We start from the raw sequence: 143602 nt of genomic DNA on the forward strand, positions 1-143602 counted from the left end.
CTTTGTCATATGGCAAGCTTTTTCTCCCCCACTCTCCTAGACAGACTGAGATCCCCTTCTCTCTGACTCTCACAATCCTGTGTCTGGTGGTCTGAGATGCTCAAGACCTACTTTCTTCCAATGGCTGCTGCAGAGGTCCTTCCCTTCCTGACATGTGGAGCCCCTTTTCCTCTGGGTGGGGACAGGCAGCCGAGGCTCGCTCCGGAGAAGGGGAATTTCCACCTGGCAGACACACCCCCAGCTTCAGAGGCTGGGGTTGTAGAAGTCCAGGGTAGGGAGAAAGTTCCAGGCAGGTTATGTGGTGCCAGAAACTCACTAAGGGCTCTTTGATAACACGCAGATTCCCCCGACCCCCAGGGCACACCAGAGAGCGGAAAGTCATGCATGGAGATATGGCCAGTGGCCAGGCTGGCTCAAGAGGGAGTTGGAGGCTGGTCCTCAGACCAGGATGGGAGGTCCCAGAAGCTCCCAGCGTCCGTAAAGTCAGGCTGAGGCCTTTGGACTTTATTCTCTATGGAATATGGAACCATGGTTTCACACATTTTTGAAACTAAAAAAATTCATACTGTACACTGACTCATTGTAAAATCACTTCACTTTACTCCCAGGGGCCTGGCGTGTACCCTGACAACTCTATTAGGCTTGGAGAAAGGTATGGGGAGGGATATCAGACATAGCTCAGCAAGGCTGACCTTCCCAAAAATGCAACAGAATAGCTAGATTTTGCCCCTGGGAGAGACCCAATCTTTTCTTCTAAAGAGAAAATGGAGTCCCAATAACTTCAATAACTTGTTCCAAGTCACACAGAAACCTCAGAAGAGACAGGACTGGAATGAAGCCTTCTGACCCCTTTCCCAGAGGCTGTTTCACACAGCGGTGAGAAAACAGATTTGTGGACACCTAATTTGCTGTGTGGCCTTGGACATATCGATTTCACTTCTCAGAGCCTATCTGCTCATCTCCTATAAGAGGGAATTGAGCTTTTACTTGTCCCTTCTAATTATAATGCTATGTTTTATTTTAACAATATAATAAATAAAAGTTACCTGTCTTTAGCATTCTAGAGTTTCATGATTATGAACATTCTAACAGTCTAACATTCTAAAGTTCTGCCCAGACATCCATTCATCCATCCTTCCATCCACCCATCCATGTATCCATCTGCCTATTTATCCACCTATCTACCCAGCATCCATTCTTCTATACATTCTTCCACTCATTCATCCTGCCACTCACCCATCCACATACCATCCACATATCCATCCATGAATCCACATCTTCATCCCTGCATCCACATATACCTACATGCAGCATTCACATACACATACATGCATCCATCCACATGTTCATCTGTGAATCCACATATCCATCCATGCATCCATATATCCATCCATCCATGAAACCACATATCCATCTATGCATCCCTATATCCATCCATCCATCCATCCATCCATCCATCCATCCATCCATCCACATATCCATCCAGATATCCACCCATGTACCCATCTATCCATCCATACATCCAAATATTCATCCATGCATCCATATATTCATCCATGAATCCATATATCCATGAATCCACATATACATACATGCATCCACATACACATCCATGCATCCACATAGCCATCCATGCATCCATGTATACATCTACCCATCCACATCCACTCAAGCATCCATTTGTTCAACTAATATTTATCAGGTTTTCATTATATTCCAGGGCCTGAGGATAGTCCGGTGAACATGAAAGACACAACTGCTACCCTTTCAGGGCTTGCAGTTAGAAGGGGCACAATATCAATCAAATAATTCCACAAATAAATATATAATAACAAACTAAAGTTCCACCCAGACATCATCCATCCATCCATCCATCCTTCCGTCCACCCATCCATGTATCTGTCCGTCTATGTATCCACCTACCTAACCAGCATAGGAGAAGCCTCAGTTTTAGAAGTGCTATTCTGGAGTTTGACCCTATCTCCAGTTTATAGTGGGGGTTGGGGGTTAGGTATCAGGGTGGGCTTCCCTAAGGAAGAGTACCTGGAGCTAAGACGTGACAGATGAGAAGGCATTTGACAACGAGAGGGAGATTGAGGAGGCAGGTGAGTCCACGGGCTGTGCTTTAGGTAGCTCCACTGCAGCGTGATTGATTCTAACGTCTGTGATTTGTGGTTTAACTGAGCTTATCACAGCAGTGGCCTCAGCTGCCTCACCCTAGAGACAGCCGTCAAGCATGGGCTTTCCGTTCTTCCTTCCTGGTTTTCCAGCCCCACCAGATCTGCCGAGGCCGAGGGCAGCCTCTGCCTGGCACTCACCTCTGCCAGTCCTGCATGCGGGCCTGCAGCTGCACCATACAGCAGGGAACCTGATACCAATGCATCCTGAGGACCTTCAGAGCCTGGTACTTGTGCCGGACCCTGGCAGCGTCCCTTGCTGGGGGTGGCACAGCCACTAGGAGCTCTTGGCTCCTCCTTCCATGGGGCCTGGTTTATGACACTAAGGAGAACTTTGCCCAGCTCGGGGCCTCCCAAGTTCCTCTGGGGCCAACCCTGGCAGAGCCTTCAAGAGCTCCCCAGACGGGTTCCTGGGCCAGGCTCACCTGTCAGCCCTTCCTCCAAGGAAGAAGCTGCAGGATGCCAAGAGCTCAAATGGCTTCTTTAGCCAAAAGCCTCCCTCTGATCAGGCTGTCACCTTGCTGGTCCCAGGGCTCAATGGGTATGTTTTGGCTTCCATACCTTGGCTCAAACAGTGCCACTTTCCAGGCTGTCCCCCTCTTTCCTCCCATCCTTTTCAAGGTCTGCTGAAACCCCACCTCCTTGTCAAAGCCTTTATCCATTGGGTGCCCCAGTCGCTTCCTCATTCAAGGCAGGTCAGCCTGCTGGGAGAGCTGAGGTTTTAGAGAAAACAGACCTAGGTTTGAATCTTGACGACTGTGAGCCTTGGTTTCCTTGTCTGTAGAATGGGGGAAAGATGATAATGATAGTATCTACTTGTTGGGTTATCAGGAAGGCTAAATAAGAGAATGTATATAAAGGGTCTGGTGCACACAAGCACCCAGCACATGGAAGATACAACTCACTTCAGGGCCATTCTGAATTCCCTTAGGATTCCACGTCTGAGCCATGTATTTGGAGTGCAGCACATGCCACCTTAGACCGTTAGTGCTCCCAGTGGCCTGTGCTGTTTCCCCAAATAAAAGCCCTGGACTGGGCACAGGGAGCCTCAACTATGAAGCCTGGCTCTATGCTCCCTCCTTGTGTGACCTGAGCAAGTCCCCTCCTTCTAGGCCTCACATGATGGGATGAGCTCTCAGTTTCCCAAAAGATGAGAACCTGGGCTACCCACCCCACCACAGCCCCAGTGGTGACCACAGTGCCAGGCACACAGTAGGTAGGTCCTCAAGTGGCTTGAGAGAGCAGAGGAGGAGAGAGCAGGGAGAGGCAGACAGGGAAAAAGAGGGAAAGAAAAAGGATTCAAGGAGAGGGGCAAGGGGCTGCGTCCATCCAGTTCAGAAGCGCAGATCTGGGGAAAACTCTGCATCTATACAAGCCAAGAAGGTGGTTTACAGCCTGTGTTTATTATACTTACTGTGTCTCCAGCTGCCTGAATCTGGACAAGCCAGGTCTGTTCTACTGTGTACCAAGGGCTGGGTGAGGTGTTGGGGGTTCATGTGGTGAACACTCGGCTACTGCAGCCCGGGCAGGAAGGCAGCGTGCAGGGAGTTGGGGGCCCAGGTTGTGTCCGAGTGGGGGGAGGGCAGTGTGTGCTGAGGGTGGGGCTCCGCTGCTCAGCATCTCTGTGAGCTTAGACAAGTGACTTTCCCTCATGCTTACAATGAAGCTAACGAAAGGAGGCTTGCGCGGTGCCCGGGAAGGGCCTGGCACGCAGTAAACGCTTATTAAAGCGTTTGCATTTAACACCTTAGTGAAAGTGTCATTAAGATTATTATTACATTATTATTATTGTGTGTCTGAATGTGATCTGCATGTGTGAAGCAATGAAGGTGCAGTCTTTAGTTAGAGAGAGAGAGAGAGAGAGAGAGAGAGAGAGTGTGTGTGTGTAGGGTAAAGAATGCTGCTGGTAGTAGATGACTTTATGTGCAAAGTTAAATGAACGTCTGCATGCGAATGTCAAGAAAGCTGTTAGTTCCATGCAGTTGGGATTCTCGGGTTCCAGGAAGCCTTGAGAGGTCACCCCCAAGTCCATTCTACTCCTCCAGCCTTCTCTGAGCAGCCACAGCTCATGCCGCTTTGTCACACATCCCTGCCCTCAAAGAGAAGCAGCCAAGTCTTCTTTAGCTGCTCACTGCAGGGCTGAGCTGCTCTTACCCTGATCAGGGTTTCCAGTCTGTTGGTAGGAAGCTGGGCTGTCACTGCACAGTCCCCTGCCTGGAGCAGTGCCCGTGACATGAACATCCTGCCCTTGTGCCTCTCACAGTCCCCACGTGAGTCGCAGAAGTCCCTGCAGTAGGCATATTGTAGAGGACCTGCTGTCATTCACAGACTGTATAAACTGAAGGAGGCTGTGGTACTCCTCCCACCCCCATCACTCCCAATGGGTAAAGTGTGGACCAGACAGGACCCAGCCAAGGTCCTCTCTGTTCCATTCCAGGACTTCCCCACCATCAGATGCCCTCTAGAGAGAGATCAATGGGGCGAGATATTTCTGGGCTACCAGGCCAACCTTGTCTGGCCAGAGTGCCACCCCAGCTACAGGTGAACGTGAAGGGCCTTGCAGTACCACTAACCACCTTCCAAGGTGGGGTAGGGGCATGGTGGACATCGTGGGCAACTCTGAGGGAAGGACATAAGCAGAGGGAAGAAGGAGGGCTGGCGCGTGCGAGTTCAGTTGGTTCATAGGTTTACCCTTAGAGCAGTTTTATTTCTTGCCATTTCTCCCAAGGAAATAACTCACATGTGTACGAAGGTGCAGGTACCAAGAGATTCAATGCTGCATTGTCCATTCAAGGGAAAATTTGAAAATCCCCTGAAAGCTCGACAACATCGGGCAGCTGTATGATGGAACGATCCTAAAAAGGCTGAAGTGGATCTGCATTTCCTAGCGTGGCCAGGTGTGCACCACTGGTGTTGAGCAAAAGAACGTGACAAAGCTAGATGGGTATGAGAAGCTCACTTTCCTGAAGAGTAAACATACATAAGTACTACATAGACCCAGGATAGAAATAATAGGAGAAATGACACCAACATATTGGCAGTTAGTCATTTTACATGGTAACTTTGGGGTGATATTTAGTTCTCTTTTTTTGTTATATTGTCTTCTAGTTATTATGTTTTTAATAATAAAATCATTGGCTGTGTGCAGGGTTCATGCCTATAATCCCAGCACTTTGGGAGGTTGAGGTGGGAGCATTTCTTGAGGCCAGGAGTTTGAAACCCTGTCTCTTAAAAAATAAATGACGAAAGGAGGCTTACACAATGCCTGGGAAGGGCCTGGCATGTAGTAATAATACTAATAAAATAAAATAAAATAAATAATAAAATAATAACAATGATAATAAAACCACTGAAAGGGCTAGAGATGGTGGCCTGCAGCTCTCTGCTATAATCGCTGTACTTGAGAAGAGCTCATGAGGAAATGTGCCTTGGGTTCATCTTAGCACCTGCTGGAGGGCTTTTCTCTGAGAAGTCCAGAATCTGCTTTCAGACCCTCTCCCCAAACCACTCACCCAGGGGCCTCAACCTGGATTTTCCTCCTCTGTGGATGGTTCAGGTGCCAGTCACACCTCTCTCTGTGCCTCTGGCCAGGGTAACACAAGAACCTTGGGCAGGTGGGACATTTTCCTTTTTGGAGCCGAAGCCCTTTCCTGGGCAGCTGTGTGTCTCTCCCAGCAGGACAGGGTGGGTGAGAACCCCACCCCCAATCCTGAACAGAGCCAAAGTCCAGGAGACACAGTCATCAGCCAAAGGTCAGCAGTACAGCCAACGCCACCTGGGTCCAGCTGCTGAGGAGGAGGTAGAGAGGTTCGCCGTCTGGGCAGCTGCCCTCTGGCCCGCTGCCGGCCTCCCCTGCCCCCACCCCAGCTCCCCAAAGGCCAGGAACATCTGGCTGCTGGCCTAGCTCCAGGAAGGGTGAGCGAAGGGGCCTCTTTCCACCAGGCCCGCCGCTGCCGCGGTGCAAGGCACATCAATCAAGACCGCAGAGCTGGCTGGTGCTGGGAGAGGAGCCGGCTCCTTCCCCACCCCCTCCCCAGACATTCCTGCGTAATGGAATCTCCTTTCCTGTTCATTTATTACCAACCCGCAGAACCCTGCCAAGCCCCGTCTGCACACTCAATCCCCACTGACCCTGCTTGTTCCTGGCGAAAGGGGTTCCTTGGGGGACCTGGAAGGAGTGACCCTAACGGCCACTAGCAGATTCCCACAATACTCCTCTGCCTTCGTGCACTTGCCCAAGGGGTCTGCTCTGCTAAGCACTCACATAGGAGATCTCAAGTGTCTATGCCTGTGATATGAGCACTCTTATCCTCATGTTAACAGATGAGAAAACTTCAGCTCAGAAATGTTAAGTCACTTGCTCAGAGTCACACAGCAAGGCAATGGCAGAATCTGCCAGATTCCCAAGCCCAAGCTCTTTCTTTTCTTCTGTTGAAAAGACTATTCTTTCCCCCACTGAATGGTCTTTTTTCGAACCCTTGTCAGTTGACCATAGATGTATGGATTTATTTCTAGACTCTAGGCTTGATAAATACATATCCTTGTGCCATACTGTCTTGATTACTATCGCTCTGCAGTTGCTTTAAAATCTCAATGTGTGAGTCCTCCTGCTGTATTCTTTTTCAGTATTGTTTTGGCTATTCTGGATCCCTTGAAATTCCGTATGAATTTTAGAAATAGAATGTCAATTTATATAATTTATATCAGCTAGGATTTTGATAAGGGTTGTGTTGAATCTGTAGATCAGTTTTGGGAGTACTGCCATCTTAACAATGTTAATTGAGTCATCTAGTCCAGGAATATATAGTGGTTTCCATTTGTTTAAATCTTTACTTTCTTTCAACAGTTTTGTAGTTTTCAGAGTATAAAATTTGCATTTATTTTGTTAAGTTTATTTATATGTATTTTATTCTTTTTGATGATACTGTGAGTGGAATTGTTAATTTAATTTCTGGATTGTTCGTTGTGAATGTGTAGAAATACAATTGATGTTTGTATATCAATCGTATATCCTGCAACCTTGCTGAACTAATTTATGAGTTCTAATAGTTTTTTAGAGAATTTCTTAGGATTTTCTATGTGCAAGATCATATCATCTGTGACTAGAGATAGCTTTGCTGCTTCCTTTCTTTTTTTCTTTTACTTTTACTTATTTATATTTTTATAGAGACAGGGTCTTGCTCTGTCACCCAGGCTGGAGTGCAGTGGTGTGATCACAGCTCACCACAGCCTTGAACTCCTGGGTTTACACAATCCTCCAGCCTCAGCCTTCTGAGTAGCTGGGATGACAGGTACATACCACCACACCCGGCCAATTTTTTTTATTTTGTTGAAGTGAGGTCTTGCTTTGTTGCCCAGGCTGGTCTCAAACTCCAGGCCTAAAGCAATCTTCTCACCTTGGTGGCCTCCCAAAGCACTGGGATTATAGGCACGAGCCACCATGTCCAGCCTATGTCTTCCTTTCCAATCTGGATGACTTTTTATTTTCCTTGCCTAATTACCTTGACTAGAACACCCAGAACATGTGGAGTAGAAGAAGCAGGCCTCCTCATCTTAGCCCCTTTCTTCTCTATGTCCCTTCCTTTCTTACAGTTCCTTTTCGTCTCCTTCCACCCAATGTGGAGTGGGAATGGTGTTAGCAGAGAAGAGAGTCTATACAAGGGAAGTGGCGAGAATAAAATAAGAAAGAAAAAAACAATTTATCAGACACCTACAAGTCTCAAGACTGTATCAGGATCCCCACTGCATAATTGAGAAAACAGAGGCCCAGATAAAAAGATGTGACAATTAACATTTATTGGACACCTACTCCACGCCAAGTATGCAAAATACAAAGATGAATCAGAAACTCAAGGTCAAAAGCTGGAATTTAAACTGGGATGAAAGTAGACCCACACTACCATCTTGGAAAGGAGGGAAGCATAAAAGAAACCTGTCACTATTGCTCCTAAACCTCTTTAGAAGTGGCGGCTCCGGAGAGCAGACCAACAATGGGCAGCTCCTTCCCGCAGACAGGTCATCCTGACAAGTGTCCAGTCTCAGCAGAGAGAAGACCCGCAGTGGGTAACTCCTTCCCGCAGACAGGTCATCCTGACAAGTGTCCATCTCGCAGTGGAGAGGAGACCTGCAGCTGGTAGTCCAGACTGTGTGGTCTGGCTGGGTCTGGGTTTCTGTGGGCTTAGAAGGGAGAAAGTGCTGCTGATTTGTCCGTGGGCAGCCATAGGTGGCCTGGAAAAAAGCACCATAAGCTATTCTGGGCTGGGCTGTGGACTTCACCCAGAACAGGCAGCCCAGCACCCAGGCTTCAGGCCATCCCTGGCTTGAAGGTGGGGTTTCACCAGGGACCTGCCCCTTTCTGCCCAGGGACCTGTCTGCCTCTGCCATCAACATGCTGTCCATGGTGTCCAGGCTGTTCATGGCAAGGAGTGCCGGCAGGCCAGCGCCGAGCTGCCCTCAGTCGTCTCGGGCCTTCCTCCCGTGCTTGTTGGTGCCCAAAGTCCAGAGGAGGTCAAGGCGTTGGAGGTGCCGGTGTCAGTGCTACCTCGAGTGCGTGCACACCTGGCTGGATTGTGACCAGCACCTGGGCTCAGCCACAACTTTGCTCCAAAATTGGAGCAGTGCCAGGAGCAAGGAGAGGCCAGGGAGCAGGAGCAGGTACATCGGAGCCTGTCAGGGGAGGGGGACTTCCCAGGCCCCTGAGCGCACAGCGATGCCCTGGTCCAGAGCCGCGCCTGTGCCTGGGAGCATGGGGCTCCCACCCTGCCGACTTGGTAGGGGGCGGGGCTCCCGCCTGTTCTTGGCCCCCTCTGGCTCTGCAGAACGCACAGCCCTGGCGGTGGCTCCCCCATTGCAGCTGATGTCCCTGCAGCGGCTGCTCCTGACGGGCTGCCGGCACCATCAGTAGCCACCTTGGTGCTCTATTGTGAGGATTAGATGACTGGTTAATAGATGAAGCTTGTGGCAAAGGGCCTGGCATGCAACGGAGCTATGCGAGTAGGTCCCTTTTCTACATGCTTGGCACCCTGAGAAGCCAGCCTTGTTGTGCTATGGAGTGTAGGTGGGGCCGTGAGGCTATCTGTGCTGGGGACTTCGGACGGGACTTATCCTTGCTGCCTAGAGCCCTTTGGAGTCATGCAAGAAACTGCTGTGACTTCTGTTCCGCTTATAAAATGGGACTCCTTGGCACTTGCAGACCTACTGCTGGGGACTTCCCAGAAAAGGCGATAATTGCGATTGTTATTCTTATCACAGCTCACTATGTGTGTCAGTCAGGGTTCAGCCAGGGAAACACAACTAGTAAGAGATGTATAGTAAGATATTTATTGCAAAGACTTGGCTTACATGATTGTAGGGCTGGCTAGGTGAGTCTGAAATGCGTAAGTGTGACGGTGAATTTTATGTGTCAACTTGACTAGGCCATGTGGTCCCCAGAAATTTGGTCAAACATTATTCTGGGTTTTCCTATGAGGATGTTTCTGGGTGAGATTGACATGGGAATCACTAAAGGCAGATGGCCCTTGCTAATGTGGGTGGGCCTCATCCTGTCAGTTGAAGAGAACAAAAAGGCTGACCTTCCCTCCCGTAAGAGAGAATTATTTTTGCCTACTGGCCTTGGAACTGAGACATTAGCTTTTTCTACCTTTGGATTTGAACTGAAATAGCTCTCTTGCCTCTCAGGCCTTCAGACTCAGACAAGAATTACATCCTCAGCTCTCCTGGGGTTCTAGCTTGCCAACTGCTGTTCTTGGGACGGGTCAGCCTCCATAATCTGGGGAGCCAATTCCTTATAACAAATCTATCTATGTAAATACATGTGTGCACACACACAGGTATACACACACATGTATACACATACATGTGCACATGCATACACGCATGCATGCACACACATGCACATATGTACATGCACAAGCATGCACACACAAATGCAATGCACATATGCACACACCCACAAACCCACATGCACGCACCAACACACATGCACATGCACACACGTGTGCACACACACACGTGCACACATGCGCACACACACACACATGCATTCACCCTCTGTTGGTTCTGTTTCTCAGGAGAACCCTGACGAACACAGCAGGGCAGGTTGTCCAGAAGGGCAGGCTGGAACCCTCAGGCACAGCAGGCACTGAAGCTGGTGTCCACAACTTTTCTTCAGGGGAACTTCAGCTCTGCTTTTAAGACCTCAAACCACTCAAATCAGGTTCATCCAGATCATCTCAGATAGTCTCCCTTACTTAAGTCAACTGATTATGGACTTTAATCACATCTCTGAGATAGCTTCACAGAACACCTAGATCAGTGTCCGACTGAGTATCTGGTGACCATAGCCTGGCCACTGATGACCACAACACCTGTCAAGTGTGATGGCGAGCACATGACTGCATAGCAGCTGATTTGTCTCCCCAAAAATCCCATGAGGAAGATGTTTTTAGAAGAACATGTCTTGCTCAAGGTGACACAGCTGGCCAGGGGGAGCGCTGGGGTTAGAAGCCAGGTTGTCTTCCGAGCACAGCCTGAGCCACTCTGAGGCTCTGAACCCCTAACCCACCTCCCCAGCCCTCATAGAGGCCCCTGTGGTGGGACTCTTTTCTCTGCTTCTGGAGGACACAGAGGCTCTGAGAGGGCAGGTGGCTGCCCCAGTCACAAGGCTGGGAGGTGGAGGCTGTTCCACTTCAGCTCTAGGCCCCTCCTCACAACAGCCGCCTGCTCGCTCTCTTCCCTAAGCAGTCCACCCCAAAGGACAATGCTGAGTTTCTGCCCAGGAGCTCTCTGTGTGATACAGGCACTCCTCCCTCCAGGCCTTAGCATCGCCCCGTGTAAAGAGGGACATGGCCCTTCCAGGTTTGAGGTCAGGGGCCCTGGCCTTGGAGCACAGGGTAGAATCTCAGGACCCCTGGCTCCAGGGAGCTCCTATTTTGGGACTAGCCCCACCCTTGGGAGAAGGGGTTGAGGGTATCTCATGGGGGCTACTCAGTTAGGACCAAATGCCCTCAGATGGCCTCCCTCCCAGAGGGAGGGTCAGTTAGCGGGGGTGAGCAGGGGAGAGCAGGGGAGAGCCAGGGGAGAGCAGGGGTGAGCAGGGGTGAGCAGGGGAGAGCCAGGGGAGCGCAGGGGTGAGCAGGGGTGAGCAGGGGAGAGCCAGGGAGAGCAGGGGAGAGCCAGGGAGAGCAGGGGAGAGCCAGGGAGAGCATTGCCCAGTAGAACATATATTCCTGGGGAAAACAGGGTGCCTCCTGAGAGGCCTCCAAAAGGTCCCAACACAGCCAAGCCTGTGGTCAGTCCCGGCCATGGCCCAGCCCACCTGCCCGCCCTTTCCTGTGACAGCCTCGGTGCCCGGGGAGGTGGCCCCTGAACAATGCCTCACTCTGTTCTTGGCCTGGGCAGGGGCAGCTAATTCAGCCACACCTCACACGGGGCTGCAGATCCCACACTCCCCTGCTCTCCCCTGCTCTCCCTGGCTCTCCCCTGCTCACCCCTGCTCTCCCCTGCTCACCCCTGATCACCTCTCCTATCCCCTGTTCACCCCCTCTAACTGGCCTCAGGAAACCCAGACACTCCACACTTAGCACCCTCCCAGCTCCCTGACAAGCCACAACTCAGAGGTCAGGAGTGACAGCCAAATGACTTAGGGGCCCTGGGCTGGGGGTTGGGGATGGCACACCCTCAAGGCCAGCCATCAGCAAAAAGCCTACCCAGCCAATGTAGCCTCACCTTTGCTCAATCGCATTGACCAGGCCTCCATCATCATTCGGTGAATGAGGAGAGGGGTTCGGAGAGGCTGGGCAGCTTGCCTCTGGTCACACAGCCCAGGAGCAGCAGAAGTGGAACTCAAACCCAGGTCTTGTGCCTCCAGAGTCCATGGTCTTAACCACTGCACAAAACTGCCTTTAGGAAACCCCGAAGCGATCATGAGTCCAAGGACTCAGAGGCACCCTGCATGGATTTCAGCACATATGCATGGTTGCACACACGCACACGCACACACACACGCACACACGCGCACACACATGCACGTACGCGCACACACACGCACACACATACACACGCCTTCCTAGGTAACCAAGCCCCATAGACAGGGCCTGCCCTTCCCAGGCAGCCTTGAAAAGGGCCTTTCAAGGGTCTGAGACATTCCAAGCCCGGTTCCCACCTTCACCTGGAGGGGGCCTCTCTGCCTCCCACATCCCCAGACTGGGCCTAGGAGTCAGAATCACAGCTCAGAGTCCCCTTGGTGTGTGTACATGGCTTGGGGAGGTCAGTCCCGCCCCAGAGCACCCCCAGCCTGCCAGGCCTCTGGGTCAGCCAGACCCCTCCCCCAACCTTCTCAAGGCCCACAAGCCCCGGGCCAGGCCTGGCTTCCGGAGCTGCCGCCACCTTGGCTGGCCACACCACACATGGTTTTAATCAGCAGCCTGCCTGGATGAATGGTGCCTTGTGAGAGCGCCGCAGGGCTCACCTCCACAGCAGGGCCAGGACGGGCCAGATGGGGCAGCCTCAAGGAGGGAGGAGTATGAGGGGACCCCATGTGGGGGTCAGGCTGGGGGTGAGGGGGACAGGGAGGACAGCCCAGCACAGCAGTCATGAGCCAGGGTCTGTGGCCAGATAGAGAGCGGGGGTCCTGGCTCTGCCACCCCACAGTCTGCGTCCAGGTAACTCACGGAACCTCTCTAAGCCTGGGCCCCACCCTGTGTATAAACGGAGTCCCTTACAGGGGTGCTGTAAAGATTTCATTTGAGGGTGCTTGGTGCATAGTGTGGGCCTGACATATAGTATGCACTTTGTACCTAGAGGCCAACCCAGGGCCAGGGGCAGGGGACTCACACTTTGATTTAATGGAAGAGTGGAGAGGACTCACCTTGGAGCAAGGTGGCTGACCTCCAAAGAAGCTAGGGGTGGCATCTACGGTTGACTCTGGTTTCCTCAGTTCCGGGATCTCGGCCTCCACTGCTCCCTCCACCTTTCAATGGGCCTCACAAAAGGCTCTAACTGGCCTCAGGAAACCCAGACACTCCACACTTAGCACCCTCCCAGCTCCCTGACAAGCCACAACTCAGAGGTCAGGAGTGACAGCCAAATGACTTAGGGGCCCTGGGCTGGGGGTTGGGGATGGCAGCGGGGCAGACCTCAGCTCCTCGAAGGGCCCACCTCGCCTCCCTCCATGGCAGGCAAAGCTTCAGACAGTACTGATTAATGTTTATTGAGCACTTCCTAGGTGCTGCACCTGGGCATTTCATGCATAAGCTCATCTAATCCTCCTCTTGTGATTGTTTTCATTTATGTATAACAAAACTATGACTCAGAAAGCGTAGGCAACCAGGCCACGACCACACAGCCAGGGAGAGGCAGAGCTGGGATATGACGCTGCAGAGCCCTGTTCCTGTTCTTGCCTCAACTCCACCCACCCTGTGTCCTGTCAAGGGAGCAGCATTTCCCACAGGGGTGGCCTGCACTGGGCAGCCTGTCTAGGGGAGCGGAGAGTGCCTTCTCCTTGGGCCTCCCGTGGACGAAGCGTCTCCCTCACTGGCAACCCTACTCAGCCTCCCTTCCCTCCCACAGAGCCTCCGAAGGCCCCATTCCCAGTGCGCAGGACCCGTGTCCTCCTCCCTGCCTCTCTCCCAGCACCCACCCAGCCTGGCTCCTGGGTGTCTGAGAAATTATGGGAGGGAGGGAGAAAACATCAAGAGAGGGCCCAAACCTTGTCACGCCTCTCCTCACTGAGCCATCATGGCAGTCCTGTCATGTGGGGTAAAGTGCAGACTCCTGTCACCCCTGCTACACCCCTGCCCCTAACCTCTATCCTGCGGACTAAGGCTTTCAGGTCCTCTGCAGCTCTAGCTCTGCCTCTCATCTCCAGGCCGTGCTCATCTTTCCCCCTGCCTGGTATCCTCTCCTTTTCCACCCTGGCTAACTTGTGGTCCAAGACTCCACCAAGCCCCACATACTAGGAAGACTGTGTGAAGCCCCTCCGTTCCCCACCCACCCGCTAGAACAGCCCCTGGAGCACTTCTGGGAGTAGAGCTCTGGGACCTCTGGGAGTTGCTCCAATTTCAGAGTCCATTTCTGCAGAGGAAGGGCTACATCCTCTTTCCTCTGTTGGAGATGGGGACATCACCTTTGCAGACTGGTTTTCTCTCGTTCCTCTTCAAATTCAATTATCTGCAGAGCCACGGGGGCTGCACTCACATGCCCACATGGGTGTCACTTGCCAAGCTAAGCTGCCAGCCTTTCAGTGGTTCTCTGAACTTAGCTGAGACCATTTCTAGAGGACTGTTTAAAGAATAAGGCATCCTGCTGTCTTCTACATAGATTAGGATGTCTCCCTCAAGCTGACGTGACCCAGCTAAGAACCGGGTGGGCACACCTTATTGGGTGCTCCCCTCACCCAGAGTCTCCCTGACCTCCCTGCCCTTTGGTATGACGCATCAGTCCTGTGGAAGTAACTAGAAACATGCTCAAGGGTTAAGCCACAAAAATGTTTTGCATAGCTTTGTTTATGACACTAAAAAAAATCTAGAATAACCCACATATTCAACAATTAAATAAAGTGTGATACATCCATAAAATGGAATTCTATAAAGAGGGTTATTTAACAACACCAAGAGGTGGTCACAATTTATCTGTAAGTGAAAAAAGCAGATTATAACATCTTACAACATCTTACGTTGGAAGAGAAAAACCTCCGGGCAGTTCAGTGAACGAAACTGAGGGGTGTAGAATGAGGGGTGCTTCAGGGTGCAGACTTGGAAGCTGGAGGCCTGGGTCCTCTGGCAGCCTCTGCCCCCTTGCAGCCAAAAGACTTTGGGCCATTCACCAAACCTAAAAAGCCAGAGGTGGCCATCTGTAGAATTGGGATAATATTGTACCTACAGACATATACTAGCCACTTAGCACACTGTGTGTGGCCAGCAACAGACATACAGACTAATGCAACGGACATAAACATCACGCACGGGCTTATTTCCATATTATGGGTGATTTTCATTTTCTTACATTTGCCTATTTGTATTTTTAAATTTTTCTGCAATGAATGTTATTACTTGTATTAACTTAAAAGTAAAAGCAAACATGACCTTACAAGGAAACAGCCCAGTGGAACTCATTCCTGTGTTAATGGCCAGCATGTTGTTAAGGACATTGCTTATTATGCTGCCCTAGTGAGATTTTCTGGGAGAAACTATGATCTGCTCTTGGAACCAGGAGGCTTCCCTGGTCACACTGGCTGCCTGTGGGCTTCAAACAGCTGTGTACCTAACCTCAATGCCCAATGTGAAAGAACCATCTAAATAAACTATGACACAGCTCTACCATGTACACCAGTGTGTCATGTACACAGGAGAATGTCTGACAGATGTCCACCAAAGAGTTAGAAGTATTACTGGGGGACAGGAAAGAGGGGGACACTTGAGCCTTAAATTTTGTGCACTTCACTAACGATTGCAATTCTTTCACAATAATCTTGTATTATAATCAAAATAGAAATAACACAATTTGATGTAGTAGAAAAATATTTAATAACACATAAAGATGTTGACAATTTATTATGATTTAAAAGTTTTGTAGGCTGGGCACGGTGGCTCACGCCTATAATCCCAGCACTTTGGGAGGCCGAGGTGGGTGCATCATTTGAGGCCAGGAGTTCAAGATCAGCCTAGTCCACATGGTGAAACTCCCCTCTTTTTCTTTTTCTTTGTGTGTGTGTGTGTTTTGAGATGGAGTCTTGCTCTGTTGCCCAGGCTGGAGTGCAGTGGCCGGATCTCAGCTCACTGCAAGCTCCGCCTCCCGGGTTTATGCCATTCTCCTGCCTCAGCCTCCCGAGTAGCTGGGATTACAGGCGCCGCCACCTCGCCCGGCTAGTTTTTTGTATTTTTTAGTAGAGACGGGTTTTCACCGTGTTAGCCAGGATGGTCTCGATCTCCTGACCTCGTGATCCGCCCGTCTCGGCCTCCCAAAGTGCTGGGATTACAGGCTTGAGCCACCGCGCCCGGCATTCTTTTTTTTTTTTTTTTTGAGATGGAGTCTCGCACTGTCGCCCAGGTTGGTGTGCAATGGCGCTATCTTGGCTCACTGCAACCTCCACCTTTCAGGTTCAAGCGATTCTCTTGCCTCAGCCTCCTGAGTAGCTGGGATTACAGGCGCCCACCACCACACCCAGCTAATTTTTTGATATTTTTAGTAGAGAAGGGGTTTCACTGTGTTGGCCAGGCTGGTCTCAAACTCCTGACCTCGTGATCTGTCTGCCTCAGCCCCCCAAAGCGCTGGGATTACAGGCATGAGCCATTGCGCCCAGCTGTGAAACCCCCTCTTTACTAAAAATACAAAAATTAGCCAGGCGGCCGGGCGCAGTGGCTCAAGCCTGTAATCCCAGCACTTTGGGAGGCCGAGACGGGCGGATCACGAGGTCAGGAGATCGAGACCATCCTGGCTAACACGGTGAAACCCCGTCTCTACTAAAAAATACAAAAAACTAGCTGGGCGAGGTGGCGGGCGCCTGTAGTCTCAGCTACTCGGGAGGCTGAGGCACGAGAATGGCGTAAACCCGGGAGGCGGAGTTTGCAGTGAGCTGAGATCCGGCCACTGCACTCCAGCCTGGGCGACAGAGCGAGACTCCGTCTCAAAAAAAAAAAAAAAATTAGCCAGGCATGGTGCCACACACCTATAGTCCCAGCTACGTGGGAGGCTGAGGCATGAGAATCTAATCACTTGAACTCAGGAGGCAGAGGCTGCAGTGAGCCAAGATCGCAACGCTGCGCTCCAGCCTGGGTGACAGAGCAAGACTCTGTCTCAAAAAATAAGAATAAAAATAAAGGGGGTTTGTAAAATACAGTGTATGCATATTACCCTTTCTGCAAAAACAACTTTATATATCAGACAGAATGGAAACGTCCTAAAACATGAACCGTGGTTACCAGGTTGGTGGGATACAGGCATTTAAATTTTCTTCTTATGTGTCTGTATGTTCTAAAGTTTCCACAATGGAGATTTATAACTCTTAAAAATGCATTTTCTTAAAAGGAAAGATTTGGCCCCAGCTCTCCCCTGCCCTGAGTGCCTAAGTCAGGGCAGACTCGTTCTTTGCCTTCTCGCCTCCTCGCTCCTCACCTGGGCGTGTCTGTTTCCCACCCGCTTTCATATGGGCCACCTTGCTGTTCTTCCTGTGTCCTTGTAAAGGGACTGAAATCCTTGTTAGAACCAGGCAAGGCAGAAGCCAGGACACAGGCCCAGCCCACCACTCCCCATCCAGTGGTCCCCCAGTCACCCGCTGCCGCCTCCTGGGGCATTGTTCTCATTAGTGGGGATGCAAAGCAGGCCCAAAGGCGGAACTATAAACACCAGAGGCAAAGACCCATAAACAGCTGGGTAACCAACTCCAGCTGTGCAGATGGGCCCTGAACACACTGGGGGGCAGACGGGGGCTGGGCTGGCCACTGAGGAATTGCCCTTTGCCTGTCCTCCTTAGGCCACGAGCTGCCAGGATCCGGGTGGGCACCACTAGTTAGAGAACTGGAGGATGGAGGGTCTGCACAAGCCTAAGTGAGATTACATGCAAGTGAGCAGAGGTCTGGGGGCCAAGGATTCTCAGGCACCTGAGCCCCATTACCTATGCACCTGGGCCTCGATTTACCTATCTGAAAATGGGGAAGAAAGAAGCAACGGACTAGATGGGCTTTCTCAGCTCTACTACATCATGACCCATCCATAAATCAATGCACTAGGCCTAAATGCCTGTAATGTATCTGTCTGTAATGTAATAAAAATATATCCTATGCGAGAACATAAACAAATGTTGTAACTAAATTATCTGTACTATAACCCCATACATATTATATGTTTTATATCAGCCTCTTTAATGTTATGTTTCTAAGTGTTTAATGACCATCTCTGGATATCTGTGATCAGAGAGTATATGGAGGCAAGTCAGGAAGACCTCCTGGGAGAAGGGAGACTTAAAGCCTATGAATTCAACAGGCAAGAGGAATGAGCCTCCAGAAAGGTTATAATGGAGGAGAAGGGAGGGATTTGAGTGTGAGGGGATTTATAGGGCTGTTGAGGGTCATCCAGGGAAGGGATCCATGTCCATCTTCCACCCTAGAAACAAACCTTCTGGCACGGGAGAGGGCAGGGAGAAAGCACACTGGACTGAAGTGACTTAAGATTTGCCAGCCCCAGAAGCTCCCAAACCTGGTTACATAACAGGACTACTGGGGAACTTGGTAAACCACAGACTCTTGGGCCCTTCCCGGGGCTCCTGAATCAGAATCTAGGACAGTAGTGTCTGAATATTTGAATTTTTATTAATTCCCTGGTGAATTCTGAGGCTAGAAGTCTGTTACAGGTGGGTGTTTGGGAACCTCTGGCCCAGAGTTCTCAGTGTTTGTGGATTGGATGTAGGGCAGGAGGCTCACCCATGATTTTCACATCCTGTCCTGTGTCTGATCAACCAACACAGGGTACAGTCATTGCCAGGCAGCTGGTGCCACCCTATGCTTGGGGCCTGATGGGACTGGAGACCCCTGAGAAGCTCATCACCTAGTGAGGGGTCCAGACCCCCATATCAGCCATCTGAGCTCAGTGCTGGATGTTGGAATCTTCTCAGGTGGCACAGCCCAAAGGGTGGATGCTGGAGGAGCCCAGAGGAGCAAAAGCAAACCCCTGAAAGCAGGACTAGGAAGGGGACCACAGAAGGCTTTCTAGAGAAGATGCCCTGAATGACGGAGAGGATTTGGGTGATAGAACAGGAAAGGAACAAACAGGTTAGGTGGAGGGGATGATGGAATCAAAAGCGAGAAGTGCAGACGCAGTAGAGGTAAAAAACATGTGGGGACCATTTTATGGTCATATGGTTTGTCAGGGGCTCTCTCTGTTGGGCACTGTGAAAAGGCAATGTGTTGAACGGCCTGGGCCAGGGGACCAGAGAGCACATCTCCCATGTCATAGGCAGCTGGCCCAAGGTCCCAAAGAAAAAGCCCAAGCCTGGGACTCCCCCACGTACCTGGGGGAGACTCTTCCCCTCCACCAGGCCCAGCCATGTGACTTTCCCGGTTCCCCCATCTGGGATCACATGAGGCAGGTATGGGCAGGGGAGAGTGGCAAGTTCCAACTCTGACCCCAAGATCAGAATCTCCTTTTCCAGAGGGGCCTCTGAGGCCAAGTCAACTCTGATCAAGGTCACATCTCCCCAAGCCAACTCAGTCCCAGTTGCCATTTCTACCCATACCCCTTCTTCACACTCTAAACATTTTCTATGTGATTATAAAAATAGTGAGTCGCCTGGGCATGGTGGCTCACATCTGTAATCCCACACTTTGGGAGGCTGAGGTGGGTGGATCACCTGAGGTCAGGAGTTCCAGACCAGCCTGGTCAACATGGCAAAACTCCACCTCTACAAAAAATACAAAATTAGCCAGGCGTGGTGTCACACGCCTGTAGTCCCAGCTATTCGGAGAGGCTGAGGCAGGAGAATCGCTTAAACCTGGGATGTGGAGGTTGCAGTCAGCTGAGATCATGCCACTGCACTCCAGCCTGGGAGACAGAGTGAGACTCCATCTCAAAAACAAACAAAAAACAACAACAACAAAAACAGTAGAGTCAAACTGGAGACAAAAAAATGCAAAACACAAAACCTCACTGAAAACAATTAAGGACAATATAAATAAATGGAAAAAACATCCCGTGTTCACAGAGTGGAAGATTTTATATTGTTAAGATCATAATACTCCTCAAATTGATCAACAGATTTAACTCATCCCTATCAAAATCCCAGGTACATTTTTTGCAGAAATTGACAAGTCGATACAAAAATTCACATAGAAATGCAAAGAACTCAAAACAGCCAAAAATCATCTTGAAAAGGAAGAACAAATCTAGAAGACTCATATGTCTTGATTTCAATAATTACTACAAAGTTACAGTAATCAAGACTGCATGAAACTTGCTTGAGGATAAACAAACAGATCAATAAAATAGAATTGAGCATATGTGTACATACTTACATTTATGGTCAACTGATTTTTGACAAGGGTGCCATAACAATTCAATGGGGGAAAGAATAGTTTTTTAAATAAATGATGCTGGGACTACCAGATATCCACACACAAAAGAATGAAGTTGGACCCCTACCTCACGCCATATACAAAATTAACTCAATATGGATCAAAGACCTAATGAACTGTCTGATTAGGGTCTAGTATCCAGAACACATAAAAAGCTCTTACAACTCAACAACAAAAAGAGAAATGACCCAATTCAAAAATGGGCAAAAGACTTGAACAAACATTTCTCCAAAGAGACATACAAATGTCCATCAAATACATAAAAAGATAATCAACATCAGGAGTCATTAGGGAAATGCAAATCATAACCACAATGTGGTAACACTTCACATCCATTAGGATGGCTATAATTTTTTTTTTAATGGAAAATAAGACCAGGCTCCTGCCTGTAATGTCAACACTTTGAGAGGTCGAGATGGGAGGATCACTCGAGCCCAGGAGTTAGAGGCTGCAGTGAGCAATGATCATACCACTGCACTCCAGCCTGGGCAAGAGAGTAAAACACTATCTCTTTAATAGTAATAATAATAATAAGGCCAGGCACGTTGGCTCACGCCTGTAATCCCAGCACTTTGGGAGGCTGAGGTGGGCAGACCTCTTGAGCCCAGGAGTTTGAGACCAGCCTGGGCAACATGGCAAAACTCTGTCTCTACAAAAAATACAAATTTTCTGGGTATGGTGGTGCACAACTGTAGTCCCAGCTACTCAGGAGGCCAAGGTAGGAGGATCCCTTCAGCCTGAGGGGAGGAGGTTGCAGTGAGCCATAATCCTGTCACTGCACTCTCGCCTGGGCAACAGAACGAGACTCTGTCTCAAAAATAAATAAAATAAAGTGGAAAAAAAAACAGGTTTTGGTGAGGATGTGGAGAAATTGGAACCCTTGTATACTGCTGGTGGAAATGCAAAATGATTCAACTGCTGTGGCAAAAAGTTTGGTGACTCCTGAAAAAGTTAAACATAGAATTACCTTATGACCCAGCATTTCCTTCCTACATCTATACCTAAAGGAATTTCAAACAGATACTTGTACATGAGTATTCACTGCAGTACTATTCACAATAGCCAAAAAGTGGAAACAACCCAATGTCCATCAACTAATGAATGGATAAACAAACATACCAATAATGGAATTGTAGTCAGTCATTAAAAATGAAGTATTAACACAAGCTACAACATAGATGAACCCTGAAAGCACACTGAGTGAAAGAAACCAGGCACAAAAGGCCACATATGGAAGGATTCCATTTATGGGAAATGTTCAGAATATGCAATTCATTGAAACAGAAAGTGGTTCAGTGTCTGCCAGGGCCTGAGAGAAGGGAAGAATGAGGAATGACCACTTACTGCTATGAGGTTTCTTCTTGAGGTGATGAAATGTTCTGGAATTAGATAGTGGTGATGGTTGCACAATTTGCTAAAAACCACTGAATTATACACTTTAAAGTATTATTTTGTGTATGTAAATTATATTTCAATTTAAGAAAACAGAGCTGCCTTGAATGCCGTATATGTATTTTTATTGTGGTGAAACACATATAACATAAAATTTGCCATTTTAACCATTTTAAAGTGCACAATTTAGTGGCATTAGTACATTCACAATGTTACACAACCATCGCTACTATCTACTGTCAACATTCTCCATCACCCAAGGAGAAACTCTGTGCTCCTTAAGCAATAACTCTCCATCCTCCCTCTCCCCTCAGCCATGGTAACCTCTAACCTACTTCTTATCTCTATGAATTTGCCTATTCTAGATATTTAGTATAAAGGAAATCAGACAATACTCGTCTTTTTGTACGTCTGGCTTATTTTATTTCACATAATGTTTTCAAGGCTAATTTATGTTGTACCATATATTAGAATTTCTTCCTCCCTTTTCTGCAGTGGAATAATATTCCACTGTATTATATACCACATTTTATTTGCTCATTCATCTATTGATGGACATCTGTATTCTTTCCAGCTTTTGGTTATTGTGAATACTGTTTAACCTTTTGATGACACACTAAACTGTTTTCCACAGTAGCTGTATCATTTCACATTCCCACCAGCAATGTATAAGGGTTCCAATTTCTCCACATCCTCATCAAAACTTATTTTCCTTTAAAAAAAAAAAAAAAATTATAGCCGGCCAGGTGTGGTGGCTCACGCCTATAATCCTAGCACTTTGGGAAGCCCAGGTGGGCAGATCACCTGAGGTCAGGGGTTCCAGACCAACCTGGCCAATATAGTGAAACCCCATCTCTACTAAAAATGCAAAAATTAGCTGGGTCTGGTGGTGGATGCCTGTAATCCCACCTGCTCAGGAGACTGAGGCAGGAGAATCGCTTGAACTCGGGAGGCGGAAGTTGCAGTGAGCTAAGATCACACCACTGCACTCTAGCCTGGGTGACAGAGCAAGACTCCATCTCAAAAAAAAAAAAAAAAAAATACAGCCATTCTAGTAGATGAGAACTGGTTTTCATTTGCATTTCAGTAATGATGAATGTTTTCAGCACCTGTTCACGAGTGTGTTGGCCAATGTATGTCTTCTTTGGAGAAACATCCATTTCAAGTCATTTTCCCATTTTTTAATTGGGTTGTTTGTCTTTTTGTTGTTGAGTGGTTCTTTATATTTTTTGGATATGAGGCCCTTATAAGACATATGATTTGCAAATATTTTCTCCTGTTATGTGGATTGTCTCTTAACTTTCTTTATAGTATTCTTTTTTCTTTCTTTCTTTTGTGAGACAGGGTCTCACTCTGTCACCCAGGCTGAAGTGCAATGATGCAATCTTGGTTCACTGCAACCTCCTCTTCCCAGGCTGAAGGGGTCATCCCACCTCAGCTTCCCCAATAGCTGGGACCACAGGCACACCACCACGCCCAGCTAATTTTTGTAGTTTTTGTAGAGATGGGGTTTCACCATGATGCCCAGGCTGGTCTTGAACTTCTGGTCTCAGGTGATACACCCACCTAGGTCTCCCAAAGTGCCAGGATTACAGGTGTGAGACACGGTGCCTGGCCTTAATGGTGTCCTTTGACACACACAAGTCTTTTAAATTTTAATGAAGACAAATTTATCTTTTTTTTCCTTGTTGCCTGTGCTTTTCGTGTCATATTTAAGAAACCATTACCAAATTCAAGGTCATAGATATTTGCACCTATGTTTCTAATAGTTCTAAGTTTAGCTCTTAAATTTACATCTTTGATCAATTTTCACTTAGTTGCGGCCTATAGTGTGTGGTAAGGGTTCCGCTTCATCCTTTCGCATGTGATATCCAGGTTGTGGAGCACTATTCTTTCTCCAGTGAAAGTTCTTAGTACCCTTGTCAAAAATCAATTGGCAATAGATGTGAGGGCTTATTTCTGGGCTCTCAATTCTACCCCAGGGTCTACATGTCTATCCTATGCCAGTAGCACACTGTTATAATTACTGTAGATTTGCAGTAAGTTTTTTTGTTTTGTTTTGTTTTTGAGACACAGTCTCATTCTGTTGCCCAGGCTGGAGTGCAGTGGCATGATCTCAGCTCACTGCAACCTCTGCCTCCCAGGTTCAAGTGATTCTCCAGCCTCAGCCTCCCGAGTAGCTGGGACTACAGGCGTGTGCCACCACGTCCAGCTGATTTTTGCATTTTTAGTAGAGACAGGATTTCACTATGTTGACCAGGCTGGTCTCAAACTCCCAATCTCAGATAATCTGCCCACCTCAGCCTCCCAAAGTGGTGGGATTACAGGTGTGAGCCACCATGCCCGGCCTGCAGTAAGTTCTGAAATCAGAAATCATGAGTCCTGCAACAGTGTCATTTTTTTTTCAAGATTGTTTTTGCTATTCTGGGTCTCTTGAAATTCCATGTGAATATCAGGAATTTTCATATTAGGAATTTTTTTTCATTTCTGGAAAAAAACCTGTTGGAATTTTGATAGGAATTGCAAAAAAAAAACTGTATATTCCTTGACAATATTGAGTCTTCTAATCAAACATGAGATGTCTTTCCATTCATTTAGATCTTTAATTTCTTCAAGCAATGTAAAGTTTTCTGTATTCAAGTCTCTCACCTCCTTGATTATTCCTATATATTTTATTTTTATTTATTATTATTATTATTTTGAGAAAGAGTTTACCTCTTTTTGCCTAGGCTGGAGTGCAGCGGATGATCTCGGCTCACCACAACCTCCACCTACAGGGTTCAAGTGATTCTCCTGCCTCAGCCTCCCAAGTAGCTGGGATTACAGGCACGTGCCACCACACCTGGCTCATTTTGTACTGTTAGTAGAGATGGGGTTTCACCGTGTTGGCCAGGCTGATCTCAAACTCCTGACCTTGGGTGATCCGCCCACCTCGGCCTCCCAAAGTTCTGGGATTACAGGTGGGAGCCACCACGCCCGGACTATATTTTATTCTTTTTGATGCTATCATAAGTAGAACTGTTTTCGTAACTTCCTTTTTGGATTGTTCATTATAGTGTATAGAAATTCAACGGATTTTGTGTATTGATTTTGTATCCTGAAATTTTACAAAATTCACTTATTAACTCTAATAGTTTGTGTATGCGTATGAATTCTTTTGGGTTTTCTAGGCATTAAGATCATGTTATCTATAAGTAGAGATAGTATTACTTCTTCCTTTCCAATCTGGATGCCTTTTGTTTTTTTCCTGCCTAATTGCTTTGGCTAGAACTTCCAGTATTGTATTGAGTAGAAGTTTCTAATCTTAACTAGAAGTTATGAAAACAGACATCCTTGTCTTGTTCCTCATCCTAGGGGAAATGCTTTCAGTTTTTCACCATTAAGAATGATGTCACTTGAGCCCAGGAGTTCTAGACCAGTCTGGGCAACACGGCGAGACCCTGTCTCTACAAAAAAAATAAAAAATTAGCCAGGCATGGCACGTGCCTGTAGTCCCAGCAATTTGGGAGGCTGAGGTGGGAGGATCGCTTGAGCCTAGGAGGTCAAGGCTGCAGTAAGCCACAATTGTGCCACTACACTCCAGCCTGGGCAACAGAACGAGACCTTGTCTCAAAAAAAAAAAATGTATGTTATCTGTGAGTTTTTCACATATGGCATTTATCATGTTGAAAGAGTTCTTTTCCAGTACTAGTTTGTTAAGCGTTTATATCATGAAAGGGTGTTGCATTTTGTCAGACACTTTTTCTGCATCAATTGAGATGATCATGTGGTTTTCTTCCCCCCTTCATTCTTATAATGTGGTATATTACTTTGATTTTCATATGTTGAACCACCCTTGCATTCCTGGAATAAAACCCACTTGATCATGGCATATAATGTTTTTGTTTGTTTTGTTTTGTTTATTGACATGGAGTCTCGCTTTATCGCTCAGGCTGGAGTGCATTGTCGCAATCTTGGCTCATGGCAACCTCCGTCTACTGGGTTCAAGAGATTCTCCTGGCTCAGCCTCCTGAGCAGCTGGGATTACAGGTGCATGCTGCCATGTCTGGCTAATTTTTGTATTTTTAGTAGAGACAGGGTTTTGCCAAGTTGACCAGGCTGGTCTTGAACTCCTGACTTCAGGTGATCCACCTGCCTCAGCCTCCCAAAGTGCTGGGATTACAAGGCGTGAGCCACTGCGCCTGGCCTGCAATTTTCTTTTCTTGTAGAGTCTTAGTTTCAGTATCAAGGTAATGCTTGGCCTCACAGAATGAGTTGGGAGATGTTCTCTCCTCTTTAGATTTTTGGTAAGAGTTTAAGAGAAGGACTGATGTTAATTCTCCTTTAAATGTTTTGTAGAATTCACTGATGATGCCATCTGGTGGTGGGCTTTTCTTTGCTGGGAGTTTTTTGATTATCGATTTAATCCCCTGACTTGTTATAGGTCTAGTCAGATTTTCTATTTCCTCTTGAGTCAGTTTTGGTAGTTTGTGTGCCTCTAGGAATTTGTCCATTGCATCTAGAGCATCTGATTTGTTAACGTGCAGCTGCTTATAGCAGTCTCTCATGTTCCTTGTTTTCCTGTGAAGTTGGTGTTGTGTGTGTGTGTTCTGAAGAGTCATTCTCAGTGCCCCAGATCACCCACCATTTCCATTTCAAGGTCCCAGGAAGAACAATCAAATGTAATGAGTTTCCACATTGAGTGAGCCGTTTGACTCCTCAGCCCAACCTCATTAGCCTCAGGACAAAGGTGGCAGTGCCACCCCCAGGCTCAGGCTCAGAAATGGGGTCTGTATATGTGTGATACCAGGAACTGGCAAAGACTTTACTGAGCACTCACTGTGTAGAAGGCTCCTGCTGAGGGCTTTCCAGACACTGTCTCTTCACTCCTCACAACATCTCTGTCACCTCAGTCCTGTAAGTATCCCCACTTCACAAAAGCAGAGACTGAGGCCCAGAGACATGAAGTACTTGACCAAGGTCACACAGCCAATACTGAGCCTGTATTTGAAACCAGATCTATCCAGCTGTGCCTATTTTGACTACTGTGCTGTGCAGCCTATTCCTTCCCAAGGGAGAACATCCCAGAATGGGGCAAAGGCCAAGGAATTCAAGCTCCAGTTTCTACCACCACTCCCTGAAAGGTGTAATAGAGCAGAGCTTCTCCAAGTACCCATGCAGAGGAGCCCTCTATCTGCTGCCATGCAGAGCAACAAATACCCTCCACCCAAGTACCCACGCAGAAGAGCCCTGTGCTGCCATGCAGAGCAGTAAATACCTTCCACCCACTGACCAGAGGCACCATGGAAAAGCACAGTGCAGAACAGCCTGAGGGTACACACCAGCAGGGCATGCATGTGCACTCAACTGTTTGTATATGTAAAACAATTTCTGGAAAGATCCACAGAAACTGCTAGTGGTGGTTTCCTCTGAAGAAGTAAGTTGGAGGACAAAGGTCAGGGAGTGGAAGGAGACTTGCTTCTCATACCATTCCCTGTTTGTACTTCTGTTTTAGATTTGTAGGTGTACATACTTTTAGGCACCTTTAACAGCTTCCCAGGACCACCCAGTCCCCAGCCCTGAAAAGGGCAGGGCCAGGCTCGGTGAATTGTCCCCACTCGGCCTCATGGTCATGGCACTTCTGTATGCCAGGACACATTCTCAGCCTCAGGCCCAGGGGGCAGGACAGTCTAGTGGACTCCAAGCTGTGGAGTCTCATGGGCCAATGACTACCAGCTCTGTGATCCTGGCAGAGTTACTTAACCTCTCTGAACTGAAATTCCTCAGATATACAATGGGAATGATAATACCTACCTCAGAGGATTGTTATGAGGATTAAAAGAGGCCAGGCAAGGTGGCTGATGCCTGTAATCCCTGCACTTTGGGAGGCTGAGGCAGGAGGATCACTTCAGGCCAGGAGTTCAAGACCAGCCTGGGCCACATGGCAAAACCCCATCTTTACAAAAAATACAAAAATTAGCCAGGCGTGGTGGTGCATGCCTGTAATACCAGCTACTCAGAAGGTGAGGTGGGAGAATGGCTTGAGCCCAGGAGCTTCGGGCTGCAGTGAGCTGAGATCACTGCATTCCAATCTGGGTGACAGAGTGAGACACTGTCTCAAAAATAAATAAAAAATTGTAAAGATAGCACTTGATAAGCAGAGGGTCTGCCTGACACAGGATAAGAAATACTTTTTATTTATATTATTTAATTTATTGATATTAATAATATTATTGCCACACCACAATTAACCACCAGCCCAGTCTTCCCAGAAGGCATTCACGCTGACTACACTGTGAGAGGCCGGGATAATAGTGCCCCCTGGTGGACACTTTTTGGACTGCATCTGATGAGTACCTATCATCTAGTACCATTAGAGAAAGAACAGGAGTCAAAACTCAGTTCCATTTCTTCCTTTTTACCCCTAAATACTAGGTTGGTGCAAAAGTAATTGTGGCAATTACTTGTAATTGCAAAAAACTAATAGCTCACATGTACTTCATTGGATACTCTTTCATAACAGTAAAATAATCAAAACCAGAAAATTGAACATCGGTTGAAGAGTATTATCTAATCCACATGGTCCATCTTGACATTCTGCTAGGTGTCCCTGTGGTATCCTTTATAGCAAATTGTTTCATGGTCCGGGACCCTCCAGGGTCACACATGGCATTTGATTACCACATCTCTTTAGTATCCTTTAATCCTGAACCATTTCTCAGCTTTCCTGTATCTTTCATCACCTTGACATTGTTGGAGTTCAGGCCAGTTATTTTGCAAAATGTCCCTCAATACAGATGTGTCTGTCTGTTCCCCTTGGCTGGATTCATGTCCCATGTTTTTGTTAGGAATCTCCCAGGTGTTGCACTGGGTCCTTCCCATTGCATCATATTGGGAGACACATGGTGTCAGTTTGTTCCAGCAATGGTGATATTAACCCTAGTTCCCCCGTCTGTCAGCTCGGGGAAGCCAAGCTCCTAGGACCAGAGAGGAGTTAAGACTGGCCTACAGTCACAGGAAGGTCAGGCTCCTCAGTTCTGGGTCTTCACGAATGCTTAGGACAAATGCAGCAAGGCAAGAAATTCATCACCGGCACCCTAGGCCTTCTCCAGACCTTAACTCCATAGGAGCTTAAGGGCTGGGTAAAGCCGTGTTGGCCTTCATCGCATGGTCGTGGAATTCTAGCTGCTTGGAGTCCCCCTTTCTGCTTTGTCCATTTCTGTTTTTCATTAAGACTTTTTCATTCCACAAATGATATGCAAATACATTATCCTTGTCTTATATATATTTCAGCCAAGGCTGAAGTCCCCCTTTGAAAGTCCCCCTTCTCAGTCTTTCCTCCCCTACTAGCAGTTTGATGTGAGATACATATATCTACAACCCCAGGAAAAACACAAACTGTAGTGTTCTCTTTCCATGATGGTCACATTGTATAGGTCTGTCATAGAAATTTCCCCGGCAGGCCTTAGAGACTGAGCTCATTACTTTCAACTGAATCATCGTTACAGTGAATGGATACAACGGAGGTTACCTAGCTGATTCCCTGTGGATGGACATCTAGGTTGTTCCCAGCATTTTGCTATTATGAAACGCACTGCCCTACACACAAAATCCAGGCTTTTCCAAGGGAACTGCCCACCTCTAGAAGCCCGAACCACTCCTGGGGCACCAGATTTCCTGGGTGGACGTCCCTGTGGGGGGTGACGGCGGGCTGATGGGCTGCTATTCACTCAGCCTGTTAGAACTGCAGGTATTTTGGGACCTCTGGAAGCAACTGGGCTGGGTTTTCACAATGTGTTTCAAAAAATTCTAAGGTTCCAAGATAGGCTGAGAGACAGGGAGGAGGTGAGCTGGGAAGAGTCCAGAGCTTCACTCCCACTCCAACCAGAGAGCACCCCCACCTTTACCTGGTTTTCAGTGAAGTGATTCTTTCAAAACAGAATCTCAGCTGTATTTAAATTCAAAAATCCCCGTTGCAGGCTGAGCCCTCAGCTAGCACAGTCACCCTTCTGCACCATGCCTCTTGGTCTGCTCTTGCCCATGCAGCCTCCAGCTGTGTTCTTGCTGGTGAGGGCCACCCGACCCAAACCAAGCTCCCAGCTGACCAACTCCAAAGAGGGCTCTGCAGGTGCTGCCCTTGTGCCATCAGAGGTGGCATTGTGGTACATTCACTTTGAACATACTGGGTTCTGGGAAGCAGGACTGCCCAGCTGCATCTCCAGCATGCCCCTCCTCTGCCCCTCAGAACCTGTGCACATTTCTGGGCACCGTCTCTGACATACATGGTGGCCTGATTCGGCGTTCCCAAACTTCCCTGAACACCAAGGAGTGTTCAAGTACACTGTGCTGAGTCCCACCCCAGAGGTTCTGAGTGAGCAGATTTTGGGGGAGCCCAGGAATGTATATTGTTTCAATCTTCCCAAGGGGATTCTGAAGGAACAAGTCTGATCACCTGCATTGCAGACACTGGCCTGGGCCCCTACCTGTGAGAACTCTCCTTCTCCAGGCAAATCTCGAGTCTGGCCCTCAATTAGGCTGTGAGGGCTTCAAAGTCATTTGTTTTACCCTAAGTTTTCCTGAACAGTGGGGCTCTCCATATTAATTAGAACCCATAGGAACCATGGATCTGAGCCAGAGTTTCCCACTCTGAGCCAGAGTTACACTGGGCTGCCTCAGTGTACTGGAGGGCTCGTTAAAAATTCCTCAGTGTACTGAAGGGCTCCTTAAAGATGTTGGGCCCCATCCCACATCTGCTGGAGTTAAATCTCTGAAAGTGGACCTGGGAATCTGTATTTTTTAGGCAAGTTCTTCAAGAGAGGCCACAGAGTCCAACTCCCTCCATGCATCTAAAAGGTAAGGGAAATGGGATAAAACAGTAAAAGTGGCTCACCCCCCAGCTACCATATACATTAGTAGCAGAAATGGTTCCAGCTCCCAAATCTCCCCTCGGTCCAGTGCCCGACCCCCAGGGCTTCTGAGCAATCCAGCTTGTCTGAGGGCTCATCATCTGAGATGTCCCCTGTGGCTGCCCTAGGATAGGCCTCTGCTCTATCTGGGAACTCTTCCATTCATAACCCAGTGGAAATGATCTGCGTTGACCAAATCACCATGTGCATATGTGAGTGCACACGTGTGGGCATGTGTGCATGCGTGAGGTGGTGGGGACAAGTGGGCTTTGGCCATGCATGCAAACACCCCTACTCCACCCTCCCCTGCACACCTTGCAAAAAGGTCAGACAGACAGGACCAAGGTGTACAAACAGAACCCCACTTTATTAGCAGTTAGTTCGAGATTGTACATTAATGGAGGAAGGTCTCACCTTTAACACAACCCAAAACGGCTGGTTCGAGAGCCCTCATCAGGCGAACTGGGTAGCATCCCCTCTCCCCCACTCTCCCCAACCCCCTACAAGGGAAGGAAACTTCTGCCTGCTTCCCCAATGTGGCCCCCACCCTCTCCAGTTGGCCCTCTCCTCTCCCAGGAAATGACATGAATTTCATGCACAAATTACAAAAGGAGCCCTCTTGCTAATAATAAAAGCTAACACAGTCATAGAAAAGCCTCTCCTCCCTCGTTCTCCTCCAGGGCCAGAAAGAAGAAGAAGAGCAGGAGGGATGAACTTCTTAGGATAAAATGCAGCCAGTTTCCCCCAGGTTCTTGGCATTGACCCCACACAAACCCTATGCCCATTCCTTGGGGGAGCTGAAAACTCTCCAGCCGTCTGAGCTGGCAAGGGCAGCCAGCCCAGAGCTGTCAAGCCAGGAACCCAGTGTTGCCTCAAGGGCCTGGGCAGCAGAGGGTCTAGGCCCCCCTCATCCTCACATCAAGTAGAGCAGAGCTGCCTCCTTTGATGTGTGAAAACCCCTGCTGTGGCCCCTATCTGCTCATTCTACAGATGAAGAAATTGAGGGCCTGGGAGGAAGATGGTCAGGCAGTCACTAAATGCACCCAGCTGGGATAAAATTTCACAGCTCCTGCTGCCAGCCAGGGCTCTTCTCACACCACAGCTTGTGGGAGGCAGTTCCCCATGTAGGCTTTTCCCTGCTGCATCCCAGAGCCTGGCTCTGCTCCAGTGCACACAGACCATGGGCCTCCAGGAAATGAGAACCCTGGGACCCCAAAACAGAAAGAGACATATGATGTGTTTGGTGCCCTGCAGCCCATCCCCAGGGTCGAAGGCCCAGCCTTCAGGCATGCAGCCTCCTCCTTCCAGAGGCCTGAGTCCTTCCTTCCGAGGCCCAGATATTGCGGCCTTCTCCAGGGAGCCTTTCCGGGCCCTCCCCAGAGCTCTTGCTCTAACTGGCCCCTCTGCTGTTTTGGCACTTGGTACAGGTGACAGTGGAGGCGCACCTTAGGCAGAAGTGAAGCTGTCAAGCCAGCACAAAAGGCAAAGTCTCATGTAGCCTAAATTATCCTTGAAAGTACAGGGGATAGAAGAAGTGGTTATGTGACACCATGAGCAAACAAGCTGACAAATTCAGAATGTGGGGCTTCAACAGGACAGCAGGCCGAGGGCCTCAAAAACAACGTCATTTAAAACCTCAAAGTGAGCTGAGGGAAGACCTTTCAGCATTCAAAGGGGTTTTAAAAACATAGTTAGAAAATGCAGTGTGTGCACCGCGACTGGACGCTGACTCCACAACCAGACATAAGTTACCTGGGAGACAACCGGGGGGATTTGAACACAGATTGGATAGCAGACGTCGTTGGGAAATGACTTCTTGTCTGGGCTGTGATACTGGGCCAATGTGTAGGAGAATGCCCTAATGCTTAGGAGGTGCAGGCTGAAGCTTTCAGGTCTCAAGTTTCGTGGTGTTTGCAATGTACTTTTAAATTAGGACAGAGAAAATATATATATACACAGAGAGAGAAAAACAAATGTGGCAAAATGTTAATAATTTTAGATATAGATGCTGGGGAGTGGGCATTCACAATTAAATGTTTGGTAAAATGTTTTTGTACTTGCTCTTGCCACTAACAAGCCAGCGGGCACAACTCTGTGCTGGGACCACCAACCTCTGCAGGTCAGCACAGCAGTTCTCCTTTGCTGGAAACAGATGGCTTCCTTAGCTGGGCCCAGAAGCACTGACTGCTCATCAGGGGGACTCAGAAAAGGCCCATTTTTAAACTTCAGACTCATCCCCCAAGCAGCAGGACGCTCCACCACAGAAGGCTCTGGAACCCTGAATGACAGGCAACTGCAGGTGACACTCGCACCTGCACCCACCCTGGGGCAAAGGCTCATGGAGGGGACCACAGAATAGATGGTGGAGCCACCTGAACAATTTCAGCTATTTCTCTCTCCTTTTTTTTGGCCAAATGCTTAGAGTGAATTGGTGGACACTGAAGACTGGCCTCGCTTGCCTCGCTCATCTGTGGCTTTCTCTTCTCGGGAGGGGGTGTCCGTGTACCCACTAGCTGACAGCCCCTCAAGCAGCTTATCTGCCTCTCCTTCTACCCCCGCCCCATACCTGCAAGTCCCGGCAGTGTCTGGGCCTAGTGGGACTTCAAGAAAGGTCTGTTAGTGGGAGGGGAGGTGGCAGCAGCGACCCAGGCAGACGGACTTAGAACACATGGCAGGTCCAGTCCCCAGGCTCACAGAAGGGCCCAGGCAAAAATCCAGATCTCTGTTGTCACAGGATTTCCAACTGCCTGCTCCTTCCCACAGCCAGAGGCAGAGATAAGTGGAGCTCCTGTCCCAGGCCAGCCCACCTCTCCTGCCTTCCAGGCTCTGCGAGAGAGGCCTCCAGGCCCAGAGGGTAGATTTCAGAACCTGGGAGCTGTAAGATCCTCACCCATCCCGCAGCCCGGTCCCCTCACTGACGGATGGGACTCTGGAAGTCACTGCCCCTCTCTAGGAGCCCCTGGCCCCATGGCATGGGCAAGCCTTCACGAGTGTACAAGCAGACATGCCACCCTGTCCTCTGACCCTTTGCTGCTTATCCCTGCTGGCCCAACGATGCCCAGGGTTCCCAGGCTTGCAGGCCCCATCGAGAGGCATGATAGAGACACTGCTCTGTACACCATGAAACCATCTGCAGCTGGTCCCACTGAGTGTCCAACTTCTTCATCCCAGCAGTGAACTGGAGAAAAGGGAATCAGCTCAGAACAGACCCAGGCCCCCACAGGCTAGGGAAGGACCCCTCGCGGGAGAACACGACAGGGATGCAAACGCAGACCTAGGAATGAGAAGGCTCAAAGGCACCCTGGCTGGGAAGGAGTGGTTTGTCCCCATATCCTGGAATGACCATGGTGTGACGGAGGAAGGGACAGGAACCTGGCACAGAGTAGGGTCCCAAGGATGGGCTCAGAGGCAGTGTGGCATTGGTAGAGCACGACGGGACTTGGAACCGGGAGCCTTGGGTTCAATGCCCAGCCCTGCTCCCAGCTGGCTCCATGACATCGGCCAAGCAGGCCACCTCCGCTTTCTGGACCTGTTTCATACCCGTCAAAGGACCTTCCAGCCCCAAGATGCTAGAGTCTTCTGAATAAGACAAGGCTCTCTAGAAAGTATTTCCTGGGGGTCAGAGGGAAGCAGAATTTGGCAGTTGGAGGGGGCCAGGGAGAGGCACCTCAGCCTCAGTCACTTCACATTGTTATACGGGGTGGGGTAGGAGCAGACCCCAACCAGAAATCAGCCCAGAGATCCCACTGTCTACAAGGGGCCTGGAGACAGTTCTGTGGGCCCTGGTGGGCATTCCAGCTCTCAGGGCAGCTCCCAGCCTAGCACCATGTGAGGGAGAGGGGGTGGGCCAGTTTTTGAACCCAGCTCTCCTAGCCCAGCACTGGCTGTTTCCTTTGGCCAAAATCCCCTCAGGGTCACAGGACTTCACGCAGCCCGATGTCCTGGAGAGAGCTGGTCTTCCCTGCGCATCTCACCACCTCTGTTCACCTGGGGTAGCCCCAGAGCAGCCATGGCACTGGAGGGCCCCTTCCTACTGTCTCCTCAGGCCCCAGGCCACTGAGGACACAGCCTCCCTCCCTGCCACCTCATTTCTAGCTCTAAGACAGAAACGCCCCCTGAGACTGGGGCTTACCACCACTTTGTATGACTGAATTAAAAACAAACCCAACCAAAAAAAATAGAATATATATATATACACATTATATATATATATAACACAGTGCGACCCCAGCACCCAGGGTATAAACTCTGGCACCAAGAAAAAAAAAACCAAAATATTAAAATACTTTAGCTTCTTAGTATTTGGGAGGTTAAGGGGGTCTCTGGGAGCCCTCAGCCACAGGTGGCCGAGCAAAGCCATGGCCGGCAGTCTCGCCAGCTCGTCCACGTCTGCCTGGGCCTGAGGTTGGGAGGGTGTGGGGACCGCGTCTGTACATGGGAACACGTTACTGGCAGACCCCTGGCCTGCCTCAGTCTTTTACCACAGGAAACACCACACATGTCATATCCCAGGGGGAAGAAAGGGGTGCAGGTGGGGCCCAGAGAACTGGGCCCCATGGCAAGGCAGTGCCCCAAGGCCCCATGGGAAGCCTTGAGGATGGGGTGGATACTGTAGGAACCAGAGATTCTTTCCCCAGAACGGGAGGGTGAGACGTGAAGGTAGGAACCAGATGTGGAGGCTGGGAGTCCTCTCGAGGTGGCCACCCTCCCATCCAGCCTAGGACTGACTCTGGGGACCCAGCTGGCCACTTGGAAGAGCCTGGCTCGAAACAGTAAGAGAAATGTCCAGTCTGTCTGCCCCCGCCAGGCTCTCCTCCCCCACAGCCTGGAGGACAGGGACATATGGCAGCAAATACTGAGGGGCGCCCTGCGGAAGCAGGGAGTGATGGGTGACGAGAGGGGACGGTCGGTGGAACACAGTGAGGGACAGAAAAGAGCCTCATGGACTCCCTCCTACCAGGAAGCGGCCTCCCCAGGAGCGGCTGGGAACGGAATGGACCTCTGCTGGCGAGGGAGGTCCCGTAGGCCACAGACCCAGCGGTGGGTGCTCCGAGGCGCTTGCAGACCCGCCTGGGTGCTCCCCCGGCCCCACCAGGCCTCCACAGAGTATTGCTCGTAAGTACGTGGCTGCCCGGGCCCAGCTTCCCACTCTGCAGGTCAGTTTGGCTCAGCGTGTGGCGGGACGTCCCGGCTGTCACAAACTTTCAGTCTGGCTGTGGTGGCCGCAGCTACCTGGTGTTCTGGAGGTCCTCTCGCAGCCAAGTGGGAAGTGTCTGGCCCATCTTGTACAGCAGCTTGGAGAGCTCGATGTTGTGGTCTCGGTAATAGTCCTTCAGGAAGGCTCGGGACTGTAACGGGAAGGAAAGCTCAGACCTTGTGTGCTGACTTAAGAGTGACCTCCTCTTTAAAATCACCATGCTCGGCTGGGTGCGGTGGCTCACGCCTGTAATCCCAGCATTGCGGGAGACCAAGGCAGGTGGATCACCTGAGGCCAGGAGTTCAAGACCACCCTGGCCAACATGGTGAAACCCCGTTTCTACTAAAAATACAAAAATTAGCCGGGTGAGGTGGTGGGCACCTGTAATCCTAGCTACTCGGGAGGCTGAGGCAGGAGAATCTTTTGAACCTGGAAAGTGGAGGTTGCAGTGAAAGCCAAGATCACGCCATTGCACTCCAGCCTCAGTGACAAGAGCAAAACTCTGTCTCAAAAGAAAAAAAAACACCACGCCTCTGGCACCACCCTCTATACACCTCTTATTTATCCACAATATCCTTCTAAATGGTAGCCTCCAATCAGGAACTCCCAGTTGGCAAGAGCATCAAAATATATCTCACAAGGTCAAAATTCTTCTGATAGGGAGAGGAGACAGAATTAATCATCAAAACCTGAGGCAGGACAGGGCCAGGCACAGTGGCTCACGCCTATAATACCAGCACCATGAGAGGCTGAGGCGGGAAGATCGATTGAGCTCGGGGGATTGAGGCTACAGTGAGCCGTGATCATATCATGCCACTGCACTACAGCCTAGGCAACAGAACGAGACTGTCTCAAAAAAAAAAAAAAAAAAAAAAAAAAAAACAGAAGGAGGAAATAACAAGACCTTTTTCCTATATATTTTTAAAAATTTCCCCCTATGTTTTTACACATGCTGTTCTTACCTACCCTCCCATTCCATAAGTCCAAATCCTGTAAAATGGATCTCTTCCTTCTAGGCGCAACTCCGGAGACCCCCATCCCTCCTTTAAGGCGCCTTTCTACTCCTCTCAGCTTTAAGTGACATTCCCCTGTTCTGAATTCCCATAGCACTCGTGTGCCCTCTCTGACTGTGCGCAGCACTCTCTGCCTGTATCCTACTTGCTGGTGTTGGGACTCATCCCCCTCCAAGGCCAGGAATTCCTTGAAAGCAGAGAACACCTCTGGCTCATCGTCAAAACCCCACAGCACCCAGCCCTTAGTAGAAGGTAACCAACACTTGTTTGATGAAATCAGTTCTGACCCACCATGTCTCAGCCCGTTTCCTCCTCTTACAAATACTGTCCAAGAAATGCTAAGGCCATGAATGTGCTGAGTGCATGGTAAAGGGAAGAGAACCCCCCTCAACCCCATACAGGTATCCCTTATGCGTATGCAGGTGCCAGAGGTAGTGTGTCCACCACTTACATCCAAGTCCATCTCGGGATATTTCCGGCCCTTGCTTTTGCCCAGACACTTGGTTTTTCCTCCTTCGAGCAGTTGGCACCAAAATCCTTTCTTTGGATCAAACCTGCGGAGGTGGGAAAGTCTCTGGATGGGAGCTGGCTCAGCCCACCCACTTCCCACCTTAAAGCTATGTTCATGAACCCCAGGAATGGCCGAGTCCAGGGAATCTACTGCTCCTGAACCCACAAGGACTGTCAGGGGCTGTGTGCCATCTGTGGGACCAAATGTGTCCTAGGCTACACTAAACTTGCCTGCCCTACTTCCTGGCAAAGGGCAGCTCACACACTCCGGGTCTTCTCTTCTCCAGCCCAAGCAGCCACAGTCCCGTCAGCAATCTACTACATGAACAGTTTCCCATCCTTCAATGTTCTGGGAAATCTTTTCTGAGCATTCTCAATGCTGAGTAACGTTTTTTTTTTTTTTTTTTTTAAACCCAAGAAGCCTTCTTTACCCCTCCCAGCGTCCATGGGGGAGGGGGGCATTTAATGAAGGTTCTTTTGCTTTTTAATAAATTTCATCTTTATCAAAACATGCAGTATCCACAGCTGCACTTAAGCATGCCTATCACTGGAGAGTTTCATTTTTTGGAGTAAACTTCAGAAATGACACAGCAAGACTGCCAACACCATCCTGTCTTCAAAGGCATTTTTGGGATATGAGATCCGAAGCTGTTATGAGAAGGGAGGAATACTGACATCAGAATTTAGCCCTGGATCAGGAACTATGAGGAGATCCTTGAGCATGAGGTCATCAAGAAAACAATTCCCATGAATAGCAGAGGAGAACAGAGACTTCTGAATGGTCACAGGATAGATATAGATGATGACGATGATGATGGTGATGATACTGATGATGATGATGACAAGGACAATAGCAGCTACCGTTTACTTAGCACTTAGTGTGTGCCAAGCACTCAGCTAAGAGCATGCCAAGCATGTACTAAGAGCCCCACATGAAGCTTTCATTCAATTCAGTGACCTTCAGGAGGCCGAGATTATCTTTATCCCCAACTTACAGATGAGGAAAGTGAGGCTTGAAAGGCCTCAGCCTTTCAAAATGGATGTGGGACCCTAACCCAGGCATCTCTGACACCATGGCCCACAGCCTCAGTAGGTGGCCCTTTCTCCCTCAAGGTGAAGGACTGACTTCCCTTCTCCACCTTCAACTCCCACGACAGTGAAGAGGGAATATTCTTGCTGCAAGACTTTCCCAAGAATGGAGCCAGGGAGTGTGACTTGATTCCTCCTCTTGCGGGTCCCCTCATTCAGCTGAGTGTGTCACTTATCTGTGACATAGCACAGGAAAGCAGCCTCTCCCAGCCCTGAGCCCATGCAACGCGGGCAGGCACTTACTCACAGCGGGAGGGCATTCTCAACGCACTTGCACCACGTTCTGAATGAATAAGGTTATTAACCGTCAACAACATTTGTTTCCTTTTCCTGAAATTATAAGTCAAAATCTAATGCTGGCCAGGGGCGGTGCCTCATGCCTGTAATCCCAGCACTTTGGGAGGCTGAAGCAGGCAGATCATTCAAGACCAGGCTGAGCAACACAGTGAAACCCCTTCTCTACAAAACATACAAAAATTAGTCAGGCATGGTGGCACATGTCTGAGGTCCCAAGCTACTTGGGAAGCTAAGGCGGAAGGATCACTAGAGCCTCGGAAGTTGAGGTTGCAGTGAGCCAAAATCATGCCACTGCACTACAGCCTGGGCAACAGAGTGACCCTGTCTCAAAAGAAAAAAAACAACAACCTAATGCTAAGAAAACCTTGTGGGAACTATGGCTGCTTCATTACTGATCTAATTTACTTACATAAAACACTCTGAAAATGTTCAGCCCAGACCAAAGAGAATAGCCCAGGATGGTCTGACCAGAGTAGAACAGATCCATTACCTCCCTTTTTCTTAAGGTGATACCTTTATTAATATGACTTAAGTCATATTAATAACTTTTCATACTTGCTGACTCTAATTAACCTCTCTCATAATTATTCAAGCCTTTGGCTTTTTTGGCCCAGGTGCCTAATCAGGGAAATAACCTGCAAAAATGCAAACGCAACACTCACGCCAAGGTTTTGTGGTAGTCAATGGTATTGGTTACCCCAAGGAACTTCTGCACCATGTCCATCACTTTGGCAGGTTCTGTTCGTAGCAGTTTGCCATCCAAGACTAGAATCTGGAAAGGAGGAAAGGGAGAAAGGGGATCGGGACCTGCTTTGACTTCGGTGGCAAACAAGGGCAACAGCCACAGCCGCAGGAACGGGCCTGCTTATAAACACTGGGACCCTGCACCCTCTAGAATCGGGCTCCTCCTCCCTCGTTGAAGGGCAGGTATTCCCAAGCTCAGGCCTCTGTGGTCTCATGCCGGCTTTCCACCAGCTTCTGCTGCCCAATGCCATTTCTCCTAGAGTTTAAGCTCTCACCAAAACTCTGCCTGTCCCTCAGGTCCCTACAAACATCCCTCTCTGGCCTCTCTCTGAGCTTCCAGTCCATGTCACTCTCCTGCTCAAACACTTCACAAGTTTGCCTAAAAGGCCTGGTATGGCCGGGGACGGTGGCTCACACCTGTAATCTCAGCACTTTGGGATGCTGGGGCGGGCAGATCACTTGAGGTCAGGAGTTCAAGACCAGCCTGGTCAACATGGTGAAATCCCATCTCTACTAAAAATACAAAAATTATCTGGGTGTGGTGGCACATGCCTGTAATCCCAGCTACTTGGGAGGCTGAGATGGAAGAAACGCTTGAACCCGGGAGGCAGAGGTTGCAGTGAGCCGAGATCATGCCACTGCACTCCAGGCTGACAGACAGAGCGGGACTCCATCTCTTAGTAAATAAATAAATACATAGCTGGTATGATTGGGTTCCTGCCCACCCCTCCAATCAGCCTCTCCCTATTTCACCACACCCAGGCTCCTCACTCCCACCTGCCTGCCTCAGGGCTTTCTGGGTTCCTTTAGGGCTATAGGGTCTGTGGTGACGGGACACAGGCTTGGGGAGGTCAACCTTGGGGTAAACAGGTCTACAGTCTTTTTAGGCCAGGTATAGTGGCTCACGTCTGTAATCCCAGCACTTTGGAAGACCGAGGGAGGATTGCTTGAGCCCACGAGTTTGAGACCAGTCTGGGCAACATAGTAAGACCTTGTTTCTTACAAAACAAAAAAAAAGTAGCTGGGTACAGTGGCTCACACCTGTAGTCCCAGCTACTCAGGAGGCTGAGGTGGAAGGATTGCATGAGCTCGGGACATCGAGGCTACAATGTTGAGATCACACCACTGCACTCCAGCCTGGGCAACACAGTGAGACCCTGTCTCAAAATAATAATAGTAATAATAAAATATTTTTATAGACCCAAGGGTCTAGCTCTCCAAGGAGGGCATATCTGTCCCCGTGGCTGGTGAGAAAGAGTTGGAGGCTCTCTGCTAAACACAGCAAGCCAGTACTGCGACTGCCCTCACAAGGGTCAGGGACAGGCAGCTACCTGGTTGGCGTGATAGGCACTGAGCCAGCGCTCGATGTGAGTGGCGTACCAGCCGGGGACCAGGCAGCGGTTCTGGAGGGCACGCAGCTTCGAGGATGCGTCGGAGCCTGGCCGTAATCACCTCATGGAAGGTGTACTTTAGGGCCACTGGGTCGTCATGGGCTCGCTGGTGCTGCAGGCAAGGAAAGAGGGTCAGCATGCCACATGGAGGGCACAAAGGAAGTGGCCTCAGAGGGACAGCAGCCTGCAAGGTGACCAGAAGATCCTCAGCTGGACCCAGAAGCTCTGGGTCTGAGTCCTGGCTCTGCCTCTCACCGTGTCCTGTGTCAGGGGAAGCCACTGCTCCCAGAGCCCCAACTTCTCCATCTTCGAAATACGGGAGCTGGACTAAATCAGGGTTTCCTGAGGCCGGGCATGATGGCTCACGCCTGTAATCCCAGAAATTTGGGAGGCTGAGGTGGGTGGATCACTTGAGGTCAGGAGTTTGAGACCAGCCTGGCCAATGTGGCAAAACCCCATCTCTACTAAAAATACAGAAATTAGCCGGCATGGTGGTGGCCATCTGCGGTCCCAGCTACTGGGGAGGCTGAGGCACGAGAATCGCTTGAACCTGGGAGGCTGAGGTTGCGGTGAGCCGAGATCATGCCGCTGCACTGTTACCATATATAGAAGGCAACCACTCATAAATGCAATAAAAACAAAGCAATGTTCTCAAACTCCAGCCAGACACAAATGTCTGCAACAGGTCCTGAACTTGCTTTCTTTGTTGAAAGCAGAGGTTGGCAGTATTAGAAAGGACAAAAGACCACTTGCACTAAAGTGAGCATTTCTCCTTTATGGAAATCAGAAGGATTGGGAAAGAACTATAAAAGGGAGACTGGCTGGTCTGAACCACCTAAAATAATGCCATGGGAGGTCCGAATCTGCGGAATTCACTAAGTCCAGAAGTCCAGAGCTCGGGCACCTGTGCAACGGGCACTACCCCCCAGCCGCCAATCCCCTCCCCTGAGGATCACACACAGCCCAGGGCCAAGACAATATGGTGCACAGCAGCCTCCTCCTCATCCCAACCTCCTTCTGAGATAGGCCACTGCCCTTCCTCTCCTCCAGCACCTTCCCAGGTCCTCCTAGGGACAATGAGTCTCCCTTCTCCTTCTCTCCCTTACCCCTCTTGACCATGGACAGAAAAAGGAATAGGGTCTTAGATTTAGAAGACTTGGATTCAAATGCCACCACATGAAACTTGCTGAAACTTGGTTTTCTCATCTTTGAGAAGGGGACACAAACATGAAACCCCTCCTCTGCCTCTCCAGTGAGGTGGCAGATGTACAGCAGTGTCAGTGCAGAACAGGGACTGACCCAACCTGTGGCGGCTCCCTCTCCACCCTACATTCCCCCATGAAAGCAGACCGCTCGTTCCCTGCACAGCACCAGGAGGCGGGAGCACGGCACGGCAGAAAACAGAAACACTCGATGAGGGTTTCTCGGTTTTGTTCTCCTAAAGAAAAAGCCACAGGAAAGCAGACATCAGGGCATAAACAGAAGCCCTAGAGAACAAGAGTAAGAAGGGGCTTCCCCACCAGCCTCAGCGAGTGGCAGGAGGAGAGACTTCCATGGGAGCAAAGAGGAGGCAGGTGCCAGCCTCGTGGATGAGACCACGAGGTCCCAGGCGGGAGGCAGCCACTGTCACATCTGAGAAAAGAGCCTCAAAGTGGTGGGTCAGGCCAGGCCTGAAGAGGCTGTCCCAGCCAGGACAGGGGACACTTCTCTGGCAACCATGGGCTATAAGACCCGGGGCCCCACCCCCTCCCCAACACCAAGCACAGGCCTAGTCTGCTGGGTTAATGAGGATGCTCGGGACCTTGGCCTGGACAACAGGGTGGCTTTCTGCTGGGGCACCACTTCTGAATCACAGTTCTTGGCTGTGCGGCATGATTACAGGAATGCTGGGAGCCAGGGGAGGGACTCCCCCTACCCCATCAGGGAAGGCCTGAAAGCATTCCTGCAGGCTCAGTGGGCTGGCAGGCAGGAAATTAAGTCAGGTCATAGGCATTAAAGAGAGCTCTGGTTCAGGATGCGCGGTGGCTCACTCCTGTAATCCCAGCACTTTGAGAGGCGTAGGTGGGCAGATCACGAGGTCAGGAGTTTGAGACCAGCCTGGCCAACATGGTAAAACCCTGTCTCTACTAAAAATACAAAAATTAGCCTGGTATGCTGGTGCACACCTATAATTCCAGCTACTCAGGAGGCTGAGGCAGGAGAATCACTTCAAACCGGAAGGCGGATGTTGCAGTGAGTTGAGATCGCGCCACTGCACTCCAGCCTGGGCGACAGAGCAAGACTCTGTCTCAAAAAAAGAAAAGACAGCTCTGGTTCATACATGTCCCAGATAGAGGCTCGGATCCACACCCTCTTCATCTATCACAGTCCAGGTAACTGCCTCACCTGGTCAGGTGCCCGCCTTCTCCACTGTGAATGGCAGTCTTGTGTCTTGTCCTCCCTTGAGCTCCCACTCCCACCCGTGTCCAGCGAGGAAGCCACAGTCAGTATGATCCTGCATCGCTGTTCACCAAATCTAAGCTTCATCAAGGTGTAACCAGCCTCCACCTCTTGTCAGTGTCAGAATCAGAGGCAGGACCCCCATGATGCTAGGAGGGTGGACAGTTAACCTGTCCAGGGTGGCTGGCTTTCCATTTCCGCCTGTCTCCTCCACCAGGGACTCTATTCTCAGCCACCACCATGCTCCAGGTACCTGGCTCAGGGCTGGCACACAGTAGGTGCTTACTAACATTTGTTGAGTGAGTGAGTAACTGAGTGTCAGATGGAGCCCTGCGTCCCCCACACAGGGACTCCACCCCAGTCCCACTCACCTGGTACCAGGAATAGGCCCGGTCCGCGGGGTTGATGAGGATGGTCAGGACCTTGGCTTTGGGCAAGAGGGCTGCTGCCCGCCGGGGTGCCACTTCTGAATCAAAGTAGTTGGCACTTTTCTCAAAGTAGAAGTCAGAGGTGGTGTTGGAGGGGATGGGGAAGAACTCCATGTACCTGCAGGAAGCCCAGAGAGGGGGCTCACAGACAAAACTCATGAGGAGTGGGCTAGGGGAATGCAGCATGAGGGCGAGGCACTGGGGTCGAATGTCCTCAGAGAGCAAGCAGGACACTTTGCTTCCAACCAAACAAGGACTTGCCTCCAGTAGGGATTCTGGAGGGGAATGGCCACTCCGCGGCCTGCCTGTTTCAAATTCGTTCCTTTTCCAGAAGATTCTGGAGTTGGTAGGATCTGAAGACTTGTGGGTGTGCCGTCAGTTGCAGGTCATGGGGAGGGGGTAATGCCCCTCAATCCTAAACTCTAGGATCCTGCCCCCTCAGCGGCTCCAGGCTAAACTCCCAGGGCTGTCACTCTCTCTGCCTCTAGGGGGCGAGCTGGGGCTCAGAACGGCTCCAGGGCTGCCCCAGGGAGGGTGGCACAGAGCAAAGGAGGCCTCCAGTGGGCGGGCTTTCTTTCCTGACCTGGGGGAACACCTTCTAGGCCGTCACTGTGAACCGGGACCTCCTGCTACCCACAACCCCTCCCCAGCCTGCTGTGGGTAAGCACGGCTTTCCAGACTAATGCCCATATCCCACCAGAGCAATGGCCATCTCTGGATGAAGGAACCTCTGGAAACCAAATGAACACTCCAGACCCTCCCAGGGGAACCTACCTATGCAATATCAGAGTCCAACTTCTGGGGCGTGTGGGAAGCAAAGTCCACTCTCAGGAAGGGTACAGCGTCCCTATCCTATCCTGAGGTAGGGCTGCTCTAGGGGGGTCTCAAGGATGCACTTCATCAGAGCGTTCTGGGGGCCTGCTAGATCCCTGCACCCCACTTTAGACCTACCTACAAAATCCAGCTCTTGGGAATCAGGCCAAAGAATCACGCTTTCTCTCATCTTTCTGAATTTTCTTTGCATGTCCACAGTCCTTTGTTTACAATATCTCAATTGAGAAAGCTCTGAAAACACAGGCTTTGTTTCCTAGGTTTGTAGCAAAGCCATTTGGCAACAAAACCTGACTTATTACTCTTACTTAGTGTAAATATTCATACTTTGCTACATAGTAATGAATTTGCTACCCGGTGCTGCCCCAGGCGTCACTGAAGATGTTACTAAATATATGGTTTCGCACCACATTACCTTTCTAAAATCTGAAAAATGTTGACTTCAAATAATCCATCTCGCCACAATAGATTTTCGATAAGAGACTGTGGACATGTTAGAAATGCAGGTAGATGGGCCAGGCACGGTGGCTCACACCTGTAATCCCAGCACTTTGGAAGGCAAAGGCAGGCGGATCACGAGGTCAGGAGTTCAAGACCAGCCTGACCAACATGGTAAAACCTCATCTCTACTAAAAATACAAAAATTAGCCAGGCATGGTGGTGGGTGCCTGTAATCCCAGCTACTTGGGAGGCTGAAGCAGGAGAATCACTTGAACCCAGGAAGCGGAGGTTGCAGTGAGCCGAGATCGTGCCACCGCACTCCAGCCTGAGTGACAGAGCGAGATTCCAGCTCAAAAAGAAAAAAAAAAGAAAGAAATGTAGGTGGATGGACAGATGGATAGATGAACAGATACAAAGGCAGATAGACAAAACGATGATACACAGATAAAAAAGAGAAATACGCACAGAAAAATACTAAAAAACAGACAGAAGGCCCATAACATCTCCACCCAGGAAACCCACTGACATAAAAATAATCAATAATGGTAATATATGGACAAGGTTTAAAAAGGCAAACTTTGCAGTCCATGCACGTGATGAGTGGGTGTTCACACACGTGTGAGGTGTACCCACCTCGAACCTTGTTATGATGTTGGCACATTACCTGCCTGACATGAAAATTTTTAAAAAAAGAAAAAAAGGTCAAATAGAGAAAGATGCCAACTGAAAAGGTGGAGAGTAAAACCATCTCTGCTCTGGCCCCCACACCCTTAAGATAACCTCTACTAGGACCCTCTGCTGGGAACCTCTACAGAGGTAACCTTTGCAGGCTCTGGTGGGAAGCGGCAATCTTAATGACTTCCCCAGGTGATACCTGAAGACCAGGGACCTGTCCCTGAAGGGCCCGCAAGAACACCTCTGCTTCACAGTCAGCCACATGCAGTGAGGAGGGCCAGAACATTTGGATTTCAGACCTTGAGACCCTGGGCAAACCCTTCTCCTCCCCAAGACCCAGGATGTTTCTCTGCGAGCAAGGGAGGGGTGGACTTCAACTTCAGCGTATGACTGCAGGCAGTAGAGCAAAGGGGCAAAGGGCCTCCTCATTGAGTGTCCTCTCTATGACAACACTCAATGTCATGCTTTCACACCATGATTCAAGGGTCACCGCACTTTGTCCCTGTTTACAGGAACTACAGCTGTGTGTGAGCAAGCTCCAGCTGCTTCCTGCTGTGGCCATAGCAGACTCCCAGGAGGCCCCAGGATGGCCTTCCCGTCCTGCTGTGGACAGAAAGGTCAACTCACCAGTCGATGCCTTTGTGATAGTTGTGGCCATTAAAAAACTGGATCTCCTCAAAGGTCTCAGAGCTGGGGTAGTTGCTGCTTAGGTCAGGGTGCATGCCCAGGAACAGGTAGAGGGCAGTGGTGCCTGTGGGGAGGATAGACACCTCAGACCCAGGGCCCAGTCCCCAGCCAAAGATAGAGTCTGGGTTCTGGGCCTAGCTCCTCATGACCCACTGAGGGATCCTGGGAAGGTCTCTGCCTTTCTCTGGGTCTTAGCTTCTTCATCAGTGCAATGAAGGAATTACTAAATCCAGGGTGGTAAATATATGGCATGCATGTGGACACCGCAACTCCTGTACCTACTGCAGACATCACTAATCTATCACAGCATTCTTCACTAAACAAGGACTTGGCCTCAGAATCCTCCTCACCACTGCACTCTGGTAGCCATGTTTAACTGACTGCTGTCCCCTCAGCATCCCAGAAGAGCTGGTCCTTTCCAGCTCTGGGCCTCTGTCCTCTGGCACTTGGTAGGAGCTCAGGGAAAAGGGAGTTTGTGACCCTCCAGTTCTGTTCATGTGAAATTCTTAAAGAAGTAAGAAATCTCATTTCCATGTCTCCTCTTCCCAATACCCTCTCCTCACTCATGCACCCTGCCCTACCTCCTCCTCCGCCAAGTTCATTCACTTTCTATGGTATGAATCTATAGTTTACATGCTATAATGGGAGAGCCCAGAAGAGAAGGAAGCTATAGAGTTTGGCGATTAAGAGTATATGTTTCAGAGTCACAGAGACTAGAGTTCAGGACCTGGAATTGCCATTATTACCTAACTGAATGTGTTAAGGGAAGTCACTTGACTTCTCTGAACCTTGAGTTTCTGTCCATAAAATGGGAGTGCCTATTTGTGCCTTGCAGGGTTGTATGAATGACAAATGCTTAGCCATCATGTCACTGCTTCTCCCTTCTGCACCTCTGGCAGACATGGTTAATTGATCACAATCCTCTGTACCAGTTGTTTGGCACTACTCAAACTTGCAGAGCAACTGATCTGGGCTTCTCTGACTAGACTTGGAGACTTCCCAGGATGATGCAGAGAGAGCTCCCTGAGGCTATGGTTCGGGATAAATAGGAGAACTCCAGGCCCCTCCTCCACCTCTTTCCCCTCCATACTGACAGGCAATTTGTGTTCACCCCAACTTCACTCTTACTTCCTGGGAAAGAGGGAGCAAATTATCCGGGAGTGGGGCCAGGGCGAGGCAGTCCTCAGAATTCTGTGGCTGAGACAGCAGGCAGTTGGGGAAGCTGGGTCAAGAGCAGAGAGACCTGCCTGTTTTCTGGGGGCCAATGATGAGGAGCTTTGGGAAGCGGTCACACGTCTTCTCCTTGGACCAGATGTCTTTGTGACGTTTGTCCTCGCAGGGGTCCTAAAACAACAGTGGAAGGGACGTGTGGGGCGCCCCAGAACCCAGTCAGCGGACTCTCACTGCGCATGGATATGTGGCCCTTACAGCCCAACAGGCATAATACCTACATGTTACATGTGTCCTTGTCACATCCCCACTCCCAGACACTGAGCCGCTGCCAGGCAGGCTCCACTTCTGGTCAGTTTCACGTCCCCCAAAGAGCCTGGCAAAATGCCCCTTAGCACGTAATAGGAACTCACAAGCACTTGTTGAATTTAACTGGACAAGCTGGGTCTGAACTGGGGGGGTCAATAAACGTTTCCTATAAAGTTTAGTAAATCTTTGGTAAGTGTTTAGTAAATATTTTAGGTTTGGGGTATGGAAGTTTCCACTGCAACCTACTTGACTCTGCCGTCATAGCATGAAAGCAGCTATAGACAGTACATACAAGAATGAGCATGGCTGTCTGCCAATAAAACTTTCTTTACAAAAACAGGTCTCAGGCTGGATTTGGCCCATGAGTCATTGTTTGTGGACTCCTGGTCTGAACTATGAGACTGTCACCAATTCCAGCTTCTGCTTCCACTTTTTAACAGCCCATAGGAGCAGATTTTCCCCAAAACTGGCCCCCAAACCCTCCCATCAGTCCCTTTTCCTGCTCAGAGCCTGCTGGAGTTAGAAGAGATACAAGAGATTATCTAAGAGTCTGACCAAGACAGGGCAGTCACTTTCTATACTTTGTCTGCACTGTGTTCACTTAGAGTTGTTTTTGGTTTTTGAAACAGGGTCTCACTCTGTTGCCCAGGCTGGAGCGCAGTGATATGATCACAGCTCACTGCAGCCTCAACTTCTAGGCTCAACTGATCCTCCCACCTCTGCCTCCCAAGTAGCTGGGACTACAGACACGCACCATCATGCCCGGTTAATTTTTGTATTTTTTGTAGAGACACGGTTTCACCATATTGCCCAGGCTGATCTTGAACTCCTGGGTTCAAGCAATCTGCCCACCTTAGCCTCCCAAAGTAATGGGATTACAGGCATGAGCCACTGCGCCCAGCCCACTGGTTTTTTTTTTAACACTGTTTTTTCCAAGGCTATGTATGACTGCATGCATGTAGGTCTGCATGGGGAGGTATGTACATGTATGAACATGCATGTGGGCACAGGAGTGAATGCACTCATACTGGTGAGTAGATGGGGACCTGAGTTTACATTCGAGCAAGAGTGTGAGGGCATGATGGCTGAGCCTTGAGTCCATATCTGGAGTGTATGCCTGTGCGTGGTGGCATTCCATCCCTGCAGCAAGGTGCCCAGGCTGCCCAGCCCCCCACCTGCCAGAGTGGGTCCTTCTCCTCAGAGAAGATCTGGAAGTACTTCTGGGCCAACTGCACAGGGGGCAGCGTCTGCAGCCGGAGGTTGGTCCAGGAGTGCAGGAAGCGCACCAGGTGTTTGAAGGTGTATAGGCCCAGGCGGTCATTCCCATAGTTGGACAGGTGCGTCATGAAGATGCTGATCTGCTCCAGGGGAGGGGAGGAGAGAGGCAGGGCCCATCAGTGTCTGAGCCACCCTCACCGCCAGCTCTGATCCTTCTGACCCTGCCTCAGCTTGCAAGGCCCCTGATGACCAGCGGAAGTTACGCTGGGGCTATCAACAAACTTGCTGCGAGTCCTCAGATGAGGCAACAGACGAACCAGGCCTGACTGACCCCAAATATTACAATCCTGAAATGGAAAGCAGACCCAAATGTGGGAGCTATTTGGATTTTGTTTTGTAAATGTTAGGGATGGGGTGCATGGAAGATGAAGAGTACTCAGCCCACAGAGCTGAATAACAACCACCACTTGAAGTTTATTTCATATTGTTAAAGTAGAGGTAATTGTTTGCATTTTGCAAATAAGGAAAGCGAGACCTAGAAAACTCAAATGCCGTTTATATACGTGTGTGTATCTGTGTATGTGTGTATGTGTGTATACACACATGAGCAAAGACTGAAAGGGAACATGCATAAAAATGCCAACACTTTTGTATTAAAGTACATGATTAGGAAAGGAAAATAAAAGCATGCTCGGATTCTTTAGCCAAGGTCACACAGCCGAGGCAGGACAGGGCCAGCACTGGTGAGTGGATCTCCCAACTGCCAGGCACTCACTCATGCCTCTCCGCCCTTTCCTGGCTCCAGGAAGACTGCGCCAGCTGCAGGTGGGCTGTGCGGCAGCCCCTTCTCACCAGCAGTCATAGGCTGTGGGGCACTCACAGGATTGAGGAGCACGGTGAGGAAGAGCTCGCCCCCGTTGATGATCTTGTCCAGCTCGCTGGAGCCGCCAGGGTACTCGTTGTAGAAGATGGTGTGTGTGAAGAGGCCACAGGTCTGCCGCGGGAGAACCTGAGGAGGGGGTGGGGGAGAGGAGCTATGGTGCCTTCTGGCATGATGGTGGTGGGAGGACTTTTCCTCAGAAGAAGGCCTAGCTGCTCCTCAGAAAGGCAGTCTCCACGTGGCTGCACAGCCCCGACCCTTGGGTGCAGCCTACAGCACAGCGTTCCCCCCAGTGAACTACAGGCCCTTGCCATTTTACAAACTTCACTGCTATTCTCTGCACAAAATGAGCAGACCTCAAAGTAACAGAGTGGGAATGCTTCTGGAAACTTGGACTGCTACAGCCACGGTCCTTGCCTGGCCCTCTCTGAAGCAGCTCTCCCGGACACACTCTGCAAGCCCCCTTGCAATATTAGAACCTCACTTGGTAACACTCGTTGTCACACACTGGGTTAGCCATTTGTCATCTGTCTCCCCTCACGAAACTGTGAGCTCCAAGGGAGCAGGGAATGTGCCTGCCTTGTCACCACCTCATCCCTGAAGTTCAGAGTTGAGGACCTGAAGGAGTGCCTAGAGTTTAGCACAAAGGCCTGGTGCTGAGGTCAGTGAGTGGATGGATGGATGGACTGATGGACAAATGTACAAACCTTGCCTACCCACTGCTGCCCCAGCTCAACTGATGACAACTCATCCTTCCAGCACCTCAGGCTAAAAACCCTGCAATCATCTTGGAGTCCTCTCTTCCTCCCACACCCTACATCCAACTCATCTAACCACGGGCCTAACTATTCTAAGCCCAGAGTATGGCCAAGTCCCAACACCGGGCCCTGGTCCAAGCTGCTGCCCGCTCTGGTCTGGAAGACCGCAGTGCCTCCTAACTGGTCTCTCTGCTGCCACTTTTGTCCCCTACAGTCTCTGCTCCACACAACAGCCAGAATGATAGAAATCCCTTTCAAAGATGAGTCAGATCATGCTCCATTCAAAACCTTCCCATCTCAGCCTAAAAGTCCATGGCCATCCAATGGCTGGCCTTACATAGCCCTATCGATCTGGTCCGTCTCCCACCCCTGACCTCATCTACCACCATCCCTCACTCCCCTGCAGTCATCCTGGCCTCCTATTTGGCCCTCAAACACAGTCAGCACAGCCTGCTTCAGGGCCTTTGCACTTGCTGTTCTCTGTCTTGAGTGCTCTTCCTCATGAGGCAGCGTGGCTTATTCCAGGAAGGCCCACCTAGCCACCTTATTTAAACCAGCTTCTCCTCTTGCCAGCATTCCTTCCTTCCATTCCCTGCTTAACTTTGTCCGTGGCACTCATCACCATCTGACCACTGTATACTTTATACACGCATGAGCATATGGTCTGTCTCCTGCCACTAGAATGTCAGGTCTACAAGGGCAGGAACTTTCCTCCGTTTTGTGCATTTCTGTGTCCCCAGTGCCAAGTAAAGGGATAGATGCAAGGCTGGGCACAGTGGCTCATGGCTGTAATTCCCAGAACTTTGGGAGGCCAAGGTGGGTGGATTCCCTGAGGTCAGGAGTTCGAGACCAGCCTGACCAACATGGAGAAATCCTGTCTCAACTAAAAATACAAAATTAGCCAGGTGTGGTGGTGCATGCCTGTCATCCCAGCTACTCGGGAGGCTGAAGCAGGAGAATTGCTTGAACCCAGGAGGTGGAGGTTGCGGTGAGCTGAGATCATACCATTGCACTCCAGCCTGGACAACAAGAGCAAAACTCTGTCTCAAAAAAAAAAAAGAAAAAGAAAAAAGAAAGAACAAAAAAAAGGGATAGCTGCATGGTAGAAGCCCTAGGTGGAGGATTTTTTTTTTTTTTTTTTTGAGACAGTCTCACTTTGTCACCTAGGCTGGAGTGCAGTGGCACAATCTTGGCTCACTGCAGCCTCGATCTCCTAGGTTCAAGTGATCCTCCTGCCTGAGCCCTGCAAGTAGCTGGGACTACAGGCATGCACCACCACACCTGGCTAATCACCAGGTATATTTTTTTTTAGTATTTTTTTTAGTAGAGATGGGGTTTCACTATGTTGCCCAGGCTGGTGTGAAACTCCTGGGCTCAAGCAATCTGCCTGCCTTAGTCTCCCAAAGTGCTAGGATTACAGGTGTGAGCTGCCACGCTCAGTCAAGAAAAAAATTTTTAAACAGCAAAAAGACTGTAACAGAGCCCTGTCCCATGTCCTCATCAGAAACCTCTTTCGAGAATGCTCACTATTCCTTGATCCTCTGTCACAAAAGCTAAGAAAGAGCTCATGAAAGGGGCCGGAGTGGCAGCCCAACTTCCCTGGGACAGAGAGCCTCAGGTGCCAGAGGAGGCAGCAGAAGCTGATCTGCAACCCCTGAGCCAGCAAACCAGAGCCGTGCTTCCCAGGACAGCGTGTGCACACACCCGACAGACTGTGCTCTCCATTCTGCCACCTCCTGGGCTTCCAGGGGCCCACTCACCATGATGCCATTGTGGATGAAGCCACGGCGGTAGCGGGCTGGCTTCAGATGGGGGTACTCCTCTGTGCTGGTCACGCGGATGCTCCACACCTGCTTCCAAGCCTCATACAGCTGCACGTGCACAGGGTACACGCCCGAGTGGTGGGGCGCCACTGCATACCCCATGTCTGTGGGAATGCCATGCTCCTAGGGAGAGGATGACCAGGCCAGGATGAGCATAGGGGTCCTTCCCCTTTGGGCCTTATTCCCCCTTTGTAGAATGGGAGAGAGAAATCAGAGGCTAGGTCAGCAGGGCCGCTGGTCTGAGCCTTCATGGTACAGATGGAGAAGCTGAGGCCTGGGAGGGCAAGGAATGTGCCCAGAACCTCAGTGTGGGCAACTGGCAGAACTGGGATTAGAACCCAGGTCTCCTGACTCTCGGTCCGGTGCACATGCCTCTAGCACAAAAGACTCAAGTACCCTGTAGTAAGTGACAAGGATGAGGGCCTTTCCTGCCTTCTCTTCATTCTACCTAGCACCCAGGGCTCGTTCCCTCCTCATTGAGCACCTCTTCCAGCTTTCCAGAGCCTCCCATTCTAATAAGAGCTTGGGCGCAGGAAACAAACGGCCTGAGTTTAAGTCCCATCTGGACCTCTTAGTAGCTGATGTGACCTCCCTGAGTCTTGGTTTCTTGTCTGTGAAGGGGTTATTCTCCTGAGGCTTCAAGGAGACAGTGGTTATAAAGGCAGCTCTCCCTGGGCCCTGGCCCAGAGGTGTTAGTAAAAATCCATCACAGCAGACTGCAAAAGCAGCAAGAGGCCAGCAATCTGGACCTCCAGCCCAGCCCTTAACCCGCCCCGCTCTGCCCTGTAGGGAATCTTACTCACGACAGCGAACTTCTTGTTCAAGGCCATCTGCTCGGCCAATACGGACTGGTTGTGGAAAAGGTGGGGCTGCATGTGGCTCCACATGTGAGGGAACCACCAGAACTCCTTGACATACGACAGCAGCAGATCATCCCCAGCATCCTCAGCATCGGTACCTGCAGCAGCACAGGCAGCTCAGCCCCGCCCACTGGGCCATGAGGCCCTCTAACTTGGGCCTGTGCCTGGGGATGGGAGCACATGGCCACAGTCCACTCAGGAGCTGCCTGGAAGAGTTATCTGGGCTACAGCACAGAAGCAGACAGAGCCCCAGCCCAGAGCCCTGAGTTCTAGTCTAAAGTGTGCCCTTGACTCAATGGGGGACCTTGGCCAAAACTACCTCCTCTCTAGATCCTCGGGCCCATCTGCACAATTCGGGGTCTGGAGTCAGTAATCTCAAGGGTTTCTTCTACCTCTGACATACCTGCTCTGATTCTATTCCAATGATCCAAATCAGGTCACTTGTCTTTCATCTAATGATCTATGGAAGCTCTTTGTATATATGCAGGATGTTTGACCCTCTGTCTCAGATGTATTACTACAACCACCTCTGATACGCTAAGGGTTACGAACATAAAAAACAACCAGGTGCCGTGGCTCACACTTGTAACTCCAGCACTTTGGAAGGCCAAGGTGGGAGGATCGTTTGAGCCTAGGAGTTTGAGACCAGCCTAGGCAACATAGTGCGAGGCCCCATCTCTACAAAAATTTTTAAAATATTAATAGCTAGGCATAGTGGCATGCACCTGTAGTACCACCTACTCGGGAGGCTAAGACAGGAGGACTGCTTGATCCCAGGAGTTCAAGGCAACAGTGAGCTATGATTGCACCACTGTACTCCTGCCTAGGTGACAGAGGGAGGTCCTGTCTCTAAAAATAAATAATTTCTTTCTTTTTTTCAGACAGAGTCTTACTCTGTCACCCAGGCAGGAGTACAGTGGTGCGATCACAGCTCAATGCAGCCTTGCATTCCTGGGATCAAGCAATCCTCCTGCTTTAGCCTCCCGAGTAGCTGGTACTACAGGTGCATGCCACCACGCCCGGCTAATTTTCGTATTTTTAGTAGAGATGGGGTTTCGCCATGTTGACCAGGGTAGTCTTGAACTCCTGACCTCAAATAATATGCCCACCTCAGCCTCCCAAAGTGCTCGGATTACAGGCTAAGCCACCATGCCTGGCCAAAAATAAATAAAAAATTTTAAAAAGAATATAAAAAATGCAGACCACCCAGGATCACTCCTATTTGGCTTTGGGGCTATGTTGCATATACCCCTCCATCTGCTGAATTACTGACTAAAATGGTTTTCCTAGAATTCAAGAGAGGCTGTCTCACTGAGGCCTGGGCAGAAGGCAGCTAGAGGAAACGGTCACTGCAGATGACCAGCTCAGGGGCTGTTCCTTCCCGCCCAGTCCCTGAAGGACAGCAGATGAGGAGAGAACAGTAAGTGAGAGAGCCCCAAAGAGGAAGGAAAGTGTGCACCAAGCAACCTAGAGCCCTCACCCTCAACCCTTAGGACTCTAAAATAAACCCAGGACACTGGTCATCTAAGGTGGGTCATACAATTACAGGGCATCTTCACTTTCTATGCTACATGTTTCTGTAATGTTCTTAAAATTCAACCAGCTTCTTTCATAAGCAGAAATAATACACACAATTTTGAAAGATAGGAGGGAGAGGTAAGAGGGAGAAGATGCCCCACCCAGGCCAGCACAGCCCGAAAGGCCAGGGAGGGACAAGCAGCTGCTGTTGCTGCCACTGCTATTGTCCCCAGATGGCCTCTGCCTGGGTTGTGACTGCTCTTGTAGGCTGTTGGCTCCAGGGGGGGCAAAGGGGTCACATCTGCCCCTAATGTGGGCCAGTAAGCCCAGCTGCTGCCCTCGTGGATGGATGCTTTGAGGGTTTGGGTGCTGAGGATCCTGGTAGTTGCTAGTGAGGGCAGGGGCAGGTCCACTTACCTGTGTGGAAGAATTTCCCTGAGTAGCCCAGGTTGAAGGTGAAGTTCGGGATGTGTGCGCGTAGTTCGTTCTGTGTGTCAAACAGAGCCTAGGACAGGCAGGGGAGAAAGGAAGGAGTGAGGGAAAGCCAGGAGCTCCCTGCTCCTCCCACTGAAGGCAGTAAAAAAATGTGGAAGCCCCTTGTTCAAAAATTATAAAGAATGTCAAGGACGGCGTGGTGGCTCATGCCTGTAATTCTAGCAGTTTGGGAGGCCAAGGTGGGTGGATCACTTGAGGTCAGGAGTTCAAGACCAGCCTCGCCAACATGGTGAAACCCAGTCTCTACTAGAAATACAAAAATTAGCCGGGCATGGTGGCACGAGCCTGTAATCCCAGCTATTTGGGAAGCTGAGGCAGGAGAATCACTTGAACCCGGGAGGTGGAGGTTACAGTGAGCCAAGATCATACTACTGCACTCCAGCCTGGGTGACAGAGCGAGATTCCGCCTCAACAAAAAAAAAGAATGTCAAGAAGGCAACAGCAGGCATTAAACCAGGTAATGGGCTCCCTCTGAGCATGGGGCTCTGTGTGGCTGCACAGATCACACATACCCTTGAAGCCAGCCCTACGCTGCCTTCCCCCAGGCCTCTGACAAGGGAAAACCTAGACTCCCACCCAGCTCTGCTATGCGTCCTTGAAAAGGTTTCACACTCCTCTAGGTCTCGGTTTCGTCAAATATAAAACAGGGATGATAATATCTCCCTCATAAGGTTCTTGGAAGAATCAAGTAAGATAACCGCATGTATCCCAGCTATTCAGGAGGCTAAGGTAGGAGGATCGCTTGAGCCCAGGAGTTAGAATCCAGCATGGATCCAACTATAAGACCCTGCTCTAAAAAGATTAAACAATTATAAAAAAGATATTGTACGTAAAACTGCCTGACATCTGGTAAGTGACGAAAAATGGTGGCCAATGCTATGTCTGTGGTCACCGCCGCTGTGAGCCTGTGTCTTCATCTATCAAATGTGGAGGATTTCTCCTTGCTGATGGAATGCAAAGCTGATATTAAAAGGGCCATGACCTTTCCAAGGATGGGACACTGTGCACCCAGCAATGCAGTCCTCCCATGCGCCACGTACCCAGTACTTTGCAAGCCAATGAAGGGACACTGACACTTATGAAACAAACATACAGGTGTACTCTGGGGTTAGGACGCATGAGCCACAAAGCGGCTCAGAAACCTGTAAGAGCTGCCGGGCATGGTGGCTCATGCCTGTAATCCCAGTGCTCTGGGAGGCCGAGGCGGGCAGATCACCTGAGGTCAGGAGTTCAAAACCAGCCTGACCAACATGGTGAAACACCGTCTCTACTAAAAATACAAAATTAGCCAGGCATGGTGGCAGGCACCTGTAATCCCAGCTACTCGGGAGGCTGAGGCAGAAGAATTGCTTGAACCCAGGAGGCAGAGGTTGCAGTGAACGAAGATTGTGCCACTGCACTCCAGTCTGGGCAACAAGAGCGAAACTCCGCCTCAAAAAAAAAAAGAAAGAAAGAAAAGGAAAAGAAAAAAGAAACCTGTAAGAGCCAGCTATCAGAGCACTTTACAAACTAAAAGTCCTGGCCCTCCCCAGGCAATGCAGCCACCACCAGCATCTTGCCAGGGCCGTGCACTGCCTGGTGGACATGCATGCTCCAGCTGTGTGGCCTTAGGCAGGTTACCTCAGGTCCCTGAGCCTCAGTGCCTACCTCTGTAAAATGGGACTCAGAACAATACCCACCTCACAGGGCTGCTATAAGGACCCAATGAAGCAATGCCTAGAAAGGGCTAAGCACAGGGACTCACCAAACCCTGAATAGGCAGCTGCTATTGGTATTATTTAAATTGTGCTGTACAGCCAGTACTGTACAAGCTAATGAGGCGACATTCATGTCTCTGAAAGAAGGGCTCTGTTGTAGGCTGTGCTTGGGATTAAAGAAAAAAAACCAAAAAACAACAAAAAAAAACTCTGCCCTTTCTGACTCACAAAAATGTTTAAGGCAAGTAGGATTATGGCTGGAGAAGCACTTTGCAATCTGAACTGAGCTGAGTGCGTGAAAGATGGTGCCCCTATTTGTATTTTTGATTTGTATTTTATTTTTCTATTTCTATTGTTCTATAGAAATGGCTTCAGACTGCTATCATTCCTCTCACCTTAAAAATAGAAAAAATAGAGCCAGGTGCAATAGCTCATGCTTATAAACCCAGCACTTTGGGAGGCCGAGGTGGGCGCAGCGCTTGACTCTGGGAGTTCCAGATCGGCCTGGGCAACATGGTGAAACCTGCCCTCTACAAAAAACTAGCTGGGTATGGTGGCATGTGCCTGTAATCCCAGCTACTCAGGAGGCTGAGGTGGGAGGATTGCTTGTGCTCAGCATCGCTTGAGTGAGCTGTGATCCCGACACTGCACTCCAGCCTGGGTAGCAGAGTGAGACTCTAACTCAAAAAAAAAAAAAAAAAAAAAAAAAAAAAAAAAATTAGAATAGGGAAAATAAATGAGAGAGAGCTATTCAGGGCTTATAGGAAGACAGTGAGCCCAGAAGCCTGATCTCCTCAGGCTCAACCTGACCCTGGACCACAGTCTCTCCAGAACCCACTGGACAGGCAGCAAGAACCCAGGTTCTTGCAGGAGAAAACGAGCTTGGGCCACTGGAAGAACACCTCAAGTAGAACGCAAAGCAATCTACCTTGCCAGAGGCAGGTGGTGGCACTGCATGAAGACTTAGACAGGAAGGCTAAAATGTTCTTTAAACAGGAGAGCCTTTAAGAGAATGGAATCTCAGGAGGAAACACAACGCATAAAAGCAACCCAAAGCAGCACTGCTGGTGCCACTGAGGCAGAGCCTGGAGGGCTGAACCTGGCACTGAAACATCCCCCTATCCAGGCACCTATGGGAGACCCCTGGGGTACCAGGAAACAGCCTGAAAACCTCCCATTCACCCCATCTCATCATTTTATTGCTGAGGCTCAGGCATGAGAGGGGACCTGCCCAAGTCACCAAGTCCATTAGGGTCAAATTAGGACTTGACTCAAATTAGGTCTTAACTCCCCAGACAGTGCCTGCTCCCAAACGCCATCCATTCTGCTCTTCTCTAGAGGTGTAAGGAAAAGCAGAGTTCACTCCTGACCAAGGCAGGGGGATGAATGCCACCAGGAACTTCCTTCCAGGCCCCAAGGCCAACCCTTACCAGAGATTTTGAAATTACTCAGAAAAGTATTCCTCTTACAAGTCTCTTTTTAAAGCCTCCTGCTAACATCAAAGACAAGCCTGGGTTTGGTGTTAATATGTTTCTAACACTTGCTAATCTCCTATAAGAGAGGACAGGCTGTCAGCAGACAGCAGAATGTCTCTAGAATTTAATCCCCCTGTTTTGTTTTCACTGGATTTATTGTTATGGTTGCCCTCTATTTATGGCAACTGATCCGGATTTCCTATTTACACTAGGATGCCGTCTCCTTTGCAAATAAGTTTAAGTAAAATAGTGAGTAGATGAAAACTGCATTTTAAAGATTGTTTAATGGTCTTAATTTGTAGGCTCTTTGTCACAATGACAGTTCACATGTGTGTAAAATCTTGTGGTCTGCAAAGTGCTTTTACATAGTTTTGCTTAGTAAACACTTTTTTTTTTTTTTTTTTTTTGAGACAGGGTCTTGCTCTATGACCCAGGCTGGAATGCCATACACAATCATGGTTCACTGCAGTGTCAACCTCCCAAGCACAACCAATCCTCCTGCCTCAGCCTCCCAGATAGCTAGGGCTACAGGACTACTACCACCACACCCAGCTAATGTTTTATTTTTTGTAGAGACAAGGTCTCCCTATGTTGCTCAAGCTAGTCTCAAACTCCTGGGCTCAAGCAATCCTCCTGCCTGGGCCTCTCAAAGTGCTGGGATTATAAGCACAAGCCACCACACCCAGCCAGCAAACCTTTTTTGAATTAAACACATGCATTCTACTGTCTACTTACACCTCAGTTAAAATCTGCCTCATGCATGATTCAAGCTCTCATCCTTATTTTAAGAGTTTTGTAGGCGCTCTGACATTAACATAAACATTTTTAAGAGTTAAAAATCATATTTAAATTAAAGGCGGATAAACAGTACTGTATAGCTCCCATCTTTGTCTGGATGTCTTCTTCCACAGATATTATACAAACTTAAACTCCGCACTCCAGATGCAAAATTCCTCTATATTCAGTATTCCAATACAATAAAGGTTTTTTTTTTTTTTAATTTTTTTGATACAGTCTCGCTCTGTCACCCAGGCTGGAGTGCAGTGGCACAGTCTCGGCTCACTGCAACCTCCACCTCCCGGGTTCAAGCAATTCTCCTGCCTCAGCCTCCTAAGTAGCCAGGATGACAGGCGTATGCCACCACACCTGGCTAATTTTTTTTGTATTTTTAGTAGAGATGGGGTTTCGCCATGTTGGCCAGGCTGGTCTCAAACTCCTGACCTCAAGTGATCCGCCCACCTCAGGCTCCCAAAGTGCTGGGATTACAGGTATGAGTCACCATGCCTGGCCAATGCTTCAATCAAGTTTTAACTGATACTTGCTTCTAATAAGACAATTAATAAAAACCAACTGGCAGGATAGGAAGCAGGGTGGGACTGTCTTTTAAGTAACTCTCAGCACAGGGGAGACACAGATGGGGCACATCTGCGATGGGGCACCTGAAGGCTGAAGCTTGCCAGGCCCTGCCTGCCTTGCCCAGGCTGGCATCCCCGGTCATACCTTCACGTCCTCCACCTTCATGCGTGTGCCCTCCTTGCCCACAAAGATGTCATCAATGTCCACCAGGATGTAGCGGTCCAATGGCAGGGAGAGGCGCTTCCCTGTGAGGAAGGCCACAGCGTCCACGAAGACGAGCTTGTGCAGCCAGAAGTTCAGGTTGTTGCCAAACAGCACACGCTGGATGCCATCATGCAGGCCCAGGTCCTGGACCACAGTGGCGTGCAGTGCAGCGTGCAGGCCGGCGTCCGCGCCCAGGTGTGGAATGGATTCGGATGAGCGCGTCTTGGCCAGCAGCACCGGCTCATAGGTGGAGTGGTTCGACTGGAACACCGTCCAGTCCTCACCGGGGAGCACACCCTTCTCCACCTCACTAGGTCGCGTCACGTAGAGCAGCGGGGACTTGGGGTTGATGCTGCAGTCCTTCAGGCCCAGGTTTGAGTGCAGGAACAGGGGGAAGCCCTTGAGCTGCGCGCTCAGCAGGCTGTTCTCATTGGCCTGCAGTCAATGGGGGGCAGGAGGGGGAATAGAACTGTCACATCCAGAACCCTAAAGGACACAGACTCTCACATGTGGACCATAACAGTGGTATCAATATTCACCAACATTCATGGAGGGCTCACCACCCTGGTCCTGCGCTCCACCCTGCACAATAATATACTCACAAACACACATGACTCACTTACCAAAGTCAGGCACTTGGTGCTGTGCACTTTGCAGACAGGAATGCTGTTAATCCTCCAATGACCCCATGATGGAGACACTGCTCTCATACCCATTTTACACATAGGAGATGGGGCCTAGAGAGGCTAAACCACACAGAAGAAAATCTAGCAGTTGAGAACATGAATCCTGCTAGACTGCCTGACTTTGGGCAAGTTATATCACCTCTCTGTGCCTCAGTTTCTGCTGTAAAATGTGGCTAAGAACAGAAAATAACTCCAGGGATGGTAGAGGATGATCAGTATCAATACCAGCAAAGTGCTCAGAATAGGGCCTGTGGCATGATCAGAAACTGCTCATTCAGTCCTCATATCAGCCTGTGTATCCCACTTCACAGGTGTGGAAACCGAGGCTTGGAGGGGCACGCTGCCCTCAGTAGCACAGTGGTTGGCAGGAGCTATGAATCACTGCCAAGAGGTCGAGCCCTAGCACTCACACACCTAACCACCAGGTGTGGTTGCCTGGGATTTCCAAACTGGCTCTGGCCACGCAACCTTTTCTTCAGGAGACATCTTACGTGGATGCTAATGCAGACGCTCAAAGAGGAGGTTTCTGCTGGGGGTGCCCCATATGCTCCTAGCACTCCAGAGGCCACTCCCTCACCATGGTGCCTGCCTGGTCATTGCCATCAGTGGTGAAGTCTCTGCCTCCCTTCTCTCAAGGCATGCGGCTGCCCAGCTCCCTGGAAGTCTGAAGTCAGTGTGCCCCTGTCCCATCTTCCCTAGGCTCACAGCCCCTGTTCCTTCCTCACCCTCTCAGCTACCTGCCCCTGAATATGGTACAATCTGTCCTTGTTCCTGTGCCAATTCCATTCTGTCTTCCTGGCCTGACAAACTCCTGCTCATACTTCAAACCCAATGCATATATTCTCTTCTCTGCACTGGCCTCCCTGAGACGATGTTAAAGCCTCAGCTGGAGCATTTCTCACCTCAGCTGCAATATTATATTTTCAGCATTCTATCTCCCACCAGCCTGCAACCCCTTAAGTTCAGGGGCTATGATGTTTCACCTTTGGATCCCTGGTGCCCAGCCTGATACCCAGCAGGAACACACACAATTTACTGCAGAACTGGATTTTAAAAAGGAATAAAAGAGGAACAGCCAGCTCTCCAGTACCTGGCATATGACAGATGCTCAATACAGGTTTCATCTGTTCATTCTACAACTATTCACTGTGTCAGGCACTGTTTTAAGTGCCAGTGATACAGTGAGAAAAACAAAGACTTGGCCCCTGCTCTCATGAAACTTAAAATCAAGGAGGGAAGAGAGACATTCACCAAAATCACAGGAATAAATATAAAACTTCAGTGTGGCACATGCTACACAGAGGAGGTTCATATTTGTGGAACAGTAGACCACTGGGGCTCAGGAAGTCTCCTGGAGAAAGGGACTTTTGAGCTAACATTTAAAGAACAAATAAGCACAAACAAAGGGAAAGGTAGAGGCCAAGAATAGCAAGTGAAAAGGCCCTGAGGTAGGACAGGCCTTAACGTGACCAAGGAATAGCAAGAAGGCAGCAGAGTGAACAAGAGGGAAAGGAGGAGCTGAGGCAGTTAGGTCAGCTGGAGCCAGACCTGCAGGGTGCTGGAGGCTTGAAGCAGCAGCAGGAAGCCCTCAAAGACTCCATCAAAAGATGACAGGTTTCAATTTGCATTTTAAAAAGATCCATGTGGCTGCTGCTGTGGAGAGTGAGTGGGGCAGGGCAAAGCAAAATGAGTTTGGAGAGGGAGATGGGGTCACGTGTGGGGCCCCAAGGAGAGCTACTCAGAGGGCACTCACAGGGGCGTGCAGGTCAGTGGTGGGGGCGGGGTAAAGTCTCGGCTGAGCCTGTGCCCGTTGCAGAGCTGCACTTGTCCAGAAGAGTGCCTTTCACTCATCTCCTCTAATTCCCAAAAAGGCTCTGCAGGGCCCTGGCCTCATAAACCACATTAAGTAGCCTGCATGTGATTCTCCAAACATCAAGGGTACCTCCCCACCCTGTCTTGAGCCAGCCTCGGGTGCTGAGGCCTAGCGCACAGCCCAATCCTCAGCTACCTCCCCAGCTCCAGGCTGCTCACGACTCCTAAGACAGCCCTGACCAAGGATGAGAACTACTTGGGCTGCGTGGGGACAAAAGCGGTAGGGCCCTGAGACATTTCAGGCCTTGTCCGTAGCCTGCTGAGGCCTAGGATGCCACACTGGACCACGGGTGCTGAGGGATCCCATTTCAAAGTCCCGACCCTGAGCTGACTGCCAGGTGCTGGCGGCTCAGTCAGCTGCCCAGCCATCCAGGAAGGCAGAAAGCCAAGTCACTGATGGCCTATCCATTGGCAATGAAATGAACCAGCCAAGAAGGGAATGGAGGGCCTCAGCACCGAGAGGCTGGCCTCACTGCAGGCCTCACCCCACAGCACTGGAAATCCCTCTTGCTCCTCACCACTGAGTACCCACTCCGGAGACACCAAATCTTCCAATGGGGTCCGCCAGGCAGAGGGAGGAGGAGCCCTGATTAGGGAATACCGAGGTGGAGGCCAAGCACAGACCTCACCATTACCTGGGGGACCTTGGGAATCCCACATCTCCTCTCTGAGCCACAGGCTCCCTGTCAGTCCATTTGCTCTTATATTATCTCCTGTGGCTGAGTTAGAAACAACAAGCTTGACTGTCAGATCTTGGCTCTATGACTTACCACAGGTTGAGCATCCCTAATCTGAAAATCCAAAATGCTCCAAAATCCAAAACTTTTTGAGCACCAGTGTGACCCCCAAAGGTCATGCTCAAAGGAAATGCTTATTGCAGCATTCTGGATTTCAGATTTTCAGATTAGGGATGCTCAACTGGTAAGTAGAATGCAAGCATTCCAAAATCTGAGACCCTTCTGGTCCCCAGTATTTCAGACAAGAGACACTCAACCTGTAGCTATGTCATTCTGGACAAACCATTTAACTTTTTGAACCTCAGGTCCTTATCTGAAAATAAAGTGCCTACTTCACAGAATAGCTGTGAGAATTAGACATGAAATGCCTGCAAAGCACTGAGCTCAGTGACTGGGACACAATAAGTGCTCAGTGAAAGAGGTCAGGTAGTCCTTGCCAGACCCCTGCCAGGGTGTGTTTAGCTCCAGGTCACCTGGAATTTCAAGGATGAGGCATGACAGTGTCAGGAAGTAGGGATCCAGATGAGGGTGACCCTATTCCCACCCTCCAAGATCTCACAGGGGCACACATTGGTCAGGACCACAAGACAGACAGAGCTCTACCACCGCTGTATGCTGAACCTGGAGATAACAAAGCATGATATGTGCCATCTATTGAGTGGCTCCGGTACCAGACAATGGGCTCAGTGCTCCCACCCACCATCTTGTTTTCAACACAGACCAGTGAGGCAGGAGCTGTAATTGGCCCTGCTTTGCAGATGAGTTGAGCATTTTTACCCAAAGTCACTCTGTTTCTAAGTGACTGAGAGATCTGAACCTGTCTGGACTTTTAAGTCCCTGCTCTCACACTGCCCTGGGAATCCAGCATCAGTGGGAACTGGAAAATGAGTCTCCAGATCCCTGGAGCCCACAAACACTCCCCACTTGGCAAGTTCAGCACACAGCGGGGAAGCTGGTCTTGCGGAAAGAGTGGAAAGATGTACCTTGACCACCAGGGGGCATGCATTTGAGCAGAAAATCACAAGCCTCTGCTCAAAACCAAGGATAGTCTTGTCCTAGGCAACAGGGTAGGAAGAGCACCAAGTCCTGGAATTACCACTGGCCCCACAGTGAGACTCTGAATGTGTCCCCACCCCTCCCTGGGTCTCCTGTTCACCTTCTGCAGAGCAAGGAATTAGGGCCAGACAGCACCCAGCTCCATTGTAACAATTATGCCCAATGACCACAGCCCACTGCCTGGTCCCCAGAAACAGTGGGAGCTCTGTGCACTGGGTGTGACCTCTGATGCCACTTTTCCTGAATAAATGGCATGTGATGCTCCTGGACTCATCACATCGTGGCTAAGACTAAGGCCTCTCGGGCCAGGCTGCTTGAGTTCAAATACCAGAACTATACTCATCAGAGGCATAAGCCTGGACACACTGCTTATCCTCTTTGCCTCAGTTTCCTCCTGTCTTAAATCAGGCTGCTAACCACCTGCCTTGGTGTGAAGTGTGTGAATCTGCATGACGCATGTAGATGGTGCATGTCACTGAGTGAGCACTCAAACACCAGCAGTCCTGATGCTTTTCAGGCCTGGGGCTCTGAATAGAACTTAATGAAGTTCATGGCAGGAAAGGGTACAGAGTCCAAGAGAAAAGAGAATAACAGACAATGAAGATAATCTGACTTGATGTCATTGTAAAGCCATAAATCAGGCCAGCGTTCCCCTGAGGGCACTCTGTAAAAGAAAGTGTTTTGTGATCAAGCCAGTTGAGAACAAATCTCACTGGTTGCTCTACTGCAGGACTTCTAAGGGCCTTCAAATTCTTGGCTCACAATACCTTTCAGTGGCAGAGCTTCCTGCTGTATTAGTGTGTGAAAGAACATGCCATGAGAAACCCTGCAGGAGACAGGGCCCAGTGCACAAGCGCACCAGGAAGGCCTGGCACAAACGGGCACCCAGCAGCAGACACAGGCCCCTTCTGACCCATCTCCTGCTCCTCCTCTCCCGCTTCTCCTCTCCTGGCTCACACCAAGCAAGAGGCTGCTTTAGGACTTGTGCACTTACTGTCCCTTCTTCCTGGAAGGCTCTTTGCGCAGAAAGCCACACGGCTCCTCCCTTCACTTATTTCAGGTCACTTTATCAAAGACGACTTTCCCAAAATAATGTCAAGCTCCCACCCCCACTGCCCTCTGTGTCCTTTCCCTGCTTTGTTGCTTTTTGTACTGATCACACCTGCCCCATCCTGTGTTTATTTGCTCACTGCCTGTCACCCACCCACTCCCACAGCACTGAAATGCCAGCTCCATGACAGCAGGGACTTTGACTACTTCGATCACCGCTAGCACAGGACCACAAACACTGTGAGTGCTCAGTAAATATTTGTTGAATGAAGGAACAAATTCCCTGCCACCTCCAAAGCATCCAACTAGAGTCCGAGCTAGTGTCTGTTTTCATCTTGCAGGTCAGACTTCTCTGACCACAGCCTCTGGATCCCCCGCCATTCCCAACCTCCCCACCCCAAGGACAGATTCTCTGTGACACCCTTTCTACAAGGACCCCAATCCCAGTGGTCATTCTGGGAGCCCCATAAAGCCCAGAGCAGCTCCCCATCTGCCCAGCAGGATTTCATTCTTCTCTTTCTCCTCATGCAAAATGGCTCTGGGTCAGGAGGTACATTAACGCCATACTCCACCACCACCAAGAGGAAAGAGCATGGGATAGAGAGCCCAAACTATCCATGTCTAGGTTCAAATCTCGGCTTCTCCACTTACAGGCTTCATAACCTTACATAAGTAACTTAACCCCCAGAGCCTTGGTTTGCTCATCTGAAATATGGGTGCACATGCCCTCCCTAGGGGAGATTGCCTTGACAGGTTTTGGGGCACCTAGCAGAGCATGCCCCTCTGACTTCACACTTATCCCTGTGGCCTCCTTTACACAAGCACCTGCTATGTGCTGGACCCCATGCACAGCAGATGATCCCCCTGGCACGCTCCCCTAATACTTACAAAGCACTTGCCAGGCAGTGGGCACCACATGCTCCCAGTGCTTTACATATACTCACTCATTTAACCCTCCCAACAACCCCGGGAGGTGGGTGCTACCATTACACCCACTTCACAGATGAGAAGTCAGGCACTGAGCTGTGAGTCTGGAGAGGGGACTCTGAACTGCTCAAGGACCCTGCTTCTTGTGTACCTTGAAGAAGCCAATGATGCCCACGCCGTAGGCCACACAGTACTTGTCCAGCAGCTCCCGGTTCCAGGCGTCCAGGTTGACATACTTGAGGATGTTCTCATAGATGATGAGGGCGAAGCGGCCACGGCCCTTGTCAGTGAGCGTGGGCATGTCACCCTTGCCCGGCGCAATCTCTGTGCGGTATTTGAAGCGGCTGGACTCCAGGATGGCCACCACCTCCTGGCCTAGTTGCGAGTAGAGGCTCTCCACAAAGACCAGCACCAACGGGTCCGTGCGGGAAGGGGTGGCTGCCTGCACAGGCTTGAGCGGCAGCAGGCGACTGGGGGCCACGGGCGGCGGGTCCCCGCAGTCAGGCTCGGGGGCATCCGCCGAGGGCTCCAGGCCTCGCTTCCAGCCATATAGGTAGTAGGCCGAGATGAAAACACTAAACAGGCAGAAGACGAACAGCAGGAAAAGGACAGCCTGCGGGGACACGTGCCGACACAGCCTCCGGAGGCATGCCAGGGCAGGCATCCTGGCCTCCGAGACCTTGGCCACCGGAGGCCCGGCCTGCCCTGGCTACCCCAAGGCCCCACACAGGAGGAGACACGGGAATCGTCCACTGACCAACAAATTCACAGAGACTTAGGAAGCAAGGCCCTTGTGGGGCACTGGGAGTGGAGGATCTGGGCCCTCGGTCCTTCCTCCCAGCCAGGGGCGCAGTCCACAGGCTGGTCACGCTCCTTCCTTCCTCCGCGCCCCTTTATGTCACCATGGCAAACCCCCGCGTGGTCCTGTGCAGAGCAGAAGTGCCCCAGGGCGTCAGGGCCTTCTGGGGGTGCAGGGCAGCAGGCCAGAGGACACTGGGCAGGCCTGGGGGTGCCGCATGCCGCTCAATCCGTGAGGCCCACAGGACTAAGGCTGTGGAGAGTGCAGAGAACAGGAGCGTCACGTCAGAGTGTGGGCTTCAGGGTTCAGCTAACTGTGGACACACGGGAGCTGACCTAAGAGTGCCCAAGTGCAAGTACGGCTGCTGAACCAAGGTTGCATGATTTGCAGCAAGCTCTTTAATATCTCTGAGCCCCAGTTTCCCCACTTGTAAAATGGGGCAGACAATAAATAATATGAACCCATCTCACGAGGGGCTGGAGGATTAAGTCCAACAATGTTTGTAAATGACTTAGAGCAGTACCTAGCATATGGTATCCACAAATGGGAGTTGCTATTTTTGATCATTATCAGAGTCCAAGACTAGGCCAAGGAAAATCCAAGAGCAGGAAGGATGGGGAGAGATGATAAACATTTGCACAGCCTGGGAACTAGAGGTAGAATTCTAAATCACGACTGAATACCACATCCTCACCATATTCCATTCCCTTCCTAACCCGTTGCTCTCTTTGAATGAGCCCAGCAGCCCCATCTGATAGATGGAAAGACTGAGTCTCCATCTGAGGAATGAAGGCTCAGAACGAAGCCAAGCCGGGATTCATTAGCGGGCTGTGGGGCATGTGTGACTTATCTGTGTGAGAAGGCCCCAGGTGACCATTACACCGTCCGAGCATCAGTGAGCTCATCTGTAACACCAGCACCCCCGCAGCTCATGGCTGTAGCTGAGTGTTAAGCAGATGTGTCTGAGGAGCTTGACACAAGAAACATCGCAGCTGTCATATTTGCCCCTCATGTAACCAGGCCTCTCTCATCCTCGGGGTACGTACCCACAGGTGCACACAACAGCCTAGGACAACAGGTGACCAAACAGCCTTCCTGAGGATCGCTATACTGCCACAGGATGCAGAGGGGAGGCCTCCCCTGCCCCGGACTTTCTGTCCACCCAGGCAGCCAAAACTCTAGGTTCCAGCCTCCCCCTCAGCCTGAACCCCCCGCACCCAGGCCATGCCTCCTGGACTCATCTCACTGGAAAGAGTTAATGAAGACCCACATACACGACACAAAGGCCCCAATTCTCTCATCCCAAACAGCAACCCCAAACACAGCCTTCCAGTCTCCCTTAAATAGTAATGAAGTCACAAAAAGTGAGATTTCCCAGCAACCTAAGGAGCAACTTTCTTTTCTTTTTTTTTTTTCAGGCAGAGTTCACTCTTGTTGCCCAGACTGGACAATGGTGTGATCTCAGCTTGCCACAGCCTCCACCTCCTGGGTTTAAGTGATTCTCCTGCCACAGCCTCCTGAGTAGCTGGGATTACAAGCATGCACCATCTCGCTCAGCTAATTTTGTATTTTTAGTAGAGATGGGGTTTCTTCATGTTGATCAGGCTGGTCTCGAACTCCTGACCTCAGGTGATTAGCCTGCCTTGGCCTACCAAACTGCTGGGATTATAGGCATGAGCCACCACACCTGGTCCCCAAGGAGCAACTTTCTATCAGTCACAGCGGCTCAAAGCTAGCAGGAGAGTTGCCCAGGTCTAGATGGAAGGTGTAAGAGCCAGGGCTAAAGAGGCTGGGGGGACTTCAAGGCTTGAGCCCAGCCTAGGGGGTAAAGATCTTTGAAATGCCTTCCAGTCCCAAGACCACACGATGTGCTCAGCATGGGTACAGCATGCCTCAGACCCAACAGCTGCACTTCCAGGAATTTATCCTAGAGGTATTACTGCACAAGTGTGTAAAGATGTCTGCACAAGAACACAAATCCTAGTGCTGCTTATAACAGCAAATCCCAAACAATGGGAGATTGTATTTAGGAATTATAACACAAGGGTCGGGCGTGGTGGCTCATGCCTGTAATCCCAGAATTTTGGGAGGCCGAGGTAGGCGGATCACTTGAGGTCAGGAGTTCAAGACCAGCCTGGGCAAATGGTGAAACCTCATCTCTACTAAAACTACAAAAATTAGTCGGGCATGGTGACAGACACCTGTAGTCCCAGCTACTCAGGAGGCTGAGGCAGGGGAATCACTTGAACCTGGGAGGCGGAGGGTGCAGTGAGCCGAGATTACATCACTGCACTCCAGCCTGGGCGACAGAGCGAGACCCCATCTAAAAAAAAAAAAAGGAAATTATAATACAAGCATCACGATGAAATCCTAGGCAGCCATTTACAATATGTTGAAGAAGGACATGTACTGACATAGAAATATAATTACCATATATATTGTCAAAGTCAAAAACATCTATAAAACAGTTTGTACGTGTGGTCACAATTTTGTTAAACATTTTTGTGCATAGGCTAGAAACTGGTGCTAAATGCAAAAAAAGAAAAAGAAAAAGAAACATTAACAGTGATTATCTCTGGGTGATTTTTATTTCCGTTTTTTGTTTGTGAAATGAGGAGGTGACTAGGACAATAGGTCTGGTCTCAGCTCTGCCATGATGCACTGTGTGACCCCCTCTGGGCTTCCTGCATGTTAGAAGGGGGTTGGGACAGGTGATCTCTGGGGTCTCCTTCACCTCTGATATTCCACATTTCAGTGCCAGTACCCTGAGGAACCAGAGGCAGCCAAGAAAATGGGCATCTGCAATGCAGTGGGATAATTGTGACAGATGGGGATGGGAGGGGTATTTGGAAGAACTCAGGGGTCCTTAACTCTTCTGGCAGGGAAGGCTTCCTGGAGGAAGGATACCTAAGCTGACCAGAATAAGAAGTAAGGGTTGGGGAGGGGTAGACAGAGGAAATGGCACATACCACAGCTTAGAGATAAGAGCATGTGTGGAGCTTTCCAGTGACTCCCTGCAATTCTAGCTGAGAGCAGGGCAAGAAGGAGCAGGTGTCCTGGGCAGAGCCAGGAAGGCTGGGGTGACTGGTCCTGTTTATACTCAGGGTACCCAGGTGTCCCATTTACCACTGATAAGGGCAGCCTGCGGCAGCAGCCCAGCCCCACCCCTTGGCCTAGGGCCAGGACAGAAGCACAGTGGAGAGGAGGTGGGGATGCCCTGATGGTGCCCCGCCCACGTTGGCCACCCAACCCCACGGAAGCGGGGGAGAGCAGCCACCAGCCACTCCTCGCAGGTCTGAGTGCAGTGGTCAGTGACCCTCTATCAGATTAACAACCTTTCAGAGTGTGAATTATGCAGCTCAGAGTCTCAGGAATGTGGGAGCCACGAACCCCTGTGGGAATCTGACATTTTTCAGACATAAAAAATATGCACATTAAAAAATGCACATAGTTGCCAGAGGTTGGGCGTTGAGAGTATGAATCAGCGGAGCAAAGAGAATTTTTTTGGCAGTGAAACTATGTGTATGAGACGACGATGGTGGATACATGTCATTATACATTTGTCCAAACCCACAGAATGCATACCACCAGGGCTGAACCTGAAAGTAAACTATGGACTCTGGGTGATAATGATGTGTCAATGCAGGGTCATCTGTTGTAACAAATTTACCACTCTGGATTGGGCACAGTGGCTCACACCTGTAGTCCCCTGACCCTGGGAGGTGGAGGCAGGAGGATCACTTGAGGCTAGGAGTTTAAGACCAGCCTGGGCAATATAGCAAAATCCCTATCTCTACAAAAAAAAAAATGAGCCAGGTGTCAGAGAATGTGCCTGTAGACCCAGCTACTCAGGAGGCTGAGGCAGGAGGATCACTCGGGCCCATGAGGTCAAGACTACAGTGGCCATAATTGTGCCACTGCATTCCAGCCTGAGCGACACAGCAAGACACTATCTCAAAAAAAAAAAAAAAAAAAAAAAGTACCACTTTGGTGGGGGATGTTGATAATAGGGGAAGTTGTGTGTGTGTACAGGGGAAGAGGGCATATGGGAAATCTCTGTACCTTACTTTCAATTTTGCTGTGAATGTAAAACTAAAAATCTAAACAATAAAGTCATACACACACACACACACACACACATATATATATATACAAACACATACACATATGCTAGAAAATGTCATAATAGTGTGGTGGCTCTCGCCTGTCATCCCAGCACTTTGGGAGGCTGAAGTGGGCAGATCACTTCAGGTTCAGGTTAGGAGTTCAAGACCAGCCTGCCCAACATGGTGAAACGCCATCTCCACTAAAAATATAAAAATTAGCTAGGCATGGTGGCAGGCATCTGTAATCCCAGCTACTCGGGAGGCTGAGGCAAAAGAATCACTTGAACCCGGGAGGCAGAGGCTACAGTAAGGCAAGGTCGCACCACTGTACTCCAGCCTGTGCAATAGAGCAAGACTTCGTCTCAAAAAAATATATATCATAATAATTTCAAGGAGTTCAGAGCCTCCCTGTCACCCATCCACAGACCTAAAGTCCTAGACTAATGGACCCTACTGGTTACACGTGCAGACTGGAGCCAAGTGGCTTCAGTTCAAAACTAAGCTCCACCACCTAGTAGCTGTGTAATCTTGGGCAAGTTATTTAACTTCTCAGTGCCTCAGTTTCCTAGCATGTAAAATGGAAATTCTACCTACTTCCCACGGTTGTGAACATTAAATGAGTCGATACATAAGATGCTCAGAACCATGCCCGGCACACAGCTGCTGTTATCACGCACCCCTGTTGCTTATTTAACATACTTATGACAATCCCTCACGATGCGGATCACAGCTTAGCTCACGAAGTGCTTTCAAGCTCATCCCTCTCTTGAGAGTCTGACAGCCCTAGGACTCAGGCAGGGGAGGGGAACTCATTTCACAGAGGGAGAGCAAGGGCTGAGGCAGGCAGGCACCAGACACACTTATTACACAGAGAGCCAGGCAGCCAGGGCCGTTGTCCTCCTCTCACAGCATGCCTGAAAAGCAGCCCTATCTCTGGGGGCTGTGGGCCTTACTGGGAGCTGGCTGGCTGCCTGGATAGAAGCCAGGAAGCTAAAGATAAGGCCATGGCAAAACGCAGGGCAGAGGGAGAGCAAGGTAGCCCCTGTTCTCAAAGAAGGCCAAATACCCTGGGGTGCGGGTGGGCGGGGGGAAGTCAGTTGCTTTGTAGCAAAGTGCTGGCCACTCAGCCTGCTGGCAAAGAGGATTCCAGCACAGCCCCTCTGCAACCCACTCAGAGGCTGCCACCCTCCATCCAAGGCCCTCCTCACCCGCCTGCACTCCAGAGCTCCCGAGGCTCAAAGGATAAATAACTGAGGGGCTCCTAATCCCCCTGGAGCCACCAAGGCCTCAAGGACAGCTGGGGCCTCAATGACCCCCACCACCGTGGGCCTGCTGGGCCTCACAGACATCACCAGCAGTTTCCCCTAAATTCCAGCCTCACCCAGACAGTCACCAATCTCGGGCAAGCATCGAGGCTTTTGCTGATGAAACTCCCATTGCCTGGAATGCCTCCCCCGACCCCTTGGGACACTTACTCATCTTTCAAGATCCCAGTTCCAAAGTCATGACCCCTCTGAAGTCATCTCCAACCACTGCCCCCTCTCCCACTCCTAAGTCTCATTCCTCAGGCTCCCGCCTCATCCCCACTCCACGGTGCAGAGGCTGAAAACCAGGACCGTGGAGGCCAAAAAAATGCAGACTGTGCTCTTTGGCTTGCACAGTATTTTTCTTTAATTTGGGATTTGTTAGCAACATTGTTAAATCAGGAGATTTTACATAAAAGTCAGAACTTCCAACTTTTCTCTAAAGAGGGCAAGTTCTGGTGACACTGGGCACACATCCTCACCCGCCACCATCAGCTGAGGCACTTAGAGAGCCAGCCTCAAATGGGCCGTGTATCCTGCAGTTAACACCATCAGCATCTCTATGTACAGTTTCATAGCCAACCTCTTCCCTTCATTTGGCTTCCTGCCCAGGCCCTGGGTGTACCTGAGCATGTGGTCTGTGCAGAGTAAACTGGGGGCATTCCTACACATGGCTCTACCTGTAGCCTGCAGATCTGTGGGGCAAGACCAGGGCTTACTGACCTCTGCACAGGCCCTCACCGGCACCCGGCACAGAGCCCTCAGCACAAAACATGTCCTTTCTTCTTCCTCCCCCCATGCCTGGGTGCCACTCAAGGGCAGGAACCAACTCTGATTCATCGTGGAAGCTCCTGCTTTTCCCAGGGTCAGGTCCTTATTGAATACTCAGGATATGAATGAATGAGCAGCTGTTATTATTTCCAATTTACAGATAAGAAGACAAAGACTGCAAGGTGAAGTGACTGGCCACAGTCACATGGAAACCACCAAATCTTGACTCAAATGGGTTTCCTTCCTGACTTTGAGTTTGGTCTTTCATTCCTCCATGAAACCCAAGGGTTTCCTCAATAAAAGTAACACCAACAACGTTATAATTATCATCATTATGAATACTGCCGCCATACCTTCAGCACATAATATGAGCCTGGCACTGTACTAAGCACTTTTTTTTTTTTTTTTTTGAGACGGAGTCTCACTCTGTCACCCAGGCTGGAGTGCAATGGCACGATCTTGGCTCACTACAACCTCTACCTCCCAGGTTCAAGCAATTCTCTCACCTCAGCCTCCCGAGTAGCTGCGATTACAGGCACCCACCATCATGCCCGGTTAATTTTTGTATTTTTGTAGATACAGGGTTTTGCCATGTTGGCCAGGCTGGTCTTGAACTCCTGACCTCAGATGATCCACCCACGTCAGCTTCCCAAAGTGCCAGGATTACAGGCGTGAGCCACCACGTCCAGCCAGCCCTTTTTATACCTCATTTCATGTAATCCTTACAACTAATATTGTTATCCACATTTACAGTTGAGTAAAATAAGGCTCAGAGAGGTTAAGTCACTTGCCCCACATCTAGTCAGTGGCAGAGCTGAAATGTGAACCCAGACCCCATGGGTGGGGGAGATAACTCCACAGCCTTCAGAGGAACCTTGGCTTGGGGTAGGCAAGGGCATGACGGGAACCTCAGCCACAAAGGCCAGTGGCCCACAGTCCTCAGCCAGGCTCCCACTGCACTCCCCTAGCCCTAGCCCCAGCTTTCCCTGCCAAGGTGCTGAGGATAATGAATGAGATGCTCTGGTCGTCATGGAGATGCCATGGCAACGCTGCACTTTCGGGAAATACCACGGTAACCGTGGCCACTGCTCTGGAGTTGAAGTCACTCTATCTAACATCCCCACCTGAAAACACTCCCCTGGACCCATAAGAGAAGAGGGGCAGAGGTACAAGGGCCTTCTTACAGGAGCAAGCTGTCCAGAGACTGGGACCAGGGAAGGGGGTCCAGCTTGGGCCTGTGATGAATGCGTGGGCTCCAGGAATGAGCCCAAGAGCTCCGTAAGAGCAGGTATGGAGAAAGAGCAAGCCATGCCTTTCACGGTGAATTGTGCCCAGTAACCCAACTCACATGTACACAGTGCCTACTGTGCACACCCTTCTTTTTTTTTTTTTTTTTTTTTTGAGACGGAGTCTCGCTCTGCCGCCCAGGCTGGAGTGCAGTGGCCGGATCTCAGCTCACTGCAAGCTCCGCCTCCTGGGTTTACACCATTCTCCTGCCTCAGCCTCCCGAGTAGCTGGGACTACAGGCGCCCGCCACGTCGCCCGGCTAGTTTTTTATATTTTTTAGTAGAGACGGGGTTTCACCGTGTTAGCCAGGATGGTCTCGATCTCCTGACCTCGTGATCCGCCCGCCTCGGCCTCCCAAAGTGCTGGTATTACAGGCTTGAGCCACCGCGCCCCGCCTACAAACCCTTCTATTTCACTCTAGTGACGACGGCTAGCATAACAGTTAAAGGCCCAGACTGGAGCTAGCCTGCCTGAGCTTGAATCTTTGAATCTTCTCTTTCTTTTTTTAAGAGTCTTGCTCTGTTGCCCAGACTCACTCTAGCCGCCTCCTACTGGGTTCAAGCTTTGAGTGATTTTTGAACCACAGCCTCCTGAGTAGCTGGGATTACAGGCGTCCACCACCACGCCCAGCTAATTTTTGTATTTTTAGCAGAGACGGGGTTTTGCCAAGTTGCCCAGGCTGGTCTCGAACTCCTGACCTCAAGTGATCCACCTGCCTCGGCCTCCCAAAGTGCTGGGATTATAGACATGAGCTACTGTGCCCAGCATATTTTCATTTTTTGAGACAGTGTCTTTCTCTGTTGCCCAGGCTGGAGTGCAGGGGCACATCACACTTACTGCAGCCTTGACTTCCCATGCTCAAGTGATCCTCCTACCTCAGCCTCCCAAGCAGCTAGGACTACAGGCTTGCGCCACCATGCCCAGCTAATTTTTTAATACAGACAAGGTATCCCTATGTTGCCTAGGCTGGTCTTGAACTCCTGGTCTCAAGCAATCCTCCTGCCTTGGCTTCCCAAAGTGCTGGGATTACAGGTACGAGTCACTGCACCCAGCTGGGGCTTGAATGTTGGCTCCATTATTTACCAGCCTCATGGCCTTGGAGCAAATCTCTCAACCTCTCTGAACCTCAGTTTCACTAACTCTAAAATGGGGTTTACACTACTTATCTATCTTGCAGGGTGGCTGCCAAGACAAAGAGAGATGAGGCATGTAAAACACTGAGCTCAGTGCCTGGCACAGGGTAATATAAGCTAATAAAATGATTACTCAGTAACAGATTTGGAAAGTGAAGCTCAGGAAGGAACTGGCCCAAGGCCACATATCAAATTAGTAGTCAATTGAGAAAGAGAGAGGAAGGGAGGCCAGGCTGACGCCAGAGGGAAGAAGCAAGAGAATGGGATCCAGGAAGGAGGTCTGAGATCTCTCTGGGAGTGCGGAATAAGCAAAGGACCTGTTTCCTCATCCTGTATTTATTGAGCACCACTAGGTGCCAAGCATGCCACTAGGCACTGAAAATGCATTGGCGACCATGACCTTCCCTTAAGGGTTTCTAGAGGTATCTGGAACCCAAGGTTTCATGTCTCTGGTACGACATGGCTGCAGTGAATGGGGAAAGATGCCCACGGCCCTTAATGCTCACCCAGCCCACATTTTATTTCCAGCCTAGGTCACTCTTGACAATGCCCTCTGTGGACCACACACCTCTCCCCACTCCCTCAACACACACACCACACTCACATGCACACGACAGGCTCAAATGGCATCATCATAGACATCTGAGCCACATGCACAGGGGGTGGGGGATGAGAGGAGGTCAGTGTAGAAAGAGCTCTGCCAGCAGTCTCAGAAGGATGTGAATGGGTACCTGGGCTTGGGCAGGGACTTGAGCAGGGGAGGGCAAAGCAGTGGCTGCAGGCCCGGGAACAGGTAGCCCCACATGCACCCAGGGCCACTGCCCATAGCTGATCCAGCACCTTCTAGCCCGTCACACCCCCAGCACAGTCACATCATCATCCCCCACCCAGCCACACCCCACAGCTTCCTAGCTCCACTAGCCACCCTACCACAGCCTGCCCCACCCACCACATCCAGCCCAGCAAGGAAAATCCTCCACATTTGCTTCCCAGCTGTGCGGGAGTTTCTCCAGCGTGATTACACCCCTGGGAGGCCGAGACCAGAAGCAAATCTCTTCCTCTGCTAGAATTTGCTGCATGCCCCATCCCCCATCACCCCCACAGTGCTGCCTGGCCAGGGGCCAAGCTGCCGCCTGTCACCCCAGAGTCCAGGACCACCACCACCAGGAAAGAGACTGTTGGAGGTCTGGCTCAGAGTCACAGGGCCACAGAGAGCACAGTCTGCCCTGCAGTAAGCCCCTGGGGACACTGAGACCCAGAGAGAGGAAACGACCTCCTGGCCTTGTGCCATCTGGTGTGCCCCACCCTCATTTATCTTGGTCCATTTTCTTGTCCATGAAAACCCTGTCCCTCCTCCTCCAATGCCAGCCTCAGCAGGGACGTGAACATACCTGCTCTGGATTTCTAAAGTCCTGGGTGAGCTCCCCTGCTCCACATCCCACCATGCAACACCAGGTATCAGTTGTCCTTGCAACTAGAAAGCGGGGCTCCCAACTTCACTGAAAGCTTTGCAAGGCACAAGCCGTCTCCTACCCACAGCAGGTACTCAAGAGCCTTGTGCCCTTGCCAATTACCTTCCCCTCTGCGAATCTGCTACGCAGCATCTCCAAGCTAAATGCATTAATAACATTAACTTCCATTTATGAGACATGCCATGTCTGTGTTACGTGCCATTATTTCAACCTTACCACAGCACCATGACCTAGATTCCCCCCATTATACGGATAAGAAACTGAGGCCCAGAGAGGCTAGTCACTTGCTACAGCCCCCAGAGCTAATAAGAGGGCGAATGGGAACTTCAGCACACAGTTGCTGGGCTACAGAGCCTGGGCCCCTCATCCCCCATCTCCACAGGCCCTTTGTGATCACCTAAGACAGCTAACACTTGCCAGATGCCCTGCACATCCCATTCTCCATTCCCTTTGAATAGTTTTCTGTGTTTGTTTTCATCCATTTTATAATGTGTTTTAGTATCACAAGCAGCCTCTAGTGATCTTTCTTGGAAGTAGCCCACAGATACCCATCAATCAACAAGGAAACAAAGCATTAAGCACTACTGTTTCACTCCGTGGTTCTCAACTTGTGAATCTGTTCTGGGTTACCTGGCAGGGAAGGCCCAACGGAAAACCTCAGGAACTTAGATCTCACTTGTTGAGAATCTGTCCTACTTCCAACAGGGCTTGAGTTGCGAGTTTACCTTTGTACCAGCTCTGAAAAAAAGGGCTTACCGAGCAAACATACCAGACAGCCTGGGGGCGGGGCCATGTGGGAAACACAGCAGGTCACCTGCCACCCTCCTGTCCCAAGGACAGGACAGTCCTGACAGTCCCACTGAGGCTCTTCACGCACACCAAGGTTGTCAGGTCCCTCACACAGAATGTTATGCAATAGCCACAAAGCTTCCCAAAACGGGGCTCTCTGCCCACCCTATCCCCAAATCTGCCTATGCCAGAGTCAAATCCATCCAGAACTATTTTTTTCTTAGGCTCAGATCACAAACACTCAAAAGGAACAAAGCAGCATATTCAAACACATATCATAACCTCCCTCACTGGTGGCCAACATTAAGCGCCTGCAAACATCTGGGACTGTGCCAGGAGCCTTCCCTGCTCCAGCACGCTCAATCCTAACACCCTGAAAGAGGTGTCACTGCTATGAGCACTTTACAGACAAGGAAATGGAGGTTCAGAGAGGGTAAGTAACTGCTTGAGGTCACACAGCTGGGCAGAGGTGGAGCTAGGATGCCCCTCCCAGCCCACCCCAGAGCCCCTGTTCATGACCCCTCTGCAGTCCTACTTTCCACACCATTCCCAAGCCAGGTCTGCAGCCCAGGAGAAAGGCTTCCTGCAGGCGACCGGCCCCAGGGCTGCTGACCCGGCTTCTCTAGCTGAGCTTCAGCCTCCTGGGAAAGCCTGCACTGCAGAGAGGTGCACCATGGGACCCAGCAAGGCAGGACTTCAGCCAGAGGGTCCTCATGCCCCCATCAGGTACCCCAACACAAGAAAGGGGGAGGAGGGCGGCTGGGCGCAGTGGCCCCTGCCTGTAATCCCAGCACTTTGGGAGGCTGAGGAGGGCGGATCACAAGGTCTGGAGATTGAGACCATCCTGGCTAACACAGTGAAACCCCGTCTCTACTAAAAATACAAAATTAGCCAGATGTGTGGCACATGCCTGTAATCCCAGCAACTCCAGAGGCTGAGGCAGGAAATCGCTTGAACCCAGGAGGTGGAGATTGCAGCGAGCCGAGATGGCGCCATTGCGCTCTAGCCTGAGCGAAACTCCATTTCAAAAATAAAAAAGGGCGGGGGGCACCTCCTGCTCCAGGCAGAGGCCTCATGCTAAGGAAGAGACAGGAGCAAGGGTCAGAAGCAGGAGATCTCAGCTAGCAGGGCACCACAAAGGACAATGGTGAGCACCTCACTTCACGGCCTGGCACATGCCAGGCACTTTACCAAGCACTTCTCAACCCTCACTTCACTTATTTGTCATTTATGCCCACTGAAGTAAAAACAATTTTATCACACCCTGAGCTTCTCCCCTATCTGCCTCCCCTGCAGAGGAGCTGGGAAATGCGGGTCACCACCAGCCCCCACCCTCCTCATGCCCGACTCCAGGCCTCAAATACACCCTGAGAGATTCCAAGGCACAGGCAGACTCAGGGGCCTCCATCTCATGGATGCAGGCCAAAATCCATGCGGGCCTGGAAACCACAACAGCCTCCCAGTCCTTCCTGAGGCCCTGAACACTCAGGGGATAAGAGGTCATTGTCCCCTGAATGAGCCAAGCTCCCCCAGCCTGTGAGGTCAGGCAGAATGCTGGCCAGGAAGACAGAGGCAGGCGGTGCCACAGCCTCCATTGCTGCTTGTGAGTCTCTGGACAAGTCCCTTTCCTTCTCTGAGCCTCAGTTTCTGCAATTGCAGTGAGGGGTACGGACTACAGGAGACGTCTGTGACCTTCTGGGGGTTACAGAACTCTTTGAGAATCTAATGATGGCTATTAGCAGATTCTCTCCCTAGACACACAAATTCAGAGTGGTTGTGACTGGCCCCCATCAAAAGCCAAGTTAAGAACATGGAAATTCTCTAGGCGCCCCTCTGGCTTTGACAAGCCATGGTTCTCACAGTCTAGACAGGACCAAAGCCACAAACACAACATCAGAGAGCCCCGGGATCTCACCATTCCAGCTTCCCCCGTGGCCCTGAAGTAAATCTTTAACTCTTGGACCTGCTGGCTTCAGGTGGATTTGTGGACGTGCCCAGCTGTCTAGAGAAGCCACAGGAGAAACTGAGCCCTTCCTTCCCAGCCCTCAGCCTCCTCCTTCTCCTCCTCCATCAGGAATCTGCCAGGTCAGCCTGGACCTCTCCCTGGGGCAGTTCCAGGAGCTGCTTCTGATCTGGAATGAAGGTAGGACCCAGTGCCAGGCTCAAGGGCCAACCTGTACCCCCAGGCCCCTCCTGGGGACACACACACATACCACACACATACCACACACATACCACATCACACACGCGCACACACACACACACACACTCAGATGGACCTGGAAGGACGGGACAGGGCAGGGGGCCAGGGACAGTGGTCAGAGGGGACAGGAGCCAGGGAGAGAACCAGACCTAGACCCACCGGAGTTCCAGGCAGTGGCATGCGGTTCCTCTTCACTTCACCACGTCCTCTCGAACGTCCTCTCCTTAACACGGCCGCACCTAATCCCAGGGCCAGGAAAAATGGCATTACTGTTGGCCCAGTCCCCTCCCCAGGAGAAAGGGAAGGCAGAAGCAAGGGAGGGAGGTGGCCCTAGAGCACCCTGCGCCACCAACCACGTTCCTAGAAACCTCCACGCCCCCTCATGCCACCTCCCTTGTCAAGGCCTCCAGCCCCTACCTCCTTAACCTCAGAAAGAGGATGTCCTCCTCCGATTCTGCCCCATGCCCAAGGGACCACCGGCACCTCGCTTGCCTCACCCAAGCCCTGCCTGGAGGAGCCTTCCGTGGGAAAGGAAAAAGTATGTCCCTGACCCTCATGCCAGTGGGTCTTCTGACCCTCTCAAGAGAGGTAGCAGCCAACAGCTGGAGGAGCGCTCACTGGCAATAAGGATAACTGGGTCCCAGTTCCAGTCCTGGCCCTTCCCCCTCAGACCTCAGTTTCCCCACTTGTCCTGAGAAGAAGAGGAAGGACTGGTATGTCCAGCTGGTGGGAAAAGTGTCTATGATGCTGGCTTTTGGCCCCTGGCCCCACCCAGCTCAGCTGCCAGGCCCTTCCCTGTGCCCCACCCTGCAGAGGAGGAAGAAAGGTGACTGGCAACGGTGTGGAGGGTGTGAGAATCCACGCTGGAGCCTCAAAGTGCTAGAGCTGAAAAGGGTCTTACAAAGACAAGACCCAGAGAGGAGAAGCAACTTGGCCATGGTCACACAGAACACTGGAAAAGGGCCAGGCTGGCCAGGGCTTGCTTCTTGACAGCAAATGCTTAAAAGCACCCAGCTGAAAAGGTATTTGCCTTCTTAGGGGATGCCAAGGAGAGCACAAGGCAATGTGACAATGGTAGAATTGCAGGCTCCGAGAGCTGCAGTTAAAAAAAAAAAAAAAAGGTATGTTTATATGTGGGGCTTAAGGATGGAGATTGGGCTGGCTTTCCAGGCTCCTCATGTCACACCACATGAGTGGCCAAGGGTCCTGCCAGCCACAGGGAAATCCTAGGAGCCCCTTCCAGGGATTAGGAGCTTTGGCCACCTCTCAAGAAGTCACCTAAGGCCCAGCAGGCAGGTCCAGCAGTGGTGACAGGGAGAAAGGCTCAGATGGACACCCCACGACTAGTCCACTCTGGAAGATGCCAGAGCTTTGGAGAGACTGAAAATCCCCCAATCCCGTGGCCAGTGAGGACGGAAGCCAGGTGGGCTAGGGATAACACAGAGGAAGGGAAAAGCTTTGAGCCATCTGGAGCCACAAAAGCCCCCTAATCTCCTAGAGACCTGGTGGGCACAACACAGGGCCTGCTGAGACCAAGGAGGCTTCACTGAGGGCCCACATGAAAGCAGCCAGTCCCTGTAGACTTGCTGGGGCTTGTCATCAAGACAAAAGCTGGCCACCAACACGCCGTGGGGTGTTAAGGGGCTCAAAGTACTTACATGGAGGCGCAGCTGGCAGGGGGAGGGGGCAGGAGGTGGGGAGAGGTGGGGGGATAAGTGGGCCTGGCTTTCTCCAGGACACAGACAACAGCTAGAGAGCAGAAACACGGAGCAAAAAGCGCTGGGTGACCTACTTCACAGAGGCTCCTTTTAAAGGGGAATCGGGGGTCTCTGTGAGACTCCAGAAAGTATCTCGCAGGGGTCCAGAATAGTTCACAAGGCCAGGAGACCAGGGTTCCAGTTCTAGATCAGGGACTCAGCCAGGACTAGGATCAGGTGAGGCCAGCAAGGAGCCCTTAAGAAGGCACTCATTGCCAGGTGTGGTGGCTCACGCCTGTCATCCCAACACTTTGGGAGGTCAAGGCAGGTTGACCCAGGAGTTTGAGATCAAGAGTTCAACACCAGCCTGGGCAACATGGCAAAACCCCTTCTCTACAAAAAACAATTACAAAAATTATCCAGGCGTAGTGGCGTGTGCCTGTAGTCAGTTATGTGGGAGGGTTGAGGTGGGAGGATCACCTGAGCCAGCAGGTTGAGGCTGCAGTAAGCCCAGATCGCGCCACTGCCCTCCAACCTGTGCAACGTAGCTGACCCGCTCTCAAAAACAAAGCCTCTGATTCTCCACAATGTGCAAGCACACAGCGGGCACCTCCTGAGACACTGCACTTAGGATGATGCCTCACTTGCCTCATCCTAGGCCCAGCCTTACACAACCTGCCTGTGACCTCAGGCAAGTACCACTCCTTTCTCGGCCTCAGTTTGGTCACATAAAACAGGATCATGAAGCCAGGCATGGTGGCATGTGCCTGTAGTCCCAGCTACTCAGGAGGCTGAGGTAGAAGGATTGCTGGAAACCCGGGCATTCAAGGCCACAGTGAGCTACAACCGCACTACGGCACGCCAGCCTGGGAGATACAGCAAGACCCCATCTCTAAAAAAAAAAAAATTTTAAAGACAAATTAATTTAAAAAATTGAATCATACCATACGATTCCATAGACCCTCCTAAATCTAAGCTGGGTTATTCTGTAGGGAGCATAACCGAACTCTGCAGCAAATCCCCAGAAATGGGCACAGTGGCCCCAGCTCCCTGCCATCAATAACCTGTCAGTCACCACGTTGTCAGTCACCATGTTCCAGGCAGAATACACATTATACAACCACCTGATGCCACTATGTTCCAGACTCTTTGTTAAATGCTTGGCCTCTACTTGATCATGGCCTCGTTTTACAAATATGGAGCCTGAGGTCCATAGAAATTAGGCAACTTGCTTAAGGCCCCTGTTGGGAAGTGCTTAGCTGAGATTCGAACCACCGTCTGTCTGGTTCTTAATCCCCACATTGCACGGCATCAGCCACAGATAACACAAAACCCACCAGGGCTGGGGAAATGCCATCAGCTCTTTGCACCTCCCACATTTTCTAGCATATAATGCCGGAGCTAATGTGAAGGCAGGCTGGTGGACAGCCGGGAGCAGGTAGGCAGGGACAGGGAAGTCCGTATGGGCACTGAGCATTCCACAGATGAACCAGCCTCCAGCCCGGTCAGCTGCCCACCACTGTGGTTGGTTATAATGCCCTCATCGCCATCAGCATACCACAGCCACTGCTGTGCCATTTTTAAATCATTACACAGATGCAAAGCTTTTTCACAGGCATTGCTGTGGCATCACATGCCAACTTTATAAAAGTATAGCAGGGATTTCTTCCCCCTTTCTCAGAAAAGGAAAGTGGGGTTTCCAGAGGATAAGTGGCTTCCCAACACGCACACAGGAATGCAATGGTGGAGGTGAACTTGGAGACCACATCCTCTGCCTTCCAGTCCAAGCTTGGGTCTACTCCTCCATGCTCACGACTTTCTGTTCAACCAGTTGATGGGCCTTTGGGACAATGATGGCCATTTCTGAGAGTTTACTTGGTACCAGGTGTTGTATTCTGTATTTCACGCGTTATTCCATTTAACTGTCCTGACATTCCTGTAAACTAAGTATTGCTACTGTTTTCATTTCACAGAGACGGCGGCTCAGAAAAGTAGGGTATCATGCCCAAGGTCACCAGGCCAGGAAGGGGCAGAGCTGGCATCCAGAGTTCAGACTGGCTCCAGAGCCTGGGGCCTAAACCTCATGCTGCACAGCTCATTGGGGAGACTCTGTCACGGACTGTCAGTGCAGGGGACGGGAGGTAGACACATCAAATAGTGTGCGCATCTGGCAGATTATGGCAAGATTACGATAATGGAGGACAAACAAAGCTCTTAGGGAGCCCACAAGAGGGAGGTTGTTACAAACGTTCAGGCAGAAGGCCAGGAGTCTGTGCAGAAGACACAGGAACAGAGGGGAGTGACAGATATGAGGGAGGCGGCGTTGTGAGACCTTGGTCAAGTGCCTTGCTTTCTCCAGACCTCAATTTACCAAGCTGTTAAGAAAAGTGCTTGGAATATCTCCAGAACCCCCTCCATCCCTGAAGACTCTTGGGCCCTGGGAAAATAAGCAATGCCTGGTGACAGCCTGGCTGTGAGCCCTGGGGACTCTGAAATGTTCTTGGCTGTCCTGGCACAGCTCAACTGCTGGGAAACAGGCTTGCAGAAGCACAGGGCTTGGCTGGCATGCCTGGGCACCAGTGAAGTGTGGGTTCTGAAGGGGCCACATTCCGCCCATTGTCGACCTCTCCACGGCTCTGCTGGAGTAAGCACCACTCCGCCTGGATGCAGATCAGAAACCGAGGTCACTCCCAGTACCCAGTGGGCTGCCACTCCAGGCCCCGCCTGACCCACCAGCCCGGTCCAGAGCCCCACCTACACATAAATTAAGTCCCTTTGATGTCACTCACCTGCAAAGCCCTTCCCTCACGTTTCCCCAAGGCTGGCCACTGGGATATAGAGACAAGGGGTTCTATAGGAGGCCTTAAGGAAAATGACTACCTCACCCCAAGGGACCTGTGCAAAACAGAGGCTGCCCATGCCAAGCCAATGAAGACCCTTGGCTAGGGAAAGGAAGATGGTCCATTAGGGCCGGCCCGCAGCTCTCACTCTGCAAAGTGGAAGGGGCTCTTGGACTTGCTAAGAAAACTCAGCTCAAGTCTCCACACTCACAGCTGCCCCATCAAACCACATGCCTGGCATGCTCCTGTTCAATAACCTCCCACGGTTCCTCCCACTCACTAGGCCAAGCTCCTTACCTGCCTGCCTGCATGGGTCACTGTGAGCAGAGGCCTTTGTTAACTAGGTGTGCTATATGCCAGGGCCTTGCTAAGTGCTTTGTTTTTTTTGTTTTGTATATATATATATTTTTTTTTTTTTTTTTTTTGAGACGGAGTCTCGCTCTGTCGCCCGGGCTGGAGTGCAGTGGCCGGATCTCAGCTCACTGCAAGCTCCGCCTCCCGGGTTTACGCCATTCTCCTGCCTCAGCCTCCCGAGTAGCTGGGACTACAGGCGCCCGCCACCTCACCCGGCTAGTTTTTTGTATTTTTTAGTAGAGACGGGGTTTCACCATGTTAGCCAGGATGGTCTCGATCTTCTGACCTCGTGATCCGCCCGTCTCGGCCTCCCAAAGCGCTGGGATTACAGGCTTGAGCCACCGCGCCCGGCCTGTTTTGTATATTTTTTTGAGACAGAATTTCGCTCTTGTTGCCCAGGCTGGAGTGCAATGGCGCGATCTCGGGTCACCACAAGCAACCTCCGCCTCCCAGGTTCAAGCGATTCTCCTGCCTCAGCCTCCCGAGTCGCCGGGATTATAGGCATGCGCCACCATGCCTGGCTAATTTGTATTTTTAGTAGAGACGGGGTTTCTCCATATTGGTCAGGCTGGTCTTGAACTCCCAACCTCAGGTGATCCGCCCTCCTCAGCCTCCCAAAGTGCTGGGATTACAGGCGTGAGCCACCACACCCGGCACTAAGTGCTTTATGGACATTTCCTCATTCAACCTCACAGTAACCCTGTGAGGCAGGTACCATCATTGGCCCCTTTCTACAGATGAGAAAATTGAGGCTCAGAGAGGTTATGTTACTTGTCCAGAGTCTCACAGCCAAGCAGCAGGCAAGGATTCATGCCCACGCCTGCCTGACCCCAAGCCCAGATTTTTAACCACTGTGTCATGTGGCCTCCTCAAATACTCCCTGCCACCCTCAGAACCCTGGGGCCACCTCAACCCTTCTCCATACAGGAGGGGAAACCAAGGCAAAGAGCTCTGTTGGTAGCAAAGCCAGGATAAAGCCTGAACCTCTACCCCACCTTCCGCCCCCAACCTCGCCTACCCAGGAAGGAATTCCCTGCCAGAAGGCGTGCCAGGCAGAAAGGCTAGGACCATCACAGTGACAATGAGGCTTCAGAATCCGCCTTTTTCCTCTGTCCAAAAGGAAGAGAAAAGCAGAGGGAGGTTTGCAGAGAGAGAAAAGGACGTGAAGGGACCAGGAAACATTTGTTCTTAGAGAACAGACTCCTAGCATTGGGGTCCCCTCACACAACCCCTGTTGCTATTCCTGACAGCAACAGGAACATGCAGGTCCCAGGACCCATGTGCACCACGCCCCACCCCCACCAGCATAGGCCCCAACCCAGCACAGCTGACCCCAAATCTCAATTGCTCTCCCCAAACCTGCTTGTCCCGCAGCCTTCTCTGTCTTGGTAAATAGCAATACTGTCCAACTGTCCTTCCAGTTCCTCAAGCCAGAAAACTTGTGGTCAACACTCTCTTCTCACACCCCACATCTAATCCATCAGCAAATCCCATCAGCTCATCCTGCAAAATAAATCCAGAACCAACCCCTGGTTGCTCCCACACCGTCCCCACCCACCACTGACCCGGCCGACCTCTCTCGTGGCAAGACTGCAGCAGCCTCCCAGCCAGTCATCCTGTGTCCACCCCTCACCCCCAGCAGTCTCTCTAAAATGTGAACCCAAACCAGTCAGTCCTCACACCGGGCTGCCAGCAGCTTCTCCTCCACTCAGACTCAAACAACAAAGTCCTCCCCATGGCCAAGAGGCCCTACCTGTCTCCACACGCCCTCTGGCCCCTCTCCTCCACCATCCTCTCATTCTTCCAGCTCTGCCTCTGGTCACCTGTGCCCTCCAGTTCCAGAGCCTTTGCCCTGCAGCTCCCTCTGCCTGGAAAGTTCTTTCCTCAATTTCCCGTGGGCTGCCCTCCCGGAGTCTACTGCCCCTCACCAAGGGACCATCCTGACCACCTGACATGGCAAGGTCACTCCCTCAAGTCACACTCTTGACCTACAAGCCAGCTTTATTTTTCTTCCAGGCACATCCCACCACCTGGCAGTGAGCTTACTGGGCTGTTCATTTCTTCCCACCACTTCAATGTCAGCCCCACGTCCAAAACAGGGTCTCCATGTGTTTGGTTCACCGCTGCATCCCAGTTCTAGAAAAGAGCCTGGACCAAAGTAGATGTTTAATACAAATATACTGAATGAGGGACTACTGTCTCCCTCATCTGAACACACCTTTAGGCTTACACAGCCCCTATAGACCAGGGGCTAGAGGCCGATACAAGACTCCACCTGGGCCAGCTAAAACCCTGAGCAATTTGGCCAGTTCCCAGCCAAATCCCCAGTCCTATTCTAGTTCAATTGACTGCTTGGACCAACGGACGACAAGACTTTACGTCTGTCCCTGTCCAGTGCCTTGGCCTCTCCTTTTGGCCATGAGGGAGAACTTCTGAGTCCTGACAGTTGGGCTGCCAGAGGGAACGTGGACTGGACTGCCGCCACCCACCTTCATGACCCTTCCAGCATCCACCCAAGAGCAAGAGGAGGCAGAGGAGGGAGGCTGGTGCTACGACTGCCCTTTTCCTGTGGTCAGCAGGAGGATGGTCAGAAGGAAGCTTTGTTCTCAGAATGAAGAGCATGAAGCCCAGTGCCAGGCGGAAGCGGGCACAGAGGCAGCTGGTCCATCAGAGAGTTTAAGGAAAGACAAAACAACAACAAAAAACGCGATGGAGGACATTTGAGGGGTAATTTGCACACCCAACCGGTTTCATGCCTCCGGGGTGGTTGTAACGATGGTTCATTTTTCCAGGCTCTAACTAGGTCGTCATAGACAATCAGATGATTGTCCCAGCTAGGTGATCTGCCACTGGCCCTGCAGAGGGAGGTGGAGATGGAAGAGTGTGGCCTTGCCTGGCATTGGAAGACCTGGGATCCCAGCCCGGCTTTCCACCCACTCATGTGACATTAGGAGAGTGTCTTCCTGCTATGTACCTCAGTTTACCCAGCTTTAAATGGCTTGTTCATGCCTGCACTTGATGTTTCAGCCTGCCTGCCACAGGACCACATAGCAGGAGAGCCCCTCAGCCTGTGGCCAGGTCACTGGGCCACCCAGGCAGGCTTTCCCTGTGGGGCCTGATACCAGGGGCACAGCACTTGCCCACTTTCAGCCAGGCTTCCAGCCTGTCTCCTCTCCTGATCTGTTCCCTAATGTGAATGTGAAACTCCTCTGGGCTTGGCTAGGGTGGGGCCAGGACTGAGAGCCCTCACCACACCCAGACACTGGCACCTGCCCCGCTCCACTCTGTGTTATCCTCTCCAAGGATAGCTCACATTGCACTCAGCCACGACAACTGGGGAAGCCCAGAACATTGGCACAGGGGGCAAAAGAGTAGCCCAGAGAGAGAAAGGGGCATGATTGATGTCGCCCAGCACAACAGCCACCCAGGGCTCCTTGCTACCTGCCCTGGGCTCCATGCACTAAGACAGAGTCCTTGAAGAGCGGTCTATAGACCCCCTGGTCTGAATGTTCTCAGGAGGAGGAGGATACACCCTAGAATGAAAGAATCAGAGCAGGAGGCAGGGGGTGGGGGCAGCAATCTGCATTCATTTCTGCAAGCTTCCAGGTTTTTCTTGTAGCCAGAACAACTGCAACCTCTCAGCTAAGACCTCTTCCAGGAGAAGACATCTTAGCAGGCCCTAGGGAATACTTAAGATTTCAATCGAAAGAGTCAAATAAACCTTGACTGGACAGACAGTTGGACAAGGGAGCTGTCAGATAAAGTAACATACTCTAGGAGGACAAAGCACAGAGAGGCCCAGTGGAGAGGAAGCCCAGGCCAGTAAACATCTGAACTGGTCCACACCCCTCTTCACCCTGCCGGCCTCAGGACACAGAGGTCTGGACCTGATACCCTCTGAAGGCTGCTGAGCGCAGTCCTCCCTTCCCTGAACTCCTCCAAGCCCACCATGAGAGTGAGACCTGGGGACAGCTGCAGGTGGATGCTCCTCTCCTTGGTTACACTGCAGGGTGGGGCCCGCCCTTTCAGGGACTGTTATCTGCAGCTTAAGAAGCCGCCTGGGTCAGTGGCTAAGCAGGCAGAGCTTATCTTGGGGGAGGGTTCGAGGGCCACAGAGCAGGCTGACCCAGAGGCCTCTAGCAAATGGAACCTTCACCGCTGGCAGGGACAGACCATGGCCACACCTGCTTTCACACAGGAAGCACTTGCTACGCTCCTACTGGGGACACCGTCCTGAGCCTAAGCATGATGCTCCAATGCTTCATGCTTCAAGGGACACAAAGGTGATTCAGCTCACAGCCCCTACACCCCCTGCCTTAGAAAAGCCCACAAAGGAACAATGTAGGAGACAAAGTGGTTCATGGCTTAAGGACAGGGTTGCAAACTCAGATGCCTCCGGTGACCAGAAAGATCATGTAAGCATATGAAATAGCTGGCTGGGGATGGGGTGAAGTGTACACGCCTCACCTCCAGCAATGATCCCTGGAGAATGTAGGCTCAAGGTTTTCCTGTCTCCCAATTTTTGAAATAAAGCCAGAAGTCTGAGTTTTTATGTAAAACCTCTGGTTGGCAACCAGCTCAATATTTGGCATGGGCCACACAAAATGTGCCCATAGGGCAAATGTGGCCTGCCAGTTTGTGACCTCTGTTTTCTTAAAATGGACAGAGAACACACTGTGGAGCTCAGTAGAGGCCAACTTCCCTACAGCTGAGGTACCTGGGAAGGCTTCCTGGAACAGGAGGCATTGGTGCTGGGCTGCAAGAATGCAGAAGGCTCTTCTGGGGAAGGAATCCTGGGCAGGGAGTAGGGCCTACCTCTAGAACTGCAGAGGCCATGGGCAGGAACATCCTGGCCCTACAACCTGGCAGGCTGGACCAAGAGCCCAAGCCATCTAGACTCCTGCGTTTCCTCCCCAAAAAGGAGGCATGAAGCAGGCATAGAGGCATCAGTTTAGTTCTGTCCCCAGGTAGCGGGAGGAAGGGGCCGCCAGCCCAGCAAACCTCTGGACTAAACTAAATCCAGGTGGCTCCTCGGAGCTTGAGGAACAGGTCAGCTAACAACAGCTCCGTGGGGGGAAGGGAGAGGAAGAGACAATGGAGAGACAAAAGGAGGTTGAGAATCACACCCTGCCTGGCCAGACCTGGCTGGTTACATAACCTTACCTCAGGGCAAAGCCAGGGAGGGCCTGGGCTAGGGAGTCCCAGAATGCAGAAAGGGTTTCCCCTGCCTCCGCTGCCCACCCCTGCTCTCCAAGCTGGTCCTGCAGCTCCTAGAAAGCCCAACACAGAGTTCGGAGCCAGGGGTGGAGACTAAGACCCTAGGATCAGGTACTTACAAGATCACTCAGCAAATTCATAGCAGAGCTAGAACTACCAACAGCAAACTTTTACCAAATGATTACTTTGTACCAAGCACGAGGTAAGTCCTTTACACACATTATCTTATCTAAAAGTCTCACTGTAACATCATGAGATAAATATTATTATTGCCATTTTACAGAGGAAGCACAGACAAAGTAACTTACCCAATGTCACATAGCTCCCAAGTGGAGGAGCCAGCTCAGAAGCCAACAGCCCGTCTCCAAGACCACACCCTGAGCCACGATGCCACACTCCACCAGGCTACTTTCTCCTTGCACCACGCTGCCTGCCACTGCTTCTCAAGCCTGCAGTGCGCACAGCCCCCTGTCAGCACTCCACAGGGACACCCAGCCTTCTGATGATCTGATGAAACCAACAAACTCTTTATTCATAAAAAGAAAGCACAGAAATGCCTACAACACACTGCACCTCTGGGGGCTCACGGACCCCTGAACTGGTGGGAATGGACAGGTCACAATCACAGGATACTCAAGAGACAGGAGGTAGCAGAGGGAGCCCACCCCCTCAGGTCCCATGGGCCTCCTCATATCAACTTTCATCCACAGGCGTGGGCATGGATCAGTGCTCAGGGCCTCGTCATCCCTTCGGGGCTGGGAGAACAGAATGAATCACGGCACACAATGGCCTGCGCCTCTGTATCCACTGGGTGTGACTCACAGCTCCCAGCTGCTGGGCAGACGGTGCACAGCTGGGCCTGGCATCTGGACGGGGGTGGCATTACCAGGCGCACCATCTCAGTCTTCTCCCCACCAGGGGGCTCATCTCGCCCAAAACTAGACCTGGCCTTACCCCGTCCCCAGCAGCAATGAGCATTTCAAAGGGAACCCCTCATCAGCGACTGCCCAGCCCCCACGTCAGCATCGTCCCAGGAGGTGGTAAGTCAAGATGGACAGCCTCTTGCAACACATGAGAAGATCCAAGACCTCGGCTACCTCACTGTGTGACCTAAAGCAGGCCCCCCACCTCTTAGCCTCAATTTCACCAACTATAAAGTGAGCAGACTACTTGATTGAGTTCTTCCCAGCTCCAAAGTCCTGAATCTATACAAACAGCACCTGATGGCTGGGCATGGTGGCTCATGCCTGTAATCCCAACACTTTGGGATCCCAAAGCAGGCGGATCACCTGAGGTCAGGAGTTTGAGACCAGCCTGGTCAACATGGTGAAACCCTGTCTCTACTAAAAATACAAAAAAAAAAAAAAAAAAAAAAAAAAGTTAGGCCGGGCACGGTGGCTCACACCTGTAATCATAGCACTTTGGGAGGCTGAGGCAAGCAAATCACATGAGGTCGGGAGTTTGAGACCAGCCTGACCAACATGGTGAAACCCTGTCTCTACTAAAAATACAAAATCAGCCGGGCATGGTAGTGCTTGCCTGTAATCCCAGCTACTTGGGAGGCTGAGGCAGGAGAATGGCTTGAACCCAGGAGGCAGAGGTTGCGGTGAGCCGAGATCACGCCATTGCACTCCAGCCTGGGCAACAAGAGTGAAACTCCGTCTCAGAAAAAAAAAAAAATGTAGCTGAGTGTGGTGGCACACGCCTGTAATCCCAGCTATTCGAGAGGCCGAGGCAGGAGAATCACCTGAACCCGGGAGATGGAGGTTGCAGTGAGCCAAGATCGCACCACTGCACTCCACCCTGGGCGACAGAATGAGACTCTGTCTCAAAAAAAAAAAAAAAAAAGGCCGGGCACAGTGGCTCACGCCTGTAATCCCAGCACTTTGGGAAGCCGAGGCAGGCGGATCACGAGGTCAGGAGATCGAGACCATCCTGGCTAATACGGTGAAACCCCATCTCTACTAAAAATACAAAAAACTAGCTGGGCGAGGTGGCGGGCGCCTGTAGTCCCAGCTACTCGGGAGGCTGAGGCAGGAGAATGGCGTGAACCCGGGAGGTGGAGCTTGCAGTGAGCTGAGATCGTGCCACTGCACTCCAGCCCGGGCGACAGAGCGAGACTCCATCTCAAAAAAAAAAAAAAAAGTATCTGACAAGCCTCACAGAGTGCTGGGATCCTGCCTTCAGAAAGTTACACAAACATCCTTCAGAAAAACAAAAGTCAAACCTAAAGCCTCTATTTCTTTTTTTTTCTAAGGATATCAAGAAGCCCTTTTTAACTTCCCTCATCCCACCTCCATTGTTCCAAATATCCTCTTAGGGCCCAGAAAATACATTTGGTTTCCGTCTGGGGTTTGGGCTTCTTGGTGCTCTTCCTCTTGGAGGCTGTCCCACCCCTTCTTGGCAGCCTCTTCACAAGGCACCTTCATCTCTACCCCCAGCACTGCTCTGGGCCACCCTGAGGGCGACGGCTTACTCAGCCTGCCAAAGAAGGGGTGGGGAAGGGACAGGTTTTGGGAAACAAAACTCTTCCTGGTTGTAACTGAGACAATTCTGGGTTCTGGCCTCAACAGTAATTCTGACTCCCTGTGTGGCCTGGGTGAGTCCCTGTTCCACTAGGCCTCAATCCCCTAAATGTGAAGTGAAGGGGTTCCTGTGTCAGAGAAAGACTGCCCACTCTTGGGCTACTGGGCAGCAGCTTGGGGACACCGAGGCAGGAAAAGACAGCAGAGTGGACAGTGGGCTCTGATCTTGAATCTCACACCCCCTCTTGTTAGAACCAAAGGAGATCCACTCTTTTTGCTGTTTGAGATGGGGTCTCACTATGTTGTCCAGGCTGGTCTTGAACTCCTGGGCTTAAGCAAACCTCCTACCTCAGCCTCTTGAGTAGCTGGGATTTCTGGCACGTGCCACCATGCCCAGCTAGAAATCTACTTTTATCTCTCTGATTTGTTCTTTTGCCCTAGCAGTGGAACCTTGAACTCACCACTGAATCTCTTTGGGCCTCAGACAGCCCATCCACAAAACAAGAGAACAACAACGTCAGCAGTGGAAGCCCCAGCTTGGAGGCTGGAGCCCTTACCACCCAACACAATCCCATCCACTTTCCTCCAAAGGCTGACTCACTCATTTGACAAAACACACATTTGGAGACATCTTTAGAAAACCACGATAAGTTGTGCCTGCGATACAAACACTCCATGACAATCCCTTACTGCTCTCCTTCCAATGAGATCACGCCTTTAAGCACCTCTATATATCTCCATAGAATTTAGATCTACCCTCTTGTGTGGCCTCAGTATTTTCATCTATTAAGCGGGGACAATAATGGTGATAATAGAGCCACCTATAGGATTATCCTGGGGATTACTTCCAATAAGGTGACATGGAAATGCCCAGCAAGCATTTATAAGTTGTCAATAAATGTGAGCAGCAATTATGATCATCATCATTAAAATTATTAGGCTGGGCGGGGTGGCTCAGGCCTGTAATCCCAACACTGTGGGAGGCCAAGGCGGGTGGATCATGAGGTCAGGAGTTCGAGACCAGCCTGGTCAGTATGATGAAACGCTGTCTATAGTAAACATACAAAAATTAGCTGGGCGTGGTGGCGTGTGCCTGTAATCCCAGCTACTCGGGAGGCTGAGACAGAAGAATCACTTGAACCCAGTAGGCAGAGGTTGCAGTGAGTGAGATCACGCCACTGCACTCTACAGAGACAGAGCAAGACTCCATCTCAAAAAAAAAAAAAAAATTATTGAGGCCAGGTGCAGTAGCTCACATCTGTAATCCCAGCACTTTGGGAGGCCAAAGCAGGTGGATCACTTGAGGTCAGGAGTTTGAGACCAGCCTGGCCAACATGGTGAAACCCCATCTCTACTAAAAATACAAAAATTAGCCAGGTATGGTGGCACACATCTGTAATATCAGCTACTCGTGAGGCCAAGGCAGGAGAATCGCCTGAACCTGAGAGGCAGAGGTTGTAGTGAGCCAAGATCACACCACTGCATTCCAGCCTGGGCAACAGAGTGAGACTCTGTCAAAAAAGAAAGAGAGGAGAGGAGAGGGGAGGGGAGGGGAGGGGAGGAAAGAAAGAAAGAAATTATTGAGATGCTGACTGGATACAGTGGCTCATGCCTGTAATCCCAACACTTTGGGAGGCCCAGGTGGGAGGATCGCTCAAGCTCAGGAGTTGGAGACCAGCCTGCACATGGTAAAACCCCATCTCTACAAAAAATGCACACAAATAAATAGCTGAGTGTGGTGGTGCACACCTATAATCCCAGCTACTCAGTAGGCTGAAGTGGGAGGATCCCTTGAACCTGGGAGGCAGAGGTTGCAGCAAGCCAAGATCACGCCACTGCATTCCAGCCTCAGTGACAAAGTGAAATCCTGTCTCAAAAAAAAAAGGAAAAAAATTATCGAGATGCTTAAAACCACTGGATTTAAGCTAAGTCCCCTCAGCCCTCTCAGACCACATATGACCATTGTAATCACACATGTGTGCACCCCACACACACACACGTTTGCATATATACACCTAAGCACACTATTTTTTTTTTTTTTGAGATGGAGTCTTGCTCTGTTGCCCAGGCTGGAGTGCAGTGGCACAATCACGGCTCACTGCAACCTCCGCCTCGTGGGTTCAAGCGATTCTCCTGCCTCAGCTTCCCAAGTAGCTGGGATAACAGGCACCCATCACCACGCCCAGCTAATTTTTGTAGTTTAGTAGAGATGGGGTTTCCACCACGTTGGCCAGGCTGGTCTCAAACTCCTGACCTCAGGTGATCCATCCATCTCAGCCTCCCAAAGTGCTGGGATTACAGGCATGAGCCACCACGCCTGGGTCTAAGCACGCTATTCTTGAAGGCAGAGGCCATGCTCTCTGCCCAACCCCTGTCCTGGCCCCAGCCCCAGAAGACAGCTGCCCTGGCACCCATGCTTGCCACCCACAAAATCTCCCTTGCTCTTCCAGCTCCCCAATCCTGCCTTCCTCATGTTGCCCCAGCACTGGCTCCTGTAATCATGCTGGGGTTCTGTTGTATCCCATCATTGTGTCACGAGATTGTTTCCTGGGGGATAGGGAGCTGTTACAAGATGGGGGCTCCTTGAAGACAGGGTGGTGAGAAGCTGGGTTTTACTCTGGGTCCCCCATATCTGCTGGGTGACTGAATATGCTGAAAACAAGAGAGCCCAAGGAAACAGGCATCAGTTTTTTTTTTAATGACCTATCCTAGTGTTTCTCGAAATTCAGCATGCGGCAAGGCACGGTGGCTCACACCTATAATCCCAGCACTTTGGGAGGCTGAGGTGGGCGGATCACCTGAGGTTAGGAGTTCAAAACCAGCCTGGCCAACATGGTGAAACCTTGTCTCTACTAAAAATTCAAAAATTAGACATGCATGTGGCAGGCACCTGTAATCCCAGTTACTTGGGAGGCTGAGATCGGAGAATCACTTGAACCTGGCAGGCAGAGGTTGCAGTGAGCTGAGATCGCACCACCGCACCCCAGACTGGGTAACAAGAACGAAACTGCCTAAAAAAAAAAAAAGTCAGCATGCATTAGAATCACTGGGAGGGTTCCTAAAACAGATTGCTGAATCCCACCCTCCAGGGTATCTAATTCAGTAGGTCCAGTATAGAGCTAGATAATTTGCACTTCTAACAAGTTCCCAGGTAATGCTGATGCTACTGGTCCAGAAACAAACTTCCAGAACCACTGACTTAGCCTGCAGGTGGATCAGAGAGCGCTTCCGTGAATAGATGGTGCTTACACTCACAGAAGCATGAACAGGAGCTGCCCAGGCATAAGGAGAGGGGGAGGGAATGAATGCAGGCAGAGGATGCAGCATGAGTAAAGGCCCTGCTATGACAACACTCATTTCCCCTCATCTGGCCTCTGCCTGGGCAGGTCATATTTGCAAGGCTGGTAGTGTAAACCAGAGGTGGCTGCCGTACAGCAATGACTATAGCAAACCTCCACCTAATGCCACCCTGGGACCTGCCCAGACAGGCCAATCCCCTGGACAGACTGGGATGATAAGAATCCAAGCCCTCCCTCGTGAAGCCAGACCTCAAGTCTGAATGAGGCCAGAATCCTCACCACATCTTAATCACATGAGCTCCAGGATTCTGCTCCCACCTCCAGAAACAGGGAGCTCACTCCCTGCAGACACAATCCCTTCCATCTTGGCTTGCTCTAATTTTTTTTTTTTTAAGTCTTCTCATTACACTGAGTTGAAGTCAGCCTCTCCTGGCCCATCCACCCACTGGATATGCCTTCCAGCACCTCACACAACAAGTCTACTTCTGCTGGCCAGAGCAACGCCAGCAGCAGAAGTCTGTCTGTCATCCCTTGGTACTAAACTTCTCCAGGCTAGCCACCTACCTCTCTTACCCTTGGTTGTTACATCTGCTAAAAGGGAATAATAATAGTGCCTATCTCTTACTGCTGTTGTGAGGATTAAATGAGCTATTTAGTCAATAATATCAACTACAATAATAATGATAACTCACATAGATTGGGCTCACAGTGTGTTATCTTTCTAAATGCTGTCAGATGGGGACAATTATCATCCCCTTTGTACAGAGGAAGAGCTAAACAGCTTGCCACCTTCTCACACATAGGAAGCAGCCCAGCAGGGACCTGAACACAGGCCACCTGGCTCCAGAGCCTGGCTCTCAACCTTTGCTCTGTCTGGATCTCCTAGTCACCTGCCCCAAGACCAAGCCCATGTCACCTGTCTCTGCCACCATCCTCTTCCCCTTCCCAAGCAAAGTGAGACTGGGTGGGAGGCCTCAAAAAGCTCCAGCCCATGCAGTCTGGGGCACAGTTCCCTGGTTACAAGGACAGCCACAGGGCTGCCAGCCTAGTGGCACCTTCCCAGCCAGCCCAATTTATCTGGTGTAAGCTTTAGACATCCTTCAACATGGTCACCAGGGAGGAAATTGAGCCCATGGAACTTGAGCACCTTAGGCTTGATGACAGGGCATAACAAAGAAATCCTATCCAGCTTCCTAGATGAGACCAGATGTTCCCACATGCCATGCAAATTGCTCTATCTCTCCAGGCCTCAGTTTCCTCATCTGCACATGCCATCTCGGGCCATTAGGCAGAAAGTTCAGCAACTCAAATTCCAGGGATTCTTTCTCTCATCTCTAAAAGGACAGATCCCCCCTAGCTACAAACAATGATCACAACAACTGTTATCTTTGAATAGCTTCTACTTACTGCACACTTACTATGTCAAAGCACCTCCCAAACAAAACAGAACTATTATTGCCCCCATTGTGAAGTTAAGGAAACTGATTTCCACGGAGATTTAGGTAATTTACCCTAGATCATGCAGTTAATAGTGACAGAATGGGGATTTGAACCCAGGACTTTTGATTCCACTCTACAACAATGCACACCCCCATTGGAAATCAGTCATGGATAGCCTCTGCCTCCAGAGCACAGAGCCTAGAGGAGATGAGACTGTCTTTAGGAAGCTAGAGTTCAAAGGTAGGAGCCGAAGGGCCCGTGACAGGTCCAGGTAACAGGTTCTGCACATGTAAAGGAGGGAGCAGGCAATGCCAGCTCTGGAGAATTAGGGATGGCTGCATGGAAGAGGTGACCCTGGAGCTGGGTACTTGTAGGGAGGATTTTGGGGTGAGCAAGGGGAAGTGACTGGGGTGCAGCATGTTCACCATGAGCAGATTTGTAGAGGCAGGAGGGGCCAGGAGCACAGCCAGGGAGAGGGAAAGAGGCCAGTGCTGCTTGAGGGTTGAGGGGGAGTGGGAGAGGGGGCACTGCAGTCACACAGCAGGCCCTTCCCATACATTGCCCTCAAATAAACAAACGCTCATTCATCATGCACATTTTAAAATTAGATTAATCCAATCTGTATTAAAGAAATAAGGTGAGTAGAAATACAAAGGACCAGGAGGCAACTTAGCACAAACTCTCCTCCATCTAGATAAGCATTTTGACGGCAAATTTGGCTTTAGCCCTGAGGCCACAGGGTCCAGGACCTCTGCCCCCCAAACATGCACCCCTTCCACTGCGCTCCACACCTCCAAGCCGGAAGCGGCTAGGCAGAGCTTTGTAAGAGCCCCACAGACAGAGAAAGCAGCTTTGCTGGTGACCCCCAGAAACCAAGAGAACCTCCTTTAACCTTCACTGCAGGGAAGGAGGGGAACAACCCCTCCCCTCCACCCCGTCTTCACTTTCAAATCCACAAACTCACCAGCCCTTTTGCCCTAAGCCCTACTGATTCAGCCTGATTCATGATGTAGTCTTATTTCTTCACAGGTGAGGAAAGAGAGACTGACCCCATTTCACAGATGAGAAACGGAAGCAGAGGGTTCAAACCCTCTGTGAAAGCACAGTCCTTAGCCCAGCTCTGGCCACTGCTCCAGACATCCCCAAGAGGCCCCTTGACAGTCAGCTGGACTGAGTGTATTCCAAAGGGCAAGGACTCTCCCAGTGGAGCTCTGCAGGCCAGGCCAAATGGAACTCCCCAGGACATGCAGGAAGGGCAGCTCCAAAGCTATGAGAAAAGCAGGGGGTGGAAGTGGGCCGGGCACCATTCAAATGCTGAGATTCTTGGGTGAAAAGGGAACTGAGAGTGGCCACCCAGGCCTGCCCCTGCTGGTGCATCCTCCTGCCACCTCTGCACCTCTCCAGGCTCTTTGCATACCTTCAGCCATGCTATTCTCGTCCTCTTTCTGGGCAGCTTACTTCCTGGCTAGCTTCCTTGGAGCTGTCACCCTTGTTGCTTTCTCCATCCTCAGGAACCCTGAAGGACAAGACTATGCCCCCTACCTGTAGAGGGCCTTTCAGGGATTTGAAAGCAGTAATACTGCCCCTTAAGGGTTATTCACCAAACCTGAAGACCACCTGTGATGACCCCAAACGCCAAGACAGCTACAAAGTCCTGCAGCTTCCCCCTCCTTTCCTCTCAGTCCACTGCCTGAGTCAGCCTGTGGTCAGCTTTCTGCAGGACCATGATAAGCGCCATCTCTGGCCTGGTCTTCACCCTGCTAGTCTTGCTACCATCTTTGGTCAAAAGACCCCTGAGAAGCAACACAGCAAGGCAGAAATAATTCAGGCCTGGGTTCAAATTCCAGCTCTACAAGTAACTCCACCCCTCTGAGCCTCTATTTCCCCATCTGAAAATGGGGCAGGGGTAGGGGTTACCAGCAGCAGCAGCAGCAGCAGGAGCAGCAGCAGCTACTTTGCAGGGTATTGTGAGATTTCAATGGGGTGTCTGTAAAGAGCCTGGCATGGTGCCTGACACAAGGCACAGGAACAGGCATCGAGTCAATGAGCTACTTACAACCCTCTGTCCTCTCTATAGGCTCCAGAATAAAATCCAAACTCCTGAGCAGGGCACTGCAGGCTCTGCATGACCTAATCTTGTCTCCTATTGTCCCATTTCCCACAGTCTGCACCCTCGAAAATACATCCTCCTCCAGGAAGCCTTGCTGACATGAATAAGCAGAGAGTGTTTCCTTCTACTCACCTTCCAAAACCCATCTATAACTGATCAGATCCTGCCCCATAGCCATCATTGGAATCCTTGTCTTCTGTCCCCCATCAGAACAGCCTCTCCAGAATCCAGCAGGACTGCACCCCATTTCATGTCCCCTGTCACCCTCAGCCACAGACATTTTCCATACACATTTCACAAATTACCCTAATGTTCCATTTCAAGTAAAGAATGTCCAAGTCCTCCAAACAGTCCAGATATTTCAAGCCATATTCAAATCCAAATTCCAGGCCAGTAGAAGTCTGCCCAGCCTCTAGAGACTTGCAGGCCTGGCTTTGGTCCCAAAGCATGGAAGGGTGGAAAAAGCACAGCCAAGCAGGTCCAAAGCCCAGGGCAGAGAGAGCTCTGGGCTGCCTAGACCAGAGCCCATTTGTGAGTCTCTCAGACGCCAACCCCCAGCCTATGATCTTAAATTCTTGACCACATCCTCAACTTGTGATTACAAAACTGTTCCTAGCACACCTCCTTGTGACAGGAGGCTCACTATCCATTTTCTCTTGCTTGCTGGGGTCCTCCCTTTACTGTTGATTCCCCCAGAGGCCTTTCTTCTTGCTCTGACCACAGTGAAAGGGACAGTCTAACCATATGACAAGTCAGTCTTCCAACTCCTCCATTCAATGCCCTGTTTTTCTGAGTCCCTTCAATGTCCAGCAAAGCAACGGAATTTCCACATTTATTCCTACAAGCTATCGGCCCAGCAGGGTTCCCTATTCCCAGGGCCCTCAAAAAGCCTACAAACCCTGCAAAACCAGACACAGTGCTGGAACACCCCTCGGAGCAGGCTGAAATGCATAAACTTCCCTTCCCCAAGAACTTCTCTCATTATCTACCCCCACTCACCACACTGTTTCTCAGCCCTAGATTTAAGATGTTGTTAATTAAATTGCAATTTGTTTTCCATTTTTAAAGTAATTACTCAAGGACCTCAATCAGAGCCTGATCAGTACTCATAAGATGTCACCCTCACCAAATGATTGGGCCAGCCCAGGGTGTGAAAGCCAGCAGAAGTCTAAGCACCTCACACATTCACTTGTGGGATATTTACTGAGGGCCTGCAGGGTGCCCAGTACTGAGCTAGCTAGGCTCAGGAACCTGTACACACATGCATTCTCCATTAGGGTTCTGCAATCCTGACACTATTACTACCCTCAAGGACTTTGGGGCTGGGGCATCCAGACCTGTCTATTAGTTAGCAATGAGGACCCCTGCCATGGCCAAGTTACACAAGAACACCCTTGCCCCACCTCTGCCCCTCGCTGATCTGAAAGTAACCTGGTCTGAATGAAAAGTAAAGATTCGGCTGTCCCTGGGTGCTAGGGAGAGAGGCCTGTTGACAAAGCCACCAGCTGTCTCCAGTCACAGCCAGGGAGACGGGCTTCTCCCTGCACCACCAGCACTGCCATAGACCCAGTAGCCAGCAACAGCACTTGGACCATTAGGGAGTTCCTGGCCCAGTCTCCAACTGACCTCCCTCCTGCTCCAGCTGCCTATGTTAACAAGAGCCAGGGCACAAGACTTCACTTGGAAGAAGTACCAGGCAGAAGGGAGCATTACCTGCGGGTGGGGGAAATGGTGAAGAGGACAGATGTCCCCATAATTTCAACTGAAAATGAAACTGTACAAGGCCAAAGTCATAAAAATGTTTTAAAAAAAGGAGAAATAAACTGTGAGCTGTCACAGCAAGACATTGTAGGGATCTGTGGTTGAGACACAGGCTGAGAGACGGAGGTAAAATTCCAGCTCCACCACTATCTGTGTGACCTTTACAACCCTGTGCCTCAGTTTCCCCCTCCATAGAATGTGGTTAACAGTAATGTGGGAGAATTAAATACGAATGTATGTAAAGCAATGAATTCGTCCAGCGCCTAACACACGGTAAACGTGAAATGTACCTGTTGAATATAAGCATGCCACCATTTGCTGAGGTACCCCACACACCTCTCATCCTTACTCTAGCAAATACTATTCTCCCCATTTTACAGGTGAAGAAACTGAGGCCAGGGGAAGGTAGGGAACCCACTCAAGGTCACATCGCTGGAAACCTGACAAACAGCCAGGTGGCTCTGAACAGACCAGGGGGCAAAACTGCCTGCAGGCCATTCTGAAAGCTCTCCAAGGTGGGGAGGGCGACAATGGGGCGTTCAGGGGGTGGGGCTCTGTATTCCCTGAGCCTCACGGGGCACACCGGGGTGCTCGAGTCTGCAAAGAGCCAAGTGACCAGTCCCCGGATTCCCGGCCGGTCCCAGAGCCCACCCGTCCCACGGGTGCCCCCTCCTCACCCCTGTCCCAGGGCGTTAAAGAGCTGCGTGCAAAGGGAGAACTTCTTGCTCCCGAGACCCTGAGGAAGGAAGGGAGTTAGAGACCAGGCCGCTCAGAGCCCGCAGAAAACCGGTCCGGCTGCCTTAGCCTTCGCGAAGCAGGACCCGGCCTCTTACCCCCTCCCTCGCTAGACAAAAGTTTCCCCTGTTCGGGAGCAGCGGAGGGGGAGGGGGCATTCCTCGTGAGTGACATTATCCGTGACCTACAGCTGCCGCGCTGCCCTCGCCCGCACCCCAGCCTGCCCTCGGCCCCGCGCGGCCCCCCACCCCTTTGTCCTCCCACCCCCGCGCGCGGGGCCCGGCCGACTCCACCCGCCCGCCCGGCGCCCGCCCGCACCAAACTTGCGCCGGCGGCTGCTGGGGCCCCGCGCGGCCTGCACGCCGGGCTCGGGCCCCGCCGGCTAGGCGACAGGGGACTGGCAGGCCTAGGCCCTCCCGGCCTCTTACCTGCCACGGCTGGGGCGCCACTCGGGGGAAGGGGCGCTCCCGGAGAGGAGCGGGACGCCTGGTTCCCCTGGGCCGTGCGTGCGCCTCCGGGCTCCAGCCCAGGCCAGGGTTAACCCCTTCGCGGCCGCCTCCCGCCGCTCCCACCCCCGCTCCACGCCGCCGCCGCCGCCTCCTCTCGCCCGCTCTCCTCCCCCTCCAGCTCCCTCCCGGTGCCCAGCCCCCAGTCCCGGCCCGGCGCTGCGCCGGGGCAGCTCGCAGCCTCCCCCTTGTCCCGCGGCGGGGAGGGGTCTCCATGGAGACTGGAGGTTGGGGCGCGCTGCCTCGCCCCCTAGCCCAGAGGGGCGTACCTGTACGCCGAGAGCCCCCCAGCCCGTCTCCCCTTACCTCCTCGGCCCAGCGCCTACCTCCCCGAATCGCGGCCTCTGGGAGCGGGGTTCGATTCCGTGATGCCGCGTGGGTGCCGGCCAGAGAAGGGTTCCGGGGGCCGGGACGGCCGGCGGGCGTGCGGTGAGCGCCCCGGGGCGGGGGCTGGGGCGGGACCGGGCGCTGCTATCGGGACTGGATTTCTCGACTTCCACCCGGATTCTCCCTCGGCCCTCCCGGCCGATTCGGTGCTGCTCGGCGACCACGTGACGCGGGCTGCCTTTGACCCCTATCTCCAAGCGGGTAGGGGGCGGGGGCCGGAGGGGGTGTCAGATGCAGGACCCACGAGGGCCGGGGCGGCTGCCTGGCGTCCCCGAGGTGGTGACCTCGGGAAACAAAGCCCGGGGGGAAACCAACAAGTTATTCGGGGTCAGAGACGAAACAGCGCTGGGGGTCGGGAGAGGCGGCAGAGAGAATGTGGGAGACAAAGACCCGCGCCCGCCGCGGCTCCGAGGGCCCTGGGAGCGCTCCAGCTAGGCTCGAGAGGGCCTCCAGGCTCTTCCACCGCTGGGCTTGTGACAGCTCTCCAGGACCTCCTGGGACAGCTCCCGGACCACCAGTGCTCTGCCAGAGTGACCCCTCCTGTGCAGACCGTCCCTCCCCCAACACATGCCTTTGCCCTGACTCTCGAAAACCCCTTTATCGTGATTATCTGGTTCATTTACTGGTTTCATTGTTTACTAGAATGTCATCTCTCCCAACAAGTTGTTCCCAGCAGAATCCCCTCTCCTGGCACAAAACAAGCAGATGAAGAGATAAATGACCTTGTGCAAATCTCTTCTCCCGCTGAGCCTGTCTCCCACCCCCCCCCCCACCCCCCCGTTATTCTAACCATCCCAAGGACTCTGCAAATTAGGTAGAATGACAGTGGTTGTCCCCATTAAACAGATGGGAACAATGAGGCTCAGAGAGATGAGATGGCTTGACAGGTTAATGAGAGCCTAGGCTGGCACTCGGATCGTCCTGCTCCCAGTGGATGGCTTTCTGCCATCCCATGAGCCAGCCTGTAAAATGAGCAGGGTGGGGTTGGATGAGTGAATCCCTTAAGGAGCTTGGTAAGGATGCAGATCACCAGGCCCCTGGAGATCCTGAGTCTAGGAAACAATGGATTGGTGGATTCCTAAGGACCTTTAGAGGCTCAAGATTATCCAGCTGGGCCGGGCACGGTGGCTCACGCCTGTAATCCCAGCACTTTGGGAGGCTGACTTGGGCGGATCACAAGGTCAGGAGTTCAAGACCAGCCTGACCAACATGGTGAAACCTCTTCTCTACTAAAAATACAAAAATTAGCTGGGGGTGGTGGCGCACGTCCATAATCCCAGGTACTCAGGAGGCTGAGGCAGGAGAAAATCGCTTGAACCCTGGAGGTGGAGGTTGCAGTGAGCTGAGATCGTGCCACTGCACCCCAGCCTGGGTGACAGAGCAAGACTCTGTATCAAAAAAAAAAAAAAAAAAAAAAAAAAATTAGATTATCCAACTGTAGGAACAAAGCTCAAAAAATATACAAGGCCAGGTGTGGTGGCTCACGCCTATAACCCCAACACTTTGGGAGGTTGAGGCGGGCGGATCACTTGAGGTCAGGAGTTGGAGACCGGCCTGGCCAACATGGTGAAACCTGTCTCTACTAAAAATACAAAAAAAAAAAAATTCGCTGTGCATGGTGGCAGGTGCCTGTAATCCCAGCTACTCTGGAGGCTGAAACAAGAGAATCGCTTGAACCCAGGAGGTGTAGGTTGCAGTGAGCCATGCCACAGCACTCCATCCTGGGTGACAGAGCAAGACTCTGTCTCAAAAAAAAAAAAAAAAAAAAGGCTGGGTGTGGTGGCTCCCGCCTGTAATCCCAACACTTTGGGAGGCCAAGGTGGGTGGATCACGAGGTCAGGAGTTCGAGACTAGCCTGGCCAACATGGTGAAATGCTGTTTCTATTAAAATACAAACTTTAGCCAGGTGTGGTGATACATACCTGTAATCCCAGCCACTCGGGAGCCTGAGGCAGGAGAATCACTTGAACCTGGGAGGCAGAGGTCGCAGTGGGCAGAAGTTGCAGTGGGCAGAGATCACACCATTGCACTCCAGCCTGGGCAACAGAGTGAGACTCCGTCTCAAAAAAAAAAAAAAAAGGCCGGGCACGGTGGCCCACACCTGTAATCCCAGCACTTTGGGAGGCCGAGGCGGGCAGATCACAAGGTCAGGAGATCGAGAGCATCCTGGCTAACACGGTGAAACCCCGTCTCTACTAAAAATACAAAAAATTAGCTGGGTGTGGTGGCGGGCGCCTGTAGTCCCAGCTACTCGGGAGGCTGAGGCAGGAGAATGGTGTGAAACCAGGAGGCGGAGCTTGCAGTTGCAGTGAGCCGAGATCACACCACTGCACTCCAGCCTGTGTGACAGAGTAAGACTCCATCTCGAAAAAAAGAGTGGGTGGGGTTGGATGAGTGAATCCCTTAAGGGGCTTGCTAAGGATGCAGATCGCCAGGTCCCTGGAGTCCCTGAGTCCGTGGGTCTGTGGTAAGGCTGGGGCAAATTTGGAAAACAGTGGATTGGTAGAATCCTAAGGACCTTCAGAGGCTCAAGATTATCTAATTGTAGGAACAAAGTTCAAAAAATATACAAGCCACCACAGCAAAGCAAAGGGGAACAAAGAAGCCAAGTCAGACACGTGAAGGTGAGACAGACTCCTGTTTCCTCCAAAAGCCAACCTCCTTGTGCTGAGGAAAAGGGCTTTCTGTCAGCCTACTCATATCTCAGAGGAGGAAGGAAGTGGAGGCCTTAACAAAGTGAGATGCTGGGGGATGGGACCAAGCTTCTGACTTCCATATGTGACCATGTGATACCTTTGGACTGGGTATAGTCAGATAGGACTGGACCTGATGGTGATGACCATGAACCCAAACTGCAGGCCACATACAGAGATATGCTTGTGACTTCCTAGAACATGGTCCTGTCACTCTACCAGTTTGGTGAGGGAAATTAGCATAGACCAGCAAATTCTCCTTGGTGATCTGTGTTCCTGTGCTCACCAGTCTAAAATCCTTGAAGATGGTCTGGGTCTTTCTCATGCTAATTTCTGCCTTAGAGGGCCCCTTCCAGCTGCTTGAGGCCCTGTGAGCATCTTCTCTGTGCCAGGCACCGTGATCCTGGTAAGGCAGATGCAGAGTTGAAAGAGACAGGAGCTTGCACTCTCAATAACTGTCCATATTTGTTTGGAGATGACCTGCATGTCCCTCCTTATGTCCAGAGGCTGGGGGAGCTGAGTGCCTGCTGGTGAGATATAGTGCAATGCTGTGGCTTAGGGAAGAGAAGGGAGCCTTTTTTTTAATTTTTTTTTTTGAGACGGAGTCTCGCTTTGTCACCCAGGTTGGAGTGCAATGATGAGATCTCAGCTCACTGCAACATCTGCCTCCCAGGTTCAAGTGATTATTCTGCCTCAGCCTCCAGAGTAGGTGGGATCACAGATGCCTGCCACCACGCCTGGCTACTTTTTGTATTTTTATTAGAGATGTGGTTTCACCATGTTGGTCAGGCTGGTCTTGAACTCCTGACCTCAAGCAATCCACCTGCCTCAGCCTCCCAAAGTGCTGGGATTACAGACATGAGCCACCGCACCTGGCCTTCCTTTTTTTTTTTTAGATGGAGTTTTGCTCTTGTCCCCCAGGCTGGAGTGCAATAGTATGATCTCAGCTCACTGCAACCTCTGCCTCCTAGGTTCAAGCAGTTCTCCTGCCTCAGCCTCCCAAGTGGCTGGGATTACAGGCGTGTACCTCCACACCTGGCTAATTTTTGTTTTTTTGTTTGTTCGTTTGTTTTTCAGTAGAGACAGGTTTTCACCATGTTGGTCAGGCTGGTCTCAAACTCCTGACCTCAAGTGATCCACCCGCCTCGGCCTCCCAAAGTGCTGGGATTACAAGCATGAGCCACTGTGCCTGGCCAGAGGGGAGCATATAGAGGGAGATTTTACAGGAGGCATCTTCTGAGCAGGGTCAGCAAGAATGGATGGGATCAGGGTGGGGAGATGGACATTCCCAGCACAAGGAACAACTTGTACAAAGGCCACGTGGAAGGCTCAGGAAAAGCAGAGTGTTGCATGGGGGAAGGGGATGGAGGAAGCAGGAAGGAAAAAAATGAGCAAGAAAACTGGAGAGGTGGTCAGGAGCAGATGATGGATGACCTTGTGTGTGACAAGGTCCACGGACTGGACCTTATCCTGAGGGCCTGGCAGAATGAGCAGACTGTGGGCAGATGAAAGAGGTGATAAGAGTAACCTGTGGGAATGTGGAGGGGAAGGGAAGGGCTGGAAGCCAACAGGTCAGTCATGTCAGGGAGCCAAGCTCCCTGGCTCACTAGGGGAGGGGCAGATCCACAGCTTTTGGAGGCAGCCTGTGAGTTGGGGTCACTTCATGTCTCTGGCAGCCCTTGTTCCTCTTCTCAGGTCTTCTGAGTTACTCTTCACTGAGCCGGGCCCAAATCCTTCCAACTCGCTGTCACCCGGAGAGCCTATAAGGAGGCGAGGCCCAGGCCCCACCCAGGGAGCTGGTTGCCACGGGTCCAGGTGAAGCATGGGACGTACATTTCTAACCACACCCTGGGAGGTTCTGAGGAAGACGGCTCTTGAGGGCCTGGCTCCTCCCTCTCCATAGGACCATCCCCTGCCTAGACTCCATCCTCAACCCCAGGTGGCTTCCACTACCCACTTCACACCCCCGCTGGGGCTGTCCCAAAGTCAGCTCCAACTCAATAAGTCAAAGGCTGAACTCACCAACCTGCTTCTCCTCTTCCTCCAGTGTGTCCAATTCACATGTTCAGTCCTAAAACCTGACACTCCACTCGTCCCCACATCCTATCCATGAGCCAGTCCCATAGGTCCTGTGTCCAGTTTTTTTTCCTAACCCAACCCCATCTTTTCTTTTGAGATGAAGTCTTGCTCTGTTGCCCAGACTGGAGTGCAGTGCTGTGATCTCAGTTCACTGCAACCTCCGCCGCCCGAGTTCAAGCAATTCTCTGCTTCAGCCTCCCGAGTAGCTGGGACTATAGGCGCCTGCCATCACACCCAGCTAATTTGTTTATATTTTTAGTAGAGATGGGGTTTCACCATCTTAGCCAGGCTGATCTTGAACTCCTTACCTCGTGATCCATCCGACTCAGCCTCCCAAAGTGCTGGGGTTACAGGTGTGAGTCACCGCACCCGGCCCTCTTATCACTACCACCCTAGTCCAAGCTGCACAGGTCTCTGCCCTGACCATGTTTACAGCCTCCTCACTGTATCTGTCCCTCTCTCTGACTCTATTGCAACCTCATCATGACCATTTCCTAATTAAAACCACAAGAATGGCCCATAGTTCCCAGGATAAATTATCTGCCTTGTCCTGCCTTATTGGCTCCACCGCCCTCGGCAGTATACTCCACCTTCCCCTTTACCTAATTTCCCATGTAGAGTATGGAGGCCATAATATGCCGTAAGATTAGAGTTTAAAATAAAAATAAATAAATAAAATAGAGTATGGACTCAAGCTAGTCTTCCTGGGTTTGAATCCCGACTCTGCCACATATAAACTATGTGACCTTGGGTCAGTTTTTCAAGCTTTCTGTGCTCAGTCCTCCTCTCTAAAGTGTGGATAATAATAGTACAACGTACCTCCCAGGACTGTTGTGAGAATTAAATGAGTTAAATATGTAAAGCCCTCAATGTGTTATCTGTTACAGGACAAGCACTGTACAGTTACAGTTATCCCTCAGTATCCATGGGGGAATGATTCCAGGACCCTTCATAGATATCAAAATGAGTGGATATCCCTGATATAAAATGGCTTAGTATTTTCATATAACCTATGCACATCTTCCCATATACTATAAATCATCTCTAGATTACTTATAATACCTAATACAATGTAAATTGTATGCAAAGAGTTGCTATATTGTTTAGAGAATAATGACCCAAAAAAAGTCTGTACATGTTCAATACAATTTTTAAAAATATATTTTTGATCCATGGTCGGTTGAATCCACAGATGCAGAATCTGTGGGTATAGAGGGTTGACTGTTTAAATGTCAGATGAATGATTCATTGGGATCCGTTAAGTCTGATATATATTTTTTCTTTTTTTCTTTTTTCTTTTTTTTCCTGCAGGCTGGAGTGCAGTGGTATGATCACGGCTCCCTGCAGTCTTACCTTCCAGGCTCAAGCAATCCTCCCACCTCAGCCTTCCAAGTAGCTGGGACTTCAGGCATATGCCACCAAGCCCAGCTAATTTTTAAATTTTTTATAGAGACAGAGTTTCACCATGTTGCCCAGGCTGGTTTGAACTCCTGGGCTCAAGCAATCTGCCTATCTCTGCCTTCCTCAGCCTCCCGAAGTACTGGGATTACCAGCCTTTTTTTTTTTTTTTTTTTTTTTTGAGACGGAGTCTAGCTCTGTCGCCCAGGCTGGAGTGCTGTGGCCGGATCTCAGCTCACTGCAAGCTCCGCCTCCCGGGTTTACGCCATTCTCCTGCCTCAGCCTCCCGAGTAGCTGGGACTACAGGCGCCCGCCACGTCGCCCGGCTAGTTTTTTGTATTTTTAGTAGAGACAGGGTTTCACCGTGTCAGCCGGGATGGTCTCGATCTCCTGACCTCGTGATCCGCCCGTCTCAGCCTCCCAAAGTGCTGGGATTACAGGCTTGAGCCACCGCGCCCGGCCTTTTTTTTTTTTTTTTAATGTGTCGAGGTCTCGCTGTGTCATCCGGACTGAAGTACAGTGAGCAAGATCACAGCTTGCTGCAGCCTCGAACTCTTGCATTCAAGCATTCCTCCCATCTCAACATCTCTAGTAGCTGGGACTACAGGTGCATGCCACCATACCCAGCTATAGGTCTCAGATTAAACTTAATTTCCTCCTGGACTTTCCCTCAGACCCTAATCCAAACCAGGCTTCCTGTATACACTTCACATTTCCCTCTTTATCCCCCTCATAGTTACCTATCAGCTGCCATTCTCTCCCTCTAGATTGTGAGCTCCATGTGGGCAGAACTGTGTTTGTCTCAGACGCCCTGAGCCCCAGTTCCCCAAACAGCACCAGGCACATTGTAGGCAACCAGCACATACTTGCTGAATAAACAGATGAAATGAAAGTTCACAGGTTCATCATGAAACAGAGGACACTGTCTACCTAACAAAATGCCCATCAATGGTACTTCACTCATTCATTCAACAATTATTAGTGCCTCTTCTATAGTCTTCCTCACACCATCCTGGTGGCAGAAGGGAAGTAGGGAGACACAGAGATGAATAAGACAGATGTGGTTCCTGTCCTCAAAGACTCTACAGTCCACTGTGAGAAGGTGCTGTAATACATAGGAAGATACAGTGCAGTGCAGCCACGTTGTTTTAGTCTGTAACAATTTTGTTTCCTAGGAGGCTGGGGCTGGTCTTTGGAACAATGAAAGTGAAAAGTAACCGAAAACAAATACTGTTTCCTGCTTTAGCCAGCACCACCAGTTCCCAGCAAGCTACTTTTCTGTCTCTCTCCCTCCTTCCCTCCCTCCCTCCGTTCTTCCTTTTTTTGTTGTTGTTTTTTTGTTTTTTTGAGACGGAGTCCCACTCTGTTGCCCAGGCTGGAGTGCAATGTTGCCATCTCCACTCCTGCAACCTCCGCCTCCCAGGTTCAAGTGATTCTCCTGTCTCAGCCTCCCAAGTAGCTGGGATTACAGGCGTGGCACCAGGCCCGGCTAATTTTTGTATTTTTAGTAGAAACGGGGTTTCACCATGTTGGTCAGGCTGGTCTTGAACTCCTGACCTCGTGATCCATCCACCTCAGCCTCCCAAAATGCTGGAATTACAGGCATGAGCCACCATGGCCAGTCCCTTTCTTTCTTTTTTTTTTTTTTTTCTTTGAGACGGAGTCTTGCTCTGCCACCCAGGCTGGGCTGGAGTGCAGTGGCCGGATCTCAGCTCACTGCAAGCTCCGCCTCCCGGGTTCACGCCATTCTCCTGCCTCAGCCTCCCAAGTAACTGGGACTACAGGCGCCCGCCTCGTCGCCCGGCTAGTTTTTTGTATTTTTAAGTAGAGACAGGGTTTCACCGTATTAGCCAGGATGGTCTTGATCTCCTGACCTCGTGATCCGCCCGTCTCAGCCTCCCAAAGTGCTGGGATTACAGGCTTGAGCCACCGCGCCCGGCCCTTTCTTTCTTTTTTAACAGGGTCTTGTTCTGTGGCCAAGGTTGGAGTGCAGTGGAGTGATCACGGCCCACTGCAGCCTTGACATCCCAGGCTCAAGCAATCCTCCCACTTCAGCCTCCTGAGTAGCTGGAACTACAGGCACATGCCACCTAATTTAAAAAGAAAAATTTTGCAGAGGCTGGGCACAGTGGCTCATGTGAGGCAGGAGGATCACTTGAGTCCAGGAGTTCAAGACCAGCCTGGGTAACATAGGGAGATCCCGTCTCTACATACATACATACTCTAGGCATAGTGTCGTGTACCTGTGGTCCCAGGTACTTGAGAGGCTGAGGTAGGAGGATCACCGGAGCCTGGGAGATCGAGGCTGCAGTGAGCCATGATGACACCACTGCACTCTAGCCTGGGTAACAGGGTGAGATCTTGTCTCTTAAAAAAAAAAAAATTTGCCAGGCGTAGTGACTCATGCCTGTAATCCCAGAACTTTGGGAGGCCAAGGCGGGTGGATCACATGAAGTCAGGAGGTCAAGACCAGCCTGGCCAACATGGTGAAATCCGGTCTCTATTAAAAATACAAAAATTAGCCAGTCGTGGTGATGCACATATGTAATCCCAGCTACTCGGGAGGCTGAGGCAAGAGGATTGCTTGAACCTAGGAAGAGGAGGTTGTGGTGAGCTGAGATTACTCCACTGCACTCCAGCCTGGTGACAGAGCAAGACTCCAGCCATCTCAAAAAAAAAAAAAAAAAAAAAAAACCCAGGTGCGGTGGCTCACGCCCACAATCCCAGCTCTTTGGGAGGCTGAGGCGGGCAGATCACAAGGTCAGGAGTTCAAGACCAGCCTGGCCAACATGGTGAAATCCTGTCTCTACTAAAAACACACAAAAAAATTAGCCAGGCATGGTGGTGGGTGCCTGTAATCCCAGCTACTCTGGAGGCTGAAGCAGGAGAATCGCTTGAACCCGGGAGGTGGAGGTTGCAGTGAGCCAAATTCACGCTGTTGCACTCCAGCCTGGACAACAAGAGCGAAACTCTGTCTCAAAAAAAAAAAAAAGAAAAGAATTATAGATACAGGGTCTCCCTATGTTGCCCAGGCTGGTCTTGAGCTCCCGAGCTCAAGTGATCCTCCTACCTCAGCCTCCCAAAGCGCTGGGATTATAGGCGTGAGCCACCACACCTGGCCAGGGCTGTCTTTAGAGCAGGAAGAGTAAGTCCTGTCCCAAGGGCATCCAGGCCACCACCTGTTTCTCTGCCTGGAAACCTATTCAGCCTTCAAGGTGCTACTTAAGTAGCAGTTGGTCCAGGAAACCTTCTTGCTCCTGCTAGAGGTCTGTATGCGCCCCGGTCACAGCTCTAGTGATTTTCTGGGAATATAGCAGGATTTGTCAAGGACAATCCAAATTTCATGTCATTTGCTTCTTTAAAAAAAGAAAAGGTGATTCAATGAATGTGTAACTACATGTGATTTCATGTTTGGACTTCAGCGGAGGCAGAAAATAGCCTCTGTCAGACCACGTGACCTGATCTGTGGTTTGGAGAACATGGTCACCATAATTACAGCATTGACCACATGCTGTAACAGTTTCCTCTCTCTTTCCCTCCACCCCCCACTGCACCCGCCCTTCCCCCAACACACAGATACAGTGAACTTTTCAAGTGCTAGGACTATTTGCTTCCTGGCAGACCCTGATATCTGTTAAACAGCAGAGAAAATCTGTAAAATGGGCAGGCCATGCTTCAGCCACACAATGGATATAAAATGTGGAAACCGAAGACTGTCTGATATAGGGGATGTGGGTAATTCACAGCAATTAATTACTGACTCTGATGCATGCCACCTGCTTTCTTGTATCTGTTACTTCAGCAACCCAGAGAGGTACAGCAACTTCTCCCAGGTCACACAGGCAGGGGTGGCAGAAGACGTTTCAAATCTGGGTCCATCCAGTTAAAAAATAAAGTTCTTGTCACTACTTATGCTACCTCCCAGTACCCAGAGGCCATAAGCCCCCAAACTGGCCCACACTACCTGGTCTCTGTGCCTCCTCTCTCACTTCCACGAGATTTCCTCATGCCCTTTCCTTCTACACACCACTTTCATCAGTGCCGCTCCTGTTTGAAGAGCACTTCCAGTGGGTTCCCAAAGCAGTCCTGTCTTGGGGTCCAGGTTTCCTGTTTCAGGCAGAGCCTAAAGATGCATGTCGGCTGGGTGCGGTGGCTCAAGCCTGTGATCCCAGAACTTTGGGAGGCCGAGACGGGCGGATCACGAGGTCGGGAGATCGAGACCATCCTGGCTAACACGGTGAAACCCCGTCTCTACTAAAAAAGTACAAAAAACTAGCCGGGCGAGGTGGCGGGCGCCTGTAGTCCCAGCTACTCGGGAGGCTGAGGCAGGAGAATGGCGTGAACCCGGGAGGCGGAGCTTGCAGTGAGCTGAGATCCGGCCACTGCACTCCAGCCCAGGAGACAGAGCGAGACTCCGTCTCAAAAAAAAAAAAAAAAAAAGATGCATGTCATGCCTTCCCCAGACCTTCATCCCTCACTCCTGGGAGCCATAATCCATTTCACATGTAGCACTTTCTTCCTGGTTTTTGTTTTGTTTTTTGTGACGAAGTTTCACTCTCGTTGCCCAGGCTGGAGTACAGTGGTGCAATCTCAGCTCACTGCAACCTTGGCCTCCTGGGTTGAAGCAGTTATCCTGCCTTCGCCTCCTGAGTAGCTGGTATTACAGGCACCCACCACCACGCCCAGCTAGTTTTTTTTGGTTTTTTTGTGGGGGGAGAAATGCGGTAGACACGGGTTTCACCACGTTGGCCAGGCTGGTCTCGAACTCCTGACCTCAGGTGATCTGCCAGCCTCAGCCTCCCAAAGTGCTGGGATTACAGGCATGAGCCACAGTGCCTGGCCACAAAGTGGTTTTTCTAAAAGCCAGGAAGAAGCCAGGCGAGGTGGCTCATGCCTGTAATCCCAGCACTTTGGGAGGCCGAGGCGGGTGAATCATGAGGTCAGGAGTTCAAGACCAGCCTGACCAATATGGTAAAACCACATCTCTACTAAAAATACAAATATTAGCTGGGCATGGTGGCATGCACCTTTAGTCTCAGCTACTTGGGAGGATGAGGCAGGAGAATAGCCTGAACCTGGGAGGTGGAGGTTGCAGTGAGCCAAGATTGTGCCACTGCACTCCAGCCTGGGCGAGAGAGCGAGACAAGAAAGAAAGAAAAGAAAGAAGAAAAGAAGGAAAGAAAGGAAGGAAGGAAAGAAGAGAAGGAAGGAAGGAAGGAAGGAAGGAAGGAAGGAAGGAAGGAAGGAAGGAAGGAAGCAAGGAAGGAAGGAAGGGAAAAGAGGGGAAAAGAGGAGGAAAGAGAAGGAAAGGAAGGACTTTCTCTTTCTGTACATCAATTCCTCAGTGCCCCACAGCAGCCCTGAGAGGTAGACACAGCTGAGATTTTTTTTTTTTTTTTTTTTTTTTTTTTGTTGAGATGGAGTCTCACTCTGTCACCCAGGCTGGAGTGCAGTGGCCGGATCTCAGCTTACTGCAAGCTCTGCCTCCCGGGGTCACGCCATTCTCCTGCCTCAGCCTCCCAAGTAGCTGGGACTACAGGCGCCCGCCATCTAGCCCGGCTAGTTTTTTGTATTTTTTTTAGTAGAGACGGGGTTTCACCGTGTTAGCCAGGATGATCTCAATCTCCTGACCTCGTGATCCGCCCGTCTCAGCCTCCCAAAGTGCTGGGATTACAGGCTTGAGCCACCGCGCCCGGCCAGCTGCGATTTTTTTCACCCACATTGTGCAGAAGAGAAAATGAAGCTTTGGCCTACCCGCAGGAGATCCCCTTACCTTGCAAAAGAACCAAGTTGTGGCTAAACTGGGATCTTCAGTCCCTGGACCATTTAGCTTGACTAAGAGAACAGGAATGGAGGCCAAAAGATCTACTAAATCCTCACACAGAGAAGATGACAGCTTCTACAAATAAATGTCAATTAGTTCATTTTCCCTTTTACTGTGTTCATTGTAATGCACCAATTACAACCTGACAAAAGTAAAACACTCCCAAGCACAGGTGGTCTTTAAAGGACCTTATCATCTAGAGGTTCAAAGTCCCTTGAGGATAAGGCCTAGTCCAGGGCCCAGGGCTGAGTCCTGGCCTGGCGAGCAGAGTGCTAGGCTCAGGTGTCGTCAGGGCGGTAGGTGTGAAGGGCTGTCCAGTGATTGTTCTTACCCATCCTCTCAGCTGCTGGTCAGAGGGGCTCTGCCCTGGACTTGCCCTCACCACAAGCTATTTCTCATCCACTCCTCCACCATCTGACCTCCTCATTCTGCGATTCTGATTCTCTTCACTTTAGAACTAACACTTTTGACATCATTCAAGTCAAAACATTAGATTAACCCCCAAAAGAGGGGAAAGGTTCAAACGGACACTGAAAGGTTAAGTGGCTGGCTCAGGATCCCAGTGTCTCCACAGCAGAATTCAAAAATGCTTCCAACGAGTGAAGCAGGAAGGTGTGGTTGAAGTTGCCTGGCCTGGAGGTTGTCTGCAGTTCTCCATGCCCATCACTCCATACACACGCACAGCTCACTTTGTTTCTCTGCATTATTCTCCTGTCCCCAAACACATCCAATTCTCCTTATAGAAATGGAGAAACTGAGACCCAGGGAGTCAGAGGGGCCTGCCTAGAGCAGCGGTGGCCAGCAGGTGAGCTGGGATTAGACCTGGAAGTGTGTCTATCAGCATTTCCCTCTGCCTATCCTGTACATCTCGGAAGCCAGTAAGGACCCCCAGGGTTGAGCCCAGATGCCATTCCTAGGTGCTTGTAGACATAGCCAGCAGGGGGTGGGGGAGCAGTGCTGACCCTATGGGAAGTCAGCTCTGGGACCCGTGTGGTGGCCAGCCCTTGTCTGGGGCTCTCTGCTCCAACAGGCATGGACATTCTTATCATTCCAAGGCCCTCTTTACACTCCAACCTGTCTGGGCTGTGTCTGGGGTGAGATGGAGCTGGGGCTGGGGGTGGGAAGAGTGAGGGGAATGGCAGGGATACGCCCCATAGCATACAAAGCATGCGGTCACATTCACTCACACTCAGACTCTGCACGCACCATGCAAATCCCACCTCCCTTCTCCTGCAACTCGCCTTCCATCCAGTGCTTGGGCTCTGACGTCAGACTGTCTTGTGTTAGAATCAATGATCAGCCCTCACTTACTGTCATTTAACCATTTAACTTGGCTTCAATTGTTTATTTGCAGAAGGAAGATAATAGTATTTACCTTGTAAGGTTGTTGAGAGGATTAAATGAGATATTAGGAAATTGCTTAGCACTATGCCTGGAATAGCTAGAGCTTTTTTTGTTGTTTTTTTGTTTTTTGTTTTTTTGAGATGAGTTTCATTTTTGTCGCCCAGGCTGGAGTACAATGGCACAATCTTGGCTCATTACAACCTCCGCCTCCCGGGTTCAAGCGATTCTCCCACCTCAGCCTCCTGAGTAGCTGGGATTACAGGCACACACCGCCACGCCTGGCTAATTCTTTTTTGTTTTTTTAGTAGAGATGGAGTTTTGGCATGTTGGCCAGGCTGGTCTGGAACTCCTGACCTCAGGTGATCCACCCACCTTGGCTTCCCAAAGTGCTGGGATTACAGGTGTGAGCCACCACATCTGGCCAAACTATAGCTGTTACTGTTACTTTTACCTAATGCTCCCCTATAGCTCACTGGGATATTCTCATCCTCTCTCTCTCTCTCTGTCTCTGTCTCTCTTTCTCTCTCTCACACACAAACACACACACCCCTGAGGCTAACTGCCAGGCTGCTCTCAGTCACTGACCTATGTGGCCGTCCTGTCACCCTCTGACCTTCTATCCAGGCAGGCTGGGACTGGGTCATGTGTCCAGCATTCCTTCTGCCCAGAATGCCCTCCCTTCCACCTCATCACAGTCCCAGCACCCCTTTCCTTCAAGTCCCAGCTCTAGTTTTACTCTGCCAGGACCCCGCCTGACTGATTCCAGCCTTTCTGCTCTGTGTGGAGACCTCTGGGTGAGTCACTGCCCCTCAGCGCTGCCTTGGAATTCCTGACTTTGTCAGTGAGAAAGCCTCTTCCTTCTTCCTCCTCAGTCTCTTACAGTTGGAAAACAAAAAAAAAAAAAAAAAGAAAAAAAAAGCAAGTATTTTTCAGGCAGACCTGGGGCTCCTGAAATCGACCTGAGATTCCTGTGCCACCCCTCACCCCAGCACCTATAGTCACTCATCCCACGTCTCCCCAGGGCTGGGAACAGGCAGGACTGAGAGACCAGGAGGTAAGGGCCAGTCACCCAGATGGAAAGAAAGGGTAATCTACCAATCAGGAGAGGCTGGCAGGACCTCTGCGCTACTGGGGTCCCAGGAATAGCTTTGCTGAGGGATGGGGAAGCAGAGAGGCCTGCCAGGAGCTGAGAGTCCTGGAGTGGGTCCCTAAAGCCCACCTGCAGAGACTGGTGTCAAGGGAGGCCTTGCAGCCTGTAGGGCAGTGACCCAGGGAAGGGGAGAGGCAGGACCCAGCACTCCTGCCTTTGCTGGGAAGGAAGATGAAGGCTTGTCCTATGAGCCCCCACAGGTAGTGTGGGAACCCACCGAGAGCATGGGAGAAGCTGAGGGAAGCAGGCACCACCCGGCATTGGGAAACTCTCCCTAACCATTCAAAACACCCAGTGGCCTTGTCAGGGGGGAGTTCTCTACCCAGCAAAGGAGAGGGGTAGGCAGAGGCTGGATCACCGCTGCTTAGGGTGGGCTAGGAGGATCCCTGCCTTGGGTGGGCAAGGGACCAGGATTCTTTTCAAGTTCTTCCAGGCTCTGAGAGTCAGTGCTAAAATTCACAGTCAACAATGTCATGATCTAGAAATCTGGTTCTAAAATTCTGTCACATTAAAGTTCTGAAATGCCACAATTTTTTCATGATTCTGAGATTTTAAATATGATTCTAATTTTCTAGAACTGCTTAGTTCATTAGAAATGTCAGCCGGGCGCAGTGGCTCATGCCTGTAATCCCAGCACTTTGGGAGGCCGAGGCGGGTGGATCACGAGGTTAAGAGTTCAAGACCAGCCTGGCCAACAGGGCAAAACCCTGTCTCTACTAAAAATACAAAAATTAGCCGGTGTGGTGGCGGGCACCTGTAATCCCAGCTACTTGGAAGGCTGAGGCAGAAGAATCGCTTGAACCCCTGAGGTGGAGGTTGCAGTGAACCAAGATCGCACCACTGAACTCCAGCCTGGGCGACAGAGCAAGACTCCATCTGGAGAAAAAAAAAGAAATATAATGCAAGCCACCTATGAACAGTCACATTTTCTAGTAGCCACATTTTAAAAAGTAAAAAGAAACAAGTGAAATTAAATTTAGAAACATATTTTGGCTGGGCAAGGTGGCCTACATTTGTAATCCCAGCACTTTGGGAGAAGTTTGCTTGAGCCCAGGAGTTTGAGACCAACCTGGACAACATAGCAAGACACTGTCTCTACAAAAAATTAATTTAAAAAAATTAGCCCAGCATGGTGGTGAGCATTTGTAGTTCCAGCTATTCGGAGGCTGAGGCAGGAGGATCGCATGAGCCCAGGAGTTTGAGGCTGCAGTGAGCTGTGATTGTGTCACTGCATTCCAACCTCGGTGACAGATCAAAACCCTGTATCTAAAAAAATAAATAAATAAATACGGGCTGGGTACCATGGCCCATGCCTGTAATTTCAGCCCTTTGGGAGGCTGAGGCAGAAGGATCACTTGAGCCCAGGAGTTTGAAACCAGTCTGGGCAACATAGTGAGGTTATATGTTGATCTATAGCCTCATTATTTTAAATAATGATTTCTTTCATTATTTAAAAAAGTAAAGGCCAGGTGCAGTGGTTCATGTCTATAATCCCAGCACTTTGGGAGGCTGAGGCAGGAGGACCACTTGAGTCCAGGAGTTTGAGACCAGCCTGGGCAATATAGTGAGACATTGTCTCCGCAAAAAATAAATAAAATTAATGGTGTGTGGTGGTGTGTGCTTGTGGTCTCAGCTACTTAGGAGACTGAGGTGGGAGGATTGCTGGAGAACCAGAGGTCAAGGCTGCAATAAGCCAAGATTGTGCCACAGCATTCCTGGGTGACAGAGTGAGACCCCATCTCAACAGATAAATACATAAATAAAATTTTAAAAATAAGAAATATATTGTATTAAACCAACATACCCAAAATATCATTTTGACATGTAATTGATATAACAAAATGATTAATGAGATGTGTAAATTCTTTCTTTTGTGCTGAGTCTTCCAAATCCACTGTGTATTCTACTTAAAGCACATCTCAATTTGGACTAGTCACATTCTCAGTGCTCTGTGGCCACATGTGGCTAGTGGCTACAGTGCTGGACAGCATAGTTTAGAAACCTTAAATCCTATGACTCATTTTTGTAAAATTCTAGGATGCTATGCCTCTGAGATTCTCAAATTCTGCAGCATACCGAGGTTCTGAAATGCTACAACTGTGCTTCCACCAGATTAAAAAGTTTCATGAACTGGCCGGGCGCGATGGCTCATGCCTGTAATCCCAGCACTTTGGGAGGCCGAGGCAGGCGGATCACGAGGTCAAGAGTTTGAGACCAGCCTGACCAACATGGAGAAACCCTGTCTCTACTAAAAATACAAAATTAGCCGGGCATGGTGGCACATGCCTGTAATCCCAGCTACTAGGGAGGCAGAGGCCGAAGAATCGCTTGAACCTGGGAGGCGGAGGTTGCTATGAGCCGAGATCGCAACCCTGCACTCCAGCCTGGGCAACAAGAGTGAAACTCTGTCTCAAAAAAAAAAAAGTTTCATGAACCACATCTTCTTTATCCAGTCTATCGGTGATGGGCATTTGGGCTGATTCCATGTCTTTGTTATGGTGAATAGTGCTGCAATAAACATATGTGTGCGTGGATCTTTAAAATAGAATGATTTAAGGCTGGGCGCAGTGGCTCAAGCCTGTAATCCCAGCACTTTGGGAGGCCGAGATGGGCGGATCACGAGGTCAGGAGATCGAGAGCATCCTGGTTAACACGTTGAAACCCTGTCTCTACTAAAAAAAAATACAAAAAACTAGCCAGGCGACATGGCAGGAGCCTATAGTCCCAGCTACTCGGGAGGCTGAGGCAGGAGAATGGCGTAAGCCCGGGAGGCGGAGCTTGTAGTGAGCTGAGATCCGGCCACTTGCACTCCAGCCTGGGCGACAGAGCCAGACTCCATCTCAAAAAAAAAAAAAAAATAGAATGATTTTAAAAAAACTTTTTTTTTTTGAGATGGAGTCTCGCTCTGTCACTCAGGCTGGAGTGCAATGGTGCAATCTCGGCTCACTGCAACCTCTACCTCCTGGGTTCAAGTGCTTCTTCTGCCTTAGTCTCCCAAGTAGTTGGGATTACAACGCATACAACCAGGCCTGGCTAATTTTTGTATTTTTGTTAGAGATGGGGTTTCACCATGTTGACCAGGCCAGTCTTGAACTCCTGACCTTAGGTGATCCACCTGCCTAGGCCTCCCAAAGTGTTGAGATTACAGGCATGAGCCATTGTGCCTGGCCTATAATAGAATCATTTATATTCCTTTGGGTATATACCCAGTAATGGGATTGCTGGGTCAAATGGTATTTCTGGTTCTAGATCCTTGAGGATGATTCCTGTCTTCCACAATGGTTGAACTAATTTACATTCCCACCAACAGTGTAAAAGCATTATGAGATCATGTCCTTTGCAGGGACGTGGATGGAGCTGGAAGCCATCATCCTCAGCAAACTAATACAGGAACGGAAAACCAAACACCACATGTTCTCATAAGTGGGAGTTGAACGATGAGAACACATGAACACAAGGAGGGGAAAAACACACTGGGACCTGTAGTTGGGGGTTGGGAGGTGGGGAGTAGGGGGAGGGAGAACATCAGGACAAATTGCTAATGCATGTGGGGCTTAAAACCCAGGTGACAGGTTGATAGGTGCAGCAAACCACCATGGCACACGTATACCTATGTAACAAACCAGGTTACATAGGTATACATGTTCTACATATGTATCCCAGAACTTAAAGTAAAAATAAACAACAAAAAAAATTAGAAATAATAAAATGTTTCATGAGCCCCAAATCTGCATTTAAAGGCTTCTACCCACACATGTTTTGTATGGAAAGACATCCAGATCCCTATAGAGCCCGTGGGGTGGGGCGGGAGCAAGGAGCCCTCCTTGGCTGCCCCCACCATCTGGCCAGCCTGTGGGAGAGGGGATGGGCATGATCCTTGCAGAACCACCTCTCCCGCCATCCCTCCAGCATGGCACCTCTCCATCCATTTGTGCCTGGAAGTGAGGCTCCTGCCTTCCAGTCCTCCTGGGGAGGGGGTGTGCCCCTGCCTCCTTCCCTCGGTTTCTATCCACTCTGGGGCATCTGGGGGCAGCAGTAGCAGATGGAGCAGGGGAGTCGAAACCCCAGATGGAATCTCCTGAGGATAGAACTGATCTCCATTTGCTTAAGGCTGGATCCCTCAGGAGCCTGGGGAGGGCAGAAGTCAGAGGCCCGCGGCCCGGGTCTTGGAGAGCCAGAAGGGCTCTGTGAGGGCACATGATGGCTCCTTTCACAGTGCAAATGGGGAAACTGAGACCCAAGAACAGAAGGGGTTTCCTGAGTTAGGCACAAGGTGAGTGTCGTGCTCTGCCAGAAGGAATGTCTCCCAGGTAGCCGCAGGCTTCTCTTCCTACTCCCAAGCTCCCTCTCCCATTCCCACCTGTGAGGAAGTTGAGGCACAAACCTGGCATGGTGGACATCAGGGAGGCCACCTGCCTGGGGGGGCTATGGCAGGAAGGCCCCCCCATAGCTGTTGTGTCCAGGTGGGTGACTTCTCAGCTTTGGGATATGTCTTCGTGTCTTATGGTTTGGGCTGCTATAACAAAATAGACTGGGTTGTTTTTAAACAACAGACATTGTTTCTCACTGTTCTTTTTTCTTTTCTTCTGCTTTTGAGACAGAGTATTGCTCTGTCACCCAGGCTGGAGTGCAGTGGCATAATCTCAGCTCACTACAACCTCCGCCTCCTGGGTTCGAGCGATTCTTGTGCCTCAGCTTTCCGAATAGCTGGGATTACAGGTATGCACCACCACACCTAAATATTTTTTTTTGTATTTTTAGTGGAGACAGGTTTTTGCCATGTTGGTCAGGCTGGTCTCAACTCCTGACCTCAAGTGATCCGCCCACCTCAGCCTCCCAAAGTGCTGGGATTACAAGTGTAAGCCACTGCACCCAGCCTGTTTCTCACCATTCTAAAGGCTGGGAAGTCCGAGATAAAGGCTATGGCAGATTTGGTGTCTGGTGAGGGCTGGCTTCCCTATTTGTAGACGGCACCCTCTCACTGCATCCTCACATGGTGGAAGGGGTGAATGAGTTCTCCTGGGCCTACTCTATAAGGGCACTAATCCCACTTATGAGGGCTCTGCCCTTGTGACCTAATCACCTCCCAAAGACCCCACCTTTTAACATCATCATCTTGGGAGTTAGGATTTTAATATGGATTTGGAAGACACACAAAGATTCATACCGTAGCAGGATGCTCATGCCAGGCTCAGAAACCTCCTGGTTAGAACCTTGCCCCAGGCTCTCCCTTGGCCCGGAACCATGGGTCCTGCAGGCGGTCTGGGGAATGGGTGCTGGGCCACAGGCAGCAGCCTGGGTGAGGTGTGATGAAGCTGGAGCTGAGTGCTGAGGGTCTCAGTCAACAATCATCAGCTTCCTTCTACATCTGCTGTGCTCTCCAGCTCTGGATTCCATTCCAAAACGCTTTTGTAGCCACAGTCCCATTTTAACTTCACAAGCACCCAAGAGGAAAAGAAGGCAGGGGGACTTGACATCAGCACATAAACTCCCAGCCAGAGGGCAGAGGGCAAGTGTGAGAACTTCACTACTGCTCAACTCCATGCCATCCCTCTTCTTCTTCTTTTTTTTTTTTTTCAGACAGGGTCTTACTCTGTCACCCAGACTGAAGTACAGTGGTGCCATCACAGCTCACTGCAGCCTCGACCTCCTGAGCTCAAGCGATCCTCCCACCTCAGCCTCCCAAGTAATTTGGACTATAGGCATAAGGCACCACACCGAGCTAATTTTGAAAATTTTTGTAGAGACAGGGTCTCACTATGTTGCCCAGGCTGGTCTTGAACTCCTGGGCTTCAACAATGCTCCTGTCTCAGCCTCCCAAAGTGTTGGGATTATAGGCATAAACCACCATGCCTGGCCTATTCCCCTTTTTACAGGTGGGGAAACTGAGGCCCAGAGAGGGGCTATGACTTGTTCCAGGCTACAGAGCCAGAGAGAGGCCGAGTCTAAGCTCCTGAGAGTCGTGGGCATTGCCCATTGAGGAAGCCCTCCACCTTGCTGTGCTCCCAGGCACCCAGACCCTTGGCGGCCGAAGAGACAAACATCGGAGGTCACTGACAGCCACATTTTCCATGGGATGCTTCCAGGCTGGGTTTCCCCTCGGAGGAAAGCCCCAAGGTTGTTCCATGTGGTCAGGAGAACTGGGAAGGAAATGACAGAGATCCTGCCACAGAGGGCAACAGAAAACAGCCTGGCCTTTGGCCTCTAGGGATCCAGCTCAGCCAAAGTCTGGTTTGGGAAGGGAGATGGGGGGCACAGCAGGAAGACAGGCCTGGAATCTAGATTTGAAAAAGCCCAAGCTTTGGAGTGAGATGGCCTGGACTCAAGTCCCCAGGGTTGCTACTAAGTGGCTATGTGGCCCCGTGTCTGTGGCTCCACCTGGGCTCCCCACTCTACATGGACAATGCCCATTTCTGGTGAGAACCTCAGTGCATATAAGCTAAGTCTATAGTTGCTGAATAAATGCTAGTTCTCAATCAAATGCCCCACTGGGAACCAATCAGGTCCTAGGCCCCCCCCATCTGCCACTCTTTGCTGCCATAAATATGCTCCATAAATAATTATTGAATAAACAAATGAATGAATGAACGCTGCCAGCCCAAAATATAAGGAAAGGCTTTGAATCCATCTGTCAGGAGACTCAGCAGACTGACACAACTTGTTGGGTGGCCTTTTTTTTTTTTTTTTTTTTTGAGATGGAGTCTCGCTCTGTCGCCCAGGTTGGAGTGCAGTGGCGCTATCTCGGCTCACTGCAAGCTCCGCCTCCTGGGTTCATGCCATTCTCCTGCCTCAGCCCGAGTAGCTGGGACTACAGGCGCCCGCCACCATGCCCGGCTAGTTTTTTGTATTTTTAGTAGAGATGGGGTTTCACCATGTTATCCAGGATAGTCTCGATCTCCTGACCTCATGATCCGCCCGCCTCAGCCTCCCAAAGGACTGGGATTACAGGTGTGAGCCACCACCCCCGGCGCTCCATAATTAACCACTCTAAAGCACTCACTACGCATCAGGCTTTGCTGGGAACTGCAGAGCACTCGGTTTTTCCAGCAGCACTCTGAGGAGCTATGACTATTATCCCCGGACTCCAGATGAGGAACACTGAGGCATGGAGAGGCCACAGAGCCCTGAGGTCACACTGCTAGTTGTGGCAGAGCCTAGACTTGGACCCAAGCACCCTGACCCCAGAGTCCCTGTTCCTTGCTCTGGGATGGCTCTTGGGGCTCTTATTTTTATTTAAGATGGAGTCTTGCCCTCTTGCTGAGGCTTGAGTGCAGAGGCATGATCTTAGCTCACTGCAACCTCCGCCTCCTGGGTTCAAGCGATTCTCCTGCCTCAGCCCCACTAGCTGGGATTACAGGCGCCCATCACCATGCCTGGCTAATTTTTGTAATTTTTAGTAGAGACGGGGTTTTACCATGTTGGCCAGGCTGGTCTTGAACTCTTGACCTCAAGAGATCCACCAGCCTCAGCCTCCCAAAGTGCTGGGATTACAGGCATGAGCCACCACCCCCCAGCTCTGGGGGCTTTTAGCCTGCCCTTCCTGGCTTCCCTGTTTCTCCGCCAAGGACTCCTGTTGAGTGAGACTCCCTTTCTCAGGTTGGTGCTGCTTAGGGCTTCCCAATGGTCTTAGAGGCTCCTGCAAATCAGCCTTGGGGAGTATATGTGGGAGATGAAGTGGAGGCTCTGCCCAGCCCGAGACTGTTGCTCAGGTCCTTTGTCAGAGACTAATTCTCTGCAGCTTTCTGGTTGCTTCCTGCCTCACTTTGAGGCAGGAAGCAAGGCCAACAGGGATTTTGGCTCCAGCTCCTTTGTCCTCACTCAGCTCATCCTCCCCCTCCCCTACTCCAACTTCTGGACCAGCCTCTTTTTTGCCTAACCAGGGACCTTGAACTTAATTTCACTCCCAGGCTGACTTCCCAGTGTGACAGCAGCAACTCAGGGCTGGGAATCCAGAGACTGCCAAGAACTGAAGGGTGCTTTTCTTTCCGGGTGGGCAGATTTGGAGAAAGCCTGCCCTAAGATGGGAGAGATATGGGTGGGTCTGGAATGTGTAAGCAGCCCACACCTGCACATCAATTTACAAAGAAGCTCCACAGTGATACATTTGGTTCATCCCCAACCATCCCTGTTAGAGAGGGTTTAGCTTGTTATCATCCCAACTGAACAGAAGAGGAAACAGGCTCAGGAGAATTTAGTGACCTGTTCATGACTATGTAGACATTTAGGGGCAAAAGCAAATGTTTACCCAATTCTGCAAAGATTGTATAAGAATACTTTTTTTTTTTTTTTGCGGAGTCTTGCACTATTGCCCAGGCTGGAGTGTAGTGGCACAATCTCAGCTAATCCTGCCACCACACCTGGCTAATTTTTGTATTTTTAATAGACATGGGGTTTCACCATGTTGGTCAGGCTGGTCTTGAACTCCTGACCTCAGGTGATCCACCCGCCTCGACCTCCCAAAGTGCTGGGATTACAGGCATGAGTCACCATAATACTATTATTATTGCAAATATTTTCTAAGTTCTGACTGTGCCAAAAGCTTTCCTCTTATTACCTCATTTAATCCTCTCAACAACTCTAAGAAGTAGTGATCTGTTTTACAGATGAGGAAACTGAGGCTCAGAGAAGCAAATTACCTGCACAAAGTACACTTGTCACATCCACTAATCAGAATGTGAAAGCCAGATTTGAACTCAAGTTTGTCTGGCTCTAAAGTCTGAGGCTTCACAGGCAAGATTCTACCTCAGGTGGAGGAGTTACTGTTTCCCAGTGCAGGGGGTGGGGTAAGCCTGACTTCACCCACCTGTTCATGGTGCTGCTTTAGGCCTGGTGCACACAGCCCTGGGAACCCTGCAGGCAGTGGGCCCTGGAGAATCTAACAGGTACTGCAGGATTTGGGGGGCACTCTGGGGCCATGTCTGAGTGTGACCCCTCTCTGCACAGCAGCAGCCCCTGGTCTAGGCAAAGGTGGCCCTCTGACAGCCTCATAGATGAACTCTGCAAAAGCAGATTCATTCATTCACTCAATACCAGCCAAGCAGCCTTCACATCTCTACACACAGACACCCAGTTATTTTGCCAACCTCCCAACCACGGCAAGCTACATAATTTGCAGGGCCCAAGTGCAAAATAAAAATGTAGAAGCCTTTGTTCCATCATTATTAAGAATTTCAGGGCCTGGTGCAGTGGCTCACACCTGTAATCCCAGCACTTTGTGAGGCCAAGGCAAGCAGATCACCTGAGGTCTGGAGTTCAAGACCAGCCTGGCCAACATACTGAAACCCCATCTCTACAAAAAATACAAAACTGGACATGGTGGCATGCGCCTGTAGTCCCAGCTACTCAGAAGGCTGAAGCAGGAGAATCACTCAAACCTGTGAGGCGGAGGCTGCAGTGAGCAGAGATCGCGCCACCGCACTCACCAGCCTGGACGACATGGTGAGACTCCGTCTCAAAAAAAAAAAAAGAATTTCAGGACAGCAACCACAGTGCATTCAACCAAGCATGGGCCCTGTGCAACTGTAAAGGTCACAGGCCCGTGGTGCCAGCCCTGTCCCCAGCTCATCTCACTCCTTCTCCCCCTGGTTCTCCCCCTTACCCCTGGCCACTTTCTCCTCCTTTCACATCCTCATGCTAAGCTCAGGGCTTTTGCGAAGACTGTTCTTCCTGTCAGGAACCCTTTCCCAATCTTCCCTCATAACTGAGTCCTTATGATTCAGGTCTCTGCTGAAATGTCACCTTCCTGGTGCCCCAGCCTAAAGTAGCCACCCACATAGCTCTCCATCCTGTCTGCAATTTATTCCCTTTATAGTCTGCACCACAATCTGTGACCTTATGTCTATTTGTCAGTTTACTGTTTACTGTCCAACTTCCCTGCTATCTGTCCTATTCAGCACCGAATCCTCAGCGCCCAACCCAGTGCTTGGCTCACAGTATGTATTCAATAATTATTTGTGGCCAGGCGCGGTGGCTCACACCTGCAATCCTAGCACTTTGGGAGGCTGAGGTGGGTGGATCATTTGAGGTCAGGAGTTCGAGGCCAGCCTGGCCAACATGGTGAAACCCCACCTCTAATAAAAATACAAAAATTAGCCAGTAGTGGCAGGCACCTGCAGTCCCAGCTACTCGGGAGGCTGAAGCAGAAGAATCCCTTGAGCCGGGCGCGGTGGCTCAAGCCTGTAATGCCAGCACTTTGGGAGGCCGAGACAGACGGATCATGAGGTCAGGAGATCGAGACCATCCTGGCTAACACGGTGAAACCCTGTCTCTACTAAAAACTACAAAAAACTAGCCGGGCGAGGTGGCGGCGCCTGTAGTCCCAGCTACTCTGGAGGCTGAGGCAGGAGAATGGCGGGAACCCGGGAGGCGGAGCTTGCAGTGAGCTGAGATCCGGCCATAGCACTCCAGCCTGGGTGACAGAGTGAGACACCGACTCAAAAAAAAAAAAAAAAAAAAAGAATCGCTTGAACCTGGAAGTTGGATGTTGCAGTGAGCCAAGATTGCATCACTGGACTCCAGCCTGGGGGATAGAGGGAGACTGTGTTTCAAAAAACAAATAAAATAATAATTATTTATAAAACAGTGAATGAGTAAATGAATGAATGAATGAATGAATGAATGAATGAATGGACACCAGCATCCTAACAATATTCTCTCACCCTTATGTCTCTCCCTTGGCAACCCAGACGAGCGCAGGTGTTCCCTGAATGTCCTGGTACCTACGACACCCCAACAGACAGCAAGGGAACCGAGAGGGGCAGGCCTTGAAACAAGGACAGATGGAAGTGGCAAGGCCTAGAGAAGAGGAGAAAAAGAAATAAGAGAAAGAAGGGTCAGGCCCAGTGGCTCATGCCTGTAATCCCAGCACTTTGGGAAGCTGAGGCAGGATTGCTTGAGCCCAGGAGTTCAAGATCAGCCTGGGCAACATGGCGAAACCACATCTCTACAAATTAAAAAAGAGAAAAATAAAAAAGGAGGAGGAAGAGAGGAAAGAAAAAAGGACCCCACAGGAAGGAGAGAAGAGGTAGACAAAGAGGGGAGAACTTGTTGAGCGTGGTGATAATCCCATTTCTTATTAGTGAAACTAATAATTACCATTAATACTTTACTGGCCCCTCCCTGGCCCTTTCATCCAGGCTGGTGGGGAGGTTTTGAAGATGAAAGTCTGGGGGGCCTCTCTAGATGCAGGTTTCGGGGATTCACAACTACTAATTAAGCTTGGCAGCCCCTCCAGTTCCCTCCCCCACCCCCAGGGATGCTGGGCCACCTGACTCAATGCCGTTCCAGGTGGGATACAGCAGGGAGCTGCTCCCTGGGCTGGGCCTCCTCCTGAGAGGTACTGAGTAGCTGCAGTTGTGGGGGGTGGGGCTGTCAGCCGAGACAGTCATGGGGAGGGGCCGGAAAGAGGAAACTCACACCAGGTGGCTGAGACTCAGGAGCCCTGCCCCCAGCTGAAATTATAGCCCCATCCCTGAGGCTGCCCCTCACCCCACCCCAGGGTCTGTGTGTCTCTGGGCCCTGCCAGATGGTAGTGGGGGAAGGGTGCCAAAGGGAGAGGAGGCTCCAACCAAACAAAGAGACAGAGCCAGCAAGTCCAGCTCCTCCGTGTGGCCCCAGGGGCACTGAGTCCTGGTCTCTGGCATCCTCAGGGTCTATTTTGTTCCACCTCCCCTCACAGACGCCTCCTCTCTCTAGTGGCCATGACTGGCATTAGCCAACCTGTCCCGCATACCTCCAGTGATGGGGCCTTCACTACCTCCCAGACTGTGGGCTGCGTGAAGGGATCTCATCCAATCCCTTGACATGAAATGCAACCTAGAGGCTCCTGAAGTTGCATCAGCAGTCCTGAGCTTTCCAATGAGCTCCAACTGCTTGCCCCATCCTTCTACTAAGATATCACACAGAAGGCTCCAAAAATAGCAGGGCCTGAGCCTGATTCCAGCCTCCACCCAAGTTGTGACCTCCCCTGGCCCTCCCCACCTTGGTTAATAGCCCCATCATCCACCCGTTGCTCAAGCCTAGGACCTACAATCATCCTCACCCCTGCATCCAATTCATCTGAAAATTCTACAGATTCTGCTTCCAAAGTATCTTTCAGATCTGACCATTGTTCTCCATCTGCACAGCTGCCATCCCAGTCTGAGCCCCCCAGTCACCTCTCACCAGCATGACCATCTCCACCTCCTCCTGCTCCCTCTTGCTCACCTTCAGTCGATTCTCTAAAGCCAGAGTAGACTTTCATTTATTTTATTTTTATTTTTTGTAAAGACAAGGTCTTGCTTGCTATGTTGCCCAGTCTGGACTCAAACTCTTGGGCTCAAGCGATCCTCCCACCTCAGCCTCCCAAAGTGCTCGGATTACAGGTGCAAGCCATCATGTCTGGCCCAGAGTGGACTTCTAAAGACAAATCAGAACATGTGGCTCCCTGCTCAAAGCTCTTCACTGCCTTCCCATGCAATTAGAATATAATCTACACTGGGTGGGGCACAGTAGCTCACACCTGTAATCCCAACATTTTGGGAGGCCAGGGAGGGTGGATCCTTTGAGGTCAAGAGTTTGAGACCAGCCTGGCCAACATGGTGAAACTCTGTCTCTACTAAAAATACAAAAATTAGCTGGGTGTGGTGACACGTGCCTGTAATCCTAGCTACCCGGGAGGCAGAGGTTGCAGTGAGCTGAGATTGCACCACTGCACTCCAGCGTGGGCGACAGAGCAGACCTGTCTCAAAATAATAACAACAACAACAATAATAACAATAATAAATCTACACTCCTTGACAAGGCAGGCCTTAGCAGTCCCAGAGGATCTGGCCCCTACCCTCAGGGACAGCCCTACCACCTCCTCTCTCCTGGCCCGAGCCCCACCTCCTTGTAGTTCCTCAGGCTCCTCCCAATCTTGGCAGCCTGTGCACGGCTGTCCTCTCTGCCCGGAAGGCTGCTCCTCCAGCCCTCCTCATGGCTGCACCTCTCAAGCTTCAGGCAGGTCTCAGCTTCCATATCTCCTCTTGAGCCCTCCCTGCGCCTGAGCCCTGCCCACCTCGATAGTGAGCCTACCTTGGAACCTTCTCAGGTGTGCATATTTCCTTCATAGCCCTTACCACAATCTCTAATAATAAAGTTGTTGGCGGGCTTATTTGTATAACACCTGGCTGTCTCCCCATTAGGTTGTCCCTTCCGTGGGGAAGGAGAACCATGTCTATGTTATCCATTGCTTTATCGCTCACCAGTGCCTTGCACACAGTAGGTGCTCCATAAACCCGCTGAATGAATAAATGACTGGCACTGCCAGCCCATCAGGTCCTGCCCTTCCCTTTGGATGGAGTGAGTGCAGGTCCTCTGCGAGCTGGCCTGCGGCAGGCAGGGCACACGGAGGCCGGGTGCCATCTTTGTCCACTTACCCCATCCTGAACCAGCTGAGTGACCTGGGCGCACCCCTGACCTCCTCCCACTTAAAGCTTCCCGGTTAGTAAAATGAGAATAATCATCTGAGCTCCCGGGGTGTAATGGGACACAAAGGGATAATGTACATCAAGGCCGTCGTCACATCACAACCACATCCTAGGACGTCCCAACCATCTTCTGGGCTTCGAAACCGAGAGGCTCACCCTGCACCTTCCGCCCACCCTCCACCCTCCACGTGTACCTGCCCCGGCCGAGGCGGGTCCTTCCCCTGCAGCACGGAGATCCGGCGCCATCTAGAGGGCACTTCGGGAAGACCGGGCGTTCCCCGCCCGTGTGTTCCACGCACCGTGGGTGGGGCCGCACCCCGGGACCCCGCCCGGACCTTCCTCATCGGGCAGAGTTGGGCCCAGGATCAAATCGCGGATCTGCCTCCGTTGGGTCAGAGGGATGGAGACCTCTCACCCACCGCCCCCAAGGCTCAGGCCCAACCTTTGATCTTACCTCCCACCCACCCTCTCCCCTCAGCACATGGACTTCTCGCGAATCCTGGAATGATCTCAGTTCCCCTTTGATTCAAGACCTTACCACGGGCTGTTTTGTGAGCTGGGAGTTCTCTCCCACCCTCTTCTTCCTGCCCCAGCTGGCTCCTACTCCCATTTTGGGCCCTCCAGCGCGGCCTCTGAGCAAGCCAGAGCCCTCTGTTTCCCCCGTTCCTTACTTTGTCCTTGTTTCTTGCCCATATTCCCTGCTAGACAAAGCCCCTTGGCAGCAGGCCCTGACGCGGTCACTGTATGCTGAGTGCTGAGATGACAGGTCCTGGGTCACACAGGGGCTCCCATCAGTTGCTTGCAGACAGCGTGTGAGTCCTGTGAGCACCGGAGCAGGTGAATTACAGCCCTGGAGGACGGAGCCTGCAGGTCTCTAGAGGGGCACTGCTTCAGAGGGAGCCATCTCCAGGCCTTTTTTAGCCCCTCCTTCCCTGGAGGGTGTACACCTGGCTTAATCCCCAACACACACAGCGCCGCTCTCCCTTGTGTGCCACACTTACACATGCAGACCAGAGCTCATGTGTGTTCTGGGGCTCAGACCAGCAATAGACCCATGACTCCACGACAGCTTCATGGCAGCCAACACTTTTGAGAAGGTCTCCCCTCTAAGTCCCAGGACCACCTGGGCCACAGTTGGTGTCTGATTCCTGGCTGTGTTACCTTTTTTTTTTTTTTTTTTTTTGAGACAGAGTCTTGCTCTGTCGCCCAGGCTGGAGTGCAGTGGCCGGATCTCAGCTCACTGCAAGCTCCGCCTCCCGGGTTTAAGCCATTCTCCTGCCTCAGCCTCCCAAGTAGCTGGGGCTACAGGCGCCCGCCACCTCGCCCGGCTAGTTTTTTTGTATTTTTTAGTAGAGACGAGGTTTCACCATGCTAGCCAGGAGGGTCTCGATCTCCTGTCCTCGTGATCCGCCCGTCTCGGCCTCCCAAAGTGCTGAGATTACAGGCTTGAGCCACCGTGCCCGGCCTGGCTGTGTTTCTTGGTGAGCAAACTCACCCTGTCTGAGCCACAGCTTCTTCCCACCCTTCCTCTGTTTCATTTGCAAACTACCCTTCAAGGGGAGGAGGGGATAGAGCTCCTGGACAAATGAAAGCATAAGCTGCTGCCGAGAATGGGGAGCACGGGGGCTTCCAGGTTGAGCTTGAGGATCCAGGAAAGGGCTTGGCTTCTGCTTGCTCCAGGCTAATTCCCTGCTCTTCCTTCATCCAATCAACAGATACTTACAAAACGCCTGCACCTGAGGTTACAAGAATTGGGGCTCTGGAGTCAGACTGCTTGGGCCCAGATCCTGGTGCCCCACTTAGAGCTGTTGACCTTTTACTTGTGTCCTCAGTTATAACACGGGGGGATTAAACATTTTCTACCTCCTATGGTTGTTGAGAGGAAGCTGCTTGCTTCCACTTCCCAGATGAGAACTTTCTCCAGCTCCTGCTGCCACATTTGCCCCCACCATCTTCCTTCCTCATTAGCACCTGAGGTGAGCTGTCCACACTCCTGCCTAAAGCCGATGCTTCCACATGCGCAGCAGAGGCCCTTACCTATTGCCTGCTCAATGTCAGGGCTCTGGCATGTTTTTCCTTCACTTTCAGACTATTCCCAGCAGTGTTAAAATATCTGTTATTGATGCAACCTTGAAAAAAAAAGAACCTCTTGATCCCACATCCCCATTCTCCATCGGCCCCCTGGCACATCTCTGCAGAAAAACTCAAGAGCTGTCTATGAAGGAACTGGGCATGGTAGATTACTCCTGTAATCCCAGCATTTTGGAAGGCCCAAGTGGGAGGACCACTTGAGCCTAGGAGTTCAAGACCAACATGGGCAACATAGGGTGACTCAGTATTTAAAGAAAAATGAGGGCCAGGCACGGTGGCTCACACCTGTAATCCTAGCACTTTGGGAGGCCGAGGAGGGCGGATCACTTGAGGTCAGGAATTCGAGACCAGCCTGGCCAATGTGGTGAAACCTCATCTCTACTAAAAATACAAAAATTAGCCAGGTGTGGTGGTGCAAACCTCTAATCCCAGCTACACGGAGGCTGAGGCAGAGAATTGCTTGAATCTGGGAGGCAGAGGATTGCAGTGAGCCAAGATTGCACCACTGCACTCCAGCCTGGGCGACAGAGTGAGACTCCATCTCAAAAATAACAAAATTAGGCCGGGCGCGGTGGCTCAAGCCTGTAATCCCAGCACTTTGGGAGGCCGAGATGGGCGGATCACGAGGTCAGGAGATCGAGACCATCCTGGCTAACACGGTGAAACCTCGTCTCTACTAAAAATACAAAAAACTAGCCAGGCGAGGTGGCGGGCGCCTGTAGTCCCAGCTACTCCGGAGGCTGAGGCAGGAGAATGGCATAAACCCGGGAGGTGGTGCTTGCAGTGAGCTGAGATCCGGCCACTGCACTCCAGCCCAGGTGACAGAGCAAGACTCCGTCTCAAAAAAATTAAAAAAAAATAAAAAAATAACAAAATTAAAATTTTTTAAAAACATAATTGGGCCAGGTATGCTGGCTTATGCCTGTAATCCCAACAGTTTGGGAGGCAAAGGTGGGCGGATCACGAGGTCAGGAAATTGAGACCATCCTGGTCAGCATTCTCTACTAAAAATACAAAAAATACCTGGGTGTGGTGGCGTGTGCCTGTAATCCCAGCTACTCAGGAGGCTGAGGCACGAGAATTGCTTCAACCCAGGAGATGTTGTAGTGAGTCAAGATCGCACCACTGCACTCCAGCCTGGCGACAGAGAGGGACTCCATCTTTAAATAAATACATAAAAAAAAAATTGGAAAAAGCTGTCCACACCTCCCTCTCTTACTCCATTCACATTTTTGCACTCCCCCACCCAGCCCCCCTGTCAAGCTGCTCTTGTCAAAGTCCCCAGTATTTCATATTGCTACATCCAACGGTCATCCTCAGCCCTTGTTATCCTTGACCGCTAAGTGCGATGGCACCGGTGCACATTCCCTTCTCCTTGATTGCATTTCTCCAGTTGGCTTCTGGATGTGCCCTCTCCTGGTCTCCTCCCATTTCTGTTCACGGCTTGTTTTCCTGGCTCTCTCCTTCTCTTATCCCCATGTTCTCGACGCTCAGTCCTTAGCCTCTTCATTATCTACACGCAGCCCCTTGGTGGGACTCGTGATTAAAATCAGTCTTGTGATTTTAAATACCATCTGTATGCTGGAGACTCCCAAATTTACACCTCCAGCCCTGATCCACTTCTCAGTTCCAGATTCATCTATCCCAGCTGTCATTCTGACAGCTCCACTTGGATATGTAATAAACAGCTCAAACTCAGGCCTACGAGTGGGCATCTGATCTTCCCCTAAAAACCTCCTCCACCCTCTGCCTTCCCTACCCCAGCTGAGGGCAACTCCATTCTTCTGGTTCCTTCAGCCATAAATGCTAGAATCATCTTTGACAACACTCTTTTCCCATGCCCCATGTCTAGTCTAATCTATCAGTAAATCCTGTTGGATCCATTTTCTCTTTTACTTTTTTCTTTTTTTTTTTTTGAGACGGAGTCTCACTCTGTCACCCAGGCTGGAGTGCAGTGGTACGATCTCAATCTCTGCCTCCTGGGTTCCAGCGATTCTCATGCTTCAGCCTCTCGAATAGCTGGGATTATAGGTGTGCATTACCACGCCCAGCTAATTTTCGTATTTTTAGTAGAGATGGGGTTTTGCCATATTAGCTAGGCTGATCTCGAACTCCTGACCTCAATTGATCCACCCACTTTGGCCTCCCAAAGTGCTGGGATTGCAGGCGTGAGCCACTGTACTCACCCACCATTTTCACTCGATCTTAGACAAAAGATTGAGAAACGATCGGCCCCCATTTTCTTTTCTTTTTTTTTTTTTTTGAGACGGAGTCTCGCTCTGTTGCCCAGGCTGGAGTGCAGTGGCCGGATCTCAGCTCACTGCAAGCTCCGCCTCCAGGGTTCACGCCATTCTCCTGCCTCAGTCTCCCGAGTAGCTGGGACTAAAGGCGCCCATCACCACGCCCGGCTAATTTTTTTGTCTTTTTTAGTAGAGACAGGGTTTCACTGTGTTAGCCAGGATGGTCTCGATCTCCTGACCTTGTGATCCGCCCACCTGGGCCTCCCAAAGTGCTGGGATTACAGGCTTGAGCCACCGCACCCAGCCCCCATTTTCAAAATAAAACCAAATCTTAGCGATTTCTTTCTACCTCTACCAATGCCTCCTCCATCTCAGCTACCAATATCTTTCACTTGCTTTATTGCGAAAGCCTCCTGACAGTCATCCCTGCTTCTACTTTTGCCCCTCACCCCCACCCCACTGGGAGTCTGTTCCCCACAGAGCACCCAGAGTGCACCTATTAATACAGAAGTCAGTTCTGTCACTCTCTGCTTAAAACCTTCCAAGGGCTCCGCTCAGTAAAAGCCAATGAACTCTAAGGCCTACATGGTCGACACAATCTCTCCCCCCCCCCCAATGACCTCTCATCACATCTCCTCACCTGCCAACCCTGGCTCACCCCATACCAGCCACCCTGGCCTCCTTGCTGTCCCTAGAACATGCCAGTCATACTTCCGCCCCTGTGCTTTGCACATGCTGTTCCCTCTGCCTGTAACCATCTTCCCTTAGATACCAGCAAGGCTGGCTCCCTCTTCCACCTCATAGCTCTGCTCAAATCTCTCCTCAGCAAGGCTGCCTGGTCCTCTCTGTTTAATTCAGCCACCCACCCCGCCCCTTTCCTCAGACCTTCAGTACCCTTCGCCCTGCCTGACTTTTTCTTTCTTCTTTTTCTTTCTTTGAGACGGAGTTTCACTCTTGTCACCCAGGCTGGAGTGCAACGGCGCGATCTCAGCTCACTGCAACCTCCGCCTCCCAGGTTCAAGCTATTCTTGTGCTTCAGCCTCCCAAGTAGCTGGGATTACAGGCACCTGCCACCACCCCCAGCTAATTTTTGTATGTTTAGTAGCGACGGGGTTTCACCATGTTGGCCAGGTTGGTCTCAAACTCCTGACCTCCGGTGATCTGCCCACCTCAGCCTCGCAAAGTGCTGGGATTACAGGCATAAGCCACCATGCCTAGCCAACTTTTTCTTCTTTCCATGGGACTGACCACCTTCTAACATAATAGAAAGCTTACTTAGACATTATGTCTGCCCTTCCTTCCAGAATGTAGACTTTGAGAGGGTAGGGACCATTTTTTTTTTTTTTTTTTTTTTTTTTTGAGACGGAGTCTTGCTCTGTCGCCCAGGCTGGAGTGCAGTGGCCGGATCTCGGCTCACTGCAAGCTCCGCCTCCCGGGTTCAAGCCATTCTCCTGCCTCAGCCTCTGGAGTAGCTGGGACTACAGGTGCCCGCCACCTCGCCCAGCTAGTTTTTTGTATTTTTAGTAGAGACGGGGTTTCACCGGGTTAGCCAGGATGGTCTCGATCTCCTGACCTCGTGATCCGCCCGTCTCGGCCTCCCAAAGTGCTGGGATTACAGGCTTGAGCCACCGCGCCCGGCCGGGACCATTGTTTTTGTCACTGATGTATCCCAAGTATTTATGACATCACAGACACATCCTAGGTGCTCAGTGAGTGCTCCCTGAGTGTGTGAGCTCTGAGATGGGAGGGTAAGCACACCCCTGTGCTGGCAGTGTTGACAGTGCAGGGGTGCGGTGGGGTGGGGAACACAGACATGGTAACAGGGAGGTGAGGCCCCACAGAAAGTGGCTGGGCCACCCCTCTAGCCTCAGCCCCCATTCCTCTTCCCTTATTCACAACACCCCAGTACTACTGGTCATTTTTTAATTCCTTGAGTTCTCCAAACACTTACCCACCTCAGGGCCTTTGCATATTCTATTCTCCCTGCCCAGACCATTCTTCACACCTTCACATAGCTAATTCCTACTTTACTTTCAAGTCTCAGTTCAAATGCCATGATTGTATCTCAGTGCCTTACAAAGAGCAAGCGCCCAATAAAGGTATAGGTTTTCAGCTGGGTGTGGTGGCTCATGCCTGTAATCCTAGCACTTTGGGAGGCCGAGGCGGGTGGATCACCTGAGGTCAGGAGTTCAAGACCAGCCTGGACAACATGGTGAAACCCCGTCTCTACTAAAATTACAAAAAATTATCTGGGTGTGGTGGAGGGTGCTTGTAATCTCAGCTACTTGGGAGGATGAGGCAGGAGAATTGCTTGAACCCGGGAGGCAGAGGTTGTGGTGAGCCGAGATCATGCCACTGCACTCCAGCCTGGGCAACAGAGTAAGACTCCATCTCAAAAAACAAAACATACAGGTTTTCAGTATACATTTTAAAAATATATATACTGGGTCTCACTATCGCCCAGGCTGGAGTGCAGTGGTGTGATCACAGCTCACTGCAGCCTTGACCTCCCAGGCTCAGGTGATCCTCCCAGGTAGCTGGGATTATAGGCGCAGGTCACCATGCTTGGTTAATTTTCCTATTTGTTGTAGAGAAGGTGTTTCACCATGTTGCCCAGGCTGGTCTCCAACTCCTGAGCTTAAGTGATCCTCCTGCCTCATGTCTCCCACAGTGTTGGAATTACAGGTGTGAGCCACCGAGCCCTGCAGTTTTCAATATACATTTAAAAACGTACTATTATCGGCCGGGCGCAGTGGCTCACGTCTGTAATCTCAGCACTTTGGAAGACTGCGGGGGGGTGAATCACCTGAGGTCAGGAGTTCAAAATCAGCCTGGCCAACATGGTGAAACCCCGTCTCTACTAAAAATACCAAAAAAACGAGCCGGCCGTGGTGGTGTGTGCCTGTAGTCCCAGCTACTAGGGAGGCTGAGGCAGGAGAAGGCAACAGAGCGAGACTCTGTCTCAAAAAAATAAAAAAATAAAAATAAAAATATACTATTATCATCCCTATTTCACAGATGAGAAAACTGAAGCCCAAAGAGGTTACAATTTTGCCCAAAGACTCATAGCTAATAACTGCAGAAACAATAAATATGTTGATTAAATAAAGTGGAGTTTGAAAGCAGTGACTTTGATGGTTTCTGGGATAAAGATAAGGCTTCCCTGTGGAAAAATTTGTCCTGAGGTGATTGTGTGGGCTGCCTTCAGCCATAAGATCAAGGCCTGCTCCCTCCATGAAACCATGTGAGGTTTGGAGGTCTGTTTAATACAACTCTTAACCAAAGCGGAACTCACTCCACAATACTCCAGTCTCTGCTAACATATTGGGAAGCTCATTACTTAAAACAAAAAAGACCTCTCCTTCAGAAAATACAGACATTTCACAGAAGAGATGCACATGGTTAAACCAATCCGTAAAGAGATGTCTGACGTCACTCGTCATGGAAGAAATGCAACGCAACAAGAAGGTATGTTGAGGCCGGGTGCATTGGCTCATGCCTGTAATCCCAGCCCTTTGGGAGACCGAGGTGGGTGGATCACCTGAGGTCAGGAGTTCGAGACCAGCCTGGACAACATGGTGGAACCCAGTCTCTACTAAAAACACAAAAATTAGCCAGGTGTCATGGTGCACACCTGTAATCCCAGCTACTCGGGAGACTGAGGCAGGAGAATCACTTGAATGCAGGAGGCAGAGGGTGCAGTGAGCCGAGATGGCATCACTGCACTCCAGCCTGGGCAACAAGAGCCAGACTCTGTCTCAAAAAAAAGGAGGTATGATGAGTTTTTCAGTTTAGCAGAGTGAATTTTTTTTTTTTTGATACAGGGTCTCGCTGTGTCACCCAGGCTGGAGCCACAGGATATATTAATAAAGAAAAAATATATTTATAATATTTATAGAGTATGTAATACAAAAATACTGTATATAGTCCATATAAATATTACATATAGTATATAGCTAAAATGTATCTACTGCTTGCCTAGCTCTGTGAGGTACACTTCTTGGCCCTTCCCCACAGCTCCGACATATTCTCCCAAACCTTCAAGGTCCTTCAATGTTGTTATCAGAGGCTGGGCACCATGGCTCACGCCTGTAATCCCAGCACTTTGGGAGGCCGAGGCGGGTGGATCACGAGGTCAGAAAATCGAGACCACCCTAGTCAACACGGTAAAACCCCGTCTCTACTAAAAACACACAAAAAAAAGTTTGCCGGGAGTGGTGGCGGGCGCCTGTAGTTCTAGCTACTCCAGAGGCTGAGGCAGGAGAATCGCTTGAACCTGGGAGGCGGAGGTCGCGGTCAGCCGAGATTGTGCCACTGTACTCCAGCCTCGGCCACAGCGCAAGATTCCGTCTCTCTTTCTATATATATTTAATAGCTACTTCCACATAGCCCTCTAATAACTATGTATATCAATATATATAAATACATAAATATATATATTTAAGTATATATAGTTATTAGAGGGCTATGTGGAAGTAGGTATTAAACACATGGGCTTTGAAGCTAGAATTCCAAACCGTCCACAAAGGTGTGCTCTCAGTTAACATCTTTTATCTGTAAGAGGGAAATCGAAACTATTTGACAATGTCTTGAGGAGTAAATGAAGCAATGCACATAAACTGTTTAGCCCAGACCGGTCTGTAAATACATATTGAATAATTTATTCTTATTTTTCCCATTATATGGTATGAAAAAGCACGTGATCACGGCGGGTTTTCCCAGTCTACGTTGCCTAGGCTGGCCTCCAACTACTCGGCTCAAGCGATGCTCAGCCTCCTAAGTACCTGGGACCAGACGCAGGCGCCACCCTGGCTTTAATTAAGGCCGTTTTGTTGTTATTCCCCTGCTCCACACAAGGGGCGCTGCGGCTCCCAGGCTGCCAGGGCGGGAGTCAGGAGGGCGGAAGTCTGTCTAGCCAAGCCACCGCCGTCATGGAATACAGGCCCACCTCACCCCGCGGGTGTAGCCACTTCGTACTATCGCTTAGGCAGACCCGCTCGCAGCGACAACCAGCCCCTCTGCCTCTTTTCGCTCTCCCTTAAGTAATAAACCGTCTTTCCCTATGACGAGTCTTAAACTCTTTGGAAGCAATAATGGCGGTGTCTTCCGGGAGCCGACCTCGCCCCGTGACCTCAGAGGTATACTTCCGGGACACGGAAGTGACCCGTCGCTCCTCCCTCTCCCTCTCTCTCTTTCCGGTCTAGAGTCTGGAGACGACGTGCAGGTCAGAGGCCCGGGCGCGACAATCGGTGGGCATCCTGCAGCAAGGGGACCCTGTGGGGCTTGGAACGGAAGACTGGGGTCTTTCCGTGGGAACCGAGTTAGGTGCCGGGCAAGAGACGCGCGGCTGGCCTACTTGGATCCTGGCCAGCTCGGGATTGAGTTCGCGCCTGGTCTCGGAAGGCCCGTTTTGCTTCAGGGAGGAGCTTGTGAAGTAAGGGTGAGTGCGGGTCCAACCTTTTAAGGCCTCGGCCCCGCAATACGGCCACGGCCTCATTTCAGGGGCACAGCGTAGTTGAGGGAACCCGGGACAGACGTGGGTTCCCGCCTTTATCTCGCCAACTTTTTTCTTGGTGATCGCAGGCCCGCGCCTAATCTCGTTCGTTTCCTCGTCTGCAGTATAGGAATAACAGTAGCACCGATCCCATGGATTTGTAGTGATCATTTAAAGAAGGAAAGCAGGGAAAATTCTCGCCCTGTATTGGATGCTTCTAAATCTGGGCGATTCTTTCCGTTGCTGAGTCGGGCACGTTGCAAGTTCTAGGCGCTCAGGGCCCAGCACCAATGTTTGCTGTGTGCTTGCCCTGCATTTATATAGCCCCGATGACCACTCTGCTCGTTACTGTAGGGGATGTTAGGGACGGAGAAACTGCAAATTGGCATTTACTGAATGGCCATCATGCCGAGACATACTTATGCTTACATAATTGAGATCTGCTGGAGCCTTTCTATGCTTCTCCAGGTAGAACCTTAGTCTTCTCTTCTGTGGTGCGTTCCTTACGATGGTTAACGCACTTCGTCGTGTTCATTAGCCTGATTTGAAGATAGGAACAGTTAACTTCGTACATCCAAGACTTACACTTGAAGTACTTACTGTGGTCACACACTAAAGTTTATGTAGGGAAGGCACAGGAGAGATCTAGGAACACCTGAGACAGACTGGGGTAGTTATTTGTGGTGTAGAGGCATCTTGGCAGGAGGCAGAGAGTGCTGGGCTGGGAGTCAGCACACGTTGTTTCTAGGTTTGGTTTTGCCACTGTCTTTACTGTGTCCATAGGCTGAGACACTCTGTCTTCACCATCTGCAGGATACCTATTGGCGTTAGTGTCTTCTGCATATGTTAAATTGTTTTGAACACCAGGAGATTCAGAAGGCCTGGGTCTTTAGGCAGCAAGCAGTCTTCTCCTAGTCTTCCACTTTCTCATTCATTCTCACCTGCCTTCCTGCTGTCAGTTTCTCCCTCCCTTAGATCCTGTGACAGTATGATTGCACTTATAAAGCCATAATAGGTTAGAGTTGCTTGGTCTCAGAGACCATCAGATTTGTGGGATGGGTCTTTCCCATTAGCCTGCCTTTTGGATGTATTTTAGTGCCTTTGATATTTGATGTTGGTGAAAGATTTAGTTCTAAATAGTTGTGGGTGTCAAATCAATTGCATTTTTGGCTTTTGAAGGGATCAGGTGGAGCACAGGAAAACAGGAGATGAGAGGCTTGAGGGCTGTGTTGGTAAGGGACCCTTGAATTCTAAGCTGAGGAGTTCATGCAGGAGTCAGGCAGCTCCCTCGCCCCATAAAGGGTGTTTGGAATGGTGCTACCAGTACATGGGTAGGTATTGGTCTTGGGTTTCTTCTTGCCTTTTGGGATGCAGCCTTCAGGCATCTGCTGCTAGATCCCTAGGCTTTTATCCTGTAGGTGCTGTGAGCTTCGCTGTTGGTAGTTTCTAGGGAAAGAATACTTCTCATGGTACTTTGCTACATGGCCACAGTTGACACCCCTCCAAGTGCAAGGAGAAAGAACTTTTAGTAAGGCAGAGATGAGGGAATATAGCAGAGTCCTGGATGGAAGAAGACAGGGACATGAAGCAAGACTTAGAGTTTTCTTTAATAGCCAGGGGAAAGGGATTCTGGAAATGTTTTGTCTGTTAACCTTGAGTTTCTTTTCCTTCCACTCAGAAATGGCACCTCGAAAGGGGAAGGAAAAGAAGGAAGAACAAGTCATCAGCCTCGGACCTCAGGTGGCTGAAGGAGAGAATGTATTTGGTGTCTGCCATATCTTTGCATCCTTCAATGACACTTTTGTCCATGTCACTGACCTTTCTGGCAAGTGAGTACCTGGGTGGAGAGGCACCCAGCTGGCAAAAGGCTGAGGAAAGCAATGGCTGGGATGGGCTAGCAGTGCAGGGGGTTCTCTCTAAAGAAATGCTGTTTTATCCAGGTAAGAAAATGTGCTTGTCCATTTAGCCCACACATATTGTGAGTTCCCAGGGGTTACAAGAGAGGAGACACATTATTTGTCCTTATAGTGTGATGGTTGTTGAATCCTTGGTTTCTTGGGAATTTTCTTTCCTTAGTTGCCTTTGTAGGAGCAGCAATGGACTGCAAGTGAACTCTGGATGTGGGTTCGACTGCCATTTAGCAAGTTGTTGTGACTTGTGTGAAATCACTCAAATTCTGAGTTTCGGTTTCTTCATATGTAAAATGAGGACAGTAATGTCTACCTCGTGGAGTGATTGTAAGGATTAAATGCAGAAGTAGATATATAAAATGTTAATGCTGAGTTTATCTATATTGACCCATTCAACCCCACTGGACTGAACTCCGTGAGAGCAGAGCCCGTGACCATCGTCCTCCAACGTGACTGAGCTGTGGTGCTCTTAACTCATTAGGATATCGTAAGCACTCCTTTTTGGACGAGGAAGAAGTGACCCTGTGCTTTTGTCCCCAGAGAAACCATCTGCCGTGTGACTGGTGGGATGAAGGTGAAGGCAGACCGAGATGAATCCTCGCCATATGCTGCTATGTTGGCTGCCCAGGATGTGGCCCAGAGGTGCAAGGAGCTGGGGATCACCGCCCTACACATCAAACTCCGGGCCACAGGAGGAAATAGGTACGAGACGCGGAGGGGATGACTGGGTGGTAGAAAACCTGCTGGGCTTGGGTGCTGGAGCACCTGGATTTGAGGTTTGGGTTTTTCGTTGTGACCTTGAACAAGATATTTTAGTCATATACATATTTAATAATTGGCTCCTTTG

The 143602-nt window shown here is 50.7% G+C and overlaps 2 protein-coding genes and 1 non-coding gene across 5 annotated transcripts in view; 2 read left to right on the forward strand and 1 right to left on the reverse strand.

Moving 5' to 3' along the window:
• Nucleotides 1–30864: 30864 nt before the first annotated feature.
• NDST1 (N-deacetylase and N-sulfotransferase 1) lies at nt 30865–103808 on the reverse strand. The gene is given in 17 exon segments (XM_010373648.2): nt 30865–35864; nt 37178–37280; nt 39285–39394; nt 40698–40805; nt 40807–40869; nt 43568–43742; nt 46199–46322; nt 47506–47602; nt 48913–49095; nt 49836–49964; nt 52354–52539; nt 53220–53374; nt 55212–55299; nt 59962–60456; nt 66501–67400; nt 80373–80452; nt 103004–103808. Coding segments are annotated over 15 exon segments (2649 nt in total). The 5' UTR covers nt 67014–67400; nt 80373–80452; nt 103004–103808; the 3' UTR covers nt 30865–35744.
• On the forward strand, nt 45471–45570 carry LOC115896722. The gene has a single exon (XR_004056623.1). It is a non-coding gene; the product is annotated as a small nucleolar RNA U13 (small nucleolar RNA).
• A 36681-nt stretch (nt 103809–140489) lies between the features above and the next one.
• Nucleotides 140490–143602, forward strand: part of RPS14 (ribosomal protein S14) — a 5555-nt gene continuing 2442 nt past the window's right edge. The window contains exons 1-3 of one of the 3 annotated variants that reach the window (XM_010373646.2): nt 140490–140600; nt 142524–142674; nt 143296–143457. In XM_010373646.2, coding sequence (XP_010371948.1) covers nt 142526–142674; nt 143296–143457 — 311 coding nt within the window. In that variant the 5' untranslated portion in view covers nt 140490–140600; nt 142524–142525. Of the gene's footprint in view, nt 140792–142523; nt 142675–143295; nt 143458–143602 lie in introns of all 3 variants that reach the window. The other 2 variants (XM_010373644.2, XM_010373645.2) reach the window with 2 other exon arrangements.

The sequence above is a fragment of the Rhinopithecus roxellana genome, chromosome 3 (assembly GCF_007565055.1).
Source record: "Rhinopithecus roxellana isolate Shanxi Qingling chromosome 3, ASM756505v1, whole genome shotgun sequence".
Taxonomy (NCBI): Eukaryota; Metazoa; Chordata; class Mammalia; order Primates; family Cercopithecidae; genus Rhinopithecus; species Rhinopithecus roxellana.